The 137,561-nt window shown below is 38.9% G+C and overlaps 1 protein-coding gene across 2 annotated transcripts; it reads right to left on the bottom strand.

Moving 5' to 3' along the window:
* Positions 1-25,304: 25,304 nt before the first annotated feature.
* LOC106085289 (protein dimmed) lies at positions 25,305-89,382 on the bottom strand. Of its 2 annotated transcripts, none has more exons than XM_059364629.1 (4): positions 88,986-89,382; positions 55,101-55,370; positions 41,035-41,283; positions 25,305-26,394 (listed from the first exon to the last, which is right to left on the bottom strand). In XM_059364629.1, the coding sequence occupies exons 2-4, from the start codon at positions 55,344-55,346 to the stop codon at positions 25,792-25,794; spliced, it is 1,098 nt and encodes a 365-aa protein (XP_059220612.1). In that variant the 5' UTR covers positions 55,347-55,370; positions 88,986-89,382; the 3' UTR covers positions 25,305-25,791. The 2 variants fall into 2 exon arrangements, with proteins under 2 accessions (XP_059220612.1, XP_059220611.1); XM_059364628.1 differs by lacking the exon at positions 88,986-89,382 and adding an exon at positions 87,949-88,031.
* Positions 89,383-137,561: the final 48,179 nt, after the last annotated feature.

Genomic DNA, 137,561 nt, shown 5'->3' with positions numbered 1-137,561 from the left:
GTGCCAAGTATGGTTCAAATCGGTTCATAACCTGATATAGCTGTCATATAAACAAATCTGGGGATTTGATTTCTTGAGCTTCTAGAGGGCGTAATTCCTATCCGATTTGGCTGAAATTTTGCATGTTGTATTTTATGTTTACTTTCAACAACTGTGTCAAATAAGGTTCAAATCGGTTCATAACCTGATATAGCTGCCATATAAACCGATCTGGGATCTTGACTTCTTGACCCTTAGAGGTCGCAATTATTATCCGATATGCCTGAAATTTTGTACGATGGATCCTCTCATGACCATCAACAAACGTGTTTATTATGGTCTGAATCGGTCTATAGACCGATACAGATCCCATATAAATCGTTCTCTCTATTTTACTTCGTGAGCCCCAATGGGCGCAATTCTTATACGAATTGGCTGAAATTTTACACAGGTCTCCAACATATAATTTAATTGTGGTCCGAACCGGACCATATCTTGATATCGTTTTAATAGCAGAGCAACTCTTTTCTTATATCCTTTTTTGCCTAAGAAGAGATGCCGGGAAAAGAACTCGACAAATGCGATCCATAGTGGAGGGTATATAAGATTCGGCCTGGCCGAACTTAGCACGCTTTTACTTGTTTGTTATGTAATACACTTTTTTAGTTGGCGTTTGACAATCAGTGGTTGCCATATTATCGATTGGGGATAAATACCAAAAAAGTATTTAGACATTGACCATTGGAGTTTATTAATATTTTCAAAAAATGTCCTTTTGAAATATTTTGTTTTTAACAAATGAAAAACATGTATTTTCGGATAAAAAAGAGCTGGTGGTAGTTCATTTTTTTTAGAACTTTGAAAACCATTTCTGTAGTGCTCATATTCGTTGCGAATTAATGGGCAAAACCTTGGCAAATAAGCAAAGAGCCCGTGTTTGCAGCACATAAATCCCAGAACAATTTGAGAGGGCTCATCTCCACTTTGAACGAGAGTTAATCAATTCCTTAGGGACTTGTGGGGGAGGGGTGTGTCATTAATGTCTTTAGTCATAAAATAGCACTTCCGTATCCTGCGACAAGTTGTTTATGTTGTCCTTGCTGTTGAATCCTTATTAAATTAACCACCCGCGATCATTTTAATGTGATGTGATGGAAAAACAGACAAACGCACATGTATGCTAGAATGCATGCATACTTATTGTATTCAATTAACAAACTCACACTCTTCTCGCACTTTATGCACTAACACACCCACACACACACACACTTACTGCTGTACTTGCAATGAAAGACTTACTAAATCGAACGCTAATTAAAAGCTTACGAAAAGAGTAATGAGGCGAAGGGAATGATAGAAGGAAAGTGTGGGCACCCAAAGAGAAAATAAACATGAATATAGCCCAAGTTGAAGGTAGTGATGATACTCTGCTGAGGGTGTCTTAATTACTTCCGTCTCCCAAGCAAGCAGAGGCAGTCTGCAAACAAACTCTCGCCAGACAACCAACTAACGATAACCGACTCGACACAGTATAGGTCCATGGCTTGCTGACTTTTTTTTTCTTTATTTCACTGTGTTAACAACAGTGCACTATGGGCCCCACAAGACATTTGCTAAATTGTCATATGAATTCGCGTATACCTCAAAAAGAAACGAATGAATGTGTAAAATGGTGTTGGTGTTAACTTAATTTAGTTATAGATCACAAGTACTTGATGCCTTCTTTGGCGTAGAGGTTAAAAAACATGAATTAGAAATAAAATTTTTTTAAACTGTTTGTTTGTTTGTGTGTTCCTTATAGACTCAGAAACAGCTGAACCGATTTTCTTGAAATTTTCGCAAATGGAGCATAATGACCCCGTGGTGAAAATAGGGTACTACATTTTTTGATATCTGAAGGGGGGCGGACCCTCCCCCTTGCCCTAATTTTCAGAAATGCCAGATCTCGGAAATGGGTGGTGCGATTTAAGCGAAATTTTGTGTGCTCTCATATCGTACCCTAACAATAAAAATTTGGTATCTAAATTTCGGATAGGGTACCTAGGGGGGCTGCCCCACCTTTAAACCTACCAAATATATATTTAGGCCAATCACGACAAATGAAAGGTATTTAGGATAAGAAAACGTATCTGATATCCAGTTGTCGGACCAAGTGCAAGGGGGAACACCCCTACCCCCAAAACACCCCTAAATCGGACATATTTACCGACCATGGCAATATGGGACTCAAATGAAAGGTATTTGAATGCAGAATACGAATCTGATATCCAAATATGGGACCAAGTGTTTGGGAGGCCGCCTCTCACCAAAAACATCCCCCAAAGGGGACAAATTTACGACCATAGCAATATGGGACTCAAATGAAAGGTCTTTGGGAGTAAAGCACGAATTTGATATCAATATACGGGAAAAGTGTCTATGGGGCCACCCCACCCCCACAATCAGGCTTATTTACCGACCATGACAATGTGGTGCTTAAATGAAAGGTATTGGGGGTAGAGCAAGAATTTATGCCCATTTTCGGGACCAATTTTCTGGGGGTCTACCCCTCTCCCAAAATACCCCACAAACAGCAATTAGTGACCATCGCTATATGGGGCTCAAAAAAGGTATTTGGGAGTAGAATACGAATTTGATATCCAAATGTAGGACTATGTATTTAGGGCATCATCCCTCTCCCAAAACACCCCCAAAAGGAAAAAATTTTTCGACCATGCCAATATGTGGCTCAAATTAAAGTTATTTGAGATTAGAAAACGAATTTGATAAGCTATTTTGGGGTCATGTGTTTGGGAGACGCCTTATCCTGTAAACTCCACTTAAGCCAATGGCAATATGGGGTTTAAATAAATTGTATTTGAGAGAAGAGCACGATTCTGATATTTTTTCAGGGCCAAGTATCTGGGGGACCACCTCTCCCCCGAAAACACCACTAAACCAGATATCGTGAGAATATCGAGCTGCAATAAAGTATTTTTGGAATGGAGTACACCTTACATCTAAAATTAAATTCGTAGACCAATAAAGATCATATGGAATTCAGATAAAGGCAGTTATGTTGTTAAACTGTTAGTTAAGCGATATACTATTTTCGTAGCATGGTATTTCACTAAAAGATCTTTAATTGTCGAAAATAAATATTCCAAGGAAACTTTTTTTCCATATAAAGTAAAAGAAGGCGCAGCGGAGCGGGCCCGGGTCAGCTAGTGAGCTATAAAGTGTACCAACAAAATGAAAAGATCATTTAAAAATGATGATGTACCTGCACGTCAAGAAAAAATTATAAGAAAAAAAAACGAAAAATGATTTACCCACGACTAGTGCGGAATACAACAATAACTAAATATTATGCTCCCCTACAGACAGTAGATGATGATCAAATCGAGGATGGGCAAGTGACAAATGAAACTGAAGGAATTCAAGGAATTTGCAAAAGTAACCAACTACGCGATTCGGAAAATCTCAATTAAATTGTTTGTTAATTAAAAAATTGATTTTGATATTATTTGTAACACACTTATTAAAAAATATGATTTTTTCACGTATGCAACCAAGGATGAAAAACCGTATAAAGCTCTTTTATTTGGCTTGGAGTCTCAAGATCCAATCATTATTAAGAAATAACTAACTGAACAAAAACGTCAATGCCTCGATGTACAGATCGTCCGTTAAAAGGTTAAGTATGACATGTTAGTTATATTTGGGGTATATTTTTAACGTAAAACTATAATAATGATAGAATTGCCACAAAACCTCTAAGCGATTGACTATGTTGAAGTCAAATGGGATTTCCAAGCAAAATTTGCAAATTTTGCCCATAAAAATTTCATTAAGGGACAAGGTCAAGCTTCTAATATATCAAAGAGTGTTGTCCAATTCGAGTTTAAGCTCAATGGTAAGGGGCCTACTTTTTATACACGAGTTCGAATGGCGTGCCGCAAAGCGACACCTCTTTGTGGAGAAGTTTATACATGGCTGCCATACCGTAGGGAACAAAGTACCGTACATCCCCTTATTCAAATACAGAATATTGTGAGGTCAAATTTCAGGGATCAAAAATATACTGACATTGTATTGTTAGATATAAAGAACGCATTTGATACTGTCTGGCATGATGGCCTCATTTTGCAATTAATTAAATTAAAGTTCCCTTCTCATATAGTACAACTTATCAAGAATTTTTTAACTGCTAGATGCTTTAGAATTCATATAGGTTCTGAATATTCGAGATTATTTACCATAAGGGGGTGTCCACTAGGGTCATGTCTATCGCTTTAGTTGTACAATATTTACACATACGATTTGCCGACTATGAAGAAATGCACTGCATCTATATTTGCTGGTGTCACAGCTATATTATCTTTCTCAAGATTTTCTTATGAAATTATTTCTAACCTCCAGCCGGCTCTCGGAATCTTGTATGAATATTTTACAAAGTGGAAAAAAACCAATTAATACTGAACAAGTAAGAGCGTGCTAAGTTCGGCCTGGCCGAATTTTATATACCCTCTACCATGGATCGCGCTTATGGAGTTTTTTGCACGGTATCTCTTTTTAGGTAAACAAAGATTAATGAATAAAAACTGTTGTGCTATTCGAGCTATATCAAATTATAGTCCGATTCGCACCAAAAATAAATTCAATACTGAACATTGTAGAAGTCATTGTGTGATATTTCGGTACATTCGGATAAGAATTTCGCCTTGTAGGGGCTCAAGAAGCAAAATCGGGAGATCGGTTTATATGGGAGCTGTATCAAGCTATTGATTGATTCAGACCATATTGAACACGCATGTTGAAGGTCATAGGAAAAGCTATTGTATAAAATTTCTGCCAAATCGGATGAGAATTTCGCCCTCTAGAGGCTCAAGAAAATCAATATCCCAGATCCGTTTATATGACAGCTATATTAGGTTATGTACCGATTTACGCCATACTTCTGTGCCGATTAAAACCATACTTAGCACAGTTGTAGGAAGTCATACCAAAACACCACGTGCAAAATTTCAGTTAAATCGGACGGGAACTGCGAACTCTAGAGGCTCAAGAAGTCGGCCCAAGATCGATTTATATAGCAGCTATATCAAAACAGGGTCCGATTTGTCTAGTGGCTAGCTTTATTCTTTCGAAAGTTAGCGTGCTTTCGATAGACAGGCGGACAGATGAACAGACGACGGACATGGCTAGATCGACATAAAATGCCATGACGATCAAGAATATATATACTTCATAGGGTCTTAGGCGCCTATTTCGAGGTGTTACAAACAGAATGGCGAAATTAGTATACCCCCATCCTATGGTGGAGGGTATAAAAAGGTCAGGTATTTTACAAGAAAAATAATTGTTTTTTGCCTCAAATAGATATATATTCTCGTAATAAAGATATTGAATGGAAGAGATCTGTTAAGTATTTAGGCGTTACTTTAGATTCTTAATTAACTTATAAGGACCATATATCTTGTTAACAAATGCAACATTCTTATTTGTACATTGTACCCGTTTATAAATAGGAAATCGTCATTAAATATCGAAAACAAAGTTTTAAGTTTTAAATCAGAAATCAGAAAAATGTGAAGAGTTGTTTTTGAAACGATAGAAAACGTACGCTTAGTACCGCATTTGGTACTTTTTTCGGATAGAGCTAGAGTTCTGAAATTTGGCTTATTGGTACCTACAACTAGGAAATATAACATGGGTGGCTACATGAGCTTTTCAAGTTCGTAAATTTTGGTACCAAAAAGGACAAAATAGTACGAAAGAGTTTATCTTCGTCTATGGCTAACGGTGATAGCTAGAATTACACAATTTGTTAAAAGTGATAGTGATCTTGTAAAAATTAAATATTAGATAATACATCGTACCAGAAGTGAAAGAAAACGTACTATAGTACTGTTATTGGTTCTATTTGGTACATTCTTTGCTGATTGAGTTAAAGTTTTCATAATTACGACGCAGTTATACCTTGACAGTATATATTGGGCAACAAGAAGAATTTTTTGAAATCTGTACATTAAGGCACTTAAACGTCCAAAATTCACTTTCATAACAAATTGAATAAAAGTTCTCAAAATCGGGATGTTACTCCTTGACAATATATATCGCGGAACAAGGAGATATTTTTTGAAATTCAAACATATAGGCACTAGGACGTTCGCAATGGTATCGGACGATTAGAAGTTTTTTTGATATTTGTACATTAAGGTACTAAAATGTACAAATTGGTACCTTATTTATGGATTGAGCTAAAATTTTCAAAATTAGGATACATTTGCACTTGGCGGTATATATTGGGCGGATAGGAGCTACTTTCTTTACTGAGGTAGAGTTCTCAAATTTGGGAGACAGGTACAACTTGAGAGTATATTTCGGCCGATTAACGAATTCTATGAAATTCGTACTTTAAGGTATTAAAACGCACAAAATGGTTCTATCTTAACAGAGTGAGTTACAGCTCTCAAAATCGGTATGCAGTACGCCCAGATAGTTTATATTGGGGGATAAGGCAATTATTATACCCTCCAGCATAGGATGGGGGGTATACTAATTTCGTCATTCTGTTTGTAACTACTCGAAATATTCGTATGAGACCCCATAAAGTATATATATTCTTGATCGTCGCGACATTTTATGTCGATCCATGCCCGTCCGTCCGTCCGTTTGTCTGTCTGTCGAAAGCACGCTAACTACGAAGGAGTACAGCTATCCGCTTGAAATTTTGCACATACTTCTTATTAGTGTCGGTTGGTATTGTAAATGAGCCATATCGGTCCATGTTTTGATATAGCTGCTATATAAACCTATCTTGGGTCTTGACTTCTTGAGCCTCTAGAGTGCGCAATTCTTATCCGATTGGAATGAATTTTTGCACGACGTATTTTGTTATGATATCCAACAACTGTGCCGAGTATGGCTCAAATCGGTTCATAACCTGATATAGCTGTCATATAAACAGATCTGGGGACTTGACTTCTTGAGCTTCTAGAGGGCGCTCTAATAGCAGAGCAAATTTTTTCTTTTATCTTTTTTTGCCTAAGAGGAGATGCCGGGAAAAGAAATCGACAAATGCGATACATGGTGGAGGGCATAAAACATTCGGCCCGGCCGAACTTAGCACGTTTTTACTTGTTTTTAAATTCGAACATTTAGGTACTAAAACTTACAAAATGGCTCTTTCTTTACGGATTGAGGTAGAGCTCTGAAATTTGGTATGCAGGCACACACATTGGCAGTATACATCGGGCGGCTAAAAGATGTTTGGCATTAGTTTATATAGTTAACAAAGCGAAGAAAATTGTATTTTCTTTACAGATTGAACTATACCTTTCAAAAATTTGGATACAGTTACTCCTTAACAGAATTTATTGAGTGTCTGGAAGATATTTTTGAAAGTCTCACAATTAGGTACTAAAACGTACAAAATGGTAATTGGTCTAGAGGTCTGAAATTAATATAAGTACACTTTGAAGGTATAAACCGGGCGAGTACACACATTTTTGGAAATTCCTACATCTAGGTACTAAAACGTACAAATTGGTTCTTTCTTTACGGATTGAGCAACAGCTCTCAAAATTAGAATAAAGTTACTCCTTAACAGAATATATCGGACGACTTGAAGATTATTTTGAAATTCGTACATGTAGGTACTGAAACGTACAATAACTCTCAAAATTTGGATACAGTTATGCCTAGAAAGGATTTATTGGGCGACTAGGAGAGTTTTTGAAATTAGTACATCTAGATACTAAATCGTACAAGTTGGTACTTTCTTTGCGTATTGAGCTAAATCTTCCATAATAAGCAAACAGATGCTCCATGCCAGTATATATTGGGCGTTAGAAGAGTTTTCTGAAATTCGTACCTTTAGGTAATAAAAAGTACAAAGTAGGACATTATGATTTATCTTAGTCCACACCACAATAGCACAAATGGCATTTTATGCAAAAGCGTAGAAAAAGATTACATTTAGTACGATTTTAGGTACTATAACGTATTTACGAAATCAGCTAGAGGCTGAAAATATGGTATACAGAATGGGCGAGTAGAAAGTTTTTTCGTACATTCAGGTACTAGAAGATATAAAATGAGAGTTTCTTTGAGGATTAGAGCTCACGAAATTGGGATAAAGTTACAAGTTGTCAGTAACTGTCAAGTTGTAACTGCATTAAAACTTACAAAATGTTAATTTCTTTACGGATTAGGCTAAAGCTTTTAAAATCCCATACAACTACACCTTGACATTGGGTGTACCATTAGGGACAGCGAAGCGACTGGGCGTATGATAGTAATATATATATATATAAACGGTTAAACAAGCTTAGATTGGGTCAGATTTAAGTGGCAGTCTACCATCAGACTCACTTAGAAGTTTTCGTCCATTGTGACACCCACGGACAGGAGAAGGAAAATGCCTTCTAGTTCCTTTCGTTGAACCATCCAGATCGCTTTAAAAACCCCAACATCTTGTGAATGTTCACATCGGCTAAATCAGACATGTTCTTAAAGGAATGAGAATCTGCCAGCGCGGGACACACACAGCAGATATTCTATAGTCTCTTCTTCCTTGACGTCCCCACAACTTCTGCAGAAGTCGTTACTTGTAGCCTTCACTCTGTCACCATGTTTTCTGATCAGACAGTGACCTGTCATAACGACCTGGCCAGCGACAGCAAAGTGGTAGTCCTCTTTAAGTCTAGATTAGGCCACATAGTTTTGACCATCATCTTTGTAACCATCCGTCATTCGTTGTCCTTCGGGCCTGATCCTGAAGATCTAGCTTACATGTTGCTGGAGGCATACCCACAGATTCCAGTTAAACAAACGATTATAAAACCTCGTCTCATTGTAGCAAAAATCAATGTTTGGAAATCCTTCAAAGGAGCATATAGATACAAAGTTTTTGAGTTTTACCATTGGTACCCATAGTGCAATGTAAAAATATGTTTTGTTGTGTGTGCCAATGTGTGCATTTGAAACACAGAGTTCGTTGCTTTATTGCAGACGGGGGAGTCGATGAAGAGTCGTCATCCCTCCAATGTCCTGTGTTGTTATTTTGCTGTTGTTGTTTGAGTTGGGAAAAGTCACAGTGGGACTTCACCATGGAAGATTGTTAACTTCGTTCCGAATTCAATTTCTTTTTCTCCAGTGTGTGCCAATTATGTTTGTATGTGAGCGAATGTATGCTCACATGTGTGTCTGACTAATCTTTAGTGAATATTATATGTAGTATGTATGGATACGTTTACGTTCGTCGAAATTGATCGAAATTAATTTCGAGGCATTCGTATCAGCAACAAGGATTAGGTATATAAAGTAAAAACAAATAAGCAACATCCTCGCAGACTACACAGATAAAAATACGTTTTAAAACAGCATCTATTACTGAAAAAACAACAACAAATTTTGTTTTCTTTTTTGTGAAATCAAATTATATTCGCCCTAATAGGCAAAGACACTTTGAAACAAGTAAAAGCGTGCTAAGTTCGGCCCTGCCGAATCTTATATACCCTCCACCATGGATCGCATTTGTCGAGTTCTTTTCCCGGCACCTCTTCTTAGGCAAAAAAGGATATAAGAAAAGTGTTGCTCTACTATTAAAACGATATCAAGATATGGTCCGGTTCGGACCACAATTAAATTATATGTTGGAGACCTGTGTAAAATTTCAGCCAATTCGTATAAGAATTGCGCCCATTGGTGCTCACGAAGTAAAATAGAGAGAACGATTTATATGGGATCTGTATCGGTCTATAGACCGATTCAGACCATAATAAACACGTTTGTTGATGGTCATGAGAGGATCCATCGTACAAAATTTCAGGCATATCGGATAATAATTGCGACCTCTAAGGGTCAAGAAGTTAAGATCCCAGATCGGTTTATATGGCAGCTATATCAGGTTATGAACCGATTTGAACCTTATTTGACACAGTAAAAATAAAATACGTCATGCAAAATTTCAGCCAAATCGGATAGGAATTGCGCCCTCTAAAAGCTCAAGAAGTCAAATCCCCAGATCTGTTTATATGACAGCTATATCAGGTTATGAACCGATTTCAACCATACTTGGAACAGTTGTTGGATATCATAACGAAATACTTTGTGCAAAAATTCATTCAAATCGGATAAGAATTGTGCCCTCTAGAGGCTCAAGAAGTCAAGACCCAAGATCGGTTTATATGGCAGCTATATCAGGTTATGGACCGATTTAAACCATACTTGGCGCAGTTGTTGGGTATCATAACAAAACACGTCGTGCGAAATTCTATTCCATTCGAATAAGAATTGCGCCCTCTAGAGACTCAAGAAGTCAAGACCCAAGATCGGTTTATATGGCAGGTATATCAGGTTATGGGCCGATTTGAACAATACTTGGCGCAGTTGTTGGATATCATAACAAAACACGTCTTGCAAAATTTCATTCCAATCGGATAAGAATTGCGCACTCTAGAGGCTCAAGAAGTCAAGACCCAAGATCGGTTTATATGGCAGCTATATCAGGTTATGGACCGATTTGAACCATACTTTTCACAATTGTTGGATATAATAACAAAACACGTCGTGCAAAATTTCATTCTGATCGGATAAGAATTGCGCACGCTAGAGGCTCAAGAAGTCAAGACCCAAGATCGGTTTATATGGCAGCTATATCAGGTTATGAACCGATTTGAACTATACTTGGCGCAGTTGTTGAATATCATAACAAAACACGTCGTGCAAAATTTCAATTCAATCGGATAAGAATTGCGCACTTTAGAGGCTGAAGAAGTCAAGACCCAAGATCGGTTTATATGGCAGCTATATCAGGTTATGGACCGATTTGAACCATACTTTTCACAATTGTTGGATATAATAACAAAACACGTCGTGCAAAATTTCATTCTGATCGGATAAGAATTGCGCACGCTAGAGGCTCAAGAAGTCAAGACCCAAGATCGGTTTATATGGCAGCTATATCAGGTTATGAACCGATTTGAACTATACTTGGCGCAGTTGTTGAATATCATAACAAAAGACGTCGTGCAAAATTTCAATTCAATCGGATAAGAATTGCGCACTTTAGAGGCTCAAGAAGTCAAGACCCAAGATCGGTTTATATGGCAGCTATATCAAAACATGGACCGATATGGCCCATTTACAATACCAACCGACCTTAACTAATAAGAAGTATTTGTGCAAAATTTCAAGCGGCTAGCTTTACTCCTTCGGAAGTTAGCGTGCTTTCGACAGACAGACGGACGGACGGACAGACGGACGGGCATGGCTAGATCGACATAAAATGTCGCGACGATCAAGAATATATATACTTTATGGGGTCTCAGACGAATATTTCGAGTAGTTACAAACAGAATGACGAAATTAGTATACCCCCCATCTTATGGTGGAGGGTATAAAAAAGCTTTAAAAATCTGCATGGGAGTTGTCATGTCACGTATAAATTACGCGATAATATCATGACTCACAGGAAAATCGCGACTCAACGGAAACTCATGACTAGAGTGATCGAAAAATCGGTAAAATTGAAAAGCGGGTTTTACCGGTTTTAAAAAACCGCATATTTTTAAACTTTAACAGAAAAAACCGGTTTTTTTTATTAAAATTAAATATGGGACTAAATTTTGCTAGAAAAAAGTTTATTGCAGCAAAAACAACAAAAAAGAGTAATTCAATTGAGTATATATCATTCTAATCTGAAATCTATCTATCATTCTTAATTTAAAATCAGGATAAAATTCACACCTTTAGTAAGACACTTAAAAGGGTTTTCGGAGATTTTCTAATTTAGATTAAGCCCCGTATTTATGGTAGTAATATCTTAAAAAAGCAATACAATTGAAATTTGTCGATTTCCTTTTATTTTTTTTTTGCTTGGTTTTTATGAAATTTTAGGTTGAAAAAAACACGTTCAGAATATGTCGACGCTGGGCTTATAGTTAACAAGGCGTTGTAAAGTTCTTCAAGCTTATCAGTTCTTTTCTGCCATTTGTCTAATATATGAAAATCGTCTAAATAGGAGTTTTGCCGGGTAGTGATTTTAGTTGTGATTTGAAACGTTTTTATTGTATTTGAAAGGTCAGCAAATAAAGATTCGCTGCCATCTAAGATTACATTATACTTAGTATCACATTCTTTGCTTTGACTAGAATGATCTAAGTTTACATCGGAGAATAACCGTGAATACAAATCAGTTGCAAATTCATTTACTTCGAATTTACTGGCATATGTTAAAATATTTTGCTGTACATTTATTTATTCTTCTCTCCGCTAGACGACCCATTAAGGTTTGGCAAAATTTATTTGCAGTTGGATTATAAATTTTAATTTTCGGGCAGTCTTCTGGGGAAGGTCGGTGGAGACTGCACGAGGTTGTGCATAAAATAGAAGAATCGTTCGATGTCAAAACGTACACACTGGCGGTATGCATTGACATCGAGGGGGCTTTTTACAATGTGCGGATCGACACACTGATCCAATCCTTAGAACAGTACCAGGTGGACCCGGTCCTTAGAGACTGGATAAACTATATGCTTAGGAACAGGTGGATAAATTGTGTGTCCAATGGCATAAATATAAGTGAGAGAGTGGCACAGGGCACGCCACAGGGGGGCATTTTATCGCCACCCTTATGGGTGACCACCATAAATGACCTATTGCGGATGCTGACTGAGGAGGGATTTGAACCCGTCTGCTACGCAGACGATGTTATAATACCTCTAAGAGATAAGGATCCGAACGAGCTATGCAGAAGGGCCGAAAGGTCTTGCATATGGCATATGACTGGGCTAGACCCAGAGGTCTCAATGTTAACCCAGAGAAGACTGATATATGCCTGTTCACGAGGAAGACAAAGGTGGGCCAATTTAACGCACCACGTTTCCTCAATAAGATGATTTCGATATCTGACAAGGTCAAATACTTAGGTGTGATCTTAGACAGGAAAATAAATTGGAAGTCTCACATTCAGGAGCATACTGAGAAGGCTCACAGATGTTGGGTACTATGTAGACGGGCCTAGGCTCTAAATGGGGCCTGAATCCGAGGATAGTCCACTGGCTGTACAGGAGCGTGATTAGACCAATACTTACTTACGCCTCAGTAGTTTGGTGGACTGCTATGGAGAAAAAGTGCAACATAAGGACCATACAACAGGTTCCGAGAACATGTTGTCTTGGCATAGGCGGAGCGATCAGGACCACGCCCACTAGGGCACTGGAAACTATTCTAGATATCCGACCCATTGACATACAGATTAAGTGAGTGAGGCAGCCACTACGGCTATGAGACTTAAGGCGATGAGAGAATGGATTGAAGAGGAGAGCAGCTCATACCATCGCGGTATAATCGAGGCGACGATAGGAATTCTGGAAGGAAGGGGAGAGGTTTCCGATCGGATACCTGAGATGAACCTTGAAGTCGAGTGCGGCGCACTGCTGCCATCGACACAGTGGATTGACGGAACCCTAGTATTGCCATCTGGAAGATCATGTTACACGGAGGGATCAAAGCTAGAGGACAGAGTGGGCCTGGGGGTTCACATTGGGAACCCAGGGACTGACATCTGTTCTGCAGGCGGAGATCCGGGCGATCACGGAATGCGTGAAGTGGTGTGGTGCTAACGGGAGGACGTCGAGTCTGAACATCTTTAACGACGAAACGAAAACAATTAAGGATTTTGTAAGTAGCACGGAATTCCTAACTTAAAATTTTCTTTTTAGAGGTTACTTTCTAGTTTTTAGAGCGCACAAAAGTAATCGGCTTACTGGCTTAGGTGTATGTCCATAGTGGCATGGGGCGGATTAATATCTGCACCTTCTTTTCAACCTAACATAACCTATATAAAAACTGATTCGTAGCTTCAGATTCCAACATCGTTTTTAAATAACTGATTGATTGCTAGTACTAGAGGTTGTAAAATCATGTTTAAACTTTTCAGAGATTCAATTTCATCCGAGGTAAATAGATGTAATTGCAGGTTTAGTAGTGCATGTTTAACCGACTGATGTATTTGTAAAAATCTATCTATCATAATATATAAAGAATTCTATTTATGTTACACGTCACTAATTATGTGCATTTCTTTACTGACGTTCTTCACAACAAAATCCTGGAGTTTATTTTGCTTAACGGAAAATTTTTAAAATATATGACGGTTTTGCGTAGTTTTTTTTTTTGTTATGGTTGCTTAAAAAATCCATAGAAGTATCCACTAACAAACAATTATCAAAAGTGTCTTCATCATCGCTAGTGGTGATGAAGTCAGTCTCGAAATCAATTAGGCATTTTTTTTAATACATTACATCTACGACACTAAGATGTCATTATTACGTAGCTGCGAAATTGGTGTAATGTTTCTCCCATACTTTTTCATGACGGAGGCACCATCATGTGCAACAATATCGTTTTCAAGATTTCGACAAATGTCTTTCAACTTTTTTTCTACGATGCATTTTAATATATCGCAGAAGCGGCTTTCTTTATTTCCTCCAAACCCAAATTAAATGTTTCGAAAACTCCATTATAACAAGCTCTTATTGAAACATAGACGTACCTAGTGTTCGAAATGTCGGCCCATTCGTCAACTGTTATAGAGAATCGCCCTTCATTACTTTTTATTTTACGAAACAATGCAATACACTCGTCCTTTTTATACCCTCCACCATAGGATGGGGGGTATACTAATTCATTCTGTTTGTAACTACTCGAAATATCTCAGACCCCATAAAGTATATATATTCTTGATCGTCGTGACATTTTATGTCGATCTAGCCATGTCCGTCCGTTCGTCTGTCTGTCGAAAGCACGTTAACTTCCGAAGGAGTAAAGCTAGCCGCTTGAAATTTTGCAGAAAATACTTCTTAATAGTGTAGGTCGATTGGTATTGTAAATGGGCCATATCGGTACATGTTTTGATATAGCTGCCATATAAACCGATCTTGGGTCTTGACTTCTTGAGCCTCTGGAATGCGCAATTCTCGTCCGATTTGACTCAAATTTTGAACATAGTTTTTTATATCACTTCCAACAACTGTGGAAACTATGGTCCTAATCGGTTCATAACCTGATATAGCTGCCATATAAACGCAATTCTCGTCCGATTTGGCATAAATTTTGTACAACGGCTCCTTCCATTGCCTTCAACATACGTGTGCAATATGGTCAGAATCGATCTATAGCTTGATACAGCTCCCATATAAACCGATCTCCCGATTTCGCTTCTTGAGCCCCGAATCGGACTTTAACTTTATATAGCTGCTCTTCCGTCCTTATTAATTATAATTTGTTTGCCTGAAAATTTTGTACAAACAGCCAAACCAAAAATTTTTTGTTCTCAGAAACTTCAAAAATCAAAAAAATATTTTAATTGTTTGCGCTCTATTACTAACACAAATACAAAATGGTATGAAGTTGGTTGCATTAATAATTGAAATGTTCAGAAATTTTTTTTGGGAGTAATCAGAGTTAAAATTGATTGACGACAAACTGGGCGGATTTTCATTATTTTTAGTTTGTATAAAAAACCGAAAACCAGCATTTTTTCCACGAAAAATCCGGTTGCACCGGTCCACCGTAAATCTGATTTTTTGAAAAACCGACAATCGGTGGAAGGAAAAACCGGCCGATCGGTTTTTGCAAACCGGTTTTGATCACTCTGATCATGACTCATGTAAAAATTACCATTTTTGAGATAATGAGACGATGTTAAAAAAAGTTTTTCTATAACCGAAATGATGTTAACATCAAAATGTGGCAAATTCACGGCAAGCGTTCAAAGGTGGAGGGAAATGTTGCATATTTACAATATTATAAAAATAGTACTTCCCCAATAAAACATATATGTTTGTCGTAGAAATATACCAAACGTTCTATGATTTGCGTGCAGGCTATTAATATGATGCACATATACTTTCTTATTGATGTATTGATGGGGATTGCAAATGGGCCGTATCTCTTTATCGCAAACAAGATACTGCGTGAAACATTGAAAACTAAAGTCAATGAGATAAATGCAGCTCTAGACCTGGTAAATCCTCCATCGACCAGATATTCACTCGCCAAATCCTGGAAAGGACCCGAGATGAACAGCTCAACTCTCTCCATCTCTTTGCTGACAAAACAAAACAGCTTTCGATCGCATTATATGTTCAAAGGGTTTTCAAGATGTCTTAGTTTGAAGGATGACACTTGCTGATACACGTTCCTCAGTAAGAAAAGGAAAGAATTTCTCAGAACCATTTAATACCAAATGTGGGTTCAGACAAGGAGACATCTTATCGTGTGATCTCTATTTAATATCCTGCTGGAGAAGATTATGCGGAATTCAGATGCGAATAGAATGCCACACTACACACATGCTACTCGCTTATGCCGATGGCATCAATATCATGGGTCGGTCATCGGAAGTAGTAACTGCAGCTTTTGAAAGAATCGAAGGAGAAACCGTGAAATCGGGTCTGGCAGTAAATGGAGGTAAGACAAAATGGATGGTATGCAAGTCCAAAACTTTTTATCAGTTGATCTGAACGGTAAAAAATATTTCGATCGATTTTAATAAAGTTCGAAGGAGAATTTAGCGACGTAATTAAATAGAAAGTAGATGACTGACTCTTCGTAAAAATTGGTCGGCATATTTTTAAACCCTCCACCATAGGATGGGGGTATACTAATTTCGTCATTCTGTTTGTAACACCTCTATGACCCCACAAAGTATATATATTTTTGATCGTCATGTCATTTTAAGTCGATCTAGCCATGTCCGTCCGTCCGTCCATCTGTCTGTCGAAAGCACGCTAACTTTCGAAGGAGTAAAGCTAGCCGCTTGAAATTTTGCACAAATACTTTTTATTGTCCATGGTCCATGTTTTGATATAGCTGTCATATAAACCGATCTTGGGTCTTGATTTCTTGAGCTTCGAGAGGGCGCAATTCTCGTCCGTTTTTATTGAAATTGTGCACGTAGTGTTTTGGTAGCACTTCCAATAACTACGCTAACTATGGTTTAAATCGGTCCATATTTTGATATAGCTGCCATATAAACCGATCTTGCATCTTGACTTCTTGAGCCTCTAGAGGGCACAATTCTCGTCCTATTTAACTGAAATTTTGCACGTAGTGTTTTGGTATCACTTTCAACAACTGTGCGTAGTATGATTGAAATCGGTTCATAATCTGGTATAGCTGTCATATAAACCGATCTTGGGTCTTGACTCCTTGAGCCCATAGAGCGCGCAATTCTCATCCGATGTGGCTGACATTTTGCATTAGGTATTTTGTTATGACTTCCAATATATGTGCGAATTATGGCACAAATCGGTACATAACCTGATATAGCTGCCATATAAACCGATATGGGATATTGACTTCTTGAGGCTCTAGAGGGCGCAATTCTCATCTGATTTGGAAGAAATTTTGTAGAACGGCTTCTCTTATGACTTTCAACATACGTGTCTAATATGGTCTGTATCGATCAATAGCTTGATACAGCTCCCGTATAAACCGATCTTCCGATTTTGCTTCTTGAGCGCCTACAAGACGCAATTCTTATCCGAATGAACTGAAATATTACACAATGATATCTAGAATTTTCAGCATTCATTTATGGACTGAATCGGACTATTACTTGATATAGCTCCAATAGCACAACAGTTCTTATTTAATATTCTTTGTTTGCCTAAGAAGAGATACTGCGCATAGAACTCGACAAATGCGATCCATGGTGGAGGGTATATAAAATTCGGCCCGGCCGAGCTTACCACGCTCTTACTTGTTTTAATTTAATGAAGGACAAACTATAGTTGAATGTTAGGAAATTGACTTTGGGATAAGACGACAGTGTACCTAAGCTATTTAGGTTAGGTTGAAAAGAGGGTGCGTATATTAATCCGTCCCATGCCATGGACATTATTTGACGACTGTTTTGTAACCTTATATCCCTGTATCATATATGAATGAGCTTTTATTTAAGACTAGCTGACCCGGGCCCGCTCCGCTGCGCCTTCTTTTACTTTATATGGAACAAAAGTTTCCTTGGAATATTTATTTTCGACAACTAAAGAGCTTTTAGTGAAATACCATGCTACGAAAATAGTATATCGCTTGACTAACAGTTTAACAATATAATCGCCTTTATCTGAATACCATATGATCTTTATTGGTTCATGAATTTAAGTATGGATGTAAGGTGTACTCCATTTGTAAAAATCTTTATTTCAGCCCGATATTCTTATGATGTCTGATTTAGTGGTGTTTTCGGGGGAGAGGTGGTCCTCCAGATATTTAACCCTGAAGAAATATCAACACCGTGCTCTTCTCTCAAATACCATTTATTTAAACCCCATATTGCCATTGGTATAAGGGGAGTTTACAGGATGAGGCGTCCCCCAAACACATGGCCCAAATAGGTTATCAAATTCATTTTCTAATCTCAAATACCCTTCATTTGAGCCACATATTGGCATGGTCGAAAAATTTTTTCCCTTTGGGGGGTGTTTAGGGAAAGGGATGATGCCCTAAATACATGGTCCTACATTTGGATATCAAATTCGTATTCAACTCCCAAATACTTTTATTTGAGCCCCATATTGCGATGGTAAGTAAAAAAGTTGCTGTTTGTGGGAAATTGGTCCCGAAAGTGGGTATCAATTCTTGCTCTACCCCCCAATACCTTTCACTTAAGCTCCAAATTGACATGGTCGGTAAATATGCCCAATTTAGGGGTGTTTTGCGGTCCCCCAAACACTAAGCCCGGAAAATATATCAGCAACGTGCTCTATTCTCATATATCTATACATCATTTATTTGAACCTCATGTTGCAATAGCCCTCAAAATTGGATATCAAATTCGTTTTCTAATCTCATTTAAACTCCTTATTGCAAAAGTCACGAAATATGTCCGGTTTGGACCCCCTGATATCAACAGGGGGTCCCTCATGTCTACTCCCATATACCTTTAATTTGAGCCCCATATTTCCATAGTCGGCAAACATGACCGGCTTGGGTGGTGTTTTGGGGGGATGGGCGGCCACTCAGTGAGTTGGCTTTGAGAATATATATCGGATTCGTGTTCCACTCTAAAAACCCTCTTATTTGAGCCTCATATTGTAATAATCAGCAAATACTTACTATTTGGGTGGTGTTGTGGGGGTGGGGTGGCCCCATAGACATTTTTCCGGAATATTGATATCAGATTCGTGCTTTACTCCCAAAGACCTTTCATTTGAGTCCCATATTGCTATGGTCGTAAATTTGTCCCCTTTGGGGGATGTTTTTGGTGAGAGGCGGCCCCCCAAACACTTGGTCTCATATTCGGACATCACATTCTAATTCCACATTCAAATACCTTTTATTTAAGCCCCATATTCCCATGGTCAGTAAAAAGTCCTCTGTGGGAGGTGTTTTGGGGAAGGGGTGGACCCCCAGAAACTTGGTCCCACATTTGGATATCCCATATTGCCATAGTCGATAAATATGTCCGATTTAGGGGTGTTTTGGAGGTTGGGGTGGTCTCCCTAACACTTGGTCCGACAATTAGATATCAGATACGTTTTCTTATCCTAAATACCTATCATTTGAGTCCCATATTGTCGTGATTGGTCTAAATATATATTTGGTAGGTTTCAGGGTGGGGCGGCCCCCCGAAATTTGGATACCAAATTTTTATTGTTAGGGTACTATATGAGAGCACACAAAATTTCGCTTAAATCACACCACCCATCTCCGAGATCTGGCGGTTCTGAAAATTAGGGTAAGGGGGAGGATCCCCCCCCCCCCCCCCCCTTCAAATATCAAAAAATGTAGTACCCTATTTTCACCACGGGATCATGATGCACCATCTGTGAAAATTTCAAGAAAATCGGTTCAGCCATTTCTGAGTCTATAAGGAACACACAAACAAACATACAAACAAACAAATCTACAAACACAAATTGATTTTTATATATAAGAAGATTAGATAAAATCCTACTTATATACTTAAGCTTTAAAGCCACATATATGAAACATTACATAGGATCTTCAAACACACAAGGAACTTCTATATTGACGTTATCATTGGAGAGAATAAATCTTAGTGGGAGGTAGTCCTAGTTGGGGTCGAAGTTGTATAAGTCTTGCATAACTTTGACCGTACGCTCAAAGCAGTGGTTGTTTCGGGAAATGTTGGTTAGAGATTCATATTTTTTGGGTAGTCATTCAGAGCTAAAGGCAGTTCTTTGAAATCATTAGTGCGGAATAATTGACTACTCAACCAATTATCAGCCCATGAGTGAGAAATTAATGAACAGATTTTACTCATCCTATTCCGGGTTTCAAGCATCAGAATAATCGTAGGGAGAGCTAGAATGGTATGAGAGTTCCACCGTGTATTGCAGATATTTGGGATCTACTTAAACATTACAAAAGGGGTTAAAGTTCTCTCAGTCTTTATGTCATCTCTCTAGACCCCGGTTTCCTTAATTTCAGTTTTACCATTGCTGAAGTCTTCCTTTAACTGTTAATAATTTTTGTTCAAATCCTGCCCAAAGAAATGCTCGAAGTTTGTTGGCAAGAACGCGATCCAGCACCATGAGCTGGAAATTGTTGAACTTGGACATTTCTCATCGAACATTTGGTGCAGTCGAACTAAAACGCCGATCTTTTGTCGGCACGCTTGTGGAATGGGAAACAATCAACAATCAATCAATAGATCCCCATAGGTTGAACTCATCAAACACCTTCTAGAGTACTCCTGCGATTCAGCTCTTAAGTAGCTTTCTTTTAGATAGTCGTGTGGATTCCTAGCTAACATGGGGTTGAGATTTCAATGCCCTCAGAGGAAAGCTGATGACAAACCGTTGCTGCCATTTTTCCATACACCTCTGTGGAAATGGTGATCCATTCTTAAAGTATTCTTTCTTTTAGGAACCACAGCATACCACGAAAAAGCACCCCATACCTATCATGTTGCCTCGATCAGGATTGAAGGCCTTTAAAATATAGTGAGGGTCAAGTTTCTTGCTTGACTTGCATGGTAAAATGCATACGACGTCCTGCAAACAAAAAACTTGACCCTTAATATAACTTAAAGGCTATAAATCCTGATGGAGGAAACATAATGATTTTAAGGTGCTATTTCATGGTATTTTGTGGTTCGTAAACGTAAGAACACTCAAAGTTTGGATCACCATTTCCATACACTAAAAAAAGTTTACTCAAACTCACAGATTTTCTTGATTTTGGTAATAATTTGAATTTGGTAATAACTTTGAACTAAAGATATGCAAATTATAAACTAGGATGGTGTGTGGATATAAACCAAGTACACGGCGTTTTAAAATATGCATAAATCCTAAACACAAAGAAATTAATACTAAGATCAAGGTTTTTTGCCATAGAAACCCAAGGATAGGCAATTTTGAAATAACGATATTAGTCTATTAATTCAATACAAAAATAGATTATAGAATAGAATGGATTCTTCCGTACTACACATGATATTGTGCATTTGTTGGAAGTTGTATTGATGGCTTCGAACGCTAAGACTAAGCGAGAGTCATTGCCGTTGTCGTAGCGTTCGAAGCCATCAATACAACTTCCAACAGATGCATTAGGAAAAGTACAGCTAATAGACAGGGTTGTCGAGTGTGGTTAATGTGGTAATTGTATCATACAATAGATGCGTTGCGATACTAATACGATTCAAATACAACATACCAAGGCACGGCCTCAGAAGCCATCACACCTAATATGGTTGAAAAGTCTTCTGACCAAAGACGAAACGCGTCCCATAGCGGTGGGTGTATGTTGCTATCTTTGGCTTAATTTTTTTATTTTATTGGACATTTATATATAGTTGTTAAGAAAATGAGAAATTTTAAAAACACCGATGTATTGGGTTGCCCAAAAAGTAATTGCGGATTTTTTAAAAGAGAGTAAATGCATTTTCAATAAAACTTAGAATGAACTTTAATCACATACTTTTTTTACACTTTTTTTCTAAAGCAAGCTAAAAGTAACAGCTGATTACTGACAGAAGAAATAATGCAATTACAGAGTCACAAGCTGTGAAAAAATTTGTCAACGCCGACTATATGAAAAATCCGCAATTACTTTTTGGGCAACCCAATATATTCCTTAGCCAAATTGTGTGAATAATGTTGCACTTGCAATTCACTTTCCAATCGTATTTATTTATTTGTATAAACACCCTGCTATATATGTTAAGGACGATTTAATATTTTAATTATCTGTGTCCCCTTCAAGCCTTTTCTTATGAGTTTAAAAAACCATTGTTATAATTTTGTCAACTTAGATATCTAGAAAGAAAAAAAAAAACAACATCTTTTTATACACATATTTTGCCTAGCTGGTCGCAATGCCTTATTTTATGTGAAGGTGAAAAACTTATTAAATTCGATATTTTTATTAATACCCGGAAAATGTAAATTAATTTAAGAAATAAAAATAAAGGATGATTTACCTATTATCTTTTTGCCAACACTGGTTACAACAGCTCACGCACGTTTTTTGTTTTGTTTCACAATCAAACATCTTTTCTTTTATACATATTGTCATGATTGGTCTATATATATATTTGGTAAGTTTTGGGGGTGGGGCTGCCCCCCTGGGTACCCCATCCAAAATTGGGATGTTTTAGAGTCTATAAGGAACACACAAACAAACATACAAACAAACAAACACAAATTGATTTTTATATATAAAAAAGATTTACGATGAATTATTAGCGGTTCAGCTGTTTTAGAGTCTATAAGGAACACACAAACAAACATACAAACAAACAAACACAAATTGATTTTTATATATAAGAAAGATTTACGATGAATTATTAGCTCATTTGACGAACCTGTTTATACATCCAAATTCTTCCCTTTTGGTCGAATTGCAGTTTAAACAAACTCTTGAGTGACGCGAAAAATTCGTTTCGAGATAGACAAACAGGCTATTAATCTGTATGTCAATGGGTCGGATATCTAGAATAGTCTCCAATGTCTTAGTGGGAGTGGTTCTCATCGCTTTGCCTATGCCAAGACAACATGTTCTCTGAATCTGTTGTATGGTCCTAATGTTGCACTTTTTCTCTATAGCGGTCCATTAAACTACTGAGGCGTAAGTAAGTATTGTTCTAATAACGCTCCTATAGAGCCAGTCGACTATCCTCGGATTCACCCATTTCGAGCCAACGGCTCGTCTAGATAGTGCCCAACATCTGTGAACCTACTCAGTGCGCTCCTGATGTGACACTTCCAATTAAGTTTCCTATCCAAGATGATTCCTAAGTATTTGACCTTTGCCATCAGATATCGAAATTGAATTGATGAAACGTGGTGCGTGAAATTGGCCCACCTACGTCTTTCTCGTGAACAGGCACATTTCAGTCTTCTCTGGGCTAATATTGAGACCCCTGGGTCTATCCCAGTCATATGCCATATGAAAGACCCTTTTCGGCCTTTCTGCATAGCTGGTTCGGATCCATACCCTAGGAAGTATTATAACATCATCTGCATAGACGGGTTCAAATCCCTCCTAAGTCAGCATCAGTAATAAGTTATTACTGGTGCTCACTTTCTCCCTTATATTTATGTCATGGGACCTTCAGTTTAACCACCTGTTCCTTAGCATATGGTTTATCCAGTCTCTAAAAACCGGGTCCACCCGGTACTGGGATAAGGATTGGATCAGTGTGTCGGTTCACACATAGTTAAAACCCCCCTCGATGTCAATGCATACCGCCAGTATGTACGTTTGGATTCTAAGTATTCTTCTATTTTATGCACAACCTCGTGCAGGGCAGTCTCAACCGACCTACCCTTGACATGCTGACATGCATGCTGTTTGTATTTGAGGAGTTCACTGGATGTCCTACTCTTTATCAGGGTATCCATAATACGTTCCATGGTTTTGAGTGGAAAGGACTTAAGGCTTTTAGGACAATAGGCATTTGGTGTCGCATAACTTGTCTTGCCTTGGGCTTGTTTATAAACACCACCCTTGCCTCCTGCCAGGGTTTCGGAGTATGTGCAAGTCCTAGGCACGCTGTGAAAATAGTGACCAGATGAGATGCCAGATAGTCGGCTTTTATTTGTAGTAACGCCGGAAATATTCCATCAGATCCGGGTGACTTAAATGGTTTGAAGCTCCTCAAGGATTCCTTCACCATAAATTCCGTTATTAAAAACCTTCGATCATCATCATTATTCCAAGATTCCGGTAATCCCTCCCCTTATCCATTGTTTTCAAACAAGCCAGATCTTGGAGATCGATACACTGATTGTTTGACATTTTATGGCAACCCAAAAACAGGAATTTGTTAAGGAAAAAATTGGAATCGAGCAGCCTGCGGACATGTGACACAATCAGGACAATATGGGTATCAATTGAGGGGTATTAAAGAGTAATAGTTTGAGAGAAGAGTCAGAATATTTGGGACCAAGTGTTAGGTGGCCCGAACATTCATACATATTTGGGATATGTTGCAAATATTCCCATGAACATTCCATTAAGGAACAGCAGGTACACTTCACTCATATCAATGAGTTCTGTCCGATTCAAGTTAAAAGTCGATGGTAAAAAACTCTCTCCAATGCAGAGCGCCACCACAAACAAATCTCGCCAGCATTATTTGCGTATACCCTGCGCAGAGAATTTTTTCTGATGTTTTCACCACGATGGCTCGCAGTAGGACAGGTTAGGTTATAGTGGCGATATGCTACCGACTTATATTGATATTTTGTTGTCCATTGTGATGCCACGGAAGCGGCAGAGTAAAGCCTTTGGTGGGCATTGATACCTCGACCATATCGCTGTTATTTCGAGGTCGCTAGTTACTCGGCTACCAAGGCACTCATATTTAGGATAAGGTTGATCCGGAAATTACTTTTGGGCCATTAAAAATATAGTTTGGAATATGGGACTTATGTGACATGTATTTAAAAGTAAAAAACAAATACGCTGAGTGAAAGGAGGCCACCGTAACGCAGACGTTAGCATGCCCGCCTATGACGCTAAACGCCAATGCTGGCGACATTAGTAAGGTACTTTGTCATGCAAATACTTCTCGCTAAAGAGGTTTCACTCTGCGACACGCCGTTCGGAATAGGCTTTAAAAAGAAGGACCCCTATCATTGAGCTTAAACTTGAATCGGAGATCACTCATTGCTTTGTGAGGAGTTTGCCCTAGTTCTTAATGGAATGTTCATGGGCAAATTTGCAATAGAGTGAAAATTTTCAATTTTCACCAAGTTTGTTTTTGGAAACCCGTACTTTTACTTACCTGTATTAGTTTTGTATGCATGGAATGAAAGTGAATACAATGTTTAGTTAATTTGGCTAGAAAGTTCAAAACGATTTATTGAAATATTCTTTTCATACGCACTTCTGCTTCTGTATTCTTATCGCCTATGTCTACAAATATTTGTCTTCTTCCGGGGATTGTGAACAGTGATTCTGAAGTGGAACTATTCCTTTTTTGCTTTACTTTATTCCTTTTTAACATAATTGAGTTCATTAATGGAGTTGTCCTAGAAGCACTTTCGTGCGAATTCTCATGTGGTTGTTTAAGCGTTTCCTACTGCTACTACAAATCTAATCAATAGAGTTATAAATCGATACTTGCATATCAACTAATTAATTATTATAAATACAATATTTAAATTATTTGCTAATTTGTTTCAATGTTTGTAACCAATCGGTGAATTTGGATAAATGCAAGGAGTGATTGTACTCCTCGGCACTATACTTAGAGCTAAACATTCAGAAATCAATATTCGTTGATATCCCGAGAGGGGTTGTCATTCCCGAATAGATGGTATCGAACCTGGGACCTTACAAGAACTCTCGAAATGGTTCATCGAAGTTGTTGTTATCGCCCGCAGTATCGCCATAGCCATTCATAATAATAGCATTTTGCTGTTGCGGTGGAGGTGGTGGTACATTCGGCGTTTGTTGTTGAGGCATCAGGATCTGATTGTGATTGGAAATCATGATGTGATGAGACTGATGGTGCATGTGGCTGAGTGGTTGATTCTGTATCTGTATCGTAGTGGTTGCTGTTGTCAATGACTGGGGTGTGACATTTTGATGGTGTTCCGCGAGGAGAGTACAATTATAGGTCGCTCCATTGGCCAGTGACGTGTCGTCATAGCAATTACCGGATAGTGCAATTAGGCCGTTAGCATTATTGCCAGCGGGATTGCCATTTAAACCAAGAATATTGACGTCAGGCTCAATACCATTGTTAACTGTAGTGGTATCTACAGCACCGTTGCCGTTCATAAGCGCGCCATTGAATTCCAAAGCCGACTCCTCATTACGTTTGGCCAGTATTATGTGCGTCAAATTGATGATGTAATTTTTGGCCAATGTCAGCGTTTCTATTTTTGAGAGGCGGCGTTCCATTTCTACATGGGGAATCACTTCTCGTAAGGACTGGAATGAGAACGAATAGATAGAGATGCATGTTAGACAATGAAGTTACCCATAACCAGACAAATTTGTCAGCTATTAGCAGCACTGTTTGCTGAAATGTCATTGTTATAAACGGTATACACTGCCGCTCACAAGAATAGAACAACTAATACACTAATCTTAATACTTTTCTCAAAATTGTAGTATTAGGTGGTTCTAAAGTATATCATTATCTTATAACACTTGTCTAATTTCAATATAAAATACTTAACATTTGTTGCCTTTTATATAACAAAGGATAACGCAACAAAAACAATATAAAGTAATAAATTCAAGCAAAATAAGAGGATCTTTTGAATAGAACTCCCCAATTGAAATAAGTATAGACATGAAAGTGAATGTCAAATTGAGATTCCATTGCAGGATATTGTTAAAGTAAAATATTATTATTATTATATTCCAAATTAAGAACAAAGTTTTTTTCATTATATTTAATAAGTGGTACCTTTATCCTGTTTAAGGATCTACCACGATATTTTGTTTTACATAATATCTTATTGCACCTTTAGAAAATCGGGTTTTATGCAGAACTAGGATTGTTTTTGTCTCTCAACGAGTTATTTTACTTAAATAATGCTGTATTTTTAACTTGAAAACATGCCAACCATTCCCATATTCTTTCTATAGTATCTATATCGGGAGAATCTGATGGTCATCTGGTGGTTTGTCGACTAAAGTCATTTGAAAACATACATTTTCGAGCTAAAATCTTCACCTCAAGGCTCCGAAAATGTTTTTGAGTTGGCAAAAGTCCTTATCTACAGAATCTTATATAGTGCCCGTTTAATTTGGATGCCAGAAATGAAACACAACAGCTCAAAAATAAGTAAAGGTTCCCCACACAATGACAATGCCTTATTGATTATAAAAAAGAGCTTTTCCTTTCGACGTTTGCGAATGTAATAATTAACTTTTAGGCCTAGACCAATCTTTTTTCATCCACCACCATAGGATGTGGGGTCTACTAATCTTGTCACACACAGAGTATAATATCATGCCTTTCAACATCCATGGTAAGTATGATCCAAATCTCGTCTTCTATATTCCCTAGAAGTTTAAATTGTTACCTGATTATGCTGAATTTTAGTACATAAAATACGCGTATGCCCTTCAACTGAGTTCAGTTGAGTAAATTTTAAGCAAAATTCATGGTGGAGGATTCGCAGATTCGGCCCGGTCGAGCTTAGCACATTTTTACTTGTTTAGCTAAATAAATAATTTGGCTCTATTTTAACACATATGGTAATTGTGGGTTTCTCTTAACTTTTTTATACACATCAACATAAGATGGTGGGTATACTAATCTAGTTATTCCGTTTGTAACACCCTGAGATATTGACTCGCTCCGGTTCATAGAACCGATCGTCGCTGGAACGTTATGGCCATGGTTATATGGTTATATGGCTCGTCCAAAAACCGAAACACACAATAAAGCCAACGTATTATATCATTTGCGAGCCACCAAAAATATTTGCTTCAAAGTTTTTTTAAAAACAAGTAAAAATGCGTTAAGTTCGGCTGGGCCTTTTGAATATCCACCACCTCCGGTAAACCACTTTTCATCCGGTGAAAATTGCATACCTTATGTCCCATAGCAGTTATGTCGAAATATGTTCCGATTTGGACCAAATACTTATAAGTAAAAGTCATTGTTCAATTGTGTATAACAAAATATTGGTCTTTTTAATAGCTATATCTAAAAATAAACAGATCTGAACCATATACCACAGGGATGTCGAAAATCCTAACATAAGTCTCTGTGATTTCAGTGAAATCGGATTATAAATGTGCCTTTTATGGGGCCAAGACTTTAAATCGAGAGATCGTCTATATGGCAGCTATATCCAAATCTGGACTGATTTGGGCCAAGTTGCAGAAAAATGTCGAAGAGCCTAACACAATTCAATGTTTAAATTTCGGCGACATCGGGCAATAAATGCGTCTTTTATGGATCCAAAACCTTAAATCGAGAGTTCGGTCTATATGAAAGCTATATTCAAATCTGGCCCCATCTAGACCAGATTGAAAAAGGATGTCTAAGGACCTAACACAACTCACTGTCCCAAAAATCGGACAATAAATGCGCCTTTTATGGGCGCTAGACCTTAAATCGAGTGATCGGTCTATATGGCAACTATATCTAAATCTGGACCGATCTAGGCCAAATTGAAGAAAGAGTCGAAGAGCCTAACACAACTCACTGTATCAAATTTTAGCAAAATCGGATAATAAATGTGGCTTTTATGAACCTAAGACCCTAAATCGGCGGATTGGTCAATATGGCAGCTATATCCAAATTCGAACCAAATTAAATATGGATGTTGAAGGGCTTAACACAACTCATTGTCCCAAATTTTAGGAAAATCGGATAATAAATGTGGTTTCTATGGGCCTAAGATTTCAAATCGGCGGATCGGTCTATATGGGGGCTATATCAAGATATACTCCGATATAGCCCATCTTAGAACTTAACTTGCTTATGGAAAAAAAAATAGTCTGTGCAAAATTTTAGCTCAATATCTCTATTTTTATACCCTCCACCATAAGATGGGGGGTATACTAATTTCGTCATTCTGTTTGTAACTACTCGAAATATTCGTCTGAGACCCCATAAAGTATATATATTCTTGATCGTCGCGACATTTTATGTCGATCTAGCCATGTCCGTCCGTCCGTCCGTCTGTCTGTCGAAAGCACGCTAACTTCCGAAGGAGTAAAGCTAGCCGCTTGAAATTTTGCACAAATACCTCTTATTAGTGTAGGTCGGTTGGTATTGTAAATGGGCCATATCGGCCAATGTTTTGATATAGCTGCCATATAAACCGATCTTGGGTCTTGACTTCTTGAGCCGCCAGAGTGCGCAATTCTTATCCGATTGGAATGAAATTTTGCACCACGTGTTTTGCTATGATATCCAACAACTGTGCCAAGTATAGTTCAAATAGGTCCATAACCTGATATAGCTGCCATATAAACCGATCTTGGGTCTTGACTTCTTGAGCCTCCAGAGTGCGCAATTCTTATCCGATTGAAATGAAATTTTGCACGACGTGTTTTTTTATTATATCCAACAACTGTGTTAAGTATAGTTCAAATCGGTCCATAACCTGATGTAGCTGCCATATAAACCGATCTTGGGTCTTGACTTCTTGAGCCTCTAGCGTGCGCAATTCTTATCCGATCAGAATGAAATTTTGCACGACGTGTTTTGTTATGATACCCAACAACTGTGCCAAGTATCGGTCTATCGGTCTCGGTCTATAGCCCGATACAGATCCCATATAAATCGTTCTCTCTATTTTACTTCGTGAGCCCCAATGGGCGCAATTCTTATACGAATTGGCTGAAATTTTACACAGGTCTCCAACATATAATTTAATTGTGGTCCGAACCGGACCATATCTTGATATCGTTTTAATAGCAGAGCAACTCTTTTCTTATATCCTTTTTTGCCTAAGAAGAGATGCCGGGAAAAGAATTCGACAAATGCGATCCATGGTGGAGGGTATATAAGATTCGGCCCGGCCGAACTTAGCACGCTTTTAGTTGTTAAAGACTGTAGACGATCGTCCGTCGTGGACGATCGTCTTAGATTTGTACGCTGATTAAGAATATATATACTTTATAGGGTCGGAAATGGATATTTGGATGTATTGCAAACGGAATGACAAAATCAATATACCCCCGTCCTTCAGTGGTGGGTATAAAAAGTGTATAACTATAAGAGCATAAGTGTAACATTAGTGTACCATTTTTTTCAGAATCGAAATCACAATAAGTTCATTTGTGTAAATTTTTAGTAGAATCCACTGTGGTGGTTTCCCAAGACCCGGCCTGGCCGATCTTAGCTCGTGTTAACGTGTTTTATTATACCCTCCACCATAGGATGGGGGGTATACTAATTTCGTCATACTGATTGTAACTACTCGAAATAGTCGTCTGAGACCCCTTAAAGTATATATATTCTTGATCGTCGTGACATTTCATGTCGATCTAGCTATGTCCGTCCGTCTGTCTGTCGAAAGCACGCTAACTTCCGAAGGAGTAAAGCCAGCCGCTTGAAATTTTGCACAAATACTTTTTATTAGTGTAGGTCGGTTGGTATTGTAAATGGGCCATATCGGTCCATGTTTTGATATAGCTGCCATATAAACCGATCTTGGGTCTTGACTTCTTGAGCCTCTAGAGTGCTCAATTCTTATCCGATTGGAATGAAATTTTGCATGACGTGTTTTGTTATGATATCCAATAACTGTGCCAAGTATGGTTCAAATCGGTCCATGTTTTGATATAGCTGCCATATAAACCGATCTTGGGTCTTGATTTCTTGAGCCTCTAGAGTGCTCAATTTTTATCCGATTGGAATGAAATTTTGCACTACGTGTTTTGTTATGATATCCAACAACTATATCAAGTATGGTTCAAATCGGTCCATAACCTGATATAGCTGCCATATAAACCGATCTTGGGTCTTGACTTTTTGAGCCTCTAGAGTGCGCAATTCTTATCCGATTGGAATGAAATTTCGCACGAACGGTTTTGTTATGATATCCAACAACTGTGCCAGGTATGGTTCAAATCGGTTCATAACCTGATATAGCTGCCATATAAACCGATCTTGGGTCTTGACTTCTTGAGCCTCTAGAGTGCGCAATTCTTATCCGATTGGAATGAAATTTCGCACGACGTGTTTTATTATGATATCCAACACCTGTGCCATGTATGGTTCAAATCGGCAAATAACCTCATATAGCTGTCATATAAACCGATCTGGGATCTTGACTTCTTGAGCCTCTAGAGGTCGCAATTGTTAGTCGATTTGCCTGAAATTTTGTACGACGGATTCTCTCAGGACCATCAACATACGTGTTTATTATGGTCTGAATCGGTCTATAGCCCGATACAGCTCCCATATAAATCGATCTCTCTATTTTACTTCTTGAGCCCCCAAAGGGCGCGATTCTTATTGGCTGACATTTTACACAGGTCTCCAACATATAATTTAATTGTGGTCCAAACCGGACCATATCTTGATATCGGTCTAATAGCAGAGCAAATCTTTTCTTATATCCTGTTTTGCCTAGGAAGAGATGCCGCGGAAAGAACTCGACAAATATGATCCATGGTGGAGGGTATATAAGATTCGGCCCGGCCGAACTTAGCACGCTTTTACTTGTTTAATATTGTATTCGTTACAATAAAAAACAAGTAAAAACATGCTAAATTCGGCCGGGCCGAATCTTATATACCCTCCACCATGAATCGCATTTGTCAAGTTCTTTAAATGACTTTTTCAATATATATGTAAGTTACACTAAGTTATTGACCGATATGGTCCGTACTTGTCATGTGAATAGAAAAATACCACAAAAATTGGGAGGTTATAAACCAATATAAACCATACTTAGCATAGTTGTTGAAGACAAAACTAAATATTTCATGCAAAATTTCAGCTTAATCAGATAATTGCGCAATCTAGGGGCTCAAGAAGTCAAGATCTCAGATTGGCAGCTATACCAGGTTATGCCCCGGACAAAACGGGAATGGTGGAAAGCTCCGTCTTTATGCGGAGTAGCTACAAATGCGGCCAATGCAGTCAGCGATTGTCGAGAGGAGTGTCTCGGTGAGGAGTCAGGTGGCACTGGCTCTTCCCGCCCCGGAAAATTATGAGAATCACTATGAGAAACAAAGGTATCACGTTGTCGACCCACGGACCATGATTTGGGGATCTGCTGCTGGAATGTCCGCACTCTCTATAGAAAAGGTGCAGTATACGCGCTGGCGGAGATATTGGAGAAGTACAAGGCAGATATTACCGCCTTACAGGATGTGCGATAGACTGGAAATGGCGTTACAACAACACCGAACGGTGACGAACTAAACTATAGCCGCCATGGCATGAATTTTGCTGTGTAGTTGTGGTTAGTCGGAGACTGTAAAACCATTTCTCAGGCTTTACTCCGGTTAATGAAAGGAAAACCACAATCCGCCTAAAAGCCAAATTCTTCAACATCAGCCATATTTGTGCCCATACCCCGACGGAAGACAAGGACGAGCAGGCCAAGAATATTTTCTACGAGCGCTTACACTCAACCAAATTTGTTGTTCAAAGCAGCAAAAATGTTTGCTAAAACTGCAGCTTTTGCCTGCTGAAAATGGGAAATCAGACATTATTGCTGTTTCCGCAAACATGGGGCTGCTGTATTAGCAAACATTTCTTACTGCTATTTCAACTAACAAAATCTGCTGTATTGAATACACAAGTCTGCTGAAAAAAATGTCTATGCTAATTTTTATGGCGCCCGTTACATGTTTTGATTACTTTAGGCATTTTTTATACCCACCACCGAAGGATGGAGGTATATTCATCGAAATATCCATTTCCGACCCTATAAAGTATGTATATTCTTGATCAGCGTAAAAATCTGGTTAAGTTCGAAGATGGGCTATATTGGACTATATCTTGATATAGCCCCCATATAGACCGATCCGCCGATTTAAAATCTTGGGCCCATATAAGCCACATTTACTATCCGATTTTGCTGAAAATTGGGACAGTGAGTTGTATTATCCGATGTCACCGAAATTTGGGACAGTGAGTTGTGTTAGGACCTTCGACATCCTTCTTTAATTTGGCTCAGATCGGTCCAGATTTGGATATAGCTGCCATATAGACCGATCTCTCGATTTAAGGTTTTGGCCCATAAAAGGCGCATTTATTGTCCGAAATTTGAGAGAGTGGGTTAAGTTAGACCCCTCGGAATATTCTGCAATTTGGCTTAGATCGATCAAGATTTGCATATAGCTGCCACATAGACCGATCATTCGATTTGGTTTTGGGCCCATAAAAGGCGCATTTATCGTCCAAATTTTGGACAGTGAGTTGTATTAGGCTCTTCGACTTTTTTATTTAATTTGGCTCAGATGGATCCAGATTTGGATATAGCTGCCATATACACTGATCTCTCGAGTTAAGGTTTTTGTGTCATTAAAGGCCCATTTATTGTCCGATTTCGCCGAAATTTGGGACAGTGAGTTGTGCTAGGCTCTTCCACATTTTTCTGTAACTTGGCCCAAATTGGTCCAGATTTAGACATAGCTGCCATATAAATATATCTCGATTTAAAGTCTTGGTCCCATAAAAGGTGCATTCATGATCCGATTTAACTGAAATTTTACACAGTGACTTATGTTAGGCTTTTCGACATCCATATCGTATATGGTTCAGATCGGTTTATTTTTAGATATAGCTACCAAAAAGACCAATATTTTGTTATACACAATTGAACAATGACTTGAACTATTAGCATTTGGTCCAAATCGGTACATATTTCGATATAGCTGTTTGGGGCATTAGGTATGCATTTTTCCCCGGGTTTTGACGAAAGGTCGTTTACATATATACCCGAGGTGGTGGGTATCCAAAGTTCGACCCGGCAGAACTTAGCGCCTTTTTACTTGTTTAGAATTTTCTTAGAAATTCTGTTGGAAGGGATGATTTTAATTTGTGATATATTATTGTAAAGATCCATCTATTTGGTTTACAATTCGAAATGTGGCTGGTATAGCTCGCATTTTTGTTATTTGTATTGTATCTTTTGTATCTAAATTTAAAGAAAAAAGTTTATGTAAAGTATACATTCAGTGGTGATTATAAACCTCCACTGAGACACACATTTACATTTGTGTTTTAATTTTTTCTTCTAAAATCCCCTTCATAAGTCGTTGCTATTTTCAGCAAATTTGTCTATGAGTGTCGAAAAGAATATGACTGCTGCCCCGCCTATGATATTAAAATCGTTCTGGGAGATTTTAATGTGAAGATAGGGAAGGAAAACATCTTTGGTATAACAGTCGGAAAGTTTAACCTCCACAAGATAAGTCCAGTAATATGTTGATGCTGATAGATTTTGCAGCGGCAAAAAACCTTGTAGTTAGCAGCACCAGTTATCAACATTAAAATATTCAAAAAGCCACATGGCTGTCACCCGACTAAAATATGGGGAACCAAATTGATCACGTTGTGATAGATGGAAGGCATTCATCCAGGGTGTTATATGTACGATCCACCCGTAGAGCGAATAAAGATTCGGATCATTACCTTGTTGCAGCAAAGGATCGTGCTCGTTTATACATGGCGAGGAAAGTACGATCTGACACTGCACGGAAGCCGGACAATGAAAAGCTGCAAACACAACAGATGACAACGGCATACTCCACTCGACTTACCCATCTGCTTGATGAACGCACTCCGATGATATAATGGTGCAGTGGCAAACCATTGCCCACTCCATGGAAAATGCCACGAAATCCGTACTTGGGTACCGGAAGCCTCCCCCAACAAACCCCTGGTACGACCAATAGTGTCGAGATGCTACTGAAGTCAAGAATGCGGCATATAGAGCAACCCTGCAATCAGTAGGAACGCGCCAGATGAAAGAGAGGTATCGGGAGAAAAGGAGAGAGGAGGAACGTCTTTTCCGCAGAAAGAAAAAGGAAATGGAAAGACATGAATGTGAGAGAATTGAGATGTACTGGAGTCAGAATGACCAATGAACTAAACATCAAACCGATGGCATTGGTGCAGGCACAACCTCCTTCAGAGACAAAGAAGGAAATCTGATAACTTACACATATAGCATGCTGAGGATATGGAAAGAACATTTTATCCAACTGCTAGTGTCCGACATTGGCAGCGAAGAGGATACAACAGAACTAATCAATGATGATGGTATAGAATGTTTACCTCCTAGTCAGTATGAGGTCCAAGTAGTAGTGACCTGACTAAAGAACTACAAGGCAGCAGGAGCCGACGAGTTACACTCTGAACTATTTAAGGCCGGAGGCGGCACGCTGATAAGGCGCATGCATCAGCTTATCTACGCAATCTGGCTAGAAGAACGCATACCCGACGATTGGAACCTCAGCATACTATATCCCGTACACAAGAAAGGAGACAAGACGGAATGTGCCAACTACAGAGGAATAAGTCTCCTCCCCATCGAATAAAAGTTACTCTCGAGCGTACTGTGTGAAAGATTTAAACCTGACTTCAATGAGATAATCGGGCACTATAAATGCGACTTTAGACTGGTAAATCAACACCTACCATCCCTTTTTTTACTACAAAGCCGTTTTTGATATCCCTATACGTTCAAAGGTTTTTCAAGCCATGTCTGAGTTAGGTATCCCTGCAAAATGAATAAGACTCTGCAGGGTGACACTTGCTGATACGCGTTCCTCAGTAAGAATAGGAAAGAATCTGTCCGAACCATTCAATACCAAACGAGGTTTCAGACAAGGAGCACTTTATCGTGTGATCTCTTTAATATCATGCTGGAGAAGATTATGCGAGATGCAGATGTGAATAGATATGGCATACTACTCATAAGAGAACGTCTACTCCGACGACATCGATACCATAGGTCGGAAATAGTAACTGCTACCTTTGAAAGAATTGAAAGAGAGTCAGTGAAAATGGGTCTGGCAGTAAATTGAGCTGAGAAAAAAGGAATGGTTTCAACTCCCAAAACGCCTTGTAACACCGATGAGATATAGAAAATGGAGAAAGTTGGGAACCGCACCGCCGTAGCCGAAACAAATGACACCAGTATTAAAATAGAGCAGAGGATAATCCTGCAAACAGATATATCTTCGGATTAAGTAAGGAGTTTAGAAAGAAGGCCACCTCTCGACATACGAAGATTACTCTATACAAGACACTGTTATTATATGGTTCTGAGGCATGGGTACTTGCGAAAGCAGGCAAGGCAGTGCTTGGAGTGTTTGAGAGAAAGATTCTTGGTAAAGTTTTTGGACCAGTTTGCGTTAACGGAGAAAATAGGCGTCGTACGAACCACGAGCTGCATGCGCTGGAAAGATTAAGAAGTGGTAGACACCTCGAAACTTGGTGTCAGAGATTATAAAATGAGCGCAGAAGATCGGGGCGCTTGGAACGCTATTTTACGTTCGGCTAGTGGAACAACAAGTGGTTCTGACATAGCCAAGTATATTAAGTATCAGGTTACAAACGACTTAGACCATACGTGGCACAATTGTTGGAAGTCATTACAAAATAGCCTGCGCAAAATTTCAGCCAGATCGGATGAGAATTGCGCTCTGTAAAGGCTCAAGAAATCAAGACCCGAGACCTTACTTGGCATTTGTTGGAAGTCTTACCGAAAGGACATATGCAAAATTCAACCAAATTGGATAAGAACTGCGCCTTCTAGAAGCTCACGAAATCTAATCGGGAGCTACATCTAAACCTGAACCGACTTTGATGAAATTTTGCACACGTATTGGGACTTTGAATAAAATGTCTAGTGCTAAATTTTGTAAAGATCGGAAAAAAACTGTGGCTTCTACAGCCTTAAATGATCATATCGGATGAAAGATATATATGGGAGCAATGTCTAAATCTGGTCCGATTTTGAGAAAATTTTCGCATAATGAGGACGTCGAATAAAAATCCTCACGTTAAATCTTGTACAGATTAGACCAAAACTGTGGCTTCTACAAGCTTAAAAGGCCATATCAGATAAAAGATATATATGGAAGATATGTAAATCTGGCCCGATTTTGACGAAATTTTGCATACGAATGGAAAAGTCTAATAAAATACCTCTTGCTTAATTTTGTACAAATCGGACAAAAATTGTGGCTTCTTCTGCCTTTATTGGCCATATCGGATGAAAGATATATATGGGAGCTATATCCTTCATCCGATGTATATATATCTGAACCGAAATTTTGTACACACATGAGGACGTCGAATAGAACACCTCATGCGAAATTTTGTACAGATCGGACCAAAATTGTGGCTTCTACAGCCTTCAAAGACCATATCGGATGAAAGATATATATGGGAGCTATATCTAAATTTGGTCCGATTTTCAAAAAATTTTGCACACATATGAGGACGTCGAATAAATCACCTCATGTTAAATGTTGAAGAGGTCGCACACAAACTGTGGCTTCTACAGGCTTAAAAAGCCATAGCGGTTGAAAGATATATATATTTATGGGAGCTATATCTAAATCTGAACCGATTTTTTTCTAAAATCAAGAGCGTTTATCCTTGGACCAAAAAAAGATTTGTCCAAAATTTCATGACAATCGGACAACAAATGGGACCTGTACCTTGATCACAAGAATACATATTGGCAGACGGACATAGCTAGATCGAATCAGGAAGTGATTCTAAGCCGATCGGTATACTTATCAATGGCTCTTCTTCTTCTTAGCGTTGCAAGCAAATGCACAAAGTTATAATACCCTGTACCACAGTGATGGTACTGTTCGCATGACCTTACCTTATAAGTGCATCCTGAATGAAACCCAAACGAATGTATGAGCGTAATTGTTCTTGTTTGTATGGTTTACGTATGTTGTATATAAGATTGTCATGTTTGTTTGTAAAATAAGAGATTTATTTTCAAGAACTTTATGCAAAGATATTACAAACAAGTAAAAGCGTGCTAAGTACGGCCGGGCCGAATCTTATATACCCTCCACCGTGGATCGCATGTGTTGAGTTCTTTTCCCGGCATCTCTTCTTAGGCAAAAGAAGGATATAAGAAAATCTTATAAAAAAGGATCTACTATTAGAGCGATATCAAGATATGGTCCGGTTTGAACCACAATTAAATTATATATATGCGGCCTTTGCGGACCAAGAAGTAAAATAGAGAGATCGATTTATATGTTAGCTGTATTGGGCTATAGACCGATTCAGACCATAATAAACACGTATGTTGATGGTCATGAGAGAATACGTCGTACAAAATTTCAGGCAAATTGGATAATAATTGCGACCTCTAGAGGCTCAAGAAGTCAAGATCCCAGATCGGTTTATATGACAGCTATATCAGGTTAAGAACCGATTTGAACCTTATTTGACACAGTTGTTGAAAGTAAGAATAAAATACGTCATGCAAAATTTCAGCCAAATCGAATAGGAATTGTGACCTCTAGAAGCTCAAGAAGTCAAGTCCCTATATCTGTTTATATGACAGCTATATCAGGTTATGAACCGATTTGAACCATACTTGGCACAGTTGTTGGATATCATAACAAAACACGTCGTGCAAAATTTCATTCCAATCGGATAAGAATTGCGTACTCTAGAGGGTCAAGAAGTCAAGACCCAAGATCGATTTATATGACAGCTATATCAGGTTATGGACCGATTTGAACCATACCTGGCACAGTTGTTAAGTATCATAACAAAACAACGTCGTACAAAATTTCATTCCAATCGGATGAGAATTGCGCACTCTAGAGGCTCAAGAAGTCAAGACCAAGATCGGTTTATATGGCAGCTATATCAGGTTATGAACCGATTTGAACCATACTTGGCATAGTTGTTGGATATCATAACAAAACACGTCGTGCCAAAATTCATTCAAATCGGACAAGAATTGCGCCCTCTAGAGACTCAAGAAGTCAAGACCAAAGATCGATTTATATGACAGCTATATCAGGTTATGGACCGATTTGAACCATACCTGGCACAGTTGTTAAGTATCATAACAAAACAACGTCGTACAAAATTTCATTCCAATCGGATGAGAATTGCGCACTCTAGAGGCTCAAGAAGTCAAGACCAAGATCGGTTTATATGGCAGCTATATCAGGTTATGAACCGATTTGAACCATACTTGGCATAGTTGTTGGATATCATAACAAAACACGTCGTGCAAAATTTCATTCCAATCGGATAAGAATTGCGTACTCTAGAGGGTCAAGAAGTCAAGACCCAAGATCGGTTTATATGGCAGCTATATCAAAACATGGACCGATATGGCCCATTTACAATACCAACCTACCTACACTAATAAGAAGTATTTGTGCAAAATTTCAAGCGGTTAGCTTTACTCCTTCGGAAGTTAGCGTGCTTTCGACAGGCAGACGGACGGACATGGCTAGATCGACATAAAATGTCACGACGATCAAGAATATATATACTTTATGGGGTCTCAGACGAAAATTTCGAGTAATTAGAAACAGAATGACGAAATTAGTATACCCCCCATCTTATGGGGGGTATACTACTAATTGTTGCCCATAAATATGCGGCAACAATAATCCACCAATATTCAAACAACTACAGTCAATATGGGATAAGTGAAGTGAAAGAGGTTTCATTTATCCATAATAGCGTAGTTCGAATAAGTGAAATTAGTTATCAGTTAAGCAAGTAAATAACTTATGACAAAAAACAAGTAAGAGCGTGCTAAGTTCGGCCGGGCCGAATCTTATATACCCTCCACCATGGATCGCATTTGTCCAGTTCTATGCGCAGTATCTCTTCATAGGCAAACAATGAATATTGAATAAGAACTGTTGTGTTATTGGAGCTATATCAAGTTATAGTCCGATTCGGACCATAAATGAATGCTGAAAATTCTAGATGTCATTGTGTAATATTTCAGTTCATTCAGATAAGAATTGCGCCTTGAAGCGGCTCAAGAAGCAAAATCGGAAGATCGGTTTATATAGGAGCTGTATTAAGCTATTGATCGATTCAGACCATATTAAACACATATGTTGAAGGTCGTGAGAGAAGCTGTTCTACAAAATTTCTTCCAAATCAGATGAGAATTGTGCCCTCTAGAGGCTCAAGAATTCAAGATCCCAGATCAGTTTATATGACAGCTATATCAGGTTATGTACCGATTTGCGCCATATTAAGCACAATTATTGAAAGTCATAACGAAAGACTTTCAGCCAAATTGGATGAGAATTGCGCGCTCTATGGACTCAAGAAGTCAAGACCCAAGATCGGTTTATATGACAGCTATACCAGATTATGGACCGATTTCAATCATACTTAACACTGTTGTTTGAAGTGACACCCAAATACTTCTTAACACAGTTGTTGGAAGCGATACGAAAACATTACGTGCAAAATTTCAGTCGAATCGGACGAGAATTGCTCCCTCTAGAGGCTCAAGAAGTCAAGACTCGAGATCGGTTTATATGGTAGCTATATGAAAACATGGACCGATTTGAACCATTGGCAATCCCAACTAACATACAATAATAAATGGTATTTATGCAAAATTTCAAGCGGCTAGTTTTACTCCTTTGAAAGTTAGCGTGCTTTCGACAGACAGACGGACGGACATGGCTAGATCGACTTAAAATGACATGACGATCAAGAATATATATACTTTATGGCGTCTCAGACGCATATTTCGAGGTGTTACAAACAGAATGACCAAACTAGTATACCCCCATCCTATGGTGGAGGGTAGAAAAAACAACCAAAACAAAATCAGCTGTAGTTTTGCAAATTTTCGCTGGAAGTCGTTTGCGTTCTTTTGCTTGCAAACTTTTTAAAGAGAGTAAACTGACTCTTACTCTCCTGCAAGTTTTTATTGGAAAAGTACTTATTGATATGTTTTGGCAAGTTTTATTTTTTAAACAGATATTTTTCATAGAAAAACATTTTTTACTTATGTGATTTTACTTTCATATAAAACTGAAATTATAAATGTAAACAGGTTTTATTTACCGACATTTCACTGAAACGAATTCATTTACTATACACACTACTCACTATTTCCACTGTTAAATATGGAATGACTGGCGTACCTGAAATGCGTCATTTAGGCTGTGCATTCGCATGCGTTCTCTTTCGTTGGACTCCAGGCGGCGTAAATTTCGTTCCTTTGCATTAAGTGTGCCCTTTCTGCGGCGATTGGGATTTGTGCCCGATGAATTTCTGCCACGACTTGAAGGTCGTGCCCCGCTCCCGCCACCATTACTGCTGCCACCTCCTCCACTGGTGTCATCGCTTTGCGAACTTGAATCTGTCATTTCCATATCATAATTATTGCTTAACTGCTCTCGTGTAACAGGGAGAAACCGCATTGTCGGCGTTTGTTTTAGCATCCGCAAGAAAAAGGAAAAGAAAATACCGAAAGAAGATTACAAGGGATAAAGAAATATAAAAAAAATTATTATAATATATAAACAGTCTTGTTCAATGGTGGGCTTCATAAGAATAGTGACCTTTCATGCATGCTGACAAATACATGCCAAACCTATTCAACTCAAGAATTTCTATTCAAAATCAAATTAAATTTCATAATGATACAGATTCCTATATGAGTTAAAAAAATATGGGCTTTATTTGAATTTTAAGATCACTTATGGGTATTTATATCTAATAAACGCCTGCGATTTGCCAGATCAAACTAACGGCATAAAAATATTTAATCTAGATTTGACATTCAAATCAACGGGAGACAATTCATTGTAAATAGCAAGCGTCGTAGATACATTTCCGTTATATATAGAACTCATTAGCCGTGTGTGTATCCTTGTAGTCCAAATTGTGTGTATCCTTGTAGTCCAAATTATCACCAAACTTTTATTATACAATATAAGAATCTACAAAGTTCTTTTTGTTGTCTATGCGTTCAAGATCACTTATTTTTAGCTGGCATTTACCATAGGGGTAACTTCGCAACCAATGGTCGTCCAACTTATTTGTTAGTTGACAACCGTGAGTGATTTTATCTTATTCTAGCTGACCCGGGCCCGCTCCGCTGCGCCTTCTTTTACTTTATATGGAACAAAAGTTTCCTTGGATTATTTATTTTCGACTTGATTAACTTTCTTTTAATTTGACTAACAGTTTAACAATATAAGTGCCTTTATCTGAATCCCATATGATCTTTATTAGTCCAAGAATTTATGTTTGGATGTAAGGTGTACTCCATTCTTAAAATACTTAATTTCAGCCCGATATTCTTATGATGTCTGATTTAGTGGTGTTTTAGGGGGGAGATGGTCCCTCAGATACTTGGCCCCGAAATTATATCAGCATCGTGCTCTTCTCTCAAATACCATTATTTTAAACCCCATATTGCCATTGGCTTAAGAGGAGTTTACAGGATGAGGCGTCCCCCAAACACATGGCCCCAAAATAGGTTATCAAATTCGTTTTCTAATCTCAAATACCTTTCATTTGAGCCACATATTGACGTGGTCGGAAAATTTTTTCCCTTTAGGGGTGTTTTGAGAAAGCGGTGATGTCCTAAATACATGGCCCTACATTAGGATATCAAATTCGTATTCTACTCCCAAATACCTTTATTTGAGCCCCACATTGCGATGGTCACTTCAAAATTGCTGTTTGTGTGGTATTTTGGGAAAGGGGTGGACCCCCAGAAAATTGGTCCCGAAAATGGGCATAAATTCTTGCTCTACCCCCAATTCCCTTCATTAAAGCTCCACATTGACATGGTCGGAAAATATGCCCGATTTAGGGGTGTTTTGGTGATTGAGGTGGTCCCCAAACACTAAGCCCGGAAAATATATCAGCAACGTGCTCTATTCTCATATATCTATATATGATTTATGTCAACCCCATATTGCCATTGCGCTCAAAATTGGATATCAAATTCGTTTTCTAATCTTATTTAAACTCTTTATTGCAAAAGTCAGCAAATATGTCCGGTTTGGGGTATTGGCCCTAAAAACTATGAATATTAAGTTCCACTCTCTTGTCCTATTTGGGGGTTGTTATGTTGGTGGGACGTCCGCTAGACAATTGGTCCCTAATGTTGATATCAGATACGTGATCTACTCCCACATATATTGGGTTGCCCAAAAAGTAATTGCGGATTTTTCATATAGTCGGCGTTGGCAATTTTTTTCACAGATTGTGACTCTTTCTTCTGTCAGTTATCAGCTGTTACTTTTAGCTTGCTGTAGAAAAAAGTTTAAAAAAGTATATTTGAATAAAGTTCATTCTAAGTTTTATTAAAAATGCATTTACTTTCTTTTAAAAAATCCGCAATTACTTTTTGGGCAACCCAATATATCGGATTCGTGTTCCACTTTAAAAACCCCCCTATTTGAGCCTCATATTGCAATAGTCAGAACATACTTACTATTTGGGTGGTGTTGTGGGGGTGGGGTGGCCCCATAGACACTTTTTCCGTATATTGATATCAAATTCCTGCTTTAATTCCAAAGACCTTTCATTTGAGGCCAATATTGCTATGGTCGTAAATTTGTCCCCTTTGGGGGATGTTAATGATCAGAGACGGCCACCCAAACACTTGGTCCCATATTTGGATATCAGATTCTTATTCTACATTCAAATACCTTTTATTTAAGCCCCATATTCCCATGGTCAGTAAATAAGTCCTGTTTGGGGGGTGTTTTGGGGCTTGGGGTGAACCCCCAGAAACGTGGTCCTATATTTGGATATCAGATTCGTATTCTACTCGCAAATACCTTTAATTTGAGTTCCATATTGCCATGGTCGGCAAATTTGTCCGATTTAGGGGTGTTTTGGGGCTTGGGGTGGTCCCCCTAGCACTTGGTCCGACAATTGGATATCAGATACGTTTTCTTATCCTTAATACTTTTCATTTGAGTCCCATATTGTCGTGTTTGTTCTAAATATATGTTTGGTAGGTTTCAGGGTGGGGCAGCCCTCCTAGGTACCCCATCCGAAATTTGGATACCAAATTTTTATTTTTAGGGTACTATATGAGAGCACACAAAATTTCGCTTAAATCGCACCACTCATCTCCGAGATCTGGCGTTTCTGACAATTAGGGTAAGGGGGAGGGTCCGCCCCACCCCCCCCCCCCCCCCCCCTCCAGATATCAAAAAATGTAGTACCCTATTTTCAAATTTCCTATTTTCAAATTTCAGTAAAATCGGTTCAGCCGTTTCTGAGTCTATAAGGAACACACAAACAAACAAACAAACAAACCTACAAACAAACACAAATTGATTTTTATATATAAGATTATCTTGTATACCAAAGTATACAGTCGATTTATAGTTTTCATGTGGAGGTGGCGATCCTCGTCAAGCTGTGTTGTAGGTGAGCAAGCTCATTCCGGTCCTAAAGACCCATTGGCTCGGGAACAGGGTGGCCATTGGTTATTTAAAGGCGCCAATAACTCGCCTTGTCATATCGAGCATCATAGGCACTCAGTATTTGTACAAGAGCCTGTGCCGCCTGGCCTCTCGCTGAGACTCTACGCTCGATATCGCTGATTGTCCGCAACTGACCTTGCAGCTACTCCGTATTGGGCATTCCACTATCCTCAAACTGGTAGCTGGCAGTTAAGCTTCTCGTGACAGCAGTGAACACTAACAGATCAGACCTCAATGCTCCTGTGTGGCGCTCGCAACTATGCCGTGCCGGGAAGATAAATGGTAATAGTAAAGTAAATTGATTTCGTGGTTCTAGACCGATTTAGGAAAATGGATATTAAAATTCCATCGACATGAAATCAATTAAGAGTAGAGGCTGGGTTATCTTTTGAAAAGTGACCTGGGCGAAGACAACATCTTTCGTTCTCATAGAAAAAGCAGAGTTGCAGTTCCCTTTTATTTTCATTTGTTTTAAAGCTTCAAGATGTGTATATTTTTTTCTTATTGCTGTTTAAGTAGCTTTTTTAGCAAGGTCAAATAACTCTCCTCTCCACATTCTAAGCCAACTGAGTTTACGGAAAAGAACTTTTTATACCCATGTCCGTCCGTACGTCTGTCGAAATCACGATAGCGGTCCTACGCGTAAAGCTAGCCACTAAAAATTTTGCACAGCTATCTAATATTAATATAGGCCATTGGAGATTGCAAATGGGCCACATCGGTTCAGATTTGGATATAGCTCCCATATAAACCGATCTCCCCTTTTTGAGCTCCTAGAAGCCGCAATTTTTGCCCGATTTGCCTGAAAGTTTGCACGTACTGTTCTGTCCGAATCGGTGAATAACCTGATATAGCTCCCATTTAAACCGATCTCCCGATTTAACTTCTTTAGTCCTCACATGCCGCAATTTTTGTTCGATTTGGCTGAAATTTTGCATGCGGTGTTCTATAACGACTTTCAACATCTGCACCAAATACAGTCCAAAGTAGTCTATAACCTGATATAGCTCCCATATAAACCGGTCTTTGGATCATCCTTGTTCGATTCCTAGAAGCTTTAATTTTTGCTGGTTTGATAGATGTTTGGTATGTGGGATAAAATTATGCCCTTCAACTAAATTTATTTTGTATACATTTTTAGCAGGATTCATGGTGGTGACTTCCCAGATTCGGCCCGGCCGAACACGCACGCTTTTACTTATTATATAATCAAAACTAACGGTAGAAACCTCGACTGTTAGAGTGGCTTCGCCAGGCTTTACTAGCCGACAAACGACTGGTCAGCAGGGCTATTAACGAAGACACCTGGTTCGAGCCTTAAGGCCTGGGCCATCGGCCTTCTCTGGCAAACCAATACGCACTTTAACATGTTGGAATAATAAATGGCGCAACACTGATCCTAAAATTCTCACCGATAAGGAGAGAGGCTCCCTTAATTGGACTCGGAGATTCGCTGAACGGGCTATCCCAAATGCAAAACATCTAGATAAGGAAGCGGCATCTCAGGCAGCTAGAAGAACCTTTGCTAATGTCGCTAAGGACAGCTTGGTGATGGTAGTTGTCGTCAAGGGAGAAGAACAGGGCTGTATACCTAAGAACAACTGGAGTGGGATAGTCAATGGAATTTAATCTCGTTTCTGACGATGCAGGCTGGTATCGGGGACGTAAAAACGGACTGCTTTCGGGGTTGCGCCTTAAAAAGATTGGTCAGATCTGGCCAGGCGCGGCACTGGATTTAGTTAAATAGGAAGATATTCCTTCTCAACCAATGGCACACGCTTGGATACCAAGAATTCCCTCATATTCTGAACCCATATTTGGGAGACTAAGTGACTGTAATCCCAATCTTTCAACCACTGACTAGAAGATTGGTAGATCGGATGAGGCTTATGGTGACCGGTAACATGCAATATTCGAACTTAATAGCAGACCTCAAAAAGTCTGAAGGAGTTGTATCGTGCGGATTCAACAAGATGAGACTTAAGATGTATAGAAGCGGTGGGGTTGGGGAATCAGGAGACGACTCAACCGTTGTTGCTGAACACTTGTCTGAGGAACTATCGACCACATCCCTAAAGTCTGGCGGATTGCAGCAGACTGAAAATTCCTCTTCCACGCTCAAGAGAGGAGGGGAAGGCATCGGTCATCCGGTTGGACTGGGCTCAAAATGTGCGCCAGCGGGGAAGGACGGAACTCAATAAGTACTTCGATCGCTGGTATAGCATCTAAGGAGGAATCGTCCACACCGGAAGTGTCCAGTGTTGGCTGTCTTCCCTATGTATGGCACACGATTCAGAGATGCCGCCTTCAAACTTTAAGTTGCTGGTTGATGCCGCTTCAGCAGGGAAGAAGATTCTCATTGTAGAAAGTGATGCTAACGCAAATCACCAGATATGGGTAAGTTCGGATGTCAACGAAAGGCGTGAGCTGCCTATCGTATCTTATATACAAAAATTAATTTGTTTTTGTTTGATAGTACGTTGTTTGTTTGTCGGTTTGTATGTTCCGTATAGACTCAAAAATGGCTGAACCAATTACCTTGAAATGTACACAGGTTGTGTAGGTTGGTCTGGAAGGAAACATAGGCTATATATTTTTTTTTGTCAAATGTAAGGTATTGGGTCCAAGTACCCAGGAAGTCGCGCTAACCCAAAAACTTATAAAAGCAGATAAATTTAATGTCCATATCAATATGGGGCTCAAACGAAAGGTATTTGGGAGTAGATTACGAATCTGGCATACAAATTAAGATTGAAGTGTAGGGGGTCTTCCCACCCCCCAAAAACGCCCCAAATGGGCATATGACCCATCATGACTATATGAGACTCGGTTTGTTTGTTTGTTCCGTAGAGTCAAAAACGTTGCTTACCCTAAAAACGCCACCCAAAAGCAAAAGTGGATTGATAGGCACAATATGGGTATCAAATGAAAAGTATTGGAGACTAGAAAACGAATATAGTATTAAATTTTGAGTCTAAGTACCCAGCGGGCCGCCTCAACCCCGAAATTCCTCTAAACCGATATATTTGACGTTCCTATTAATATGGGCATCAAATGAAAAGTATTCGGCCGTATATTACAAATATGGCATAAAAAGTTAGGTCCAAGTAATGGGTCGCCCCACCTCCAAATACCCCCAAATGGACATATCAGCCGACCATGGCTATATGGGATTCAAATAAAGGATATTTGGGAGGAGATTACGAATATAACATTAAAATTTGCGTTCAAGTCTAGGTGGCGCTTTTTCTCCTAATTGACCCATTATGGAAAAAGAATTTGATGTCCAATTTGGGGGGACGCCATAAATCACCCCCTAAACTGAACTTCATTTCCAACAATAGCAAAAACACTTCTTATTACCCAAGTTTTAAAAAATACCAGATCTCGAAGATTGGTTGTGATTTGTTCGAATTTTTTTTCACTCTCACAGTCACCAAAACCAGAACATGGTTTGTTGGAGTCGAGTGCCTCGGGGGCCGCCCAAAACCCGCCTAACGGATATATAGACCAATCACGACAATATAGAGCCATGTGTTTGGAGAGCCGCCCCACCTGGTAATTGTGGCTAGACAAATTGTTGTGACCACAGCTGTGAGGCTAAGGAAGGTTTATCCTTTGGTCATGCGGCGGCTACAGACACTGTGTTATCCTTGATACAATGCCCGATGGATTACACACTGCCTGAGCCGCTTTTTAATAAGAAGTACTGTTAGAACCCATTGGAACTGCAATATCCCTGCTAGTATAAGTAATATTGAATTGCTGTACGGTTGGTTCCAAACTAGATGACCAGTTGGGCTTTGGTCTGAAAACCCTATCGAGAATGTTATCTGACCACTGCAGTGTGTATCAAGCGGAGATCCTTACAATTAAAGAAGTGAGGAATGGCGTCGATATAATATCATAACGACAACTGGCATAAATACTTACTCAGACCGCCATTAAATCCCTAGAGAATGTATTTCTGAATTCAAAAACCTCCCTCGACTGTCACAGATCTCTTAACGAGATTTCACAGGGAATTGTAAAGCTGAAGAGCTTGCGAGACTGGGAATTACTTTACACATTCTAGGGGAACTGGAATCTGTGGGTATGTCTCTAGCGACATGTAAGCTAGGTTTTCAGGACCAGTCCCTAAGGGCAACGGATGATAGTTGGTCACAAAGGAGGGGTTGTGAACATTCCAAAATGATGTGACCAAATTTAGACTTTGCTGTCGCTGGCTAGAACAGACGTCTCAGTCATTATGTCCGTCATGACAGGTCACAGTCTGATCGGAAAACATGCTGACAGACTGAAGGTTGCAAGTTACGACTTTTGCAGAAGCTATGAGGCCGTCCGAGGAAGAAGAGACTATAGAACATCTGTGGTGTGCATGTCCCGCACTGGCAGTCAGAAGGAGTTCCACTTTATGTTCTCATTTCTTTAAGAACTTGTCTTATTTAGCGGATGTGAACATCCGCAAGTTGTTGAGTTTTTTAAAGGCGATCTTGCAAGACTAGAAGTCATCTTACTTCTCCTGTTCCTGTGGTATCATAATGGACGATAACATCTAAGCGGGTCCGATGACAGACTAATACTTAAATCTAACCTTACCTGTCAGAATGAATGAAGAAGCTCCAGCGAAAAAGTCTTGTGAAGGAGAGCATTGTGGTACACGCAAGCCTAGACGACTTAAAGTCAGAAGGAAAGACTATATGGTGAAAGACATCTCGAATCTTGGTGTCAGAGATTTTAGAAGAAGCACAGAAAATCGAGGCGCTTGGAACGTTATTCTAAGTTCAGCTAATGGGGCAAATGATCAGCTATAGCCAATTAAAGTAAAGTAAGTAAATAATACCATTCTTCCATAATGGAATATTCTTGGGCAAACTTGTTAGTTGAATTGTACATACATATACTTAATGTAAGGATTGTTTTCTTTTGTGACTAGTTTCGTTGTTGTTTTTTTTGGTAAAAAGTTGTTTTAGCAAGTACCACAAAAATCAGGCAGACCAACGGATTGGCAGAAATAAATGGGATATTCCTACAGTTTTATCGTTTTAATTTGTAAATTAATGAATATTCTATGATAGCTAAAGGTGATCCGAGAAAACGTAGAAATAAGTTAATTTTCCTTCAATTAAAGGATCTAAATCCAAAAATCGCGGAAATCGCTTATATTATCTCCATGACCTGGTGTTAAAAAAAACGAACTTTGAATACCCACCACCATGAATATAATCATCATTATTATAACTCAATAATCATATCCATAATTTTTTCTAAATAGGGGTTGGTCTCGATCACATTTTATTCAGATCCCGAGAACTCTTATACAAGTCACAGTTTCGGCGAAATCAGGCAATAAATGCGTTTTTATTGAATTAAGACCTATAATTGGATGATAGACCGATCTATGATAACTATATCTATATAGTGTGATCTGGACCATATTTGGGTCGTATGTCGGAAGACTTAAAACAACTCACTGTTTCAAATTTCAGCGAAATCGGCTAATAAATAATGATTTTATGGGATTCATCCGACCTTAATTGGAAGATCGATCTATATGGCAGCTATATCTTAATATAATCCGATCGGAACCATATTTGAATTGGATTTCGGGAGCCTTAAAAAAATACTGTTTTAAAGTTCAGCGAAATCGGGTAATAAATAAAGGTTTAGACCCTTTATCGGCGGATCGGTCTATATGGCAGCTATATCTAAATATAGTCCGACTTCCTTGTTGAAGACGAGTCTGAACTCGGACTATATCTTGAGATAGCTCCCATAGAGACCTTTCCATATGTTTCTAAATATGGTCCCGTTTGGTATACACAATTCTTTGTTTACGGTACATGAGTGAGTGACTTGAAATCTAGTTGACATTTTAAAGAAGTGGAGATATCGGAACTCAATTTCAGCACACAATTATAGAAAACAAGTAAAAGCGTGCTAAGTTCGGCCGGGCCGAATCTTATATACCCTCCACCACGGATCGCATTTTTCGAGTTCTTTTCCCGGCATCTCCTCTGCTATTAGAGCGATATCAAAATATGGTCCGATTTGGACCACAATTAAATTATATGTTGGAGACCTGTGTAAAATGCCAGTCAATTCGAATAAGAATTGCGCCATGGGGGCTCAAGAAGTAAAATAGAGAGATCGATTTGTATGGGAGCTATATCGGGCCGATTCAGACCATGATAAAAACGTATGTTGATGGTCATGAGAGAATCCGTCGTACAAAATTTCAGGCAAATCGGATAATAATTGCGACATCTAGAGGCTCAAGAAGTCAAGACCCAAGATCGGTTTATATGGCAGCTATATCAAAACATGGACCGATATGGCCCATTTACAATACAAACCGACCTACACTAATAAGAAGTAGTTGTGCAAATTTCAATATTTCGAGTAGTTAAAACCAGAATGACGAAATTAGTATACCCCCTTATCCTATGGTGGAGGGTATAAAAATTTTTTGCGATTAATACCAATTTCATAGAAATTTGTCCTTAATTTATAACCTATAAATTTTGAAATAGTCCTGTATTTCTTAAAAACAATTCTCTTTTTCCTGTTGAATTAAATTTTAACATATCAAGTATAAGAGAATAAATCAATGTTAGGTTTTATTTACACTAGGTAGTAGAAATAACTAGTTCCCATGAAAACTGTATCCAAAGCTTTAATATAAAAATTATTATTATTTAAAAACTGTATTATTTTATTTGCAAATTTATAACTATTTTGAATGTACAATTTTCACTTAATCAAAAAAGTGAACTTTGAACAATGAGCATTAATTTCAATTTTTGGTCAAGCTAAAACACTCATTTGATTGTTTAATAACACTTCCACTTCAATTTTCATTCATATTTATTTATTTTAAAGATTAGCTAGTTTTTATCATTCATCCAGCCAATTTGGATATATATTTGCTGCAACAAGCCATGGTAAGCTGTAGTTATGATTTTCACATAGAATGTCTAAAACGAAAACAAAAGAAACATATAAGAGAGCGTGCTAAGTTCGGCCGGGCCGAATCTTATATACCCTCCGCCATGGATCACATTTGTCGAGCTCTATGCGCAGTATCTCTTTTTAGGCAAACAAAGAATATTGAATAAGAACTGTTAAGCTATTGGAGCTATATCAAGTTATAGTCCGATTCGGACCATAAATGAATGCGGAACATTGTAGAAGTCATTGTGTAATATTTCGGTTCATTCGGATAAGAATTGCGCCTTGAAACAAAATCGGAAGATCGATTTATATGGGAGCTGTATCAAGCTATTGATTGATTCTGACCATATTAGACACGTATGTTGAAGGTCATGAAAGAAGCCGTTGTACAAAATTTCTTCCAAATCGGATGAGAATTGTGCCCTCTAGAGGCTCAAGAAGTCAAGATCCCAGATCGGTTTATATGGCAGCTATATCAGGTTATGTACCGATTTGCGCCATACTTAGCACAGTTATTGGAAGTCATAACAAAACATCTCATGCAAAATTTCAGCCAAATTGGATGAGAATTGCGCGCACCATGGACTCAAGAAGTCAAGATCCAAGATCGGTTTATATGACAGCTTTACCAAATTATGAACCGATTTGTATTATACTTAACACAGTTGTTGGAAGTGATACCAAAACACTACGGGCAAAATTTCAGTCAAATCGGATGAGAATTGCGCCCTCTAGAGTTTCAAGAAGTCAAGACCCTAGATTGGTTTATATGGCTGCTATATCAAAACATGGACCGATTTGCCCACATGTTGAATCTTGATAAAAGTAGTTCAAAAATCACGCTTTGAAAAATAGTGGCAACTGCCGTCAAGGCTTTAAATCTAAAAAAAAAACAAAATGCTATTCGTTAGAAAATTAAAAAAAAACAATTACATTTCATTTTATTTAATTCACCTTTTAAAATCATCATCAATGTTTCCTTGACACCTTTATTAATATTTTTCAGCATTTTGTTTTTTTCCGATGTAACGATGCGGACCCGAACTCATAACAAAACCAACTGACTAAGCCGCCCATCAAAATGAAAATAAGCAGATAACTAAATACGAGATTTCAGGCGTGTATTCATTTATGTTTACACGCCAATTCACACACAGCCATTTGTTTTTCAGCATGCACTAGCTTGCCCAAAAAAAAAGTAAATGAAACAGATTTTAATGAATTCCGACTGTAAATGGGTACATGTTTTACTGGCAGCAAAGAAAAATATCCTTAAAATGCACTTACATATTTTAATTTTTTTCCACACTAACTGAAAAGATATGTTTAAAATATTTTTTTACTTGCTTCTACAACGTGATGAACATGAAATTAGCAAGTCCGCAAAATCAATGGTAATAAGCTTCAGTAAAAATTTGCTATAATTTTTTTTTCCATACAAATTTTTTTTAGTATGGTCACAGATTACAATTTAGGATGGATATTTAGGAAATTTCCTTGCGCATTTTAAGTATATGAACTAACTGCAATTTCTTAGGAAATAGGATATGTTCCCGTAATTTAGCAGATTTTCATAACACAAGAAAAAATTCTCATTATTATGAGTAAATTTTTTATTAGCTAATACGATGTTCTTTTTTCAGTGCCTAACAAAGTTTGTGATTGGCAAATGTCGTTGCTGCAATCAACATCTTCATCTCTGGAGTTAAACCATCTATCCTCTGAGGTTTATATCTTTAATGATATTTAGGAAATACTTAAGGAATGAGAGACGGATTTTCGCCAACGCAGTTAGGGATACCGTAGCTTAGAGGTTAGGATATCCGACTTTGACGCTGAACGCCTTGGTTCAGAACCCGAAAAGAACATTGAAACAAACTTCACCGGTTGTTATCCCCTTCTAGTGCTGACGAGAAGCTTGACGTATTTACCATAGGTAATCACCTGTGTAACCTTATCTTTTAAAGCGATGTCGGTCTGTAGCAAGCCATTCGGACTTTGCAATAAAACGAAGGTCCCTCTCGATGAGCTTAAACTTGTATTGGACAGCACTCATGTATATGAGAGAAGTATTCCCTCTGTTCATTAATGGAATTTTCATGAGCATAATTGCAATTTTGCGATAGGTTATGCCAATGTCAATCATAGATTTAAAACTCTCCTTTCTTGAGTTTACGCCTACATATAGTAAAATATGGTAATTGTCAAAAAAGTACGCAAAAGACTCGCGGGGGTACAGTGGTACTTGCAATGTTTACAAAGTTTCAAAAAAAAAGTATCAAAATTATCATCCCTGCTCCAGCCTACCGACATCATCTTTTTATGATGAAATAACTCAATGGGATTTAATGCTAAGTAATAATTGTCTCAATTAATAAATCTTAAAAAAAGTAAAAACCACTTAAATTTTTTTTTTTAATACGAAATTCATATATTTTATTCCAAATTTTCTAAAATAGTTTAAAGAGAACAAAAATTGTTTTTGACCGGCCGGGGGATTCGACCCTGGGCTTACAATGGCATGGGAGTTTAGCGCGCTACATGGTAGTACGACTTTTTCAATAACTTTCTCAACTAATGATTTTGTTGAAAGTCCACAAACTTTTAATAATTTGGCTTGTCAAGTCTCTACTGACCTCTACTGTCTTCAATTCAGTGCTAAAATTCGTTGAGAATTTAAAGTTTCACATACAAATTGGGTAGAAAAACTAAGAGTTATTTTTTTCTGTGCATTTTGGACCCATTTATGCGCCTATTCTGCTGAAATTGTTAGTAGTAAAGTGTGGCGAGTTTTGTCCAGATCCGACCATATCTCGACATACACCTGTGGCCAAAATAGTTGTAACAGATACAGAAATTTAAAAAACTAAATTTAAGAAATTGTAATATAAAGACATTTAATTTTTCTCACGTAAAAGGGTATTTTTTAACGCCTAATGATAAACTTTATTATTATGATTTCATTGGCACTTATTTTACTTTTTTATTTTATGTCATCAACTCGCCACTGGTAGCCGAGTTTGTAGCGTGGTCGGATTGCCAGTGCCTGGGGTCATGGGGGGTTCGACTCCCACCGCGGCATTTGTCTTTCGCAACTGTGGTATCACAATGTACTTAAAATTGTCTAAGTGAGTCTATAAAGGACTGCCACTCCAAGCTAACCTAACTAAATAGTAAAAAATAACTCTTACAAAAAACCAACTTCCAAATTTGAATGTGAAACTTTAAATCCTCAACGAATTTGAGTTGACGGCTTTATTTGCTGAAGTAGGGGTCGAAGAGACTTGACAGACGAAATAATTGCAATTTTGTGGATTTTCAACAAATTCTTTTGTTGAGTTAGTTGTCAAAATACTCCCACGCCATTAAGACTCCCATGCCATTGAGTACTTGGAAACCTATAGTTCATATAGACTATAGTAAAGAAACATTTGGACAAAACATTTAAAACTAGAAAAATTCTTCAACGCTTATTGAGTTTTACAAAACCTTTGCATTTTTTTTTAATTTTCGCTAAATATAGTTAAAATGTAAAAAGTAAAAATTACGAGGCCTGCTATAAGAGATATCCTCATGCATGAGGTATTCTTTGAAAAGGGTTTGCAAGCACTATCAAACAAGGAAATAAATTTAAAAAACGGACCACAAATGTGTCTTTCGCAGCCCGAACAATGTTTGTAGAAGTAATTTTTTTTAGTTTTAGTTTTCGGTTGGGCTGTAGCACCCCTTAGGAAAAATGTCCAGCTACGCCGTTGGCGTTCAATAGTCTTACGTATGTGCATAGCATATGTAAATACCTGTGGTGTCCTGCGACTAGCTCGTCTTATTGGCCTTGACGATCTGGTGTTATCAGGATTATCGGAATGTGATGGTACATTTGGGGGAGTTGTTTGTGTCTGTGTTTCCGTCATTTGATAAGTGAGCATTTGTTGTTGCTGTTGAACATTTTGCTGTTGCTGCAATTGCACAAAATCATGGGAACCCATCAAATCCATCACTTGAGTGTCGTGCATGTTTAATTTACACATCAAATCATGATTCATTTTACAGCAGTGTGGGCGGGTTATCTGAAATAAGTAAAACAAAAGTTTAGTTACTCGAAGAGCAGATTGTGTTGGATGCACTTAAAAATCCGGAATAACCCTTTCAGTTGACGTTGGAATGGTTTAAGAACTCGATATTGCAGTTTAAAAATATTATCTGATTTCTCTTTGCATTGGTTCTCTTGGAAACGTCAAATCAATATTTTTCCAAAGCACCAGTGCTAGACGATTAATTTACAAATTGAAAAATCTTTAAAATAATAATTCTGCAATGCTAGAACAATTATTAATCTGGAAAGCAAACACTTTTTTTGCAGCTTAAGAAACACTTTTGCCATTAAAAAGTTTTCAATGTTTCCTCGAAATAACTATTTTTTGCCACAAGAGAAGTTACTTAAGGCTTTACCATAAACTAGGTGACGTTTGCTTTAAATAATGCCGCATGCATGACTAATGTCTAACTTTATAAAAAAAAGAGTTTTTAGTAATTGTGTTGGGGAAGAATGTGCTATTCCTAACGCAAGGACGCATCTAAGGAGAAATCGTCCACACCGCAAGTGCCCAGTGTCCTGAGAAAGAGTGGTTCCACAGCTTTCTAACCTGCCCCAGGATGCGTATGGAAGCTCCTCATGACAAGTTCTAACGAATCTTGTGAGGATGAAATCCTGGTGGAGTCAGAAGACGAGGATAACACAACAGTGGTGGAAGTTCTGAAGCCTGACTATGATCCGATTTCTACAGATAAATCTCCACCATTGTAAGGCGGCTTCGGCGGCACTAAAGGTCCTCCTGATAGCAGGGGGATTTGACATGGTTCTTATACAGGAACCATGGGTGTGTTGAGGAATGGTCGGTGGACTAAGAATTCCGGGATTTGAACTTCTCAAGGGTTCGGGGAACAGGAGACACAGAGCCTGTATTCTAGCAAAGAGTAGTCTAAATGTATTTCTTCTTCCGTCGCTAAGCATTGAAGATTTAGTAGTAGCCAGCCTTGAAATAAACAAGTCTCATTAATGGCTGGCTTCTCTATATATGACAGATGGATGCCGCCTTCAGACCTTAAGTCGCTGGTTGAAGCCGCATCTGTAGGGAAGAAGAGCCTCATTGTAGGAAGTGATGCTAAAGCCCATCACCAGATATAGGAAGTTCGGATGTCAACGAAAGGGGTGAGCTGCTTATCGAATATAAGTTGCAATCTGGTCATTTGGAATAAAGGGGATAAACCGACATTTATTACCAGGTACAGGCAGGAGGTACTAGATATTACTTTTGTATCGGAAGATATAAATGGAAGAATATTCGACTAGGGTGTATTGGATGACCACAGCATCCCTGAATATCGTTATATTAGTTTCAGTCTTGGAGAAAATACTCCAGTAGTGGTCCCTCGGCTAAACAGAAGAAAAGCAGATTGGGATAAATTTCAGCACAAATTCTGGACGTCTATTCCTTCTAGATCGGAAAAGGAAGTGGAAACTACGGAGGATATAGACATAGTGGTCAAGCGGATCACGAAGGCTCTGAATGACTCGCTTGTGTCAGTCCCGAGCCAAGGGGTAAACAGCGACCGCCATGGTGGAACCCAGAGCAAAAGCCACAAGAGCACCACACGATTGGGAAAAGGCTGAGCTAAGAAAATGTAAGGGCGAGCTGAGAAAGGCTCAGAACAAATCCTGGGTAGAATTCTGCACCTTCGTGGAGGATACATCTGAGGCTTCTAGGCTAAGGAAGTTTCTGTCCTCAAAACCTATTACGGTGTGTTATATTCAGATGTCAGAGAATGTATGGACAATGTCTAGTGAGGAAACATTAGAACTACTCGTTGATACACATTTCGCGGGAAGTTTTCCAACGGACAACGTGGCGCAAGAAGAGTTTGTCACTGGTATGCAATCGTCGGAGACTATTATGGAAACTGTGTCTGAGCCGAAAATCCTTTGGGCGATAAGAAGTTTCGACTCCTTTAAGTCGCCAGGCCGTGATGATGTATCACCGGTTGAATTACAAGCTGTGTCTAATAGACTGGTTCCCTGACTTAGGGAGATTTATTTTGCTTGTACCAGAATATCATATATACCGGTGGGATGGAGGGACACGAAGTTCATTTTCATTCCGAAAGCAGGAAAACCCTACCACACGAAGGCGAAAGATTTTCGACCCGTTAGTCTGTCATCCTTTATGCTGAAGACTCTTGAGGGGTTGATAGACAATCTTAGGGCAAAGATCCTTGGAGATCGTCTGTCGCGACAGCAGCATGCATATCGTAAAGGCAAATTCACTGAAATAGCTCTTCATGATCTAGTCGGCTATATAGAGGGTCTCTCGCTGTCAAGGAATATACAATGGTAGCATTTCTTGACATTGAAGGAGCTTCAATAATGTAAAACCGACGTTAATCTTAAAGGAGTTGGAGTTTCTAGGCCTCAACTCTACCGTAAGAAAGTTTATTAATAACTTACTTTCTAAAAGATGCATTACAGCAGGCTTGGGTTCTGTGGATCTAAAAAGATGGATCAGCAGAGGAACACCTAAAGGAGGTGTACTGTTTCCTCTACTTTGGCATATAGCCATTAAAAATATATTTTTGTTTGTGGAAGAAAAAGGTGTAAATGTGGTCGCGTATGTTGATGTCGCGGCAATTGCGGTTTGGAGAAAGTTTCCCAGCACTTTAAGAGATATACTCCAGGAAGCTCTGCGTGCAACAGCAAAGTGGGCTATCGAAAGTGGACTATGTATAAATCCGTGCAAGACAGAAGTAGTTCCTTTCAGCAGGAGATACAAGTTGCCTACAGTGGAACCTGTCTCATTGGGCGGAGAGAATTTTCCATTTACAGAAAGCGAAAAATACCTGGGTATTTTGCTGAACAGGAAATTGAACTTCAAATCCAACATTTTGGAAAGGGCAAGAAAGGCAACTTTTGCCCTATACACCTGCAAGAGATCCATTGTTGGGGGTTTAGACCGCGTGTCATGCATTGGGTATATACTGAAGTTGTCAGACCTATAATGATCATTGGTCATGTGGCGGCTATGGACACTGTTTTATCCTTTACACAATATCCGATTTTGCAGCCAGTGTGGATTAGACCCTACCTGAGCCGCTTTTTGATAAAAATTACTGTACCACTATTCCTGATAGAACCGATTGGAACTATGATATCCCTGGTAACAAAAGTTACATAGACTTCTATACGGATGGTTCCCAACTAAACGACCAGGAGGGCTTTGGGGTGTACTCTAAAGATTTGGAACTGGTCATATCGAAAAGGTTACCCGACCACTGCAGTGTTGGAGTGGCTAAGATATAATGTCAACCGCCCTCGACAGTCGCAGTTCTTTCAACGAGATGGCTGATCAGTTCAAAATTCACCTGTTCTGGGTGGCTGGCCACAGAGATATCCCAGAGAATTGTTAAACGGATGAGCTTGCGAGACTAGGAACTACCCTACACATTCCACGGATAATGGGTATGCCTCTAGCGACATGTAAGCTAAGTTTTCAGGACCAGGCCCGAAGAACCAGGAATGATAGATGGTAACAAAGAGGGAGCTATGAGCATTCCAAATATATGTGGTCTAATCTAGACTAGAAGAGGTCATTGGCTAGAACAGACGTCTCAGTCATTGTGTCCGTCATGACAGGTCACTGTCTAATCGGAAAACATGCTGACAGACTGAAGGTTGCCAGCAACGACTTTTGTAGAAGCTGTGAGCACATCGAGGAAGAAGAAACTATAGAACACTTAGAAGGAGTTCCACTTTAGGTTTTCATTTCTTTGAGAAGCTGTCTAATTTAGCCAATGTGAACATTCGTAAGTTATTAGGCTTTTTAAGGCGATCTGGATAGTTCAACGGTTGGAACTAGAAGGCATCTTCGTTCTTCTGTTCCTGTGGCATCACAATGGACGAAAACGTCTAAGTGAGTCCGATTTCAGACTGGCTCTTAAACCTAACCTAATGCAAGGATTAATTGAATGCAATAAATTGTAGTGCTGAAACTATCACATTTTCGGTGCACAAGCGTAAGTAAGCAGTCACATCCTCAGCGTACATAGTTGCACTCCTGTATGGCTTTGTGCTTTTGGTACGAGCTTCAACGAACGATCGAAGATGTAACGATTTAAATGAACATGGAAGTAATAAAAACAAATCAGTAAACTCTTATAGATTTCCTGTTTTCTTTTGGGCTTTTAAAAGCGCTGAATTGTATACAAAGTGTTAACGCAGTAGGCGTTGAGTGGTTTTAACTTCCCAGTCACAGTCTTGTTTTCTGTCATGTGAGACAGTCGAATACAGATTCTAAAGATGCCAAGTAGGGCTTGTATATTGAAAACCACAGGATGTCTTTAAACTCCATTTGATGCGTCTATGTGTTTACGATCGAGAAGTCATACATGATCGTGTTCGGGAGCCTGATCACCGTTGTGTTTGCAGATTGGAAAGTGTAATGTTATGGATCATCAAAAATTTCGGTTTATCGCGTTGTATTGTATGAATATTTTTAAGCATTCAGTTTTGTTCGACTCAAAGTGGATTTATAACGAATGGGAGACTTTGAATACAGTGGTTTTATAGTGCGTTTTCTTGCCACGTCGAATTGCTTTCCGCAAATATTAAAAATGCAACAGTATCCCGAAACAAAGAGATTTAGGGTTTTCGTACAGAACTGCAATTTTCGGACTTGCTTGCCATTCGTTTAACTCAAAACATGTTATGATGTTTCATTTAAGTGTGCCTCTTAACAAGCAATGCCATTTAGTGCGATGGCATGTTTCCATTGTTTTAAGAGTGTAGCGTTCCATCTTTGCGTTCTGCCTTCCTTCTTTGCGTTAAAATGTTATACTTTCCGTCTGGCGATTGATTGTGATGTGATGTCCTTGTTTTTATTAAACAATACCGCCGCTATTACTTAACAACGCATTAACAAGGACCAGAAGGAGAACGGTAACAAATACACGAGTGGCAGTAACAGAAACAAGGGCTTCCTATTCTGTTGTTGATGGCGAAGTCGGTGTGAAAGCGCAACAATCAAAAACCGTAGGGGTTTCGCAGTCATTGTCACAGTTCAATGCATTTGTTCTGCTTTCATGTCTAAGTTTAAAAGATGAGGTTTTCGTTTCATGGCTAGCGCTCTGCAGCTTTTCTTTAATTTACTTACTCTTGGCTTGCAAGTTCCTTTATTGTGGCATCGTTTAAGGAATAAGGTTATAAGGTTACAATCATAACGAATAGGGAAAACCGCCAAAGGATTGACTTTTCTTAAGAATAATCATTTTGCTACTGGTCGAGTTCCCACTTACTCTGCCATCAAGATTCGCATGTACTCCATTGTTGTGTTCCCATTCGCCATTTAGCGATGCACTAACTTGACAAGGAATCCGGAGAACAAGTAATGTTGTGATGAAAATGTTAAAGCTTTAATACGCACTCTTGATGTGCATGCATACACTGAAAAAATTGTTGTCCCAATTTTAATGATACCGTAGTTAAAGACTCCAAATAGCCTTACAAATAGAAGAGTCTTAAAATGTTTAACTTTTTCAAGTTAAGTTGCTAAATATAAGTTAAGGTGGACAGTCTTCTATGAAGTAAAATAAGAATCAATCAGCCATCAAAATTTGAAACGGATGGTCATGTCCGTTAGTAAATACGAAATTAAATTTTAAAGTTTGGGTTCTTTGTCTCGTTTTTATGGTTAAAATCCTACGAATAAGACAATTTTTTTAATTTTTGGCCAACTTTTTTTTTATCAGTGTAAGGATAGTGTATTTCTACTATCACGAGGTTTTCCAGTATTTGTCCCATAACCCCGTCTCGCTAAGAAAGTAAACATATGAGACCCAAGTGGCGCCAAGTGCAACACCATCAAAAGTTAACACATTGTGTTTGGTATGTATGTGGGAGGATGTAAGTAGAAATGCTAGGGGTTAATGTTCCCTTCAATGTTGGGGACATAGGAAATGCATCATTGATAAGGAACACCTGTGGCTATGAACTATGCATTACTATGCCGTTACTTTGGTGCTAAAAGGCTTGTTAAGAAAAGCAATATTAGTTAATCATGCTTATACTAAATTTGGAAAAAGGAAACGAAAAATGCTATGAATGATAAAGCCCAAATTATGCAGAAATTGCGAAATATATAATCAGTAATTGGAGGCCACCGTAGCGCACAGATTAGCATGTCCGCCTATGACGCTGAACGCCTGGGTTCGAATCCTGGCGAGACCATCAGAAAAAATTTCAGCGGTGATTTTCCCATCCTAATGCTGGCAACATTTGTGAGGTATTATGTATGCCATGTAAAACTTCTCTCCAAAGAGGTGTCGCACTGTTGCATGCCGTTCGGACTCTGCTATAAAAAGGAGGCCCCTTATCATTGAGCTTAAACTTGAATCGGAGTTTGCCCCTGTTCCTTTGTAGAATGTTCATGGGCAAAATTTGCAATTGCATCAAAATTGTCGATCATTAAGTTCGTCTAGAAAGAGAAAAAAACATTACCAGCAATGTCAGAATTGGAAACACTTACAATATATTTAGGAGGGACCAAGCTCGTCTTGCAGTGAAATTTCTTTACGAAATTTTAAATCGTTATATATGTAGCTGAATTTCTAATCAGATTGAAAAATTTCTAAGCCTACCAAAAAAGTTATGTATATTTGAAATCCAAACATTTTATTTACTTCAAGTGGGAGCAGTTTAGGACTACAATGCTCAGATATGAGTTTAGAGCAGGCAGAAGGAAAGTGACTTCTTTGTTGAGACAGGGCAAGATGTCAAGGTTTGCTGTAAACCCGTTTTCGGATGGGCGTATTATTCCAGAAGATACCGCATATGGAAGTGGCATGCGGCTTCGAATTCTATATGCTTTTTCAAAGGTATAATTTAACGCCATCGATTAGGCAGCATAGATCCAAGATTTTTAAGAATCTTGTATTTAATAATATACTGAGTTTTAGCTCTTGCCCTAAACTTTAGAGATATTCGAAAGTATTGGTCATTCCTAAAGTCAACTCTGAGTACCGGCAAATTTTCATTTTACACTTTCTTTCCAATTTTTTTAAGAAATTGTTGCAGAAACAGATGTCCGTAGTCTTGATGACCAAATTTCTTTTTTCGCCAAATCAATCAGACTTTCGTCTTGAGCATAGCCTTTTGAGTGCAATAACTGACGTTTGCGAGGATTTAAGAACGGAGCTTGATAATGGTCGACTACATAAATTTTCTTGTTCTTCTTGACCACTTAAGGGAAATCAGAAGGATTTTTCTTGTTTTTATACGAAAACTCGTGTGTCTGATGGTTTACCTAGTTTTAGAAGAGTTGCTCAAGGGTTCACATTTGGCCCTTTTCTTTTTTTTCGGTTTACATTTATTAATTACCACACTTTATGACTCACAGTACGATGCACATGTACGTTGACGAAGTTCAAATATGCTTAGGTATTGTCATGAATATATTATCGCAGAGCGTAGATAAGATTAATTGCATAGTCGAGTCCGAATGGGGTGTCATACCATTTTTTCAAATGGTACGGTACCTCACAAACGTCTCCAGCATAAGGAGGGCAGAACCACCACAGAAAATTTTTTCGCATGTTTTCGCCAATATTCGAACTCGGCGTACGGCGTCATAGACTGACATGCTAACCTCTGCGCCACGGTGGTCACCGTCCATACATAACTAGGTAAACACATATAAATTTTTCAGATGTAGCAACCACAACATAATAGCAAAGTCTACATAAATAATGTGAAAGCCGCTCATTAGCAGTGTTCTACTGATGCACAGAGCGTTTTGTGGACTAGGTGCCAGAAAAATGTGTTTTTTGCATTGCAATAGCATTTGACTTTTATCGATAAAATAGCAGCGCAAGGCAAACCATTGTCTACTCCACGGAAAGAACAGCACTTGGATAGTAAAAGCCTCCCTTAAGGAACCCATGGTACGACCAGGACTGCAAAAAATCTACTAAAGCCAAGAATGCGGCTGAAGTTCAGTTCTGCAAAAATAGGAAGAAAATGGCAAGACGTGAGTGTGAACTAATCGAGATGTTCAGGAGCCAGAATAAAGTCCGGAATGAAACACTGACGGCTTTGGCAAAGACAAGAAAGAAAACTGGTGACAGATAGGTAGTGTGCAAAGGATATTGAGAGAATAGTTTTACCAACTGCTGATATCTGATAATGGCGGTGATGAGGAACCACAGAAATAGGCTCTAATGATGGTTTATAATGTGTAGCAACTGCTCAAAACAAGGCCCTCTAAATGCGGCTTAACACTTGGCAAACCCAACTGATATTTACACTGCGCAAAATACAGGAAAAGTCTCAAGAAGGACAAACCGATATCTACCATATTTTCGTCGAAAACATAGCCGCCTTCGTCAGCCCTGTAAGGTTAGGTTAGATGGAAAAGATATGGACATACACCTAAGCCAGTAATCGCCTTGTTGTGCGCTCTAAGTACAAAAAAGTATCCTCGAAAATGAAAATCGAAGTTAAGAATTCCGTGCTACTTACAAAATCGTTAATTGTTTCCATGCCACTCCCATAAGTTGGTTCATGTCTCATCTAAGTGGCGGTATCAGTTAGACGCTAAAGCCGGCCAATGACAAATGAAATGTTCCAAACTCTCATCATCTTCCCCTCCTGACCTACAAATTTTATCACTTGCCGCACCGATTTTACATAAGTTAGTTCGTAGTCCCATGTGTCCCGTTGTGATATCAAACGCTATACTGACCTCCTTCTTACTTCCTCTCAGTAATAGCCTCGTTTTCTCACGATCTGGATCCCCCATAGAATTTTCGCCGTCCTACCTACCGTTTCGCTGTTCCACAATGTTGCATGCGCATTTATAGCCCTCTCCCTTAACTCGGACTGCGTCGACCCGAAAGGCTTCGGGTTAACCAAGTTTATTGTCGGCAGTCCTCTGACCTTTACTGCCAAATCGTCTGCCCTTACTCCGTTATGGCCCAGCACCCAAACGATGCGGATTTTGCCATATTCAGAGAAGATGTTTATCTCCTTCTTACACTGCACGACTGTTCGTGACTTTACCGTCCTGACTGTTATTGCCCCTATGGTAATTCTACTGCCCGTAATGATGTTCCCACACGACGTCCTCGCGTTAGTAACACACCACCTCACGCATTCCGTGATCGCCCGGATCTCCGCCTGCAGGACCGTATTATGGTCAGGCAGTCTAATACAGATCTCAGTCGCTGGGTTCTCAATGCCCACTTTGACCTCTAGCTTTGATTAATCCGTGCAACATGATCTTCCAGATGGCAATACTAGGGTTCTGTCAATCCAAGTCTGTGCGCCGGCAGCAGTGCCTCGCACTCAACCTCAAGGTTCATCGCAGATATCCGATCGGAAACCTATTCCCTTCCTTCCATGTTCCTATTGTTGGCTCGATTACACCGCGATGGTATGAGCTGCTATCATGCTCAATAACTTTTCCCATCCGCTGCCTCAGACTTAATCTGTATGTCAATGGGTTGTAGAATAGTCTCCAGTGCCCTAGTGGGCGTGGTCCTCATCGCTCCGCTTATGCCAAGACATCATGTTCTCTATGTTCTCTGAACCTGTTATATAGTCCTTATGTTGCACTTTTTCTCCATAGCAGTCTATCAAACTATTGAGGCCCGTCTACATAATGCCCAACATCTGTGAGCCTTCTCAGTACGCTCCTAAATGAGAAATCGTTTTATTGAGGAAACGTGGTGCGTTAAATTGGCCCACCTCCGACTTCCTATTGAACAGTCAGACTTCTCTTAGTTAACATTGAGACCCCTGGGTCTAGCCCAGAAGGGCTGGCATCTGCATAGCTGGTTCGGATCCTTACCCCTTAGAAGTATTATAATATCGTCTGCATAGCAGTCGGGCTTAAATCCCTCCTCAGTCAGCATCCGTAATAGATAATTTATGGAGGCCACCCATAGGAGTGGCGATAAAATGCCACCCTGTGGCGTGCCTTATGCCACTTTATTCCTTATATTTATGTCGTGGGACACACAATTTATCCACCTGTTCCTTAGCAAATGGACCGGGTCCACTCGGTACAGGTCTAAGGATTGGATCAGTGTGTCGGTCAGCACATTGTTAAAAGACCCGTTGTCTCACTTTCGTGTCGTTTATTAAAGTTTCAATTTGGACATGGGTTTTTGAGAGAAACTTTTTTATCTTGGCGGCGTCATTAACGCTTTCGACATGTTCGCAAAAAAGCTTCCAAGAAGCACGTTTTGCCGCTTCGCTTATCCCGGAAACTTTTCGGATTCGGAGCTGGCCGTGTTATTCTAAACTTAATTTAGCTATGGTCGGAGAAAGTGTGTTCCAATCCTGAACCTCATTGATTAGATTTTCCGAACGTATCGTCACATCTAATACCTCCTCCCTAATCCTATAAACAAAGGTAGCGGTGTTACCAATATTAAGTGTTATTAGGTCGTAAGTATTCAAGAAGTACCTCGTTTCCTGTCTGTTTTTCTTTCCTCATCAGCCATTGCAGTTCCGACGTGGGTGGCTGTGTTGGAGAGTGGAAAGGCAGATAAAGTGATGCCAGGTATGCTCCATCGTCTCCCTGTCTCACCACTGTTGTATCGGGCGTTCACAACTCTGGAGAAAATATATAATCCAAATTTCTATGACAAATACCGCAGGTCCTCGGCCCAGTACCAGCATTAGCATAGAATAATTGGTAGTTGATATGGTTCAGTCAAGAAACTTTGTTCTGGGTAGTCCTGAATTAAGGCAATATGAATTTTGCCCTTGCTGATTTTCTCCATCAGAGCGCGTGTAGCTGTCATGCTCCGGTGAAGGTATATCTGGATTACCTCAATTATTGGTCCTCCAGTAGATGGACATCTTGGGAGTAGGTAATGATCTCATCGTCTGCTCTCTGTTCTTTAGACTGCATTGACTTTCCTGTCACTGCACTGGCTGATGACATCGTAATAGGTTCTTTGCCTAACCTAGTCTTCCGATTCTTTATAAAGTCGGTAAGGGTTCCTTCATCGGGTCCCTGTTGAGTTTTTACTGTATTGAGTTTTCATTCCCTGTACTACCTGATGTTTTAATACTATGATCTCCGTCTATCTTAGTCTTCCAAATCTTAAGTAAAAGGGCTTCTTTGTCTTAGGTGATGGTACCATCGTCGGCACCCTATTCGTTATGCTGCATTGAGACTCCTGCCGCTGCTCTCCCTGATGTTTCAATATTAGGATCTTTACCTATCCTAGTCTTCCGAATCTTGAAGTCGGTGATGGGTCCGTCGTCGGGTCCCTGTTTGTTAAACTGTTTTGGTCTCTCGCCACTGCACTGCTTGATATTTTAGTATTAGGATCTTTGCTTATCCTAGTCTCTCCAATATTGAAAGAGGCGGTGATTGTCACGTCGTCAGCCCCCTTTTCGTTCTGCGGTATTGAGTCACCTGCCACTGCACGACCTGCTAACCCAAAAGGAGGATTTCTGCTTATCCTAGTCTTTCCAATCTTGAAAAAGACAGCCTGGCTCCCATGGTGCACCATGCCTTTAGTCTTAGCCAAACTCGTCACGGAGACTTGATCAATGCCAACCACAAGGATAGTTCCTTCCTCCCTCTCCTCCCTGTGGAAGACCACCCACTTCTATGCGACCAAACCTTGGTTTTGCTTGCCCAAGTATCCCAACATGCGTTCCGTCGCAAATTTACTGCCCCGTCCCTTGATGAGCTGGGGGATGTCCATCTTTCTCACCAGGTCGACCTTTGCGCCGCCCAGGGAGAGTGAATACCTCTGACGAGCTGTTTGACGGTATCAATACATTTCGCCGACGCAAAACGCAACGAAAAGATGTCCCCTCCATACTCGCAGTTCATCATTTGTATGGGTGGACCCTCTACAGATTTCCACACATGTTCGAAAATCCGCTCGTTAACCAGATCTTCCAATTAGGACCGATGATCTGGTGGAATCCTACCAGATGTAATCTGATGTAAGAGGGTTCAGCTACCATCTTCCCCTTCCGTGATGGTTGTGGCCTCCTTTTGAAAGTCGCAGTCGTCAATGGGGCAGTGCGCTCTTCGTTCGTTCCAGTTCCGACTTTGTCTACCTCCGCAGGACACTGTCTGGAGTCTCCATTGCGGGCTCGCTGGCTTGGTTTTCCCAGAGTACTTGAAAGCGGGGAGCTCTTTTTTTTCTTCAACATTTTAGCAGTGTTATGCTCTTCGGGAGATCTGATTCTTTTTCCAGATTCCGTAGAAGTGCTTGGAATGTTAGTTCTATCCCTTCCAGCATCCTGCACTTTCGCCCGATTACGCTGCCGGTGCATACTTCGCTGTCGTCGTTCACCGGATCGCTTTCAGCTTGTGAGCTTAGCAAATCCATCACTTACTTTGGCCGTCATCCCGCTGCCCTCATCTCTCGATTCGGCATTTCTAGCCTACTCTAAAAAGGCTTTAAAATGTTTCGTAATAGGTAGTACCTATTCCGAGTTACGAATATTTTTTCTTTGAGGAGCGAAATATAAGCGCGTCCGCTCCACTCAACGGCTACAATAATAAGCACAAGCGTCGTCAGCCCTGTGCTTTCGAAGGTATTTCGAGCCATGTCTTAGTGTTATCCCTGCAAAATTTATAAGATTCTGCAGAATGACTCTCGCTGATACACGCTTAGCGAATAAAATAGGAATGAAATTTTTTGAACTGTTCAATACCAAACGAGATTACAGACAGAGAGAGAGAGAGAGAGAGAGAGAGCTTATCGTGTGACATCGCAAAAAATTTAAAATAAGTCCACAGACTTTTAATTGTTGATCTAAGCGGTAAAAAATGTTCTAGACGTTTATATAGGAGCACATATGTTAGGTTAGGTTGAAAAGAGGGTGCAGATATTAATCTGACCCATGCCACTATGGAAATATACATCTAAGCCAGTAATCGGCTTGTTGTGCGCTCTTAATACTAAATGTAACCTCGGAAAAGAAAATCTAAGTTATGTATTTCGTGCCACTTACAAAATTCATATCACGCCCCTAAGTGACATGAGTCGGATATTGTGGCCCCACCTAAACACCGGTGTCTGTTAGCCGCGAAAGCGGGGCATTGACATAAGAAATGCTCATCTTTCTCCCCACATGCCCCACACATACTATCACTTGCGGCACCCAGTTTGCATAAGTGAGCTCGTAGTTCCATGTGTCCCGTTATGACACCAAAAGCTATACTGACCTCCTTCTTACTTCCTTTCAGTAATAGCATCGTCCTCTCACGCTCCGGATCACACCATAGGATTTTCGCCGTCCTAACGACCATTTGTTGTCCATGCTCTTAAAACGGACTGCGTCGACCCGAAAGCCTTCATGTTATCCAATTTTATCGACGGCAGTTCTCTGGTCTTCACTGCAAAATCGTCTGCGGATTTTGCCATCCTCGGAGAAGACGGTTATCTCCTTCTTACACTGCAAGACTGTTCGTGACCTTACCGTCCTGATTGTTATTGACCTTATGGCAATTTTACTGTCCGTTAAGATGTTCGAACTTGAAGTTCTCGAGTTAGCACCACACCACCTCACGCATTCCGTGATCACCCAGATATACGCTTGCAGGACCGTATTATGGTCAGACAGTCAAAAACAGATCTCAGTCCCTGGGTTCACAATGTAGACCCCCCGGCCCACTCTGATCTCTAGCTTTGATCCATCCGTGTAACATGATCTTCTAGACGGTAATACTAGTGTTCCGTCAGTCCAAAGACTGTGTCGCTGGCAGCAGTGCATCGCACTCGATCTCAAGTGTCGTCTCATGTATCCAATCGGAAACCTATTCCCTTCCATCCAGGTTTCTTATCGTTAGCTAATAGTACCGCGATGGTATGAGCTGCGCCCATCCGCAGTCCATTCTTCATCACCTTAACCTGTATGTTTGTGGGTCGGATATCTAGTATAGTCTCCAGTGCCCTAGCGGGCGTGGTCCTCATCGCTCCGCCTATGCCAAGACAATATGTTCTCTTAACTTGTCATATTGTTTTAATTCAAGACATTTAGAAGTGAGGACATAAACATTTTATATCAAGTATGAGTAGAGTTAGTCTTTAACCCTGGGAAATGAGTTTTCTGATATCAGCAGATACTCTTTGCTGATCTTGTATAAAGTTTTTGAACATCGCAGAAAACCGTTTCAACTTTTTGAGATAGTTAACGCATTGCCTACATATTAATGTAATTTTTCGTTTAAAAGCTTAAATATGATTTAACTAGATATTTTGTTTTAGAAAATATGATAAAATTGATTTTAGAAGCTCAACAAATTGAAAGATCAGGTGAAATATACATTTTCTCAAAGTATTTATGGCATGTAACATATGAAAACAGCAGAAAGTGTTTACCATTTTTGCTAAAAATGTGTACTTTCCCATTTCCCTCAGACTATATGTTATTACTCCAACATTTTTGTTGATTTTACAGAAAACCTTCTCTGGGAGTAACTTTTTTGCAACCATGAACCCTAGAAGTTTAGATCACAAATATAAGGGAATTTTTGTTTTGTGTATTCTAAAAGAGGAGCTTGCCTGGGTGGACTGGTAATAATAAAATTTTTCATCTTGAAAATGGTGTGGACATGGAAAATCTAAATTAAGTTGATGTTCTGAAAAGCAGCGAATCTATGGGACTTCTTAATATGGTGGTAACCGTTATTATTTTTTATGACTTATCTACAAATTGCAACATTTGTTTAAATCCAATGAGAATTGAATAGCAAACTACATATTAAGCATTGTATATTGGGGTTATGACTTTTTGATTTTTTTTCTCAAAAATTATTTCCTTTTACACGAATGACTGAACTATTGCTTATTAGTGACTAAAATAATGTTTTTTCTCTCTCAATATTACAAAGGTCACGCACAAACCACGTAGAATTCTTTTTTTTTGTGAAAAAATTGAAATTTTTTTCTTTGTAATTACATAAATGCAAAAAAAGAGAAAAGTGTCATGTCTTACAACCTTTACAAAGAGCCACATAACCTAAAACATTGATCATAGAAATCGATAGACATCTCTCATTTTTATTTACAACTAGCCGAATCGGGTCTGCTCCGCTGCGTCTTATTCAACTCTTTAATATCTTTTTAGGTTAAGGACACTTGGCCCTGAATGTGAATATCGAATTCGAGCCACTGTAACCTATGCACGCCTATGACGCTAACCATCTGCGTTCGAATCCTGGCGAAAACATCGGACAAAATTTAAAGCGGTAGTTGTCCCCTCCTAATGCTGGCGACATTTGCGAGGTAAATCTATGTTTTGTTTTTAGTGACTGTGAGAGTGCAAAAGAAATTCGAACGAATCTAAACCAATCTTCGAGATCCGGTATTATTGAAAACTAAGGCAATGAAAAGTGCTTTTTAGGGGAGAAATTTCGACTCAAATCCCTTTAATTTTAGTTCCATATTGCCATGGTCGGTATGAATGGTATGAACCGTTTGGAGGGTGTTGTAGGGCTGGCGCGGCCAGCGGCATTTTGCTCTGAAAATAGATATCAAATTCGTTCTTCACTCCCAAATACCGTTGATTTGAACTCCATATTGCTATAGTCGGAAATGAAGTTCAGTTTAGGGGGTATGGCGTCCCCCCAAATTGGATATCAAGTTCCTTTTCTACTCTCAAATACCTTTAATTTTAGTCCCATATTGCCATAATGGGTCAATTAATCTATTCGTCGTTTTTTAGGAGGAGAAGCGGCACCTAGACTTGAAGGAAAATTTTCATGTCATATGTCGTCATGTTTAATGTCGTAATCTCCTTCCAAATATCATTTATTTGAATCCCATATCGCCATGGTCGGGTGATATGCCTATTTGGGGGTGGGGCGACTTCTCATTACTTGGACCTAACTTTTTATCGTCGAATATATCTCTTTAGTGAAGTTTTGGGGTTGGGGCGGTCCGCTGGGTACTTGGATTTAATACTATATTCGTTTTCTAGTCTCCAATACCTTTCATTTGATACCCATATTGAGCCTGTCAGTCCACTTTTTGATTCTACGGAACAAACAAATAAACCGAGTCTCATATAATCTTGATGGGTCATAGGACAATTTGGGGCATTATTGGGGGTAGGAGGACCCCCTACACTTGGATCTTATTTTGTGTGTCAGATTCGTAACCTACTCCCAAATACCTTTCATTTGAGCCCCATATTGATTTGGACATTAAATGTTTCTGCTTTTAGAAGTTTTTGAGTTAGGGCGACTTCCTGGGTATTTGGACCCAATTTCTAATACTATATTCGCATTGTACTCTTCAATACCTTAAATTTGATACACATATTGTAATTATCGGTCCACTTTTGAGTTAAGTTGTGTTTTTGAGGTAACGGGAGGGGGGTCAGCCCCCTTTGAAGCCTGTTCCTCCTTTTGCCCATATCCGCATTCTTCTCGCAAATACCTTTCACTTGAGTCCCATATTGTCATGATCGTCCAGTAAACCTATTTTGGGGTTGGGGCGGCCTCCCAGTAACTTGGACCCAATTTTTAACAAGAAATTCGTACTGTACTCCTGAATACCTTTCATTTGAGTCCCATATTGTCCCGATCGGTCCACTTTTATTTTTGGGAAGGTCTGCCCTCCTTGAGATATCAAAAAATTATATAGCCTATTGCTCCTTCTGGACCACTCCATACAATCTGTGAAAATTTGAAAGAAATTGGTTCAGGCGTTTTTGAGTCTATACGGACAAAGAAATTTACGAACCCACAAACAAACACAAATTCATTTTAATATATAAAGAATAGAAATAGATAGATTGATTTGGATTACATACTATATTGATGCAATTAAAAATAGTCAAACGGGTCATGTTTTTTGACATGCTTCAACCAAATATGGCGTAGATCAATAATTTTATATTGCAAACATATAAGTAATAAACAAACTGCATCGCTTGGTACACAGTTATAATTTCGAGACAACTTTTCTGTCATGAATGAATGTCAAAATAACCGAGGTGTGCACATTGTGCATCGATTTTGGTCCATATAATAACATTTTTATGTAAACAAATTATACATTTCTGGAAAGGTCAAGAGAAATGCAAAAACATTTAACAGGTAAAATTTTAGACCTATTATTTGGGTGAGAACCAAAATGAGGCCAAAAAATACACTTTTGTGAAAAATAAAATTCAAATTGAAAATATCATATAACCAACACTACTAAAGATATCGTTCTAATTTTTCACAAATTGGTAGATGAATATCTTTTTAAAAAAAAATAGTAAAAATTTTAGCCACATTTCTTGATGAAAACTCTCAAAATCCCCAAAAATGTTTGCAAAATTGGCATTTTTTAAGTCACATGTCCGTAGAGTGGCACAAAAAATGTTTTGCATACAGTTAGTTGTTACAATACTTGGGGCAATGAAAATCTTATATATAAAAATCAATTTGTGTTTGTTTGTTTATTTGTTTGTATGTTTGTGTGTTCCTTATAGACTCAGAAACGGCTGAACCGATTTTCTTGAAATTTTCACAGATGGTGCATAGTGATCCCGTGGTGAAAATAGGGTACTACATTTGTTGATATCTGAAGGGGGGGCGGACCCTCCTCCTTACCCTTATTTTCAGAAACGCCAGATCTCGGAGATGGGTGGTACGATTTAAGCGAAATTTTGTGTGCTCTCATATAGTACCCTAAAAATAAAAATTTGGTATCCAAATTTCGGATGGGGTACATAAGGGGGCCGCCCCACTCTAAAACCTACCAAACATAAATTTAGACCAATCACGACAATATGGGACTCAAATGAAAGGTATTTAGGATAAGAAAACGTATCTGATATCCAATTGTCGAACCAAGTGCAAGGGGGACCACCCCAACCCCCAAAACACCCCTAAATCGGACATATTTACCGACCATGGCAATATGGGACTCAAATGAAAGGTATTTGCGAATAAAATACGAATCTGATATCCAAATGTGGGACCACGTTTCTGGGGGTCCACCCCTTTCCAAAAACACCCCCCAAACCGGATTTATTTACTGACCATGGGAATATGGGGCTTAAATAAAACATATTTGAATGTAGAATAAGAATCTGATATCCAAATATGAGACCAAGTTTTCGGGGGCCGCCTCCTAAGAAAAAACATCCCCCAAAGAGGACACATTTACGACCATAGCCACATGAGGCTCAAATGAAAGGTGTTTGGGAGTAAAGCACAAATATGATATCAATATTTGGGAAAAGTGTCTATGGGGCCACGCCACCCCCCCCCCCAAAAAAAAAAAAAAACACCACCTCATCCCCAAAACACCCCTAAATCGGATATATTTACCTATCATGGCAATATGGGACTCAATTGAAAGGTATTTGCGAGTAGAATACGAATCTGATATCCAAATGTGGAACCACGCTTCCCAAAATACCCCTTAAACAGGACTTATTTACTGACCATGGGAATATGGGGCTTAAATAAAATGTATTTGAGTGTAGAATTAGAATCTGATATCCAAATATGGGACCAAGAGTTTGGAGGGCTGCCCTTTCCCATAAACATCCCTCAAAGGGGACAAATTTTGGACCATAGCCATATGGGGCTCAAATGAAAGGTCTTTGGGAGTAAACCACGAATCTGATATCAATATTTGGGAAAAATGTCTATGGGGCCACCCCACCCCCACAACACCACCCAAATAGTAAGTATTTGCTAACTTTTGCAATATGAGGTTCAAATAAGAGGGTTTTTAGAGTGGAACACGAATCCGATGTATATTTTTAAGGCCAACTCACAGAGTGGCCGCCCACCACCCAAAACACCCCCAAGCCGGTCATGTTTGCCGACTATGGAAATATGGGGCTCAAATTAAAGGTATTTGGGAGTAGACCACGTATCTGATATCAACATTAGGGACCAACTGTTTAGGGGACATCCCACCAACATAACAACTCCAAAATAGGACATATTTACTCATCAAGACAATTTGGGTCTTAAAGAGAGTGGAGCTAAATATTTATAGTTTTTAGGGTCAATACCCCAAACCGGACATATTTGCTGATTTTTACAATAAGGAGTTTAAATGAGATTAGAAAACGAATCCAATTTTGATGGGGTTCAATAAATGATATGTAGATATATGAGAATAGAGCACGTTGCTGATATATTTTCTGGGCTTAGTGTTTGGGTGACCACCCCAATCCTTAAAACACCCCTAATCGGGCATATTTACCGACCATGATTGGGAGGTAGAGCAAGAATTGAGACCCACTTTTGGGACAAATTTTCTGGGGGTCTACCCCTTTCCCAAAATGCCCCACAAACAGCCATTTTTTAGTGACCATCGCAATATGGGGCTCAAATAAAGGTATTTGGGAGTAGAATACGAATTTGATATCCAATTTTAGGACCATGTATTAAGGGGAATTACCCCTTTCCCAAAACATCCACAAAGGGAAAAAAACTTTCGACCATGGCAATATGTGGCTCAAACGAAAGGTATTTGAGATTAGAAAACTAATTTGATAACCTATTTTGGGGCCATGTGTTTGGGGGACGCCTCATCCTTTAAACTCCTCTTAAGCCAATGGCAATATGGGGTTTAAATAAATGGTATTTGAGAGAAGAGCACGATGCTGATATTTTTTTCAGGCCAAGTATCTGGGAGTTCACCTTATATTCAAACTTAAATTCGTAGACCAATTAAGATCATATGGGATTCAGATAAAGGCACTTATATTGTTAAACTGTTAGTTTAACAAACAACACACCAAGCGATATACTATTTATGTAGCATGGCATTTCACTAAAAAATCTTTAATTGTCGAAAATAAATATTCCAAGGAAACTTGTGTGCCTTATAAAGTAAAAGAAGGCGCAGCGGAGCGGGCCCGTGTCAGCTAATATGTTATAAATTTGGGGTATCAGCTTTGCGTTTTGAGAACTCGAACGGTTTTCCCAGTGTTTTTTGTTAAAAAAACGCCAATATTGTATTTCACAGATCTCCTATTAGAGTTAACAGAATTTAAAAAAATTGCACCTAAAACGCATCTACATTAAGTCTTCTTTACATAACAGTAAGCAAAATTGATAGTACTGGGCCAAGTTTTTTGTATAGAGACGAAACAATGACCTTTGACCTTGCGTATAAACTGGATAACACCTCAGCTATAACCATGTATAATTTCATGAAGATAACTCTATCCGTTCCAAAATGGCTGACTTATTTCCACTTATTTTGGATGGAAGAAGGTAAGCATAAGATGCGTACCACAAGTTTTTACTATTTTCTAAATCTTCCACAGGTGTGGGCTGATTGGAAAACCAATGTCCGGGAAAAATTAGCACACGACAAGCGCGAGCGTTTGCTACTGGCGGAGGCCCTTTTCCTCAACTGGTTGTGGCAGAGGTCGAGGATAAAATAGCCCAATCATGAGGGCTACATAAAATTACTGAGGGTATTGAGGGAACGAAGTCGTATGGGAAAGGAGGAAGCAAGGGTCAGCAGGCGGACCAAGACATTGTAAGAGAACCAGGACCAAAGCGTAGACGACGATCTGACCCTACAGAATTGGAACAGATCTGAAGTACGCAAATTGAATTGATATATTTCGTGACATTTCACAAATCGTAGAAAATCATTTAGAAAAATATTTTAAAATATAACTATAGAGGCTACGTAGTTGCTCAAAGGGCATAAAAAGAGCAATGTAATTAATAATAAATAATTTAAAATAACTCGAATTGAGAAAATGTTCCTTTTTATACCCACCACCGAAGGATGGGGGTATATTCATTTTGTCATTCCGTTTGCAATACCTCAAAATACCCATTGCCGACCCTATAAAGTATATATATATTCTTGATCAGAATAAAAATCTAAGACGATCTAGCCATGTCCGTCCGTCTGTTGAAATCGCGCTACAGTCTTTAAAAATAAAGATATTGAGCTGAAACTTTGCACAGATTCTTTTTTTTTTAAGTTTGAAGATGGGCTAAATCGGACTATAAATTTGGGACAGTGAGTTGTGTAAGGCTCTTCAAAATCCTTTTTCAATTTGGCCTAGACCGGTCCAGATTTGGATATAGCTGCCATATAGACCGATCCGCCGATTTAGGGTCTTAGGCCCATAAAAGCCACATTTATTATCCCATTTTGCTGAAATTTGGGGCAGTGAGTTGTGTTAGGCCCTTCGACATCCTTTTTCAATTTGGCCCAGATCGGTCCAGATTTGGATATAGCTGCCATATAGACCGATCTCTCGATTTAAGGTCTAAGGCCCATAAAAGCTACATTTATTAACCGATTTCGCTGAAATTTGGGACAGTGAGTTGCATTAGGCCCTTCGACATCCTTCGTCAATTTGGCTCAGATCGGTCCAGATTTGGATATAGCTGCCATATAGACCGATCCTCCGATTTAGGGTCTAAGGCCATACAAGCCACATTTATTATCCGATTTGCTGATATTTTGGACAGTGAGTTGTGTTAGGCCTTTCGACATCTTTCGTCAATTTAGCCCAGATCGATTCAGATTTGGATATAGCTGTCATATAGACCGATTTCTTTATTTATGGTTTTGAGCCCATAAAATGCTTATTTATTGTCCGATTTCGCCAAAATTTGGCACAGTGAGTTGTGTTAGGCTTTTCGACATTTTTCTGCAACTTGACCCAAATGGGTCCAGATTTGGATATAGCTGCCATATAGACCGATACCTCGATTTAAAGTCTTGGCCCAATAAAAGGCGCATTAAGAATCCGATTTTACTGAAATTTGACACAGTGACTTATATTAAGCTTTCGACATCCGTGTCGTATATGGTTCAGATCGGGTTATTTTTAGATATAGCTACTAAAAAAAAGATAAAAGAAACAAGTAAAAGCGTGCTAAGTTCGGCCGGGCCGAATCTTATATACCCTCCACCATGGATCGCATTTGTCGAGTTCTTTTCCCGGCATCTCTTCTTAGGCAAAAAAGGATATAAGAAAAGAGTTGCTCTGCTATTAGAACGATATCAAGATATGGTCCGGTTCGGACCACAATTAAATTATATGTTGGAGACCTGTGTAAAATTTCAGCCAATTCGTATAAGAATTGCGCCCATTGGGGCTCACGAAGTAAAATAGAGAGAACGATTTATATGGGATCTGTATCGGTCTATAGACCGATTCAGACCATAATAAACACGTTTGTTGATGGTCATGAGAGGATCCGTCGTACAAAATTTCAGGCATATCGGATAATAATTGCGACCTCTAAGGGTCAAGAAGTCAAGATCCCAGATCGGTTTATATGGCAGCTATATCAGGTTATGAACCGATTTGAACCTTATTTTACACAGTTGTTGAAAGTAAAAATAAAATACGTCATGCAAAATTTCAGCCAAATCGGATAGGAATTGCGCCCTCTAGAAGCTCAAGAAATCAAATCCCCAGATTTGTTTATATGACAGCTATATCAGGTTATGAACCGATTTGAACCATACTTGACACAGTTGTTGGATATCATAACGAAATACTTCGTGCAAAAATTCATTCAAATCGGATAAGAATTGTGCCCTCTAAAGGGTCAAGAAGTCAAGACCCAAGATCGGTTTATATGGTAGCTATATCAGGTTATGGACCGATTTGAACCATACTTGGCACAGTTGTGGGGTATCATAACAAAACACGTCGTGCGAAATTCCATTCCTATCGGATAAGAATTGCGCCCTCTAGAGGGTCAAGAAGTCAAGACCCAAGATCGGTTTATATGGTAGCTATATCAGGTTATGGACCGATTTAAACCATACTTGGCACTGTTGTTGGATATAATAAGAAAACACGTCGTGCAAAATTTCATTTCAATCGGATAAGAATTGCGCACTCTAGAGGCTCAAGAAGTCAAGACCCAAGATCGGTTTATATGGCAGCTATATCCAAACATGGACCGATTCAACCCATACTTGGCACAGTTGTTGAATATCATAACAAAACACGTCGTGCAAAATTTCATTCTGATCGGATAAGAATTGCGCACGCTAGAGGCTCAAGAAGTCAAGACCCAAGATCGGTTTATATGGCAGCTATATCAGGTTATGAACCGATTTGAACCATACTTGGCACAGTTATTGGATATCATAGCAAAACACGTCATGCAAAATTTCATTCTAATCGGATAAGAATTGCGCACTCTAGAGGCTCAAGAAGTCAAGACCCAAGATCGGTTTATGTGGCAGCTATATCAAAACATGGACCGATATGGCCCATTTACAATACCAACCGACCTACACTAATAAGAAGTATTTGTGCAAAATTTCAAGCGGCTAGCTTTACTCCTTCGGAAGTTAGCGTGCTTTCGACAGACAGACGGACGGACGGACGGACGGGCGGACAGACGGACGGACATGGCTAGATCGACATAAAATGTCACGACGATCAAGAATATATATACTTTATGGGGTCTCCGACGAATATTTCGAGTAGTTACAAACAGAATGACGAAATTAGTATACCCCCCATCTTATGGTGGAGGGTATAAAAAGAAATGACTTGTACTTATTAGTATTTGGTCCAAATCGGAACATATTTCGATATAGCTGCTATGGGGCATAAGGTATGCATTTTTCAGCGGATTTTGACGGAAGGTGGTTTACATATATACACGAGGTGATGGGTATCCATAGTTAACGCCTTTTTACTTGTTTTTTCTGTCGCTATCATTAGCAATGAAAACCGACCTCCTAATTTACGCAATATACCTTATTTAAAAATAAATTTTCATACCTTTTCAATCTATCCTAAATTTCGTCTAGACTTCGTTAAAATCAATGTAAAAATCTCTATATGTGAAATGAAACCTTATATGGGGCCTACACTAAAACATTGATCGATTTGCCCAATATAAATGTGTTAGACCAGAAAAAGCTCTCCTACAAAAGTTTAAAAAAATTGGAATAAGAATATGTATTTTATACCTATAGAATATATTTGTGTTTAGATTTGATGCAGACAAATATTACCTGCTTAGCAATGTCGAATTCCCAGGAAACCCACCGTATCAATGAGTGTGTAATAAACCTGCCTATAAAAAATTCTTAGTAATATTTTTAACAAAAATTGGAGTACAGGTATTTACCTGGAGGTAAGTTAAAAAAGAGGCTATGTGGACCAGTTCTGATACCAAATGGGTAATAAATTGTGAATATAAGTACAATGAATAAATATTTGAATTAAATCCATATTTTCTTCATTTTATTTTGTCGAGGCGTAAAATTCGTAAAATTTTTGATCTATTAATAGTAGCATCCCCGAAGAAGTTAAAAGGGATGGTAGAAAGTATTCCAACTCAAAAATCAACTATGGAGTTCACAGAGGAAGATGCACTGGCCCTAATTTTGAACCTAGGCCTCTTAAGAAATAAATATTAAACATTGAGGAAGGCTCTTCGTGAAAAAGATTGGGGTTGTTCACACTCAAAAAGTAAATTGTACAATACTAGGACGAAAATGGTGCCACTTAATATCTATGTGGACGAATTGAAAGCAAGAGTAAAACTTATTGATCTTCTTGAAAATACTTTTACTGAAGAACAGTAATAATTTTACTGAAGAACAGTTGAACACATGTGATAACTTCGAAGTTGTTTTGATCAGCAAATGGGGTTGTGATGGATCATCTAAATTTTTTGAATATAAACAACAGACAGAAATAGATACCAACTTCACATCAATTTTTATGGCATCATTAATACCATTGAGAAAGAGATTGTAAAAGGACCAATCTTCAAAATCGAAAGAAAATGCATTTTAAGATACATGGTTAAATAGAACGCCTGGGTCAAAATATTTATGTCGCCCAATTCGGTTCGAGTATACGAAGGGAGACCGGAACACAACACGAGCTTTGGTGGACGAAATAAAGGAAGAAATTGCTGCATTATCCATGATTGTTATAAGCCAATCGGTATGAAGGATAAAAAATTCGTTTCAACTACAACTCACTATGACAGATGGAAAGGTAGCAAACGCATTGACTGGAGTTATGTCCAATTGAACATGTAATATTTGTAGCAATAAGAATGGGCAATTCGAGGAAAAATCTGACGAAAATTTAGAAAACGAAAATCCTCTCAATTTCGGTATTTCGCTCCTGCACTGTAGAATTAGATTCATGGAATATAGTTTTGGAGTTATCATATGACCTAAAATATCGGACTAGCCCTGAAAGCCGTGATGTCTCTGTCAGAAACAACCAAGATCTCCACAAAATGAGGCAAGAAGAGAAGAATCGAATCCAGTTGGAGTTTAAGCAAAAGTTACTTGTAATAGATAAGCCACTTTACGGATACGGAAACACAAATGATGGCAACACGGCACGGCGCTTTTTTAAGGACCCCGTATCGACAGATGATAAATTCAACCAAATTGAAGCAAATAGTATTAATACAAACAACATTTTAACTGATTTATATTCGGAAAGCTTTAACACCGACAGTACATTAAGTCTTAAATCACTGTAAGAAAATTGTGGAATACAATATACTTCAGTTAGGAAAACTTACAGAATAAGCTCAGGAATCCCGAAATAGAGTTTTTCAACAGTTCCGGCTTTTCAATACCCGGAAGAGCAGCAAATTTAATAAAAATTATGATTTGATTCATTATTAATAGAGATAGAGATTTTTACATTGTTTAACGAAGTCTAGATGAAATTTGGGGTAAATAGAAATCGAGTCGTTAAAAATAAGGTATATTGCGTAAATAAAGCAGTTTTAATTGCTAATGATGACGACAACAAAAAAATCTTGAATATTCGGCTTTTTGAAAAATTGACTATCCGGTTCGCTTGGGACCGAGCTTAGCACGGAAAATCGGAAAAACGGTTAAAAGAGTTTTTTTTTTTAATTTAATTTTTTTATGTGTTTACCTGGGCTACATATGGCTTTGCAATTTCTGGACTACTATTGTTTTCAAAAATTCCAATAGAACACTGAATGCCTCTATTGCTTGAGCTACTGCGCAGTTTTTGGGTATTGCGTCTGATTCTTCGAAATTCCCAATTGCTTGTATTCTTCGATTTTGTTAGCCGTATTTCTATAGCACCGAATGTGACACAATCATCACACTCCCTCTAATTTGAGAGATTATTAATTGAACATCCAGGCGTTATCACAATGTTTCAGCAGCATAATTCGCCTTTTCGTTATATTGAGACAGCAGATTGTCTAAACATTACGTTCAACTTGTGTTACATTGTCGCAAGATATACCTGCTATATATAGAGAGACTTGATGAAATTCTGAAGCCAAAAGTTTTTGAGTGATTAATTTACGGTGTTTGAAGCTTCGGATTGTACCTTGATCCATTAAGCATGTGGAATTCGGTGGAAGATATATTGCTGTCATTTTTTCAGATTTCAAAACATTTACATCTGGTTGTGTTCTCATCTAGAAGCCAAGCCACTTTGCGTTCCTAATCGAAGCTCATGTTTTGTAGATTTTTTCTTTCTTCTGCCTTTTTCAAACTATCCATAGACTCACTTGTAGAGGCATATTTTTTTATACCCTCCACCATAAGATGGGGGGTATACTAATTTCGTCATTCTGTTTGTAACTACTCGAAATATTCGTCTGAGACCCCATAAAGTATATATATTCTTGATCGTCGTGACATTTTATGTCGATCTAGCCATGTCCGTCCGTCTGTCCGTCCGTCCGTCTGTCTGTCGAAAGCACGCTAACTTCCGAAGGAGTAAAGCTAGCCGCTTGAAATTTTGCACAAATACTTCTTATTAGTGTAGGTCGGTTGGTATTGTAAATGGGCCATATCGGTCAATGTTTTGATATAGCTGCCATATAAACCAAGTATGGTTCAAATCGGTCCATAACCTGATATAGCTGCCATATAAACCGATCTTGGGTTTTGACTTCTTGAGCGTCTAGCGTGCGCAATTCTTATCCGATCAGAATGAAATTTTGCACGACGTGTTTCGTTAAGATATCCAACAACTGTGCCAAGTATGGGTTGAATCGGTCCATAACCTGATATAGCTGCCATATAAACCGATCTTGGGTCTTGACTTCTTGAGTGTTTTCTTATTATATCCAACAACAGTGCCAAGTATGGTTCAAATCGGTCCATAACCTGATATAGCTACCATATAAACCGATCTTGGGTCTTGACTTCTTGACCCTCTAGAGGGCACAATTCTTATCCGATTTGAATGAATTTTTGCACGAAGTATTTCGTTATGATATCCAACAACTGTGCCAAGTATGGTTCAAATCGGTTCATAACCTGATATAGCTGTCATATAAACAAATCTGGGGATTTGATTTCTTGAGCTTCTAGAGGGCGCAATTCCTATCCGATTTGGCTGAAATTTTGCATGACGTATTTTATTTTTACTTTCAACAACTGTGTAAAATAAGGTTCAAATCGGTTCATAACCTGATATAGCTGCCATATAAACCGATCTGGGATCTTGACTTCTTGACCCTTAGAGGTCGCAATTATTATCCGATATGCCTGAAATTTTGTACGATGGATCCTCTCATGACCATCAACAAACGTGTTTATTATGGTCTGAATCGGTCTATAGACCGATACAGATCCCATATAAATCGTTCTCTCTATTTTACTTCGTGAGCCCCAATGGGCGCAATTCTTATACGAATTGGCTGAAATTTTACACAGGTCTCCAACATATAATTTAATTGTGGTCCGAACCGGACCATATCTTGATATCGTTTTAATAGCAGAGCAACTCTTTTCTTATATCCTTTTTTGCCTAAGAAGAGATGCCGGGAAAAGAACTCGACAAATGCGATCCATGGTGGAGGGTATATAAGATTCGGCCCGGCTGAACTTAGCACGCTTTTACTTGTTTTAAATTTGTTTTCTTTTTATACCCTCCACCATAAGATGGGGGGTATACTAATTTCGTCATTCTGTTTGTAACTACTCGAAATATTCGTCTGAGACCCCATAAAGTATATATATTCTTGATCGTCGTGACATTTTATGTCGATCTAGCCATGTCCGTCCGTCTGTCTGTCGAAAGCACGCTAACTTCCGAAGGAGTAAAGCTAGCCGCTTGAAATTTTGCACAAATACTTCTTATTAGTGTAGGTCGGTTGGTATTGTAAATGGGCCATATCGGTCCATGTTTTGATATAGCTGCCATATAAACCGATCTTGGGTCTTGACTTCTTGAGCCTCTAGAGTGCGCAATTCTTATCCGATTGGAATGAAATTTTGCACGATCTGTTTTGTTATTATATCCAACAACTGTGCCAAGTATAGTTCAAATCGGTCCATAACCTGATAAAGTTGCCATATAAACCGATCTTGGGTCTTGACTTCTTGAGCCGCCAGAGTGCGCAATTCTTATCCGATTGAAATGAAATTTTGCACGACGTGCTTTGTTATTATATCCAACAACTGTGCCAAGTATAGTTCAAATCGGTCCATAACCTGATATAGCTGCCATATATACCGATCTTGGGTCTTGACTTCTTGAGCCTCTAGAGTGCGCAATTCTTATCCGATAGGAATGGAATTTTGCACGACGTGATTTGTTATTATATCCAACAACTGTGTTAAGTATAGTTCAAATCGGTCCATAACCTGATGTAGCTGCCATATAAACCGATCTTGGGTCTTGACTTCTTGAGCCTCTAGCGTGCGCAATTCTTATCCGATCAGCATGAAATTTTGCACGACGTGTTTTGTTATGATACCCAACAACTGTGCCAAGTATCGGTCTATAGCCCGATACAGATCCCATATAAATCGTTCTCTCTATTTTACTTCGTGAGCCCCAATGGGCGCAATTCTTATACGAATTGGCTGAAATTTTACACAGGTCTCCAACATATAATTTAATTGTGGTCCGAACCGGACCATATCTTGATATCATTTTAATAGCAGAGCAACTCTTTTCTTATATCCTTTTTTGCCTAAGAAGAGATGCCGGCAAAAGAATTCGACAAATGCGATCCATGGTGGAGGGTATATAAGATTCGGCCCGGCCGAACTTAGCACGCTTTTACTTGTTTTTATTAAATCGCGTAAAGTTTCACTGCCTACATCATAATTTTCTCAGTACAAACCAACCGAGATGTGTATTTACTGAGATCTTTTATCAGTTCTAATTGTTCCTGAATTGAAAGAACTATACAGTCGTAGAAATTTGTTAGTAAAAACAGCAAAAATGTGTGCTGAAACAGCAGAAAATCTGCTGAGAATGGGACAGCAGCAATTTTTTGACAAAACAGCAAACATTTTCTGCTGTTTTAAAATTCAAAAAAGATAAAAAAGGTCAAAATTGTCGTTAATTTTTCAAAAAATTTTATATTCCATCATGTTTTTCTATTTTACAAGCATACAACTTAAAGTTTTTTAAAATCTTGTACAATATGCTCAAGTTTGATGGAATTTAAATAACAGCAGACAAAAAATCTACTCCCATTATATTTAGGCTTTTAAACAAAAAAGTTACGCATAAGTTTGGCAAATAACTCAGTCGTTGTTTAGAAGTTCAAAACTTTTGAATGGATTTATTCAAAAGATAAAAATATTTTATTTAATATCACCAGATAATGGTTGCTGATATTAGCAGATAGTGTTTGCTGATATCAGCAGACTTATTTTTCTGGGTGCACGTTCTCTTCTTTTCTCTTTTGTTTTTGGAGCCATTTTCGTACAAACACCTTGACCTGCAATTTTTCAATAACAGTCTGACAAATAGAAATTTAACTCAAAATAAAAAGGGGAAACCCAGAATTTTACACCAATCATGTGTGTAGTGCACGGATAATAGAGGTAAGCATGGTTAATAGAGAGAGCATTATTGAAGCACTGGTAATAGAGGTCGAAAACGAAAATCACAGCATGTCGGCTAACAGGGGTAACCGGTTAATATAGACCCGGACAATCGAGGTTCAACTGTACATGGGAACCCTGTATTTGTGCTCCTTTTTATTTGGATTTTTCATTTTATAGTTGGATATCTTTGCCATCTGAAACCAATTGGCTGTGATTTTGCTCCTATTTGAAATAGAAAGCATAATAAAAACCTTTTTAAAAAGTTAAGGCATGTGAGTGGTGCCCGAAAGGCATTGGGCAAGATACGGAGTCCATGATTACAAACATGGACAGGCGGACACGCGCCCAGACGGGCATGGCTAGATCGAACTAGGAAGTTATTCTGAGTCGATCGGTACAATATTTATTGTCAAAGAAGTGGTTCTAGGTGTAACTTATTGTTATTTAACAATAAGTGCCATATAAATGTTTACTTTGTGCTCAAATTAAATTCTAAGACGTAAAAACCTCAAACGGATTCCAAAAAATTAACCTTTTTGGCGGCACGTGTTATCGTTAACAGATCGGCATAAAATTTCATATATCACTTATTGCGATCGAAAGGGGGGAAATATGGAAGGTATGTGTCTCTCTTTTTGCAAAATATATTTCAACTAATATTTCAACTAACAACAACAAAAAGATATTGTATGCTAATTTGTATGCCTGTTACTTGTTTTGATTACTTTGGGCATTTTTTAGAATCTTGTTAGAAATTTTTTTGGAAGAGATGATGGATGGATCAGGTAAAGAAGCTACCTGATCCATCCATTGGAATACATTTCAAAATGTAGCTGAGCTAGCTTGCATTTTTTGTTATTGCTCTGCTAATGTGCACATGACTGGCATGGCCTTTTATTTCAAAATTTAAAGAAAAAAGAATATGGGAAGTAAACATTCAGTGGTGATTATAAACATCCACCGAGAAATTTTGCACAAATACTTTTTATTAGTGTAGGTCGGTTAGAATTGTAAATGGGCCAAATCGGTCCATGTATTGATATAGCTCCCATATAAACCGATCATGGGTCTTGACTTCTTATTTCTTTAAATTTAGACACAAAATGCCATTCCTGTCGTGGTAAACATAAAAATAGCATAACATTTTTTTCAGCAGATTTTTGTATGTAAAACAGCAAATTTTGTTTGCTGATTTAGCTGACCGAAATGTTTGCTAATACAGCAGCCCTATGTTTGCTGAAACAGCAGTAATGTCCGCTTTCCTATTTTCATCAGACAAAACTGTTGTTTTACCAAACAAATTTTCTGCTTTGAATAACAAATTTTGGTTGAGTGCAGCAGCAATTTTCGGCAAACAACAGACTTTTCAGCAGTCAGCCTGCTGCTCTGATATTGTAGAACTACTGCTTTAATAGCAGCAAAATTAAATGCTGATATTCAGTAGACAGTGTATGCTCTTTTCAGCAAACTTTTTTCTAGGAGTGAAAAAGAATCAAATCATGGTCTTTTATCATGTCTCCAATGAGTAATTGCTACGAGGGTTGCCTTTTATGTTTTGGGATTAGAGAACATAAACAAATATTAATCATCGAAAATTGCTTCTTTGTTTTTCAAAATATTCCACATTAAGATCTTCACATTTTTGCATGCGTTTGAACTAATTGTCGAAGCGCTTTTGCCACTCCGATTGAGGTATATCCAAAACATGCATTCTGAAGGCATCAACCGCTTCTTCAGGTAACGTTGACCTCTCATTTTATTTTTTACGTACAGGAATAAAAAGAAGTCATTCGGTGCCAAGTCAGGACTATTCGGCGGATGGCTCATCAATTCGATGTTTTGAGTGCTCGCATTGTCGTGGTAAAGAGTGATCCTTCTTCGGTGGTTGGTTTTCTTGATTTTTTGGAAGATCACTGGCAAAAAAATGCTTGTGTACCGTTCAGATTGCGACCAGTTTTTCTAGAAAAGCAGGCGATCATTTACTTGGAAGTGTTTCGTGTGCGATCAACTTTTTTGGATTTGGCTCATCTTGAAATACCCATATTGTCGACTACTTTCGGGCTCATACGCGTAAATCCACGATTCATACCAGTCATGGTGTCATAGACGTGTTTCAAAGCATAGCGATAGTATTTTTGGAGCATTTCTTTCGACCAATCGACAAGAGCCTTTTTTGAGCCATTGAGAAATTGTGTGGGATCGAAAGCGAACAAATTTTTTTGAAGGTCAAATGTTCATGCAATATTGAATGTATGCTGACCCCACTAATGCCAAAGGTTGTCTCAAACTCACGATAGGTTACATGACGATCTTGCAAAATCAGTTGGCGCACAGCATCAATGGTTTTTGGAACAACAACAGTTTTTTGAACGACTTTCACGAAATTCGTCTTGGTGTCCATCACCATCGATAACCACTGGTCCTTGATAGAGCTTCATCGCCAAAAATTGAGTTAAGTTCATCGATGCACTGTTGTTGAGTTAATCCACGTCGAAAGTTGTAAAAAATAACCGCACGAAAATGTTCACGATTTAATTCCATTTTTTGGGCGAGATGAATCTTTTAAGTTACAGTAAACAACACAAATGGCGCTCGTATGTCAAAATGTTCTGAGTACGTATAACCTTAAAAATGTCAAGCTTTATGATAGAGCTGTCGGTTGGCAGATTGCAACACAAGGTTTGTTCAATCCCGAAATATAAAAGGCGACCCTCGTATACTTGTTGAATATTGTAATTGTTTATCGGATTCTCTTGGCTAATAATTGCATAATGAAAAAATAAATCAATAAAAATTAATAACGAATGATCTTCATACCATTGCTGAATTGGTTTCTATACATAAATAAATTTTTTTATGGCGTCAACGAAATAATTACATTCAAGTAATGACATTGGAAATTGACTAAGGAAATTGAATCATTCAACTAGTGAAATTATTTCTTATATTAATGTGACATAAAAATACGTGTTTATTATACCTGATTGATTATATCTTCATTAATTTTCGGAAATCCCTATACTGGAGATCCTTAATTATTTGTCCATTTATAGTTTTATATTGTTTGTTGTAGAATTGCGTGGAGGCCACCGTGGCGCAGAGGTTAGCATGTCCGCCGAGCGCCTGGGTTCAAATTCCGGCGCGAACATCACTAAAATTTTCAGCGGTGGTAAGCCCCTTACTAATGCTGGCTACATTTGCAAGGTATCCTTCCATGTTAAAACTTCTCTACCAAGTGGTGTCGCTATGCGGTACGCCGTTCGGACTCGGCATAAACAAGGAGGCCGCATATCATTGAGCTTAAACTTTAATCAGACTGCACTCATTGATATGAGAGAAGTATCCTCCGTATCTTAATGGAATGTTCATGCGAAATTTAGTAGTAGTATAGAATTGGGTGCTTAAAAGTAATAACAATTTGTTGCCATGTATTTCTTTGTGCTTGATTAAAATGTACATAATAACAATATAAACACTTAAAGGTCTTTTTAGCACGAAGCTAATTTGAAATTATTTATTTTTGGTCGTCGTAGCGAAGGGCTTAGCATGTCCGTCTGTGATGCTGAACGCCTGAAGTCAGAACAAATTTTCAGCTGTGGTTATCCCCTCCCAATGCAGGTGATATTTGTGAGGTTTTATGTCATGTGCCGCACTGCAGCTTTATAAAAAGGTCCCTTAAACTTGAATTCAACATCACCCATTGATATGTACGAAGTTTTTTAATGGACAAATTTTCATAAAGTTTTATTCGTTATTTCCTTTTTGATGAATGCTTTTTTTTTTAATTAAAATTTTTTCTGTATTATATTTTAAAGAGAAAACAGAGTCACTAATTTCGAATAAATTAAACTTACCTGATTTACAAAAGATTATGAGAGCTCTTCTTATATTTTATTCCTGCCAATGCTGGCAACTATTGTAGTATATGTAACATTTTTCAATAATCCAATCTTGATGCTTTATTTTAACGGATTCTTCAAATCTCTTTAATATTTTTAATTCAATTTTTTTCTTTTGCTTTATGGGGAAATATTTTCTTTGTAATTATCACTTTTTCAGTGTATTCATATCATATATTGCACTTGATTTGATTGATTATTCCCATTAAAATTAGTTAAAAGTAACTCTTTTTGAAGAACCGTTGGCAAACCGACCGACAAATTAAGAACCAACTTCCGCTAACGTACAATTTGAACTAAGCGGATGCCCACATAACCGGAAGTGTCAACATCTGCCACTTGTGGAATGTTACAGGACTGCCAACATTGGCAAATAGCGTATTGACTTTAGGTGGCGTAGGCCGGCAAGCAACAAGTGCCGATGTGGTAACAAGACACGAGAACACGTTGCCGAAGGACCACGAGCTATTAGCGACTGATTTGGCCGCATGCAGGAGCAACAAGTCGCAGGTCCCCCCGCAAGCATTGCGGATGTGTGTACAATTTGTTGCTCAACTGTTGCTGGCTTACGCAGTCAAGACAGGAGAGCGGCAGCTTGGGGCAGAAATGGGTTGGTCCCAACAACCCACATTAGTGCGTGCCAAGGCTTTTTGCCTGCAATGCGCATGCCAAAAACCTGCCCAAGGCAATGGCTAACCGAATTTCACGTCTGAGTGAAAACTCTGAGCAGCGAGTGATTCGTCGTTTGCCTTGAGTGGAAGCGAATTGAGTGATGGTAACAAATTCCTTATCGCACAAGAAGCACCCACATGACGGCCACCCTGATGGTACTGATGACAGGCGGCTGATAGTAGTGGAGGTGGCTGCCATGGAGTCATCCTAGGTTGACAAATGCGTTCAACCAACAACACAATTTGAAGCAAAGCTACAACGTGTTGATGATAACTCAGATCCGGGGTAGTTGCATTCTTGTTCGATGAAATTTATTTATGTTTTATGGGTATCGTACACATATATATATATATATATATATACATATATATATATATATATATATATATATATATATATATATATATATATATATATATATATATATATATATATATATATATATACTATTTATAAATAACGGTACATTCTTATATAAACAATAAACGTGGGTAAATGTCAGTATTGTGGTGTACGATACATATGTAGTTATGTATTATCTACATATTGGGGTGGTACTTTTGGTACTCCATTTTACTTTAAATATCTATGCCAATAAGAGAGGCCGGGTCCACTAAGGATTCTTATGGTTTATGCTGCCAAACAATTTATGGCATTTAGAAAAGACGGGAGTTCCAGGTTTATTTGCAGAAAGTGCATTCTTTATGTAACCCTTGTTTATGTTGATCAATGATCAACATCGTTTCATTCCCACTAAGAGAAACAATTTAAAGTTTTTCGATTTTATTGAATGATTAGGCTACTCCAGTTCTGGTCGAATTTTTACCATAATAACTAATTGTCAGACTAACAAATGATAAAGAGACGGATAAATTCATCCCTAGCCTTTAAGTAAAGGTGTTGTTTCCGATTCGAATTCAGACAGCGACAGTGGCAATGAAAATGTCATTGCAGCCGAATTGAGAGATGAGGATAGCGGAGTGACGGCAGAAGTGAGCGATGGCTTTGCTAAGCTCACAAGCAAACTGAGAAAGCGATCTGTAGCACGACGAAGGAGACAGAGGAGTGTGTACCGACCATCGCGGTATAATCGAGGCGATGATAGGAAACCTGGAAGGAAGGGAAGAGGTTTCCGATCGGATACATGAGACGACACGTGAGATAGAGTGCGAGGCACTGCTGCCAGCGCACAGTCTTGGATTGACGGAACACTAGTATTGCCGTCTAGAAGATAATGTTACATGGATGGATCAAAGCTAGAGGACATAGTGGGCCTGGGGGTCTACATTGAGAACCCATGGACTGAGGTCTGATTTAGACTGCCTGACCATAATACGGTCCTGCAGGTGGAGATCCGCGCGATCACGGAATGCGTGATGTGGTGTGGTGTTATCGTGAGGACGTTGAGTGTGAACATCTTTACGGACAGTAAAATTACCATTAGAGCAATAACAACCAGGACAGTAAGGTCACGAACAGTCTTGCTTTGTAAGAAGGAAATTAAAGGGCAGACGATTTGGCGGTGAAGGTCGGAGGACTGCCGTCAATAAACTTGGTTAACCCGAAGCCTTGCAGGTCGACGCAGTCCGAGTTAAAGGCTTGGGCGAAGAATGCGCATGCAACACTGTGAAACACGAAACTGTCGGTAGGACGGCGAAAATCCTATGGGGTGATCCGGGTCGAAAGAGGGCGAGACTATTACTGAAATGAAGTAAGAAGGAGGTCAGTCTATTAGGTATATTGATATCCTAACGGGACACATCGTTGTGGCAAGTCATAACATGTATAGGGCATTAGCCCGGCTTTCGAGGCTAAAAGACACCGGTAATTAGGCGGGGACACAATACCAGACAAAAACAATCTTAAGGGCGTAGCATGGAAAACAATTAGGAACTTTGTAAGTAGCACAGAATTCCTAACTTAAATTTTCCTTTTCGAGGTTACTTTTTATACCCTCCACCATAAGATGGGGGGTATACTAATTTCGTCATTCTGTTTGTAACTACTCGAAATATTCGTCTGAGACCCCATAAAGTATATATATTCTTGATCGTCGTGACATTTTATGTCGATCTAGCCATCCGTCTGTCCGTCCGTCCGTCTTTCTGTCGAAAGCACGCTAACTTCCGAAGGAGTAAAGCTAGCCGCTTGAAATTTTGCACAAATACTTTATATTAGTGTAGGTCGGTTGGTATTGTAAATGGGCCATATCGGTCCATGTTTTGATATAGCTGCCATATAAACCGATCTTGGGTCTTGACTTCTTGAGCCTCTAGCGTGCGCAATTCTTATCCGATCGGAATGAAATTTTGCACGACGTGTTTTGTTATGATATCCAACAACTGTGCCAAGTATGGGTTGAATCGGTCCATAACCTGATATAGCTGCCATATAAACCGATCTTGGGTCTTGACTTCTTGAGCCTCTAGAGTGCGCAATTCTTATCCGATTGAAATGAAATTTTGCACGACGTGTTTTCTTATTATATCTAACAACAGTGCCAAGTATGGTTTAAATCGGTCCATAACCTGATATAGCTACCATATAAACCGATCTTGGGTCTTGACTTTTTGACCCTCTAGAGGGCGCAATTCTTATCCGATTGGAATGGAATTTCGCACGACGTGTTTTGTTATGATACCCAACAACTGTGCCAAGTATGGTTCAAATCGGTCCATAACCTGATATAGCTACCATATAAACCGATCTTGGGTCTTGACTTCTTGACCCTCTAGAGGGCACAATTCTTATCCGATTTGAATGAATTTTTGCACGAAGTATTTCGTTATGATATCCAACAACTGTGCCAAGTATGGTTCAAATCGGTTCATAACCTAATATAGCTGTCATATAAACAAATCTGGGGATTTGATTTCTTGAGCTTCTAGAGGGCGCAATTCCTATCCGATTTGGCTGAAATTTTGCATGACGTATTTTATTTTTACTTTCAACAACTGTGTCAAATAAGGTTCAAATCGGTTCATAACCTGATATAGCTGCCATATAAACCGATCTGGGATCTTGACTTCTTGACCCTTAGAGGTCGCAATTATTATCCGATATGCCTGAAATTTTGTACGATGGATCCTCTCATGACCATCAACAAACGTGTTTATTATGGTCTGAATCGGTCTATAGACCGATACAGATCCCATATAAATCGTTCTCTCTATTTTACTTCGTGAGCCCCAATGGGCGCAATTCTTATACGAATTGGCTGAAATTTTACACAGGTCTCCAACATATAATTTAATTGTGGTCCGAACCGGACCATATCTTGATATCGTTTTAATAGCAGAGCAACTCTTTTCTTATATCCTTTTTTGCCTAAGAAGAGATGCCGGGAAAAGAACTCGACAAATGCGATCCATGGTGGAGGGTATATAAGATTCGGCCCGGCCGAACTTAGCACGCTTTTACTTGTTAGTTTTTAAAGCGCACAACAAGCCGATTACTTGCTTAGGGGTAAGCCCATAGTGGCATGTGGCGGATTTATATCCGCAAAGGTTGTGAAGTTAAAGTTGTTTTGAAATAGGAGTGAGATTGAAACACAAAATTAAAATCAATATATGTCTGTGAATTTTAGGAGTATTTTGAAAAATTCGACATCCAAATAAAGCTTAAAGCGCGGAGAATCCGTTTCATTTGGTTTCACTTCTATATTTTCAATTGTTAAGCTGTGAATTGACATTCAATTTTGGTAAAAACATTTGAAAGGCGTTTTTGAGGCATTTCTAGAAAAGAATAAAACAGAAAAGTGAGTTCACATGGTGAACATCGTACTGGAGGTTATATACGAATAAAAAGAGAAAGACAAAAGGCAGGAGGAGTGGAGAAACCCCATGCTGGAGGTGAAGAACCGCCCTTGGCTACACAAGCACGGTCCTACCTACGCCGGAGCCTGTGTCACAAAAAAAATTTAAGATAGGGGGATAGTTCGATAAAAAAATGTCCAATTTTGCTTTTTTTTAATACCTCCCCTTTATGAAGATACAAAGAAATTATCATATCTTGATGGCAAACGTTTATGAAATCTTGTAGGATATAGGAGTATCATATTAAAAAAATTTTGCAAGTTTTGACAAAAAGTAGAAACGTTTAATATCAATTATAACAATCCCATGGCAGCCGGATGTACGTACCGGATTGAACCGATGAAGTCGTTCGTCGGCAAGGGCTGCCGCCTCAGTGTACAACACACTCATACAACAATGTAACGTAAGACCGTAAGTTCCGTCCCTTTTAATCCCCCAATACGCTGAAACGCACGCAGGGATATATTGTATTTACCATTCACCTGCGATGAAATTGAGGCCGTTCTGGTCTCACTTAAAAATTTCAAATCAGCCGATCCTGACAACGTACCTGTCGAACTTAGGCGATATGGAGCACATCTTATTGCTCAATCAATCATCAGACAGGCCTGGTATACATACATTATTTCCTTAGAATGGAAACATGGTCACGATTCCAAAGAAGAGTTACCTCACCCAATATAAAAACTAGAGAGGGATAACATTGATGAACGCTAGAATTAAGGTAATGACAAACCTTCCGTTGCAGCGTATTTCGCATCTACTTGACAGCATTTTGGGGAAAGAACAGGTGGGTTTCCGGTCAGGACGTTCTTGTGCCGACCACATCAACTCTTTGCGTATCATCATTGAACAGTCTGTAGAACTCAATGCACACCTTTAATTTGTTGACTTCGAGCGTGCTTTTTCACAGTTTCGCGAGGCTCTATGTGGAGCACGCTGTTGAATAAGGGCGTCCCAGAAAAGATCGTGATGCTAATTAGGGAGCTGTAAAGAAATGCTAAAATTTCAGCCCGTTTCAATGGAAAAGAGTCGTCTTTTCGGGATTGAATGAAAACGCGACCAAATTGATGCGTATAATAACAAAAAATCTGACACCGCTCACTATAAATGGCCAAATCATAGAAGATGTTGACAACTTTTCCTACAGCGGCAGCAAAATTACTAAAGACGAAGCACCAATAGCAGACATTCGTGAACGTATCAACAATGCTAGAAGTGCCTTCCACAAACTCATTAAAGTTTGGAGATGCAGTGACATCTCATGTAATACAAAAGTCAGAATCTTTCACAGTAGTGTGAAATCTATTTTATTTTAGGCTGTAAAACAAGGAGCTTGAGACAAACGACTTCCCCCAAAATCCAAGTTTTTGTAAATAGCTGCCTACGACAAATACTTCGAATCTTTTGGGCACACCGTATTTCAAAAGAAGAATTGGAAATAAGAACAAACACTACCCCTGTCGATGTAGAAATCCAGAAGAAAAAATAGACTTGGTTGGTCAAATCCTACGCCGACCGCGCGATGATATTCTGAGAAATGTTTAGACTGGAACCCGCAAGGATAAAGAAAGAGGGGAAGCCAGAGAAATACATGGATCCCCTGCAAGGAAAGTTGGAATCGACCCATATATCGTAGAATCTAGACAAAGTGTAGCCAACGATAGAGCTAGCTAGAGAGTGCCCTATGTTCGCACTGAATCTTTTACTATTGGTCATATTTTGTTGTAATATAGTTAACTAGCTTCGCGGCGGTTTTCGATACCCTATTTTTAGTGTAGGACTTCGAAAACCCAGGCGGTCACTGGGTACAAAATTTCAGAGATCTGTCACCTTCCGTATAGAAAATACCAAATAGTACCAAGAATACCAATACATCGGATAATCATTAAGTCGCCCAATATATATTTTCAGAGATCTGTCACCTTCCGTATAGAAAATACCAAATAGTACCAAGAATACCAATACATCGGATAATCATTAAGTCGCCCAATATATATTTTCAAGGTATAAATGAATCCCAATTTTTAACACTTGAGCTCAGTTCGAAAAGAAAGTACCATTTTGTACATACTAGTACCTAAATGTACGATTTTCAAAAAAAAAACTTCTAGTCGCTCAAAATATATAATCAAGGTGTAGCTGTACCTCAATTTTGAGAGCATAAGATCACTATGTAAAGAAAGTACCATTTTGTTTTAGTACCTTAATGCACGAATCAAAAATAGTTCTAGCCGCTCAATATTTATTGTCAAGGTGTTCCCCTATACTAATTTTGAGAGCTTAAGCTCAATTCTTAAAGAATACACAATTTTCAACGTTTTAGACCTAAATGAACGATTTTGAAAAAATCTTCTGGTCGCCTAATATATACTGTAAAGGTTTACCTGTATCCCAATTTTTGGGATCTTTAGCCCATTCCTTTAAGAAAGTGCCATTTTATAAGTTTGAGTGCCTAACATATATTTTAGTTGCTCAATTTATTCTTTTGTAGTACAATTACACCACAATTAGTATGTTTGCTTCCACTTGTCTTATTTTTGTCAATAGTGCGATAATGTGTGTCAAATTGTTTAATATTAGCAGTCGCCTTTCGCTGTAGGCGAAGATAAGCTATTTCGTACTATTTTGCACCTTTTGGTACCAAAATGTACGAATTTTTAATGGATCATTTAGTCGCCCATTTCCCCTAGCTCCATCCGTAAAGTACGAAATGGGTTCAATTTTGGTACCAAAATTCACGAATAGTGATTAGATTATTTAGTCACCCATCATTTTTTCCCTAGTTGTACATGCATGCCAAATTACAGACCTCTATCTCCATCTGTAAAGGAAGTACAAAATGGTACCAAAATATACGAATTATGAATAGAACATTTAGTCATCCATTATATATTTCCTACTTGTACCTATACGCCAAATTTCAGACTTCTAGCTCCATGCGTAAAAAAACAATTGGTTCCCATTTTGGTATTAAAATGTGCGAATTGTGATTAGATTATTTAGAGCGTATGTTGAATGATAGCAATCTACTATGGTGAGATGTAAAAATGACGTAGGGGGTTGTTTTTCACACCGGTGACAAAAAAAATGAATTTTGTTGTGCCAATCGATCATTTATTGTAACATTGACAAATTTTGACGTTTGTCAAAAATTAAAAGTAAACAAGATGTGCGCGCCACATAATAATATAGGAAACAGCCAGAAAATAATAATTATTTGCGTAATGAATATTTTTCAAAAATATTTTCCATTACTGCTAGGAGTTATTGCAAATGCGGACGTTGTAATATGGATATATTTTAGGTTTTGCTTTGGAAAAGAGAAAAACTCGGTGAGTACGACAAGAATGTTATTTTAAAGACATCTGTATTAATTATTTTCCAATTTTAGGAAGTTTTGTGCATGGAACCCCCTTCAAGAATCATTACTTTGCGAAAAATGAATGCAAATGCATATTTGCTTCAATTTTTTCTATTGTTTACATGATAATGATTATGACATAATTATCAGGTAGTATACCGTAAACAGCAAGTGCACCATCTGCCAATGGGTTTTGGTTGTGTGTGTGTGTATTATGGTTAGAAACTATACCACAAACAACGAAAAATGGCACAAACTAGTAACATACACAAAATCCGAGTTGCACTAATCACGGCTTTTGACAGATAGTGCTCTCAAAATTTTGTTGTTGGTCAACTGCCAGTACCTGTAAATGATAATGATGAACAAAACTCATGCCAGGTAAACGTCAATACGCCGTTATAGAAAAATCGCTGAACGGCGTCGCCATCATTCCAATAAACTATGGGTTGCCCAAAAAGTAATTGCGGATTTTTCATATAGTCGGCATTGACAAATTTTTTCACAGCTTGTGAATCTGTAGTTGCATTCTTTCTTCTGTCAGTTATCAGCTTGTTCTTTTAGCTTGCTTTAGAAAAAAAGTGTAAAAAAATTATATTTGATTAAAGTTCATTCTAAGTTTTATTAAAAATGCATTTACTTTCTTTTAAAAAATCCGCAATTACTTTTTGGGCAACCCAATACAAACTCAAAACTGTACTTTTTGTCCATTATTGTTAAATAACTACCTTTTAGAATCCCGTTGCAAATGATAATAAACAATAATTTTACTTATTTTATGCCAAATAAGTCGTTTAAATTTAGTGACGTCTGCTCACAATTTAGGCGGCTAAATTATGCCGCACCCAAATTGGTTACCAAAACGCCAATGAATTTACAATTACTGAAATGGGACTTTGCTCAATGAAAAGTCAAAATATGCTGCGCTGTCAAAAATCTTGCTAGCCCCTGGGATACTCAAAAATTATTCACCACACCTCACGTCATATTTTTATTATCGCTACCACTTTGCTACCATTCGACACACAGCCTTAGTCACCCATCATATTTTTCTCAGTTGCACACACATGCCAAATTTCAGTCCTCTAAGTTCATCCTTAAAGAAAGTACCTAAGGGTACCAATTTTGATACCAATATGTACGAATTGTAATAGATGATTTATGATTTTGCACAAAAATTTTAGATCTATAAACATACTACAGTAAAAGTTTCAAAGTTGAATTCATTGTGAAGTTCAACTTTTCAAACGAATTTTATTTGAACTCAATCATCGGTTCACTTTTTTTTTTGAGTGTAGAGATTAGCATAATCGTTAGCGCAAACAATTTTTTGTCGACAAATTTATCAAAACGATTTTCGTTATAATCGCTGGTACAATGTTCGTGTTTCACAATTGAAAACACATGCTTTTCGCGATAACTTATTAAAACACCACAAAAATCTCAATGATAACATAATGTTTTTATTAAAATTGTATGATAAGTTATGGGGGTGGGGGCAACTCAAAGTGACCCAATGGTTGAGTTAATATAAAAACTTCATATAGCGCTAAAGACAATTTTATTCGTTTTTAGTTAATGCATTTCAAAAAAATAAAATATATCAAATAAACTTCGTTATGGTTCAACGTTGAATAAATGGAACTAAATTATTCTTCATTCAGTCTATAAGATGAACAATCGTGAAAGATTTGAACTGAACTACAATATACAATACAATTAAAAGAATAAAATGTTCGAAATTTTTACTGTCTGCTAATACATCTGTACAAACATTTTGCGAAATCTCTGCTCTCTAAATCTACTCTCTAATATCCGTCTAGGGTAAGGACACTTGGCCCTGAATGTGAATATCGAATTCGTGCCACTGTAGCCTATGTCCGCCTATATCCGCCTATGACGCTGAACGCCTGGGCAAATTTTTACTCTACTCCCAAATGCATTTCTTTTGAGTCCTATATAACCATATTGGTAAATATTTCCGATTAAGGGGGTTGTTCGGGGGTGGTCACTTGGCCATTAAAGTAAATATAAGATGCCCTACTTTCTCTACATTACATATGATCCCCTCAATGGCATGATCGGTAAATAAGGTGTGTTTGAGGGTGGGGTGGATCTTAGGGTCTTTGTCCCGAAAATGGATATCAATTTCCCGAAAATCAATTAATTTTCACCCCAAATAGCTTTTATATAATAGGGAGGTATTTTGGGGTGGGGCGGCTAACCAAACACATGGTTCTATATTGTTGTGGTTGGTCTAAATATACATTTGGCGGGTTTTGGGCGGCCCCCGCGGCACCCGACCCCAACAATAGAAACCAAGTTTTGTTTTAAGTGACTGTGAGAGTGCCATTGAAATTCGAACGAATCACAACCAATCTTCGAGATCTGGTATTTTTGAAAATTAGGGTAATGAGAAGTGCTTTTTAAGGGAGACATTTTGACTCACATCCTTTTAATTTGTGCCTCATATTGCCATGGTCGGTAAGTATGAACCGTTTTGAAGGTTTTGTGTGGCTGGGCACTTTGCCCTGAAAATAGATATCAATTTCGCACTCACGTTGGAAAGACGTGAGTGTGAGCAAATTGAGATGTACAGGAGTCAGAATGAAGTCAGGAAATTCTACCAAAGAATTAAACATCAAACCGATGGCATTGGTGCAGGCACATCCTCATTCAGAGACAAAAAAAAGAAATCTGGTAACTGACACAGATAACATGCTGAGGATACGGAAAGAACATTTTACCCAACTGCTAGTGTCCAACGTTGGCGGCGAAGAGGATACCACAGAATCAATCACTGATGATGGTATAGAATATTTACCTCCTAGTCAGAATGAGAACAACAAGACAGCAGTAGCCGAAGGGTTACGCTGATAAGGCGTATGCATCAGCTTATCTGCGCAATCTGGCTAGAAGAACGCATACCCGACGATTGGAACCTCAGCATACTATGTCCCGTACACAAGAAAGGAGACAAGACGGAATGTGCCAACTACAGAGGAATAAGTCTCCTCCCCATCGCATACAAGATACTCTCGAGCATACTGTGTGGAAGATTAAATCCTAAAATCAATGAGATAATTGGGACCCATCAATGCTGCTTTAGATCTGGTAAATCCACCCTAGACCAGATATTCACACTGCGCGAAATACTGGAAAAGACCCGAGAAGGACAAATCAACACCTACCACCTCTTTGTTGACTACAAAGCCGCCTTCGATACTCCTTTACGTTCAAAGATATTTCAAACCATGTATCCCTGTAAAATTAGTAAGAATCTGCAGGCTGACACTTGCTGATACGCGTTCCTCAGCAAAAATTGGAAAGAATCTCTCCGAACCATTTAATACCAAACGAGGTTTCAGACAAGCCTATCGTGTGATCTCTTTAATATCCTGTTGGAGAAGATTATACGAGATGCAGATGTGAATAGATATGGCTCCCTATGCCGACGACATCGATATCATAGGTCGGTCACCGGAAGTAGTAACTGCAGCCTTTGAAAGAATCGAAAGAGAGTCAGTGAAAATGGGTCTGGCAGTAAATGGAGATGAGACGAACTGGATGGTTTCAACTCCCAAAAAGCCTTGCACAACCGAGCAGATAAAGAAAATGGAGAAAGTTGGGAACCACAACTTTGAGACAGTCAGTAACTTTATCTACCTCGGCACCGCCGTAACCAAAACGAATAACACCAGTTTTGAGATTAAGCGAAGAATAATACTGGCAAACAGATGCTACTTTGGACTAAGTAAGCAGTTTAGAAACAAGGCCCCTCTCGACAGACGAAGATTACACTATACAAGACACTGATACTACCCGTACTGTTATATGGTTCTGAAGCATAGGTACTTGTGAAAGCAGATGAGGCAGTGCTTGGAGTAATTGAGAGAAAGATTCTTCGTTAAATATATGGGCCAGTTTGCGTTAACGGATAATATAGGCGACGTATAAACCACGAGCTGTATGACGACGATAGCATAGTTACACGCATCAAAATTCAACGGCTGCGTTGGTTAGGTTATGTTGTCAGAATGAATGGATGAAGCTCCAGCATAGAAGTCTTTTGAAAGCAAGCATGGTGGTACACACAAACCGGGAAGACCAAAGTCCCGATGGAAAGATCAAGTTGTGGGAGACACCTCGAAACTTAGTGTCAGAGATTTTAGAATGAGCGCAGAAGATCGAGGCGCTTGGAACGCTATTCTACGTTCGGCTAGTGGAACAAATATTCTGTCATAGCCAATTAAAGTACAAGTAATATAGCCTATATTTCCTTCCAGACCAACCTACACAATCTGTAAAAATTTCAAGGTAATCGGTTCAGCCTTTTTTGAGTCTATACGGATCAAACCGGATCAAAATAAACTGCACAACCTCCAATACTACAGATTATGTAGAATCTGAAAACTATGTAATTTAGCAACTGCAACAATCAAAATACAGTAGGACCCGGGAATCGATTATTCGGGAAACTCCATTATACGAGATAGACAAGAACTTTTGTCATTCCTTCGATTATCCGTAATTGCCTCCATTATCCGGGAGTATAAGCACACTTTGCCATTGTATTTGAATAACAAAATGAAAATAAATCGAAGATGGGGAGTGTTTCTCTTTGTGGGTATTAAAATGTTAAAGTCTTAGATAAGGCAGATAAACTAAATGTGAACTTAAAAAAAGGCTAATGTATTCCACTCAAAGGTGATGATGAATTCGAAATGTGAATATTCTAACGGCGGGTTGCAAAAATTTAGAAAGCGAAATGAAATTCACAAGTATAAGACTAAGGAGAAAAAATGAGAAAAAGCCTCAGATGACTTTGTGGAAAATTGAATACATTTATTTCAAGGGAAAAACTAGGTTGAAAAGAGGTTGCGGGTATTAAACTGACCCATGCCACTTTGGACATACACCCAAGGAAAAACTAAGCAATAAGCTAAATTTATAATGGAGACCATTTTTGAAGTGTTAGCAATTAAACAGTTTGTTTTGCCGCGATGAAGGAGTAATAGATGGCAAAGGAAAGGCTAATGTAGTATTGTGTGCTAATGCTGCTGGTATTGTCAATCTTTAATGAGTTTTACAAACTTGCTGTTATATAAAGGCATTAACAAGTAATCTTAACATTCCCTCCACCATGGATAGCATTTGTCAGTACTTTTTCAAATTTTGAATTATTTTTTCAAATATATATGAGCTATATAAAGTTATTGACCGATATGGATCACAAGTCATAAAAAATATCACCTCGAAAATTTCAGACAAATTGAATAAAGATTGCGCCTTCAAGAGGCTCAGAAATTCAAATTGGGAGATATGAGGTAGGAGGTTTATATGGCAGGTATATCAGGTTATGGACTGATTTTGACCATACTCAGCACAGTAGTTGGAAGTCATAACAAAACGCTTCATGCAAAATTTCAGACAAATCGGATAAGAATTGCGCCTTTTAGAAGCTTAAAAAGTCAAGACCCATTATACGATTATATGGCAGCTATATCAAAACATGGATCGATTTGGCCCATTTACAATCCCAATACACAAATAAGAAGTATTTGTGCAAAATTTTAAGCACCTGCCTTTAGTATTTCGAAAGTTGGCGTGCTTTTGGACAGACAGACGGACTGACATGGCTAGATTGACTTAAAATGTCATGACGATCAAAAATATATATAGTTAACCCAAAAAATCTTTTTAGAAAGGTTTTACAATCATTTTGTTCCCGAATTACAAGAGATAATTTTAAGAAAATTGGTCTGAAAGTTGGTTGTAGAATCCGTCTGCAAATAGACAACTGTCCTACACATCCAGGCGTAAAATTAATTAAATTCAGCCGATGGACCAGGGTTGCAATATGAAGCTCTGAATGTCATTATCGAAAAATGTATTGACTCGTGTTTCAGATATGGAAATGGCATATAACAGAGATCCAGCAATGCAACAAAATATTAAATGTAACGAACGATTTTACCGTAGAGGATATGTAAAGATCGCTCAGGTGTAATAATGCTTCCCAGTTTACTGTTTTATCCGATGATGATATGACATATGTCACGGATAAGACTCAGAAGGAAAAAAATTCAGATTTAGCTGAAATTTAGTGCAATATAAATATCTTTAAAAGAAAGCAATTCTGGATCCACAACATTTTTTTAACTTCTTGAAGAGTCCTGGCTTCTCTGGCATTTTAGATCTAGGCAAATTTTATTAAAAATATATATAAAAACTGTTAAAAATGATTACTCCATTATCCGGGAAATATATTCTCCGCAATGTCTGTGGTCCCGAGATTCACGGATAATCGAGGTCCGACTGTACATTTAATTTAGAACATATCATAACAAAACAAGTAAAAGCGTGCTAAGTTCGGCCGGGCCGAATCTTATATACCCTCCACCATGGATCGCATTTGTCGAGTTCTTTTCCGGGCATCTCTTCTTTGGGAAAAAAGGATATAAGAAAAGATTTCCTCTACTATTAGACCGATATCAAGATATGGTCCGGTTTGGACCACAATTAAATTATATGTTGGAGGCCTGTGTAAAATGTCAGCCAATTCGAATAAGAATTGCGCCCTTTGGGGGCTCAAGAAGTAAAATAGAGAGATCGATTTATATGGGAGCTGTATCGGGCTATAGACCGATTCAGACCATAATAAACACGTATGTTGATGGTCATGAGAGAATCCGTCGTACAAAATTCATTCAAATCGGATAAGAGCACTCTAGAGGCTCAAGAAGTCAAGACCCAAGATCAGTTTATATTACAGCTATATCAGGTTATGGACCGATTTGAACCATTCTTGGCATAGTTGTTGGATATCATGACAAAACACGTCGTGCGAAATTTCATTCCAATCGGATAAGAATTGCGCACTCTAGAGGCTCTAGAAGTCAAGACCCAAGATCGGTTTATATGGCAGCTATATCAGGTTATGGACCGATTTGAACCATACTTAGCACAGTTGTTGGATATCATAACAAAACACGTAGTGCCAAAATTCATTCAAATCGGATAAGAATTGCGCCCTCTAGAGGCTCAAGAAGTCAAGACCCAAGATCGGTTTATATGACAGCTATATCAAAACATGGACCGATATGGCCCATTTACCATACAAACCGACCTTCACTAATAAGAAGTATTTTTGCAAAATTTCAAGCGGCTAGCTTTACTCCTTCGGAAGTTAGCGTGCTTTCGACAGACAGATGGACGGACATGGCTAGATCGACATAAAATGTCACGACGATCAAGAATATATATACTTTATGGGGTCTCAGACGAATATTTCGAGTAGTTACAAACAGAATGACGAAATTGGTATACCCCCCATCTTGTGGTGGAGGGTATAACAAAGGTTTTAAATAGATGATCCATTTGAATTTCTTTTCCATTTCACAACAATAGTATCAATATTATAACATCCATGACCCCCCCAACCCAAAAATTTGTACACCAAGGAAAATTTAATTGAAATTTTGTCGCTGTGTTGAGATTCCATTGCAGGATATTGTCGGCTTTAGACCATTGTTTAATGCTGTCTATTCAAAGAATAGTATAGCAAAAAACAATTAAAAGCGTGCTAAGTACGCGCGGCCCAATTTTATACACCCTCACCTTGGATCGCATTTGTCGAGCTCTTTCCACGGTATCTCTTTTTAGGCAAACAAAGGATAAAAGAATATTGAATATTGGAGACCATAGTAGAAGTCATTGTGTAAAATTTCAGTCAAATCTAGTAAGAATTGCGCACTTAAGGGACTGAAGAAGTAAAATAGGGAGATCGGTTTATATTAGGCTATAAACCGATTCATACCATATTCGACACGTATGTTAAAGGTCATGGGAGAATCCGTTGTACAAAATTTCAGCCAAATCGGATAATTCTTGCGCTTTTTATAGGCTCAAGAAGTCAAGATACCATATCGGTTTATATTGCAACTATATAAGGTTATGGACCGATTTGAACTATTCTTAGCACAGTTGTTGAATGTCATAACGAAACACCTCATGCAAAATTTCAACTAAATCGGATAATAATTGCGTCCTCTAGTGGCTTAAGAAGTCAAGACCCCAGATCGGTTTATATGGCAGCTATATCAGGTTTTGGACCGATTTGAACTATTCTTAACACAGTTGTTGGAAGTTATAACAAAACACGTTGCGCAAAATTTCAGCTAAATCGGATAAAAATTGAGCACTCTAGACGCTCAAGAAATCAAGACCCCCGATCGGTTTATATGACAGCTATATCAGGTTATGGACCGATTTCAACCATACTCAGCACAGTTGTTGGAAGTCATAACAAAACACCTCAGCCAAATCGGATAAGAATTGTGCCATCTAGCGGCTCAAGAAGTCAAGATCGCAGATCGGTTTATATGGCGGCTATATCAAAACGTGGACCAATATAGCCCATTTACAATCCCAACCGACCAACACTAATAAGAAGTATTTATGCAAAATTTCAAGCAGCTAGCTTTATTCCTTCGAAAGTTAGCGTGCTTTCGACAGACAAACGGACGGACGGACGGACGGACATGGCTGGTTCGACGTAAAATGTCATGAGGATCAAGAATATATATACTTTATGAGGTCTTAGATGGATATTTCGAGGAGTTACAAACAGAATGACGAAATAAGTATACCCCCATCCTATGGTGGAGGGTATAAAAATTAAAAGTCAGCAAATGGTATGGTTTTGCTAGAAGCATTTGACTAGTTTTCTGTATCTCGATTTCATTTTCGATCAAGAAAAATCATCAGCGGGAGATGTCAAATGGATCATGGTGCTCTACAACCATTCCAACTATAGTACGTTGTAAAGCACACATCTGAATTTGAAGAGGGCTCTTTAAGACGTCTTGATTCATAAGCGCAATAGAAAACAAATCAAATCTTGCTTCCCTGCCAATCCAACTTATCCAACGATGCTAATAGCAACAAACACAAACATATTTTGCAAAATTCTTTTGCTCTTCGCACGGCGATCGCCCAACGTTTGATACTGCCGTTGTCTGTGTATAGGCAGTGACGAAAATGGTTGAAAATGAAATCGCGATACAGGAAACCAGTCCAATGCTTCTAGCAACAACACACTTTTTGCTGACTTTTAAATGTTTTTTGGTATACTATTCTTTGAATAGAAAGCATTAAACAATGGTCTAAAGCCGGACAATATCCTGCAATGGAATCGCAATCAGATTTTAAGACCAGAAAAAGAAAGCGCAAACATGGACAAAATGTCGTCCATGTGTAAAAACTTTATGCATATATTGTTTTATTTAAAATAATAGTAAACTACAATAAATCTGGCAGCCCTCATTATTTGCGCTTTCAAAGGCCTTTTAGCCACCAAAAATTGCGAAATCTGTATGAAATAATCGAATTTTAGGTAGAAAAATGTGACGATTTTTCATGAAGAAGACCTGCCAGCACTGCCCAGAGAAGTGAATTTATTTGTGTCTATATGGCATATTTCACCTTATAATAAAATCCCAACGTTATCAATCCGTTCATATCAATAGTCAAAAATGACTGATAAGAAAAATTGTGTTGTTATCACAAAAAAACTGAACTTGATATAAAGTTTGTACATCGGAATTATCTATTAAAGAAAAATTAGCGCATCCGGTATAGTCTTCAATACCAGTGGAAGTGTATTTTTTGAAATTTGTTACACTTAATAAGGGTTTGGTAAGTTTTATATCACACAGGATGCAAACTATACCTGACATAGCTTATATGACAGCTATATCAGGTTATGAACCGATTTGGGCCATACTTGGCACACCAAATACGATTTCAGCTAAATTAGATTAGATTTGCGCTCTCTAGAGGCTCAAGAAGTCAAATCGGGAGATCGGTTTATGGTTACGCAGTAATTTAGACCATACTTGGCACCGATGGTGGAAGCCAAAACAAAACACCAGGTGCAAATTTTCAGTCAAATCGGATAAGAATTTAGACCCTCCAGAAATTCAAGAAGCCAAATCGGGAGATCGGTTTTTATGGCAGCTATATCAAAACATGGACCGATTTTGGCTCATTTATAAACTCACCCGATCTACACTAATTAGAGGTATTTTCGCAAAATTTCAAGCGCCTCGCTTTACTCCTTCGAAAGCTACCTTGCTTCCGATAGACGGGCTAGATCGTTTTAAAATGCCATGGCGATTAAGAATATATATTTTTTATGGGGTCTTAGACGATTTTTTCGAGTTGTTACAAACGGAATGACGAAATTAGTATACCCCGATCTTATTTATGGTAGGGGTATAAAAATACATAATTTTAAACCTCTTCTGCAGATGTGCACAAAATTATAACTCCTTTTACGTCAAGGGCAAGCAAAGTCACCACACTATGTTATTTGAGCATCAATAACTCTTGTTGTAGCCGTTGAGTGGAGTGGACATCTTTTTTAATTCGCTCCAAAAAAGGAATAGACACTACCTATTACGAAACATTTTACAGCCTTTTTGGAGAAGTCTAGATATGTACTCCAAAGACCCAACAGCTGCGGTGGTGGTGTCAGACCGTAGCATGTTGTTCAGCCAAAGGTGTTGGTGCCTTGGCACCTGTAGTCGAGAATAATGCTTTAAACGTACAACTAGTCGCTAGACTAATTAATGTTGGACAGTTCGTCCCCAGCCTTTAAGTAAAAGTGGTGTTTCCGACTAGTATTTAGACAGTGACGGTGTCAATGAAACAGTCATCGCAACCGAATCGAGAGATGAGGGCAGCCGGATGACGGCAGAAGTGAGCGATGGCTTTGCTAAGCTCTCAAGCAGACCGACGAAGGAGACAGAGGAGTATGTACCGGCAACGCAATCGGGCGAATGTGCAAGGGATAGAACTGCCATTCTAAGCACATCTATGGAAGCTTGAAAAATAATCAGATCTCCCGAAGGGCATAACACTGCTAAAATGTTGAAGAAGAAAAAGAGCTCCCCGCTTTCAAGTATATTCCATCGGCGGATTGTATTGATACCGTCAAATAGCTTGTCAGAGGTATCTTCGCTCCCTGGGATGGCGCAAAGCTCAACCTGTTGTGAAGGATGGGCATCCCCCAGCTACAAAGGCGACGATCTTCATTAGAGTTTGGGCAAGAAAATTTGCGACGGAACACAATTTGTGATTCTTGGGCAAGCAAAACCAAGGTTTGATGGCAGAGAAGTGGGAGGTCTTTCACAGGGAGAAGAGGGAGGAAGGAACTCTCCTTGTGGTTGGCATTGATCAAATTGGGAAGACTAGGATAGGTAGAAATTCTCATATTGAGACATCAAGCCTTTTTGGAGTAGTGGCAGGTGATTTAATACCGCAGAACGAACGGGGGGTTGACGACGAGACAATCACCGCCTCTCTCAATATTGGAAAGACTAGGATAAGCAAAGATCCTAATACTAAAATATCAGACACAGCCAAACAAACAAGGCTTCAAGATTCGGAAGACTAGGATAGGTAATCCTTATACTGAAACATTACGCAGAGCAGCGACAGGAGTCTCAACGCAGCATAACGAACAGGGAGCTGACGTAGGTACCATCACCTACGCCCAAGAATTCCTTTTCTTAAGATTTGGAAGACTGAGATAGGCAAAGATCCTAGTATTAAAACATCAGGCAGTACAGGGAATGAAAACTCAATACAGCCTAACGAGCAGGGACCCGACGATGGAACTCTTACCGACTTTATAAAGATTCGGAAGACTAGGATAGGCAAAGAACCTAATACGATGTCATCAGGCAGTGCAGTGACTGGAAAGTCAATGCAGTCTAAAGAACAGGGAGCAGACGATGAGACTCCCAAGATCCTCATCTACTGGAGGACCAATGATTAAGGTAATCCTTAAACCTCCACTGGAGCGCGACTGTTGGAGAAAATCAGCAAGGGCAAGATTCTTGTCTTAATTCAGGAGCCATGGACGACCCGGAACAAAGTTTCCGGACTGAACCATATTAACTACCAATTATTCTTTGCTAACACTGGTACTCGGTCCAGGACATGAGTTATTTGTCATAAAAATTTTAATTATATATTTTCCCCAGAGTTGTCAACGTCGGATGTAACAGTGGTAAGACAGGGAGACGCTGGAGCATACCTGGCATCACTTTATCTGCCATTGACGAAAATGTCATCAGGATTACGATTGCACTGGTGAAGTCTTGTCTCTTGGAAAACGAAATCAGCCCAAGAAAAACCCTGGTTGACCGGGGAGATTAGCAATATTGGGAAAGAGACTTTTTAACAGAGCACGTCATAAAAAAGTTTATTAAGATGTTTATTACACACGGCTCAAGGAATACAATAAGTTTACCAGAGCGGCAAAAGTGCCACCTGGAAGCTTTTCTGCGAACAGGTCGATAGCGTTAATGACGCCGCCAAGATAAGCAAGTTTCTCTCAAAAACCAATGTTCAAACTGAAACTTTAGTAGACGACATGGGAGTGAGAGCAGAATGAACGGAGGACATGTTGAGGCTTTTGATGAAAACCCATTTTGCATAGGATGCGAATTGACTCACGGAGACACCGGAATCTTGGAATTATGATGTTGATCGAAGGTTAATAATTACGGAATCTATGTCACCCGGACCAGTTGGAATATTTCCGGCGTTACTACATGAAGAAGGAGGCAGACTATCTGGCGCCCCACCTGGCCAATATTTTCACAACATGCCAGGGACTTGCATATACTTCGAAATCCTGGCAGGAGCCAAGGGTGGTATTTATACCCAAGACCGGCAAAGCAAGTTATGCGACACCAAAGGCCACAGACTTATAAGCCTTAAGTCTTTTCTACTGAAAACCATGGAACGTATTGTGGACTCAAACAAAAAAGCATGCCTATGTCAAGGAATGATCGGCGGAGATTGTCCGAGGTTGCATAAAATGAAGAATCCTTCGATGCCAAACGTACACATTGTCGGTATGCATTGACATCGAGGGGGCTTTTAACAATGTGCGGACCGACACACTGATCCATTTCTTCTTAGACCTGTACTGGGTGGATCAGGTCCTTAGAGACTAGACAAACCATATGCTAAGGAACAGGTGGATAAATTTTGTGTCCCATGACATAAATATAAGGGAGAAAGTGGCACAAGGCACGCCACAGGGAGGCATTTTATCGCCACTCCTATGGATGACCACCATAAATGACCTATTATTGACTGAGAATGGTAGTTTTTGTACGAATTGACCTAAAGCACTCGAAATTGGGATTCATTTATACCTTGACAATATATATTGGGCAAATTAATGATTTTTCCGATGTATTGTTATTCTTGGTATTTCTTCACAGAAGAGGACAGATTTCTGAAGTCCTACTATAAAAAGGAGGTATCAAAAACGGGTGCAGCGAAGCGGACCACGCAAACACATAATATCGTTTGGGAAATTTTTACGACATACCAATTACTTTCATCAAGAAGTTTTGCTTTTATTGTAAACGTGTAACGTTTCGCTTTAACATATCAAACGTAAGCCGTAAACGTAGTATTATTGAACATAACTAACATTGTTTATTGTAAACCCTTTAGAAGCTTCGTCTAGGGGAAAAAGGCCTTCCTTTTGTTGTAAAACCATTCTTACACACATTTTTTCCTTCTTTTGGTTTGAATGAGCAAAGAGTATTCAGTATATTGAGCAGTTTGGACGAGTGCCGATGGTAAACACAGAAAGTGTACATTTTTAAAGTTTCGGTACAAAAATGCTGCTATGTCCAATGACAAAAAATATTAGAGCAACACCCAACCGGCTGCTGGGTACAAAAGATAACAAGAATTTCTAAGGCATTGTTTGGTAACATTTACGTAATAAAGAAATATCCATACTAAATTAGGTATTGAAATGTGCGAAATAAATCAAAATATACTCTGAAAGAGTTCGAATTACTAACTGAGATCTGCATATAATTCGTAAAAATTTGAATTATGTTACAACATTAAATTGAACTTTGCATCGTTTTTCATATGCAGAATTCGTTTTTAACGTTTGACGTTAAGTTAATTTATAAAAAAGAAGAAAAAGTTAAAATCCCTGATAACATTTTCTATGTATCAAGAATCAAGATTATAAAATCTCTGACACCAAGTTTGAAAGTGTCTCCCACCACATGATCTTTCCATCGGGCTTTTGGTTTTCCCGGTTTGCGTGTACCACCGTGTTTGCCTTCAAAAGACTTCTTTGTTGGAGCTTCTTCATCCATTCTGACAACATGACCTAGCCAACGCAGCCGTTGTATTTTGATGTGTGTAACTACGCTATCGTAGTCATCAGAGATGGCCTGTCAGAAACAGTGACGTATATGACATACATTTCCGACGTATATTACATACGTCGAAAACGTCGTAAACCTAGCCAAAAAACTAGGTTTCTGACAGAAAAAAAATTCGAACGAAAATATGTCGAATTTTTGATCTGATTAACTAAAAATTTTGGCATAAGTAATTTTTTCCTCCTGGAGACGAACAATATTGAAATTGGAAAAAATCGGTTCAGAATTAGAAAAAGCTACCGTAGGTTTACACGATTTTTACCAATATTGTTATAAAATGAGTGATCTGAGGTAGTGTCAAGTGAAATGGTAGATGGCGTGTTAAGTATGCTAATGTGAGGTAATGTCAAGTGAAATGGAAGATGGCGTGTTAAGTATTTTATTGAATAAGTAATGTTATTTTTAAGTATTGTTATTGAATAACATAATTAACACTCCATGTACCATTTCACTTGACACTTCCTCAGATGTCATGCATTTTTAACATATGTCGTTTACAACAGCTTTCAAAAAGCAAATTAAAACGGGAGAAGCAAATAATTTTGCAAAAGGATACAAAATAATTGCAATTTCTAAATATAATTGATGAAAACTAATAATTTATTGATTTTTTGCTTCACAAAAAAATCCTTAAACGTTACTTTATAAATTGACTTGAAATTTGCGTATATTTCCAATTTATTGTGTGAAAAATGTAAATGCAAAAATTAAAAAAAAAACTTAATATTTCTTTTATTGCGAAATTTTTTTACATATAAACTCTTCTATATACAACAAATAAGTGACAATAATATTTGTTAAAAATCAAACTTTTACACTGAGTTATTAAGGTTTATGACGTTTGCGACTTTTTCTACGTTTTATACAAGTATACGACGTTTTCGACTTTTACAACTTTTTGACAGTCGGAAACCTAAAAAATCGTCTTACGGACCATCTCTGGTAGTCATACAATTCGTGGTTTATACGTCGCCTATATTCTACATTAACGCAAACTGGTCCAAATATTTTACGAAGAAATTTTCTCTCAAATACTCCAAGCTGCCTCATCTGCTTTCACAAGTACCCATGCTTCAGTACCATATAACAACACGGGTAGTATCAGTGTCTTGTACAGTGTAATCTTCGTCTGTCGAGAGGTGGCCTTGTCTCTTAACTGATTCCTTAATCCAAAGTAGCATCTGTTTGCCAGTATTATTCTCAGTTATATCTCAAAACTGGTATCACTCGTTTCGGTTACGGCGGTGCCGAGGTGGATAAATTTATTGATAGTCTCAAAGTTGTAGTTCCCAACTTTCTCCATTTTCTTTATCTGTTCGGTTGTAAAGGGTGTTTTTTTTGAGGTTAGGATTTTCATGCATTAGTATTTGACAGATCACGTGGGATTTCAGACATGGTGTCAAAGAGAAAGATGCTCAGTATGCTTTGACATTTCATCATGAATAGACTTACTAACGAGCAACGCTTGCAAATCATTTTCAGTGAATGGGCCCTAGAAAAGTTGGCAGAAAATCCGCTTTTTTATCGACAAATTTTGTTCAGCGATGAGGCTCATTTCTGGTTGAATGGCTACGTAAATAAGCAAAATTGCCGCATTTGGAGTGAAGAGCAACCAGAAGCCGTTCAAGAACTGCCCATGCATCCCGAAAAATGCACTGTTTGGTGTGGTTTGTACGCTGGTGGAATCATTGGACCGTATTTTTTCAAAGATGCTGTTGGACGCAACGTTACAGTGAATGAACACATTTCGAACCGAACACTGATTTTGGTAATAAAATTCAATGATTTGCAAGCGTTGCTCGTTAGTAAGTCTATTCATGATGAAATGTCAAAGCATACTGAGCATCTTTCTCTTTGACACCATGTCTGAAATCCCACGTGATCTGTCAAATACTAATGCATGAAAATCCTAACCTCAAAAAAATCACCCTTTACAAGGCGTTTTGGGAGTTGAAACCATTCATTTCGTCTTATCACCATTTACGTCCAGATCCATTTTCACTGACTCTCTTTCGATTCTTTCAAAGGCAGTAGTTACTACTTCCGGTGACCGACCTATGATGTCGATGTCGTCGGCATAGAGAGCCATATCTATTGACATCTGCATCTCGTATAATCTTCTCCAACAGGATATTAAAGCGAACACATGATAGGCTGTCTCCTTGTCTGAAACCTCGTTTGATATTAAATGGTTCGGAACGCGTATCAGCAAGTGTCATCCTGCAGAGTTTTAATAATTTTGCAGGGATTCCAAACTCAGACATGGCATAAAATATCTATGAACGTATAGTGCCGTCGAAGGCGGCTTGGTAGTCAACAAAGAGATGGTAAGTGTTGATTTGTCCTTCTCGGGTCTTTTCCAGGATTTGGCGCAGTGTGAATATCTGGTTCTGGTTCTATTGGATTTAACAGTCTAAAGCCGCAATGATAGGGCCCAATTATCTCATTGACTTTAGGTTTTAATCTTTCACACAGAACGCTCGAGAGTATCTTATTCACATTCCGTCTTCTCTTCTATCTTGTGTACGGGACATAGTATGCCGAGGTTCCAATCATCGGGTATGCGTTCTTCTAGCCAGATGGCGCAGATAAGCTGATGCATACACCTTATCATCGTGTCGCCTCCGGTCCTAAATAGTTCGGCGGGTAACCCGTCGGCTCCTGCTGCCTTGTTGTTATTTAGTCGGGTCACTGCTACTTGGACCTCATTCTGGCTAGGAGGTAAACATTCTATACCATAATCATTGATTGGTTCTGCGGTATCCTCTTCGCCGCCAACGTCGGACACTAGCAGTTGGGTAAATTTTTCTTTCCATATCCTCAGAATGTTATCTGTGTCATTTACCAGATTTCCTTATTTGTTTCTGCAGGAGGATGTGGCTGCACCAATGTCATCGGTTTGATGTTTAATTCTTTGGTAGAATTTCCGGAAATCATTCAGACTCCTGTACATCTCAATTCGCTCACACTCACGTCTTTCCATTTCCCTTTTCTTTCAGCGGAATAGACGTTTCTCCTCTCTCCTTTTCTCCCGATACCTACTGATTGCAGGGTTGCATCTCGACACTCTTGGTCGTACCATGGGTTTCTTGGAGGAGGCGTCTGGTATCCAAGTACGGATTTCGCGGCATTTTCCATGGAGTGGGCAATAGTTTGCCACTGCGCCATTACATCATCGGAACAAGGAGTGCTTTCAACAAGCAATTGGGTCAGTCGAGTGGAGTATGCCGCTGCCATTTGTTGTGTTTGCAGCTTTTCAATGTCCAGCTTCCGTGCAGTGTCAGATCGTACTTTCCTCGCCATGATCAAACGGCTGCGAACCTTTGCTGCAACAAGGTAATGATCCGAATCTATATGCGCTCCACGGATCGATCGTACATCTAACATGCTGGATGAATGCCTTCCATCTATCACAACGTGATCAATTTGGTTTCTCGTATTTTGATCGGGTGACAGCCATGTGGCTTCGTGAATATTTTAATGTTAAAATCTAGTGCTACTAACTATCATGTTTTTTGTCGCGGCGAAATCTATCAGTCTCAACCCATTACTGGACATTATCTCGTGGAGGCTAAACTGGACCAAAGATGTCTACCTTCCCTATCTTCGCATTAAAATTTCCCAGAACGATTTTAATATCATGGGCGGGGCAGCGGACATATTCTCTCTCTAGGCGCTCGTAGAAAATATCCTTGGTCTGCTCGTCTTTGTCTTCCGTCGGGGCATGGGCACAAATAAGGCTGATGTTGAAGAATTTGGCTTTTATTCGGATTGGGGCTAGCCTCTCATCCACCGGAGTAAAGCTGGAGATAAAGTGTTTCCTCTAGGTGTCATGCCTCGTATTATTTCAGCTAGAGTATAGTTTGTCACCGTGTGGTGTTGTAATGACGCCATTCCCAGTCCATCGTACTTCCTGGAAGGCGGTAATATCTGCCTTGTATTTCTCTAATACATCCGCTAGCGCGTATACTTCACCTTCTCTATAAAGAGTTCCGACATTCCAGGTGCAGATCAGCAAATCATGGTCCTTTTTTCGTATCCGTGGGTCGTCGACGTTGGAGGGGGTCCGTTTTTAGTATTCCTTTGTTTCTAAAAGATTACCGGGGGTGGGTTACTGGCCTAGCGCCCCAACCACATGGGTTTTGTGGGATTGCACATGTATCCCTCGTTGTGGCGAGCCGCTTGCTCCAAGATCCGACGCTAGCCTCAGCCGCCCATAACCTGGGACCAGACGCTGATGTTGGTCATTAGTTATTTGAAGGCGTCAATAACTCGCCTTGTCATCTCGAGTATCACTGGCACTCAGTATTTAATTAAGAGCCAGTGCCACCTGACTCCTCACTGAGACTCTTCTGTCGAAAATCAAGGGTGCCAAAGTGTGCCTGCGTACCACATTTTAAGACTCTAGCTCAATCCGTGCAAAAAGTTAAATTTTGTACGGTTTAGTACCTTAAAGTACGAATTTCAAAAAATTCTTCTAGTCGGCTGAAATATTCTCTCTGGGTGTACATGTATCCCAAATGTCAGAGCTCTAGCTCAGTTCGCAAAGAAAGTACCATTTTGTACGTTTAAGTACTAAAATGTACGGATTTCAGAAAAAGAAGCCAAGGCGTAAGCGTATCACAATTTTAAGTGCTGTAGCTCGATTTATAAAGAAAGTACCGTTCTGAACGTTTTAGTACCTAAATGTACGAAATGCAAAAACTCCTTTAGTCGCTTAATATGTATTGTCAAGGTATTCCTGTACACCGAAAGAAAAACTGATACCGTATGGTATCAATCGTATTGATAGTAAAGCAACACCGTGAATAAATACCAAAGCAATACCGTATGGTTATATAATTCATTATATCATTACGTCATCCATAGCATATGGTGTTGTTTTGTATTACTTTACTAAAAATCTCCTAGTCACACGATATATACTGCCAAATTTCAAAGCTCCAGCCCAATCGCTAAAAAAATTATCATTATGTACGTTTTAGTAACCCAAATGATCGAATTTCAAAAAAAGTAATATCCTTGTCCCCGATATAAATTGTCAAGATGTAACTGAGTCCTGAGTACGAAATAGTACCACTTACAGTATCATAGAACGATTTCTTTCACATCTTGTACGATGTGTTACCGAATATTCCATTTATTTCTAGATCACGATCATTTCTACCAAATTGAATAATTCTAGCTGTCGCCGATCGCTGTAGACAAAGATAAGCTATTTCGAACTACTCTGCACGATTTTTATACACACCATCATAGGATGGGGATATACTTATTTTGTCATTCTGTTTGTAATTACTCAAAATATTCGTCGGAGACCACATAATATATTCTTGATCGTCGCGACATTTTATGTCGATCTAGCCATGTCCGTCCGTCTGTCCATTCGTCCGTCCGTCCGTCCGTCTGTCGAAAGCACGCACACTTCCGAAGGAGTAAAGCTAGCCGCTTGAAATTTTGCACAAATACTTCTTATTATTTGGTATTGTAAATGGGCCATATCGTCCATGTTTTGATATAGCTGCCATATAAACCGATCTTGGGTCTTGACTTCTTGAGCCTCTAGAGTGCGCAATTCTTATCCGATTGGAATGAAATTTTGCACGATTCAAATCTGTTCATAACCTGATATAGCTGTCATATAAAGAGATTTGGGGACTTGACTTCTTGAGCCTCTAGAGGTCGCAATTGTTAGCCGATTTGCCTGAAATTTTGTACAACGGATTCTCTCATGATCATCAACATACGTATTTATTATGGTCTGAATCGGTCTATAGCCCGATACAGCTCCAATATAAATCGATCTCTCTATTTGACTTCTTGAGCCCCCAAAGGGCGCAATTCTTATTCGAATTGGCTGACATTTTACAAAGGTCTCCAACATATATTTAAATTGTGGTCCAAACCGGACCATATCTTGATATCGGTCTAATAGCAGAGCAAATCTTTTCTTATATCCTTTTTTGTCTAAGAAGAGATGCCGGGAAAAGAACTCGACAAATGCGATCCATGGTGGAGGGTATATAAGATTCGGCCCGGCCGAACTTAGCACGATTTTACTTATTTGTGCTAAAAAGTACAAATCTTGAAAAAAAAATCATTCAGTCACCCAAAATATATTTCCTAGTTGTACGTTTATGCAAAATTTCACAGCTCTAGCTTAATCCATAAAGAAAGTACCAAAATGGTTCCAACTTCGCTACTCAACGTACACTTTCTCTCATTTAGGGAATTTTTTAAATTTTTTTTCTCCACCCCTATTTTTTCACAACAGCATCCTCTAGGAGAAGTTCTAGCTCTGCCGTTGGCCCTATGCAAAGTTCAGCTATTCGTACCTTTTTGGTACCTGAATGTACAAAAATCCGAAAACTCATTTACCCTTTCACGTTAATTTGCCATAGTATACCTAAGTTCCAATATTCAAAGCTCTAGCTCTGTTAATAAACAAGTAAGAGCGTGCTAAGTTCGCCCGAGCCGAATCTTATATACCCTCCACCATGGATCACATTTGTCGAGTGCTTTGGGCGGTATCCCTTTTTAGGCAAACATAGAATATTGAATATGAATTGTTATACTATTGTAGCTTTATCAGTTATAGTCTGATTCGGACCATAAATGAATTGAATGCTGAACATTGTAGAAGTCATTGTGTTTTGTGTATTTCATCCATTCGGATAAGAATTGCGCCTTGTAGGGGCTCAAAAAGCAAAATCGGGAAATCGGTTTATATGGGAGCTGTATCAAGCTATAGATCTATTCAGATCATATTAGACACAAATGTTGAAGGTCATGAGAGAAGCCATTTTACAAAATTTGTGCCAAATCGAATGAGAATTGCGCCCTCTAGAGGCTCAAGAAGTCGAGATCCCAGATCGGTTTATATGGCCGCTATATCAGGTTAAGTACTGATATATGCAATACTTAGCACAGTAATTGGAAGTCATAACAAAAACATTTCAGCCAAATCGGATGAGAATTGCGCCCTCTAGAGGCTCAAGAAGTCAAGATCCAAGATCGGTTTATATGGCAGCTATGCCAAATTATGAACCGATTTGAATCGTACTTAGCACAGTTGTTGGAAGTGTAACCAAAACATCAAGTGCAAAATTACAACCAAATCGGATAAGAATTGTGCCCTGTAAAAGCTGAAGATATCAAGATTCCAGATCGGTTTATATGGCAGCTATATCAAAACATGGACCGATTTGGCCCATTTACAATCCTAGCCGACCTACACTAATGAAAAGTATTTGTGCAAAATTTCAAGCCGCTAGCTTTGCTTCTTCGAAAATTAGCGTGCTTTCGACAGACAGACGGACACACATGGCTAGATCGACTTAAAATGATATGACGATCAAGAAAATTTATACTTATACCACGCATATTTCGTGGTGTTACAAATAGAATGACGAAATTAGTACACCTCCATCCTATGGTGGAAGGTATAAAATAATACCAATTGCTGTACGGTACGTACAATTTCTCCCACTTCCGGTACGATTTTGATAATTTTTTTTTACCAAATTTTGGTTTTTCGAGATGCTCTTTAATTTGGTCCGAAAAATAATTTCCTAGCCCTGTGCGTTCGCGCTGGGCAAACATTCACCATTTCGTACTTTTTGGTACCTCTTAGTACCTAAACGTATGAATATCGCAAAATTCCATCTTATCACGCTCCTATAACCCAAGACCCACATTCGGGCCAAGTTTCGTGGTTCAAGCCACAGCCGTTTGGGCTGTGAGTTGATCAGTCAGTCAGTCACGCGTCTCTTTTATATAAAGGGTGATTTTTTAGCTATTATCTTTTTGGCAACACTGATTTAAACAGCTCACGCACGTTTAGTGTTTTGTTTCACTGTCAAACGTCTTCAGTTTGGTCTATAATTTAACCATGAATCGTCTTACAAACGAACAACGCTTGCAATTTATAAAATTTTATTATCAAAATGCGTGCTCTGCTAAGAAAGTTCATCGCGCACTTTTTCCATTTTATGGTCAGTTTAATCGACCCACTAAATGGGTACGTAAAAAAGCATAATTGTTGATTTTGAAGTGAAGATCAGCCAAAAGCATTGCAAGAGCTACCAATGCATTCAGAAAAAAATCACAGTTTGGTGCGGTTTATGTGCTGGTGGCATCATTGGACCGTACTTCTTCAAAGATGATACGAATCGTAACGTATATATGAAGGGTAAACACTAACGATGATATCCAACTTTTTTTTGCCCAAAATGGAAAAGCTTGACTTGCATGACATGTGGTTTCAACAAGACGGTTCCACATGCCACACAGCAGGCGTAACAATAGACTTATTGAGAGGCTAGATCGGTGAACATTTTATTTCACTTTCGCGACCGGTCAATTCACGTATTTTTTGTGGGGCTATGTTAAAGCTCATGTCCATACAAACAAGCCCGCTTCAATTGACACATTGGAAGACAACATTCAAGCATTTATACGTGACATACCGGCCGAATGTTGGAGAGAGTATGCCAAAATTGGAGGAAGCGGATGGACCACTCCTGGAGCAGTCGTGGTCAAAATTTGCATGAAATAATCTTCCAACATTAAATTATACAGAACGTACTATCGATTCAAATAAAGATTTCATGCTTTGTTTTGAAAAACTTTCCTATAACTCCTAAAAAACCACCTTTTATATAGAAGCGGGTTCGGAAACGGATAATTCGATACGTCAACGGAACGACAAAATGAGTAAACCCCCGCGTGGGTGGGGGTGGCTATAATAATACAATCTTGGAATATGAATGTCTCAGTTAGCATTGTTAGGTATAGCATCCGTTCGGTTAATAATGCCGTTAGTTAGGTTATGAAGAATTGTACATTTATACTTAAAATTTTTCAACAAACCTTTTCTCATGTTTACGATTGAGGGTAGTTAGAGATCTGTGAGACTCATAACTAACAATGGCCAGTACGAGAAGGACTTATGCAGAGTGTCATCATTGTGACATCGAATTGTATTATTTTAAAATACATCTGAAGTGCAGATTTTGCAAACAAAAGAAGTTTTTCACTTCGATTGCTCTTCTGTATGGTGATGGCGGTAAAGAGGGGTGCGGGGTACAGTTTTGACTGCCTGTGCTTAACATGACATCATTTGCAAATTGAGTTTTTCAACAAGTTGTCGATAATAATGATCGGTTTAATATGTTATACAAGACCAAACAAACACACTCTGTGGCTGCGGTGGATTGCGCCCCATGCCGCTTGCCATTACAACTGGGCAACAGTTTTGTAGCAATCAAGTCAAGCATTTGGAGCTCCGCTACTTGGCGGACAAAATGTTTGCACATGAGTGTTCTTTATTCAATGGCATTCTGTGTAGTCTTCCAAGGACGACTCCTCAAGGAAACCAAAATAGTTATACCCACTACAAACGCACAACAATTTGCCGTCAAGTGGCTGAGAAAACTTCGAAACGGGCAAATCCTGTAGCTTAACCAGCAAATATTTACATAATAGCCTTTGCAAAGTAGGGAAGTGAATGGTTTCTGGCTATGAGCAATTGTCATCGACACGACTCTAATGACGATTTTTGTGCAGACGGGAGGTTTAAAGCAAGAGAACAGTCTACCAAGAAACCCAATGATAAATATTGCATATTACTTTCGTGGCATTTGTTTCGAATTTCATTATGTTTCCACATGATGTCCTGCAATGTGTTGTGTGGAAGCAGCACAACATTTTATTATCTCAGACTGTATTTGGCACGACACACCAACTCCCCATGGCCTTTCACTTGCCTATTATCGATGTTTATTCTCAAGCAGAGCTGCATTTGATGGGGGCGGTGAATGAAGAAGACAGTCTTGTACTCCCCATGTACATGCCAATGCTGGCGACACATGTAACGTTACAAAACTAAGGATTTGTTTACACTGCTTTTAGAGTGACTGGATATGCAAGGCTTCTTTTTAGCCGGAGTTTCATAACAAAAATTAATTTTTTTCCACGATTGCCATTTGTGGAAGATAACACTTGCTGCAACAAAATTTTGATTTCATTTAGTGGGACATTCCACGATTTTAACTCGTATTATAAAATTTTAATCAATTATATTCATCAATAAAATTTTTCTGTTTTTATTTTGATTAAACTTAGTAACCAGCTATTCATAAGTCAAATTACTTTCCAGAGAGCGAAGCACGATATTTCAACTACCTACCATCCTGGATAAACCATATGCTAAGGAACAGGTGGATAAATTGTATGTCCCATGGCGTAAATATAAGGGAGAAAGTGGGACAGGGCACGCCACAGGGGGGCATTTTATCGCCACTCCTATGGGTGACCACCATAAATGTCCTATTATGGATGCTGACTGAGGAGGGATTTGAATCCCAGGGGTCTCAATGTTAACCCAGAGAAGACTGTTCACGAGGAAGTCGGTGTTGGCCAATTTAACGCACCACGTTTCCTCAATTAAACGATTTTTAAATATCTGACAAGGTCTAATACTTGAGCCGTAGGCTCGAAATGGGGCCTGAATCCGAGGATAGTCCACTGACGCACAGGAGTGTTGTTAGACCAATACTTTCATACACCCCAGTAGTTTGGTGGATTGCTATGGAGAAAAAGTGCAACAAAATTACTATATAATAGGTTCAGAGAACATGTTGTCTTGGCATAAGCGGAGCGATGAGGACCACGCCCACTAGGGCACTGGAGACTGAGGCAGCCGATGGGAGAAGGGACTGAGGATGAGAGCAGCTCATACCATCGGGGTGTAATCGAGGCGACGATAGGAAACCTGGAAGGAAGAGAAGAGGTTTCCGATCGCATAACTGAGATGAACCTTGAGGTCGAGTGAGAGGCACTGCTGCCATCATGGATTGATTGGTGGCACAGTCTTGGATTGATGGAACCCTAGATCATGTTACACGGATGGTTCAAGGCTAGAGGACAGAGTGGGTCTGAGGGTTTATATTGAGAACCCAGTGACAGAGATCTGTTTTAGACTGCCTGACCATAATACGGTCCTGCAGGCAGAGATCCGGGCGATCATGGAATGCGTGAGGTGGTGTGGTGCTAACGCGAGGACGTCGAGTGTGAACATATTAACCGACAGTAAAATTGCCATAAGGGCAATAATAATCAGGACAGTAAGGTCACGAACAGTCTTGCAGTGTAAGATTAACGTCTTCTTTGAGGATTGCCAAATCCGCATCGTTTAGGTGCCGGTTCATAACGGAGTAGTTTGGTGGATTGCTATGGAGAAAATGAAAGGGCAGATGATTTGGCGGTAAAGGCCAAAGGACTGCCGTCAAAAATCTTGGTTAACCCGAGGCTTCTTGTCTGTTTTGCTTTTCTGACCAGCCGTTGCAGCTCCGACGTGGGTGTCGGTGTCGGAGAGTCGAAAAGCAGATAAAGTAATGCCAGGTATCCTCCACCGTCTCCCTGTCTCACCACTGTTGCATCGGAATTTTTATGACAAATAACGCAGGTCCTCGGCCCAGTACCAGAGTTAGCATTGAATAGTTGGTAGTTGATATGGTTCCGTCCAGAAACTATGTTCCGGGCCGTCCATGGCTCCTGAACTAAGGCAATATGAATCTTGCTCTTGTTGATTTTCTCGCTCCGATGGAGGTTTATCTGATTTACCTCAATCATGACCGTACTTTTCATGGCTGTTATAAGTCATAGAAAACTACCACCTCTAAATTTCAGGCAATCGAGTAAAACTTGAGCCCACCAGTGGCTCAGAGGGTTTATATGGCAGCTATATCAGGTTATCAACCAATTTAGACAGTCATTGGAAGTCATGCCAAAATGATTTATGCAAAATTTCTACCAAATTGGATAAGAATTGCGCCCTCTAAAAGCTCAAGAATTCTAATCGGCAGATCGGTTTATATGGCGTCTATATCAGGAAATGGACTGATTTAAACCACACTGTTGTTGGAAGTGGTTCCTCAAAGTCATGTGCAAAATTTCAGTCAAATCGAATAAAAATTGCGCCCTCTAGAAGCTCAAGAATTCTAATCGGGAGATCGATTTATATGGCAACTATATCAGGTTATGAACCGATTTGACTCATACTTAGCAAAATTGTAGGGAAGTGATACCAAAACACCACGTGCAAAATTTTAGCCAAATGGGATAAGAATTGCGCCAACTAGATGCTCAAAAAATCTAATCGGAATATCAAGAAGTCTAATCGGTAGGTAGGTTTATATGGCGACAATATCAGGTTACAGACAGATTTATATCATACTTAGAACAGTTATTGGTAGTCATGCCAAAATGTGCAAAATTTGAGCCAAATCGGATAAGAATAGCGCCTTCCAGAAGCTCAAGTATTAAGAACCCAGGATCGGTTTATATGGCAGCTATATCAAAATATGGACCGATTTACAATCCCATGTGATCTACAATATTGCTTAAAAATATAAATATATAAGAAAAGAAGAAATATTGTCGTTTTCATTATGAACCTCAATTCATTGTCAGGAACATGGTCTGTAAAGAGTATTATAAGCAAATTAATTTCTATACATAACTAGCTGAACCAGGCCCGCTCCGCTGATGTAAGATGTACTCCACTCTTAAAAACATTATTTGATATTCCTATGGAGCTTTTTGGACTGAGAAGGCCCCTAGGGTGGTGATTGGTAGGGTGGTGTAAACTCTCAGTGTGGACTCCCGAAAGTGGGTATGAATTTCGTGCTCTACTCTCAAATACCTCTCATTTGAGCCTCATATTACCATGATCAGTAAATATGTATGTCCGATTTAGAAGTTTTTTTTTCGGGTGTGAGGTGGTCCCCCAGACACTTAGCCTTGAAAAAATATCAGCATTGAAAAAATTTCAGCATTGTGCTCTACTTTCAAACCCATTTGCTTAAACTCAATATTGTCAATATGGTTTAAGAGAAGTTCGTTTTCTAATCTCAAATACTTTTCATTTGAGCCACACATTGCCATGGTCGATAAATTTGTACTCACTCTTTGGGGGCGTTTTGCGGAAGGGACCAAATACATGGTCCCACATTCGTATTTTACTCCCAAATACCTTTATTTGAGCCCCATATTTCGATGGTCAGTAAATAATTGCTGTTTGTTGGGTGTTTTGGAGGAAGGGATAGACCCCCAGCAAATTGAACCCGAGAGTGGGTATTAATTTCGTGGTCTACTCCCCAAAACCATTCATTTGACATGGTCGGTAAATATGTGGTGGTACCCCAAACACTTAGTCATGAAAATATATCTGCATCGTGCTCTACTTTAAAATATCATTTATTTGATCCGCATATTGCCATCAATGTCGACCCCACTCTTTTAAAGCCCAGGCTCATGATGAGCAAATGCGTCCTATTTAGGGGTTGTTATGCGGGATGGGGCGGCCACTCAGTGGCTTGGCCCTGAAAAAATATATCAGATTCGTGTTCCCCTCTAAAATACCTCTCCCTCCCCATATTGAAATGGTCAGCAAATAAGCCCTTTTTGGGTGGTGTTATGGGGGTGTATTTATCCCCTAAACACTAGGTCCGAAAATTGTATATCAAATATGTTTTCTATTCTTAAATACCTTTCATTTGAGTCCCATATTGCTGTGGTTGGTCTATATATATATATAAATAGGTAGGTTATGGGGTGGGTCGTCCCCCTAGGTACCCCATCCGGAATTTGGATAAATTTTTGATTTTAGGGTACTATTAGAGATCACACAAAATTTCGCTTAAACCGCACCACCCATCTCCGAGATCTTGTGTTTCTGAAAATTAGGGTAAGGGGTCCGCCCCCCATTCAGAAATCGAAAAATTTATTGCCCTATTTTCACCACAGGATCATTATGCGCCATCTGTGAAAATTTGAAGAAAATCGGTTCAGCCATTTTTGTGTCTATACGGAACAGACAAACAAACAAACCCAAATTGATTTTTATATTTAAGATAGCTGAGCCCGGCCCGCTCCGCTGTGCCTTCAATTAAACCACGGGAAAAATATGTTTCTTATTCTTTCTTTCTTCTTATTCTTACTCTAAAATTTTGACAACATTTTAACTAATAAGATTTTTCTCTAAAATCTTCAATAGAAATTTGTGCTAAATATTTATGTATATCTATTTTTATACCCTCCACCATAGAATGGGGGTTCACTAATTTCGTCATTATGTTTGTAACTCCTCGAAAAATTCTTCTACGACCCCATAGAGTATATTTATTCTTGATCGTCATGACATTTAAAGTCAAACTAGCCATGTCTGTCCGTCCGTCTGTCTGTCGAAAACACGCTAACTTTCGAAGGAGTAAAGTTAGCCGCTTGAAATTTTGCACAAATACTTCTTATTAGTGTAGGTCGGTTGGGAATGTAAATGGACTATATCGGTCCACGTTTTGATATAGCTGCCATATAAACCGATCTGGGATCTTGACTTCTTGAGCCGCTAGAGGGCACAATTCTTATCCGATTTGGCTGAAATTTCGCACGACGTGTTTTCTTATGACTTCCAACAACTGTGTTAAGAATAGTTCAAATCGGTCCATAACCTAATATAGCTGCCAAATAAACCGATCTGGGGTTTGATTTCTTGAGCCACTAGGGGACGCAATTCTTACCCGATTTTGCTGAAATTTTGCATGAGGTGTTTTGTTATGACATTCAACAACTGTGCTAAGAATAGCTCAAATCGGTCCATAACCTGATATAGCTGCCATATAAACCAATCTGGGGTTTGGATATCTTGCTATCTGATATAGCTGCCATATAAACCGATATGGGATCTTGACGTCTTGAGCCTCTACAAAGCGCAAGAATTGTCCGATTTGGCTGAAATTTTGTACAACGGATTCTCCCATGAATTCTTTCTAGATTTCGCTGAAATTTTGCACAATAACTTCTACTATGGTCTCCAATATTCAATATTCTTTTATCCCTTGTTTGCCTAAAAAGAGATACCGTGGAAAGAGCTCGACAAATGCGATCCATCGTGGAGGGTATATAAGATTTGGCCTGGCCGAACTTAGCACGCTTTTGTCATAACAAAGATACATGATGTATGATCAATTTTGATCGCTCTGCCCTCTCTTTTCATGTTGGCTGATTTCAATTGGATTAACTGATCCATCTACTGGCCAGTAGATGACGCTAATTTAAATGTTAGTGGTACTCGCTTGGAGTGCCTTAACGCCTATAACATTGATCATCAAGTGGTAGTTCTCTTTAAATGACTATATGAATACCAATAAAATAGTCACCATTTAGTCTTTTTTTTTAATCAAATCAAATTGCCATATTAAACGATTTTTTGTGGTAATGAACTCATTTGCCGGTCTATATATTTGGTTCGGAGTTCTTAGTAATAAAACCATGTAATACTTTCGAACAAAAAAGTGTTGCTCAACAGCACGTCGTTTGGACTTGTCTAGGAAAAAAGGCCCCTTATCGACGAGTTAAAATTGTGGCAACCTTAACTTTAAGGTTTGAAACTCCTCCTATCACACTGGTCCGCTAAATATATGAGCAGAATATCCGAATAAACCGTATATATTTCATTAGAATCCCATATTGACATGATTGGTGCATACAGCCGTTTGATGGAGGGCGTCTATAGAAGGGTTATGCGCCACACTCCATCTGCCACTTGAGCACAAATTTGAATGACACACTCCACTCAAAAATATCTTCATTTTATACCCCATTGTTTGAATGGGTCAAATAACCTTATGGAGGCGATTTAAGGAGGTAAAGTACCACGTAGATTCTTGGTCACAAAGTTTAATGTTATATTCGTAATCTGCTCCCAAATACATTTCATTTGAGTCTCATCTAGCTATGATCGAGTAATATTCCCATTAGAGCCTCTTTTTGGGGGTGGGCGACCCCCAATTACACTTTTGATTTTGGGTCGTACATTTCGGTTAAGGGGAGGTTCCGCAAATTCATTTTTATACCCTACGCCATAGGATGGGGGTATAATTACTTTGTCATTCTGTCTGTAACTCCTCGAAATAATCGTCTACGACCCAATAAAGTATATATATTCCTGATCGTCATGACATTTTAAGTCGATCTAGCCATGTCCGTCCGTCTGTCCGTCCGCCTGTCTGTCGAAAGCACGCTAACTTTCGTAGAGGTAAAGCTAGCAGCTTGAAGTTTTGCTCAAATACTTCTTATTAGTGAAGGTCGGTTGAGATTGTAAATGGGCTGTATGGGTCCATGTTTTGATATAGCTGCCATATAAACCGGTCTTGGATCTTGACTTCTTGAGCCACTAGAGGGCGCAATTCTTATCCAATTTGGCTGAAATTTGAAATGACGTATTTTATTATGATTTCCAACGACTGTGCATAGTATAGTTCAAATCGGTCTATAACCTGTTATAGCTGTCAAATAAACCTATTTGTCAAATAAACCTATTCCTATCCGATTTGGCTTAAATTTTGTACAACATGTTTCGATGTGATTTCCAACAACTGTGCTAAGTATGTTTTAAAACGGTCCATAACCTGATATAGCTGCCATATAAACCGATCTTCAATCTTGACTTCTTGAGCCACTAGAGGGCGCAATTCAAATCCGATTTGGCTGAAATTTTGCATGAGGTGCTTTGTTATGACTTCTTATAACTGTGTCAAATATGGTTCAAATCGATCTATAACCTGATATAGCTGCCATATAAACCGATCTTTGTCATTCTGTTTGTAACTACTCGAAATATATATTCTTGATCGTCGCGACATTTTATGTCGATCTAGCCATGTCCGTCCGTCTGTCTGTCGAAAGCACGCTAACTTCCGAAGGAGTAAAGCTAGCCGCTTGAAATTTTGCACAAATTCTTCTTATTAGTGTAGGTCGGTTGGTATTGTAAATGGGTCATATCGGTCCACGTTTTGATATAGCTGCCATATAAACCGATCTTGGGTCTTGACTTCTAGAGCCTTTAGAGGGCGCAATTATTATCCGATTTGAATGAATTTTTGCACGAAGTATTTTGTTATGATATCCAACAACTGTGCCAGGTATGGTTCAAATCGGCTCATAACCTGATATAGCTGTCTTATAAACAGATCTGGGGACTTGACTTCTTGAGCTTCTAGAGAGCGCAATTCCTACCTGAAATTTTGCATGACGTATTTTATTCTTGCTTTCAACAACTGTGTCAAATATGGTTCAATTCGGTTCATAACCTGATATAGCTGCCATATAAATCGATCTAGGATCTTGACTTCTTGAGCCTCTAGAGGTCGCAATTATTATCCGATTTGCCTGAAATTTTGTACAACGGATCCTCTCATGAGCATACGGTCTGAATCGGTCTTTAGCCCGATACAGCTCCCATATAAATCGATCTCTCTCTATTTGACTTCTAGAGCCCCCAAAGGGCGCAATTCTTATTCGAATTGGCTGACATTTTACACAGGCCTCCAACATATAATTTAATTGTGGTCCATACCGGACCATATCTTGATATCACTCTAATAGCAGAGCAAATCTTTTTTTATATCCTTTTTTGTCCCTTCTCTAAATCGGACATGTTTACCGACCATGGCAATATGGGACTCGAATGAAAGGTATTTGCGAGTAGAATACGAATCTGATATCCAAATGAGGGACCAAGTTTCTGGGGGTCCACCCCTTCCCCAAAAAACCCTCAAACTGGACTTATTTACTGACCATGGGAATATGAAAGGTCTTTGGGAGTAAATCACGAATTTGATATCAATATTCGGGAAAAGTGTCTATGGGGCCACGGCACCCCCACAACACCACCCAAATAGGAAGTATTTTCTGACTATTGCAATATGAGCTTCAAAGAAGAGGGTTTTTAAAGTGGAACACGAATCCGATATATATTTTCAAGGCCAACTCACTGAGTGGCCGCCCATCCCCCAAAACATCCCCCAAGCCGGTAATGTTTGCCGACTAGGAAATATGGCGCTCAAGTGAAAGGTATTTGGGAGTAGACCACGTATCAATCAAAATTAGGGACCAACTGTCTAGCGGACGACCCACCACCATAACAACCCCCAAATAGAACGTATTTGCTCATCAAAGCAATTTGGGTCTTAAAGAGAGTATGAATGAACTAAATATTCATAGTTTTAAGGGCCAATACCCTAAACCGGACATATTTTCTGACTTTTGCAATAAGGAGTTTACATGAGATTAGAAAATGAATTTCCAATTTTGAGGGCAATGGCAACATGGGTTTCAAATAAATGATATATAGATATATGAGAATAGAGCACGTTGCTGATATATTTTCCGGGCTTTGTGTTTGGGGGAACACCCCACTCGCAAAACACCTCTAAATCGGGCATATTTACCGACCATGTCAATGTGGAGCTTAAACGAAAAGTATTGGGGGGTAGAGCAACAATTGATACCCACTTTCGGGACCAATTTTTTGGGGGTCTACCACTTTCCCAAAAATACCCCACTAACAGCAATTTTTTAGTGACCATCGAATTATGGGGCTCAAATAAAGGTATTTGGGAGTAGAATACGAATTTGATATCCAAATGTAGGACCATGTATTTAGGGCATCACCCTTTTCCCAAAGCACCCCCAAAGGGAAAAAATTTTTCGACCATGCCAATATATGGCTCAAATGAAAGGTATTTGAGATAAGAAAACGAATTTGATAACCTATTTTGGGGCCATGTGTTTGGGGGACGCCTCATCCTGTAAACTCCTCTTAAGCCAATGGCAATAGGGGGTTTAAATAAATGGTATTTGAGAGAAGAGTACGATGCTGATATTTCTTCAGAGCCAAGTGTCCGGGGGACCACCTTACTTCCGAAAACACCCCTAAATCAGATATCATGGGAGTATCGGGCTGAAATAAAGTATTTTAAGAATGGAGTACACCTTACATTCAAACTTAAATTCGTAGACCCATAAAGTTCATATGGGATTTAGATAAAGGCACTTATATTGTTAAATTGTTAGTCAAGCGATATACTATTTTCTTAGCATGGTATTTCACTAAAAGATCTTTAATTGTCGAAAATAAATATTCCAAGGAAACTTTTGTGCCATATAAAGTAAAAGAAGGCGCAGTGGAGCGGGCCCGCGTCAGTTAGTATATATATATATATGAATTTTGTCTACCAAGTTCGAGCTTAGACCTAAAATACTAATTTGGATTCCCTAAAAAGAACTACATCTACCTTTGGACGTCGTGTCGCCACAAGTTACCGTAAACCATTCGCTATAATATTTCGTTTTTTGCTTATTGGGATCAAGATGATAAAAATGGAGGGCAAACGTTTCAAAAGAAACTTTTTGTTTTTTTTATTTGTTCTGTTTTTTTGACATCAAGGGGAAAAATGGAACGTATGCGTTTCTCTATTTGCAAAAAAATGTTCTCCTATATAGCGTAGGACGGTCTAATACATGTTTAATTATAATCACCCGCCACCAAAGGACTATTGATATTCAAACATTCTTTCGTATTGCCTTTTAACATTGCTCAAAAATGTAAATGTAATTATTATGGGCCTCGACTTTGCTAATGTTTTTCCAATTCTTAGGTAGAGTTTGCTACCTTACATTAACATATTAATGACAAAACTTAGTCCATCATAAGTTCCAATAGAACCAATAAACCGCAACGACTTAGTTTGTCGTGTGGTCTTTTTAGATGTAACAAGTGGAGGCCAGTGAACATAGAACAGTGGTGAAGGATGAATGCGTGGTGAATTTTATTGGAAAAATATATTAGAAACTTTTTGTTTTCATAACAATCCTTCATAATAGGCACCATCCCCTTGGTTCGGGTTCGTGCTTTGTATTTTTAAAAAATTGCGTTTGTTCAAAAAAAGTATCAATTTCGGTATCCTAATTTACAAAACAACCCTATTTGATAATGGATAAAGGAAGTCGATAGGTAAAACCCCACTATGGCAAAGATGCGTGAAACTACCCAAAAAATTGGCATTCTTTAAAAATTAGATTCTTTTAGTCGATTTAGTTTTGTCCGTCTGTCCGTCTGTCCGCCTGCCTTTGTTAATTTGTAATTGAAGCTTCTGCAAAAATCATTACTTGCAACCTTAAGTACCAAAATTTTATAAATTTTATATAAATACAAAATTGAGTTAGGCCCTTTTTATATAGAACTGTCGATTTAAAGAAGATAAAGAGCTGTTGTAACATTTCTTTATGTTCGCTTTCGTAGGTAACAGATTCCTTCATTTATGTCTGAATACGATACCAGACATGCACTTAAAAAAGTAAGTGCGTGCTAAGTTCGGCCGGGCCGAATCTTATATACCCTCCACCATGGATCGCAATTGTCAAGTTCTTTGATTGGCTTCCTCACTGTATATATGAGCTACATCAAGTTGTTGACCGATATGGACAGTAGTTGTCATGCACCCATATTAGAAGTCATAGGAAAAAAAACACCATCAAAATGTGCGATATGTGCAAAATGTGCAGCCAAATCATGTAAGAATTGCACTCTGTAGAAGCTCAAGAAGTTTAATCGGGAGATCGGTTTATATAGCAGCTATGTCAGATTATGAGCCGATTTGAACACTAGTAAACACGACTGTTGGAAGTAATACCAAAACATCACGTGCAAATTTCAGCCAAATCGGACAAGAATTGCGTCCTGTAGAGGCTCAAGAAATCAAGACCAAGACAAGAGATGACCCAATTCCAATCCCTATCGACCTACACGAATAAGAAGTATTTGTGCAAAATGTCATGCGCCTAACTTTACTCCTTCGAAAGTTAGCGTGCTTTCGACAAACGGATGGACTGACGTGGCTAGATCGACTTTTAATGTTATGACGATCAAGTATATATATACTTTATGGGGTCTTAGACGTATTTATATTTCGACGTTAGACGTATGTATATTTCGAAGTTTTTCAAACGGAATGACGAAATTGGTACACCCCCATCCAATTTCGGAAATCGATTTTAGGTTACTTTTCATTAGAGCACAATCAACTCCAATGGGACATAAAGGCTGATTGAGACTGTGTCGGAGGCCGCACCACTCTCAGAAAACACCAAAATGGATATATAGGCCGACCGGCACTGAATTGTAGTCAAATTAAAGGTTTTCGAATCTAATGTCGAAGTTAAAAAAAGCGCCCGATGGACGTCCACCCCAAAAAATCCTAAATTGAAGGACTTTGGAAGAAGACCATAAATCTTCTATCCAAATTTGAGATAAAGTTGACTCAAGAAGACCTTTAGGGTCTTTACAATTGTTGAATACTATATTGCATACCATACTACACAGAAAAAATATTGACTTGAATTTTACCAATCAAACATGGTATTGACCTATAAACATTTTAATTGCTTTCATAATTCTTTAAATTCAAATTCTAGTTTTTAACAAAATTTTAATTGCATGAACTAAAATTGTTATTTAGTATCATATCTGTTTCCAGAAAAAGCAAGACATCTTTCACACAGGTATAATCCAGACAGAAGTGCAAATGTGCCAAAAAGTTTCTTGCTTCTCTCTCACACAATCATATTTCATTTTGTGCGTCCTGATGCAATTCAAGAAAACACGTGTTTCAAGGAAACCACGGAATTCGGCCGGGCCGAATCATATATATCCTCCACCATCGATCGCATTTGTCGAGATCTTTCGCGGTATCTCTTTTTAGATAAACAAAGAATATAAGAATAGAATTGCTGTAGGTTAGGTTGAAAAGAGGGTGCATATATTAATCCGCCCCATGCCATGGACATACACCTAAGCCAGTAATCGGCTTGTTGTGCGCTCTAAAAATCTATAAAGTAACCTCTAAAAAGAAAATCTTAAGTTAGGAATTCCGGGCTACTTACAAAATCCTTAATTGTTTTCAATACCACTCCCATAAGTTGGTTCATGTTTGATATTGTGTCTCCACCTATGTATCGGTATCTGTTGGACGCGAAAGCCGGACAATGACAAAGGAAATGCTCCAACGTCTCATCATCATCCCCGCATGCCCTACACATGCTATCACTTGCCGCACCGATTTTACATAAGTGAGCTCGTAGTCCTATGTGTCCCGTTATGATACCAATAGCTATACTGACCTCCTTCTTGCTTCCTTTCAGCAATAGCCTCGTCTTCTCACGATCTGGATCCCCCATAGGATTTTCGCCGTCCTACCTACCGTTTCGCTGTTCCACAATGTTGCATGCGCATTCGTCGCCCACTCCCTTAACTCGGACTGCGTCGACCCGAAAGGCTTCGGGTTAACCAAGTTTATTGACGGAAATCCTCTGGCCTTCACCGCCAATTCGTCTGCCCTTTCATTTCCCCTTACCCCGTTATGGCCCACCACCCAAAAGATGTGGATTTTGCCATCCACAGAGAAGGCGCTAATCTCCTTCTTACACTGCATGACTGTTCATGACCTTACCGTCCTGGTTGTTATTACCCTTATGACAATTTTACTGTCGGTAAATAATTGCTTTGCTACTTGAATGTTGGAGACCACATTAGAAGTATGTGTTTAAAATTTCAGCCAAATCGAAAAAGAATTGGTCCTTTTAGAGGCTCAAAAAGTAAAATAGGGAGATCGATTTATAGGGGAGCTGTATCAGGCTAAAGACCGATTCAGACCATATTTAACACAGTGTTGGAGATCATGGAAGAAGCCGTTGTACAGAATTTAAGCCAAATCAGATAATAATTAGGCCTTCTTGAGGCCCAAGAAGTGAATAACCCACATCGGTTTATATGGCAGCTATATCAGGTTATAGATCGATTTGAACCACATTTGGCACAGTTTCTGGAAGTCATAACAAAACAACTCATGCTAAATTTCAGCCAAATCGGATAGGAATTGCGCCCTCCACTGAGAAAAGAAGTCCAGATTCAAGATCGGTTTATATGGCAGCTATATCATATTATGGTTTAAATCATACTTGGCACAGTTGTTGGAAGTCATAGCAAAACACGTCATGCAAAGTTTCAGCCAAATCGTATAGGAATTGCGCATTCTAGGGGCTCAAGAAGTCAAGACACCAGATCGGTTTACACTAATAAGAAGTATTTGTACAAAATTTCAAGCGGATAGCTTTACTCCTTCGAAAGTTAGCGTGCATTCGACAGACAGACAGACGGACAGACGGATGGACATGGCTAGGTCGATTCAAAATGTCACGACGATTAAGAATATATATACTTTATGGGGTCTTAGACGAATATTTCGAGGAGTTACAAACAGAATCACGAAACTCCGGTATAAATATAATAGGAAAACATCCAAAGAGTGGAAAATGTGAAAAATTTCATAATTTTTAAAAAATATATAAATTTTTAGTGTGGACTTGAACAGTGCAAAACAGTAAAAATGCACAATATGAAATTATAAATGGAAGAATTGGAGAACATTGAAAAATAAAATGAAGTATTTATGTGTGTTATATTGTGTTGGAATATTTAATTATCCATATAAAAATTGGGCTTCCTAATGTTGATTGATAGAAACACAACTACCGAAAAGCACCCTTTCAGGTGTTATCAATACTTCAAGATATTATACGGAATATGCTAAGGTTTGTATTAATTAAGATTTCTTTCAATATAAAAATATTTTCCTCACTATAAATACTTTACAGAGACGGCGCCGACAATAGAGTCCCTTTGCTGATATAACAACTTCCTGTAAACTTTGTTTGAACTCATATTACTTACCTTAATTTAATTGGCTATGACAAAACACAGCACTTGATCTTTCCATCGAGCTCTTGGTTTTCCCTATTTGCGTGTACCACCGTGTTTGCCTTCAAAAGACTTATTTGCTGGAGCTTCTTCATCCATTGTGACAACATGACCTTGCCAACGCAGCCGTTGTATTTTGATGCGTGTAACTATGCTATCGTCGTCATACAACTCGTGGTTAATACGACGCCGTATATTTTACGAAGAATCTTTCTCTCAAACACTCCAAGCACTGCCTTATCTGCTTTCACTAGTACCCATGCCTCAGAACTATATTACAACAGGGGTAGTATCAGCGTCTTGTATAGTGTAATCTTCGCTTGTCGAGAGATGGTCTTGTTTCGAAACTGCTTTCTTAATCCAAAGTGGCATGTGTTTGCCAGTATTATTCTTCGTTATATCTCAAAACTGGTGTCATTCGTTTCGGTTACGGCGGTGCCGAGGTAGATAAAGTTGCTGACTATCTCAAAGTTATGGTTCTAAACTTTCACCATTTTCTTTATCTAATCGGTTATACAAGGCGTTTTGGGAATTGATACCATCCATTAGGTTTTATCTCGATTTGCTGCCGGACCCGTTTGCACTGACTCCCTATCGATTCTGTCACAGGTTCGGTGACCGACCGATGGCGAGTAGCATGTGTTCTCTTGTGATTAGAACATTAAAGAGATCACCCGATAGGCTGTCTCCTTGTCTGAAACCATGTTTGGTATTGAATAGTCCGGAGAGTTTCTTTCACATTCTTATTGAGGAACGTGTGTTAGCAAGTGCCAACCTGCAGAGTCTTATTAATTTTGCAGGGACACCAAACTCAGACTTGGCTTAAAATACCTTTGAACGTATAGTGTCTCGTGTCTTTTCCAGGACTTGGAGCAGTGTGAATATCTGGTCCAGAGTGGATTTAACAGGTCTAAAGCCGCATTGATAGGGATTGGTTCTGCGGCATTCTTTGCGCCGCCAACGTCGGACACTAACAGCTTGGAAAAATGTTCTTTCCATATCCTCGGCACAATATCTGTATCAGTTACCAAATTTTCCTCCTTGTCTCTGCAGGAAAATGTGTCTGTACCAAAGCCATCGGTTTGATGCTTTGGTAGAATTTCCGGACTTCATTCTGACACCTGTTCATCTCAATTCGCTCTCACTCACGTCTTTCCATTTCCTTCTTTTCTCTGCGGAATAGATGTTTCTCCGCTTTCCTTTTCCTCGGTACCTCTCCTTCACCTGGCGGGTTGTTGAGATTGCAAGGGTGATTTGTATGCCAAATTCTTGGCTTGGCTTGGTCGTACCATAGGTTGCTTGGGTAAGGCTTCCGGTAACCAAGTACGGATTTCGCGGCATTTTCCATGGAGTGGGCAATGTCTTTCCACTGCGCAATTATATAATCGGACAAGGAGTGCTTTCAACAAGCAGTTGCGTCAGTTGAATGGAGTATGCCGTTGCCATCAGTTGTGTTTGCAGCTTTTCAATGTCCAACTTCCGTGCAGTGTCAAATCCTACTTGTCTCGCCATGCTCAGAATGCCTTCCACCTATCACAACGTGATCAATGTGGTTCCTCGTGTTTTGATCGGGTGACAGCCATGTGGCTTTGTGAATATTTTTATGTTGAAATCTGGTGCTGCTAACTACCATGTCCTTTGCAGCGGCGAAATCTATTGGCCTCAACCCATTATCGGACGTTATCTCATGGAGGCTTCCCTACCTTCCCAATCTTCGCATTAAAATCTTCCAGAACGATTTTAATATCATGGGCGGGGCAGAGGTCGTATTATCTCTCTAGGCGCTCGCAGAAAATATTCTTGGCCCGCTCGTCCTTGTCTTCCGTCGGGACATGGTAACAAATAAGGCTGATGTTGAAAGATTTGGCTTTTATACGGATTGTGGCTAGCCACCGAAGTAATGCTTGAGACAAGGCGTTGCAGTCTCCGACTAACCACAAATCCACAGCCAAATTCATGCCTCGTGTTATGACAGCTATAGTACAGTTCGTCACCGTTTGGTGTTGTAGTGACGCCATTCCCAGTCCATTGCACTTCCTGTAAGGCAGTAATATCTGCCTTGTACTTCTCTAATATATCCGCTAGCGCGTATACTGCACCTTCTCTATAAAGAGTGCGGACATTCCAGATGCAGATCCGCAAATCATGGTCCTTTTTTCGTTTGCGTGGGGGTGTCCGTTTTTACTATTCCTTTGATTCCATAGTAGTTCTCAGATTTCCGGGGGCGGGTTACTGACCCAGCGCCCCAACCGCATGGGTTTTGTGGGATTGCACACGTATCCCTCGTTGTGGCGAGCCGCTTATTCCAAGATCCGACGCTCGCCGCCAGCCGCCCATAACCTGGGAACAGACGCTGATGTTGGCCATTGGTTATTTGAACGCCCCAGTAACTCGCCTTGTCATCTCGAGTATCATTGATACTCAGTATTTGATTAAGAACCAGTGCCACCTGACTCCTCACTGAGACTCTCCTCTCGAAAATCGCTGACTGCCCGCGGCCGCATTTGCAGCTACTCCGCATAAAAACGGAGCTTTCCACCATCCGCAACCTGTGGACGCGCCCGGTAGCTTTCAGCTAAACTTCCCGTGATAACCATAGGCACCACACAAGTCGGGGCTCAAATTTCCAGACTGTGTGGCGCCCATAGTCATCCCGTATCGGCCGGGATGTAAAAATAATCATTTTATAAAATTCTGTATCAAAGTCAATATATTACAATTTGTTTGTTTGTGTGTTGC

Source organism: Stomoxys calcitrans, chromosome 3, assembly GCF_963082655.1.
Source record: "Stomoxys calcitrans chromosome 3, idStoCalc2.1, whole genome shotgun sequence".
NCBI classification, from domain to species: Eukaryota; Metazoa; Arthropoda; class Insecta; order Diptera; family Muscidae; genus Stomoxys; species Stomoxys calcitrans.
Note: the sequence above shows the minus strand (reverse complement) of the source record. Positions and strands in the feature narration are given on the sequence as shown.

Bases quoted from the DNA above. Each gene is read 5' to 3' on its own strand.
- LOC106085289 (XM_059364628.1), bottom strand. The intron at 41,284-55,100 runs GTATTTACATAT...ACACGAGAGCAG, and splicing joins CTAGTCGCAGGACACCACAG to TTAAGCAATAATTATGATAT. The intron at 26,395-41,034 runs GTACGCCAGTCA...TTCTCATTCCAG, and splicing joins GCCTAAATGACGCATTTCAG to TCCTTACGAGAAGTGATTCC.